This window comes from Corvus moneduloides, chromosome 3, assembly GCF_009650955.1.
Source record: "Corvus moneduloides isolate bCorMon1 chromosome 3, bCorMon1.pri, whole genome shotgun sequence".
Taxonomy (NCBI): domain Eukaryota; kingdom Metazoa; phylum Chordata; class Aves; order Passeriformes; family Corvidae; genus Corvus; species Corvus moneduloides.
This window is the reverse complement of record NC_045478.1, coordinates 97,988,618-98,132,796: the sequence shown is the minus strand read 5'-3', so window position 1 is coordinate 98,132,796 and position 144,179 is coordinate 97,988,618. Positions and strand designations below refer to the sequence as shown.

At 41.8% G+C, this 144,179-nt stretch overlaps 3 protein-coding genes across 6 annotated transcripts; all 3 read right to left on the bottom strand.

Moving 5' to 3' along the window:
- Positions 1-25,186: 25,186 nt before the first annotated feature.
- On the bottom strand, positions 25,187-40,962 carry UTP25 (UTP25 small subunit processor component). Of its 3 annotated transcripts, none has more exons than XM_032102890.1 (12): positions 40,498-40,962; positions 39,240-39,279; positions 37,769-38,018; positions 36,812-37,018; positions 34,631-34,719; positions 32,874-33,284; positions 31,583-31,802; positions 29,356-29,558; positions 27,941-28,123; positions 27,183-27,295; positions 26,536-26,781; positions 25,187-25,733 (listed from the first exon to the last, which is right to left on the bottom strand). In XM_032102890.1, exons 1-12 carry the CDS (start codon positions 40,596-40,598, stop codon positions 25,487-25,489), a joined length of 2,310 nt encoding a protein of 769 aa, XP_031958781.1. In that variant the 5' UTR covers positions 40,599-40,962; the 3' UTR covers positions 25,187-25,486. The 3 variants fall into 3 exon arrangements, 2 of the variants coding, with proteins under 2 accessions (XP_031958781.1, XP_031958780.1); XM_032102889.1 differs by lacking the exon at positions 40,498-40,962 and adding an exon at positions 39,785-40,486; XR_004238977.1 differs by lacking the exon at positions 40,498-40,962 and adding an exon at positions 39,785-40,487 and having other exon boundaries at positions 25,199-25,733; positions 26,536-26,774.
- Positions 40,963-46,108: 5,146 nt separating this feature from the next.
- MRPS10 (mitochondrial ribosomal protein S10) lies at positions 46,109-55,446 on the bottom strand. 2 transcript variants are annotated; one of them, XM_032102892.1, is made up of 7 exons: positions 53,401-53,464; positions 50,282-50,340; positions 50,102-50,174; positions 48,907-49,046; positions 48,317-48,425; positions 47,139-47,228; positions 46,109-46,874 (listed from the first exon to the last, which is right to left on the bottom strand). In XM_032102892.1, the coding sequence occupies exons 1-7, from the start codon at positions 53,434-53,436 to the stop codon at positions 46,788-46,790; spliced, it is 594 nt and encodes a 197-aa protein (XP_031958783.1). In that variant the 5' UTR covers positions 53,437-53,464; the 3' UTR covers positions 46,109-46,787. The 2 variants fall into 2 exon arrangements, with proteins under 2 accessions (XP_031958783.1, XP_031958784.1); XM_032102893.1 differs by lacking the exon at positions 53,401-53,464 and adding an exon at positions 55,336-55,446 and having other exon boundaries at positions 46,334-46,874.
- On the bottom strand, positions 54,127-143,183 carry TRERF1 (transcriptional regulating factor 1). The gene is given in 18 exon segments (XM_032102888.1): positions 54,127-57,306; positions 57,944-58,152; positions 58,610-58,798; positions 59,488-59,601; positions 60,432-60,520; positions 65,328-65,403; positions 66,602-66,705; positions 67,405-67,544; positions 68,286-68,346; positions 68,920-69,289; positions 72,712-72,960; positions 73,908-73,981; positions 73,984-74,057; positions 74,761-74,810; positions 75,413-77,052; positions 86,419-86,516; positions 126,629-126,684; positions 143,157-143,183. Coding segments are annotated over 15 exon segments (3,498 nt in total). The 5' UTR covers positions 76,790-77,052; positions 86,419-86,516; positions 126,629-126,684; positions 143,157-143,183; the 3' UTR covers positions 54,127-56,984.
- Positions 143,184-144,179: the final 996 nt, after the last annotated feature.

The window sequence follows — 144,179 nt, the reverse complement described above, 5'->3', positions numbered from 1 at the left end:
CCAGCTACATGTTACCTGCATCTGGAACCCCTCCACTGCTGATCCCAATCTACACAATTACTTTGCCTTGGCAGTTCTTGTTGGCTCCCAGAAATGTTTTCAGTCCAAGTGAAAGCTGTATTCTCCACCACCATTTTCTTTGCCAATTCTCCCAAAGTCATTGGTCCTTGTTGCTGGTCATCATCTGTGTGCTCCTTTCCCTCTCCTCTACACGCACTTTTGCCCTTGGTAGGTCATTCTTTGGCTCTGTGTTCCATTTGAACCTGCTCCCAATATTCTTCCAACTGCAACCTATGTGACTTTCCAAAAGAGAAAAGTACTTCACAGGAATTATATCATCATTGTTTAGGACATGATCTGGCCCTCCTTTAAGTTACTTAATGAGATTAATCACCTGTTGCATAATAGAACATTTTAGTCAAAGAGAAATCAAGTTCCTTTGGTTACATCTTCATTGTATCAATCCACACAATACTATTGTAAGGTAAGGAAATGAAGCTTCCTTTATTTTAAAGGTAAATAACAGTGATATAGAAGCTGTAACCACATTGCTCAGTAAAAACAGGACCAGGGACCATCCCATGTCTCTGGGGTCAGTTGACACAGTCTCCACACTGTGCATGGTCCTGAGTTCTTTTTTTGTCTCATGAACTGCTTCTGTGGTCCTGTGATATCATTACTGTATCCATGATTTTTTTTCCCTACTCAGAATGCCTCAAATATTGTAAGAGCTACATACAGTCCATCTGAGTGTGTATTCGTGGCATTTATTGATCTGTGGGTAGGTGCTGCATACCACTGGGCAGGTTATGAAGGTACAAGAGGTAGTTAAGGGTGAAAAGTCTGCTGGGAATGTGTTGGAGAACTATACAGGTTACAGGGACACGGTATGGGTTTCTCTGTACCACCCAGTGGCAATGTTGGTGTGACAAATGTCTTACAAGCATTTTATGAGGCTAAGAATCAGTATTCCCTGAAGCACGGCCCTGTGTTTATTGGGTGGGCTAGGTGTACTATGTTCACTTTGCCCAGACATGAATAGCCAGTGGAGTAGATTTTTCTTACACTAATTAAATGATGTAAAGTTACACATTGCAAGTTGTATTTCAGGGTAGAGGTAACACAGTGATACTGATACCAGGAAATTCAGAACCTGGAAGATGACACCATTGGAAAACAATTTGGCTTTGTTAATTCTCTCTGTGGAAAAGTTGCTTCCATAAGCCATCAGGGAATTTATTTTCAAACAGATGTCATATTCAGCAATGTTTTTCTGGTGGCTGAGTTCCCTTGGGTTAGTATTTTTTAATGAAAAATGTGCTGGTATTTCTGTTACATGTCTCTAGCCTAAAGTATGGTTTGAAGCAAGTACTTACTCATTTAGCTGTTAAAGTTGATAAGATTCACAATTCATGAACTATGAATTAATAAACAAACTGAATTAATGAACTTACACAAATTCATAGACTTACATTAAATGAACTACTTTGCAGGCTGTAAGAGGCGATGGCATATGGGGCCTGACGTTGCATGGAAACACTGCCACTAAACTCTAACTTAACGTTGCTATCCGACACTGACCAACAGAATTCCAGCACATTCAGTCTAGCAGACCAGTGCCATCACTTCATCCATCCAAATGCCTAGTCCTACTAGACCTTTGCCTTGGCACAGAGCACAGTTCTCTTAGGTGAGGCAAACCTGCTCAAGGCTAGACAGCCAGCATTCACATGGAAGGTTTTTGCTGCCATGATGCACAGCCAACAGAGCTTAGAGCTTACATTCTGACAACATGATGAGTTACAAACCACAAAATATTCTTGGTTGATAAAAAGAGCAGTATGTAGCTAGGGTACCTGATGGTTATTGAACTACAAAAGCAGTGAGGGATTTTTCTCTTCTCATCCTCACTCACTTATAAAACATGCCCATTAGGATTATTTCTTCCCATTGTCACCAGCTTTATAAAATTACCCTGCTTTGTTGTCTCAGCATACTAAAACTTCAGCTCATTGGAGGCAATGCTGTTGCACCAAATGAGAATTAGGAAATTAACTGTCTTTTGCAATAGTGACACAACAGAAGACAAATGACCACAACAAAATCACGACATAGCGTCCTGCGACTCAATTAACTTTTCCTTGGAATGAGAGGAACATGCTGTCCTGTTTCAAAAATAACAGTGTGCTTGGTTGTGAGCCAGAGTCAGTGATAAATACATTTCTGATTACAGTCAGCAACTTAATTTACAAGCATCTGATTAGAAGGAAAAAAAACACCAAAAAACAATCTTTCAGAAAATATAGTGATATAAACAAGACAAGTGTGATCTAGTGCACTGAGCACAAGGCTGGAGTCATAAGACTTGGTGTTCCCACTGCTGCCACTAATCTGCTGTCTGACCATGAGCAAGACATTGGATGTCTCTGTCTCAGTTTCTTTGAGCTGGTAATTAGCTCTCTGTGGGCATGCCTTAGAGATCAAGCCTTCAACTATGATCTATGGATAAAACATCCTGTTTATAAAGAAAAAGGTTCCAGAATTTTAAGGATAGGTTTCCACTTTCAACAGTTGAAAGTCCTTAACTGCATTATACCTTGTCTGCAGGTATTTATACTGGGGAATTTTAGCAGAATTATATGCCCACATGATATGATTAAGGCCACAGGAGTAAACCAGCTTTATGCAGAGTAAGATCCATGTTGTACATGTCTCATTCACAGGCTTTGCCACAAAGTATACTGGTCTCCTAAAGGTCTGCATTTGCTCTGAGCCAGCATATTACAGCTGTATCAGATGAGCCAGATCAGAAAAATGGATATCATTTATCTTCCAAGTTAATGATCAGACATTTATATTTAAAGATAATATACTGTTCTGTGCCCCAAATGAGCAGCAGCATGTGATTGAACAGAGAGTGTGCAATTACGTGCTGATGTTCAGGAGGCAGAGAATAGTCCTGAGTGACTCCAGTGATAAATGTCTCATTGTACTGAAAACTACACTGAGCTGTAACATTAAAGTTAACTGCTAACCCTCTAAAACTCTCTGCTTCTGGAAAGCAAATAAACATTTGCCATTGCTGCCTGTGAATGACCATACAGTCTTTTTACTAATGACTCTAAGGGGTGAGCCTTTCAGCACACATTATTTTGGTTGCCCAACTTTAACTATATCAGCTAGTTTTCAACTGACTATACCGTAGTCAAATTTAAAACATTTGCCCAAAATTTTCCATCTTTAGCCTCAGCTTTAAAAGTAACATTTTGTAAAGTTTGGACAAAACTTTTGCTGTTTGTGAGAGCATGCTTAGGGTAAAAGATCATTTCAATTAAGTTAACTTATTAATGCTTACATTTCCGGTATCTATTGGCTGTATTACTTTCTTGGTTCAGTGTTAGGAGTTGTAACATGTCAAAGTTTAAATCCAACCCACTTTTGTGGTTCCCTGGAAGTCACAGCAAAACTTTTTTTTAGGTGTTTACTTATACAGCTGATAAAGGAAAATTAAAAATAAAGCTTATGGTTTGTTTTACAATTGTTTGCTGGAACAGTTTTTCATGAGTTATCTTTCCAAATTTTCTCGATTCTAAAACGAATTTTTAAATGTTATTGGAAAAGATTTTTTTTTAATGTTTTGGGTACTAAAGAGACAAGGAGAGAGAGAAAAAAAGCCACGCTTCACTTTCATATGTGCATAAATTAAGATCATAAAGCAAAAAAAATTCAAAGGATCTGACTTTCAAGCTTTCAGATACATTATCCCATCTGGCTTACATTTTGCCCAGAGAAAGAGATTCTGCTCCCTGGGGACAGGGAGAGAACAACACTTAGGAAGCATGTTCAGCAGAGTCTAACCAGGCTTTGACCTGTGAAGCTGTGCTTCTACACTGATCCATGGTGACAGTACAAAAGACTGCGTGGGAAGCAAGAGGAGGCGTATGGTTTATGAATCCATGCCAGTGCCATTCCATTGGCAAAATCCCCTCCTGGGGAAGGGAAGCTGTTGCAGAAGCTCCTTCATGCTGAAGGCTGCAGCTGTGTGCATGGAGTACTTATGCTAATTTTGCCCAACCTGGGAAAAGATCGGGGGTGGCTTCATCACCGACACAGCATAACTCTGCTGAACACTCTCATTTGTGCTCGGGGCAGTGATCAGAATTAAGCTCTGAAAACTGAATCTATTAATATGAGTGGGGAAATAATCAGTTTCTTTTCTACCACAAAATTTGGAGATATCTGAGTTTTTCCACTGTGTTTTAAGGTCCTGTTGCCATAGTAGGCATAGAAGTTCTGAACAATGAGCTGCTGTTCAAGGAAGGGACTGAGGAGTTACAGAACAGCAGTTCAAAAAAGGACACAAAGGCAATTACAGAAGCTGCAGAGAAATGAAATGATTTTTCTTTTATCACAATACTTGCCATTTCTGTTTTGACACTGGTGGCACAAGAATTAATGCCAAGAAAAGAAATTTAATCTACACTCAAAGAAATTATTTTTAAAAGACAGATCAAACCATACTCTCAATACATGGTGACAGTGTTCTCAAAAACAAGGACTGCTTCATGTAAAAATAGTCATGGATTAGACCTACCTTCCTCCTGAATTTTATCTTAAGATCAGTATTCTTTAGAGCTACTACAACTTACATTATTTTCATCTAAAAAGGAAAAAGATATTCTGGTTTTTATTTACCTGATACTCAGTTCTTTTGGAGGTAATTAATGCACACAACAGGATAATGCATCTTTAGATACTGCTTTCTTTTTAATCTTCTGTTACATAGCTTTCTAGAGCTAATTTCTGTGCCTGGCAAGCTGAGAGAAATTGCTGTTATGGGACCCTTTTACAGCTTGGGAAGACAAAGTTAACAAACTTATAATTTCCAAGTACTTACACAGGGAGCCCATTTGCCAAAGAATTACATAATGCTCCGTTTGACTGCAGTGACTCTTAACAAAATGTATTTTATAGACAGTAGTGCACTTCTAGGGCCCAGGCCAAAAGATCTTTTTCATCCATTGCTCATTAAAATGTTGAATCTTTGATAGAAACAGGATGGGATCTTTGCTATAAAACAATGTAAAAATGTACATAGGCTTGATTCTGGACATATTCCATTTTGCATCACTGAAGGTAAATCCGTTTTGCAAATGCAGGAGGATGAAAATGCCTTTATATTTCTGCCCACACCCACCTTAACTTACTGCTGCTAATAGAGAGGCTATTGCAAACATTGGGATTTGTCATATAAGAACAAAAACCTCCTGGATCTCTGGGGTGGGAACTACAGTAACAATTATCAGCTTCCAATCTGTGTTCTCGTGAATTGATGCGGTGACACATATTTGCATTTCCCTGATAGCAAATGATAGGGCATGCTAATAGCTATTTTAATAGCTTAACAATTATTTAAATTAAGGTTAACCCTAATTACATTTTCTATTAAATCCAGGCAGTGATTTCCCCACCTCCAGTGGAAAGAACTACATGGTGAGGCTTACATGCACAGAAGGGTCTCTCAAGCTTTCTCATGCCAGTTCCTGGTGGGGAAGGAAGCTCTGGCTCTTGAGTTCTTGTCTCTTTCCCTTGAAAGAAAGGAAGATGAAGAATCAGAAAGCATCAGGATAAGAACTGTCCTGAAGCAATGATATTTAGCTTTGCTGACCCTCTTTGGCCTGAGAACCCTCCGGATATATCCGCCTGATACATCCGATTAAAACAACCCAGGGCCCAAAGTCTGCTGTAGAAACGGGATGCCAGGCAATTAGCAAGGCTGCTGGAGAGGGCACACCACTATCGCTTTTCTCTGGGAAAAGGCAGAGGGCAACACCACATCCACATGTGCAGAAGACACCTCAAGGAACATTATCTCCTAAGTGGTATCAGGAAGCCGGCAAACCCAGAGAATCTCTCTTGCAGGTCTGGGGGATTTGCTCTTCAGACTCCCTTGCTCATTTTTGTTCAGCAAAGAAGAAACAAAAGCATATAAGTAACCCCAGATTCTCCCTTCAGCCCCCCAAAAGATTAAGTGGTTCCCTCACATTTTCTGGAATGTCAGCCTTTGTTCTTCTTTACCCTCTAACTAGTTTATTGCTATTGAATGGCTATGGAAACACACACACAGTCTACCTCTATTATATAAGTGTAGGTTTTATTTCAGAAACCTTGAGACAGTGAAATCAGAAGCACAGCAATTGTTCATTCTCACTGTTGACTGATTCAATTTAGCTTTAAATATGTAATTAATTTTACTACTATGGGGAATTAATTATGTTTTTGTTATAATAATCAGTATTAACCTAATTAGTGACCATGAAAATTCCCAAGCAAAGCACTTAATTATATTAGAATAGGATGGTAAATATTTTCCTAATGGAAATCTTCCAGTAAAACACTAATGTACTCAAAGGCTACAAGCCCAAGAAACATGAAGCATTTGTAAAATACCATCCATAATGAGATTCTGATTGCTAACTCTGCTACACAAGGCAGTAGTGCTTGTAATATTATGTTAGGAACATACCCATACAGCACAAGTAAGCTATGCAACACTTCAATTGATGCTTTTAAGTTTCAGTTCACCAGATATAGCAGAAATAATTTTCAATAATCTCTTTCTCTAGCTCCTAGACAGAAGTGGTGCCCTGTCCCTATCCCCATGGCCACTGAAAACTGTTTTGAGTATGGGAAAAAAATCCTTCCCTCAACTTCTTGTCCTTCATGTGAAAGATTTTTTCTGCTTATAACCCCTGGGTATCCACTTCCAGCCCTGCTCCTGCTCATTTCTCTGTTTTCCGCTCTTCACTTTTTGTGTAGGATTTTATGCACAGCATTTTTGTAACTCAGAAAGGAGCCCCTGTGCTATAGAAAGCACAGACAAGAGACTTTCCCAACTTAGGTGGGAAAGAATGCCACTGCCAAATCACGAGACAACTGATCTTGCAAACAAAAGGACAATCTCTGAAAAAACAGCATTATTTTCTGTCTTCCAGGAGACATATGGCCCTCCAAACCTAAGCTGAAGTCTATTGTAAAGGACTTGCATTACAGTGCCCACAGAAAACATCTGAAGTCCATTTTTTTTTTATTAAGACAAAAGTTATGCTCTGCTATGTTACCCCACGCAGTCCTTCTTGTAATTAAGGGATGGCAAGTAACCAAAAGAATCATTTCAGTTCCCCTGGTATCATATAGCTATTCATAGCTCAATCTGACCCGCCTTTCATTTACTTTGTTACAAAAAGCTTTCCTTTACATACCTAACTTGTTGCAAGCACTGTCCCAGATTTAAGCCACTTTGTAACACTGGGAACATATTTGTCAATGTGATCCCCACAGGCCACCTAACATTGTGATTTAAGTATTTATTTAAGATAAAAGCTTTGTATTGAATTAGAAATCGATCTTCCACTTGACCTGATAGTATTGTTTTATGTATTCATGTACAGGTCTCTTTAGAAACCTCTTCCATTAGTGTGCTGGCCAGAGTGAGTGACTGAATCGTTCCCATACATGCAGAAATAATACTTGGAAATATGATTCCCAGCTTTTGTGGGACTCAGGGTGACTGGGGCAGGCACCAATTCTCTTGTCACCTCCCAGCTCTTGGTTAAACAATTTATCTCAGTTACCAACTGTATACAAACAGTGCCAGGAATTTATCAGGTCAGTATTATATCCTATCAATTACGCATTGCTTACAAGCACAATACAGTTCATGAAGTCTAAAACACAAACCAGAAAAATAGCGAATGTGTTCCTCCAGAGCTTCATCCTACCACTTATGTACAAGTTAAAAGATTTTCAACTGAATTCCTCTCTTTCCTGGTAATTTTTGCCCTTTTGATCTTATCCTATATTTTCAACCTGAATTCTGTGCTAAAAACACAGGAACAATTAATCCACTAAAGAATCAGTGGAGGCAAGATCCTGAGGAGATGCTGGCTCCAGTACACTGATGGATTACCCTATAGAAGAATTTCTGAGAGAGATTTTTAGTTTCCTATTTCTTTACATCTACATTATCTGTGTCACATATGCACTTGTGCCTGAGCTCCCATTGCCTGCGTAGCCAACACAGCTGCTTCTCCCGTGTTATTGAAGGTGTGTACACACACACACACATACATATGTATATATATGTGTGTGTGTGTGTTCCTTACCAGATGGCTCCTTTCCAGCATAGGCCATGGGCTGTTTGCTGTTGTGTCTTTTGCTCTGCTGGCATCAGTACTTTGTGACAGCATATCATGGATGCTAACATTAATGATAGAACTGTCCCAGGCTTACCAGATCTCTAGTAAGCGCTTTACAGAGAGAAAGAAGAAAACAAGTCTTAAAATAATATTTCAGTATTGATTTGGGGGGATATCTTAAAAATCTGCATTAGTTTTCAATATCCCAATTTACCCTTTTTCTGGGGCCTTGTATTGCACTAATCTCTACATACATGGAGTTTGTTTCGGTCATTTTTAGGTACTAATGGTTGAAATGCATGCTCTGGAAATCAATTTACCCTGACACAGAAAGTCTGCCTTGGTTTGTTTCAAACATGCAGAACACAAAAAGCTGCAGGCAATTCATTCATGCAATAAATATGTTTGCCATCCTGGTGGCTTTTTAAAAATCTGCAGGTTAGGTCCTTAATCATTTTTAAAACTGATTATGATGATGAGAAATACAGCAAAACCAACTTTTTTGATTGATGGAGTTTTATTAAGGGAAAGCTTTTATTGTTATATGTTTCATTTTGAAGCTACTGACATGAAATGTTATAAGTACAATGTATGACTGAATTAAAATTTCATTTTAGATAGTGCCAATCCTCAAAACCTCAGCCTGTCTTCTTCAATCACACTCTACAAGTTCAGCCATCCATTTGGCACCAGCACAGCATTTGTATCCAGTCTCATGCACAGGTCTAAAAGAAAATCCTCTAAACTCACATAAGAAAAAGGTTTTATGTTTGTGGCACAACTTATACAATTGATTGAGACTGCACTGAAGATATTTGCAATAAACTCATAATTACATCTTGAAAAACTAACTATATAATATCAATTTTGGTATTATTTATCATTATGAAATACTTCTCACTTCATTTTCCACAGCCACAAAAATCCTTAACATCTAGTCTTTAATTATTTTAATTCAACTTATATGTCCAAAAATGGATGAACACCACAGGAATAATTAAAGCACGACAGAAAATGGGAGGGCTAAAGGCACTACTGAGAAAAACAAATGCAAAGCACCACTATGATGTGGGACCTGAGCAGCCACCTTTGTCAAACAAGTTTTCCAGAAGGAAACAGGGTTCATACAATGAATGTGGTATGGCCTCAAAAGAGCCTATCCTTTTCTGGACATCGGTGTATCTACTCTGGTGTACTGAAATAGACCTCTGCTTGCTACTGAACACAAGTTGAGCATGAATATGCAAAGAGAGCCTTCTGTTACCCTGCTAGAAGAGAGGCAATGAATGGAGACACGTACAGGACACAGCCAGGATATTTTTGGGCCCCACCAGATCGCTACTTGTTTTCTTTTTCAAGGCCATTTGTAATGAGAGTAACTTAAAACATTTCTAAATTATTCAGAGACACCAGGCCTTCATGCAGTGACAAACAACCAGGGAGCATTAAGTTTACTTTTAGAGGCTTTCCATAGCTCTCCAGTGGGGTGTCTAGCAGGGCTGGATCACCAGAACCTGCTTCTCATCTCCTGCAGTCTGTGGGCCAATTCAGAGAGAAAGCTGGATACTTTACTGCATGGTAAATAGTAAAATAGTAAATAGTTTCAAAATTGGTTTGGTACAGCACAAATTAAAGCACAATGAAGTTTTCTATTTCTAACTATAGAAAAAGTAGTACTTGTCAATGCCAAAGAAAGGCAACAAGTTGAAGATGGTTTTGAATGTTTTTGTGGTTTCCTCCAGATAGAAAGAGCAGCTTTTAAAATCCATTCCAATGTTATTTGGAACAAACCCAAATAAATATAATGGTATATATAAATTCACCTTTGAGTCAGCATCTCGTGTTTCAGCACTTCTAGTCACAGCATCTTTCAGAACAGTACATCATCCATATGCTTCATGCACATCATTTACCTTCTCAGTAAATCAGAAGATGGATGCTAAAATCCACAATGCAACCTTAAAAATTCCTGTTGTTTTAGCAGGTTTTACTGATACTGATGGTTGAGCATATCTTGTAATGGGAGATGGAAACTTCTCCCTTATAATTCAACCAAACAAGCAACCGGAAATAAGAAAGAGGTTGTCACACAAGGAACTTTTGCAGCAGTTAACAGTAACATTCCAGACTAATGTTGAAAAAATATATGCAGATAAAATAAAGGAGAAAAAACTCCTTTTCACTATAATTTCTATGAAGTATGGGAGAGGTATAAAAGTGTCACATGGGTCCCAGTCTCACAGGAACCTCAAAAAGATGCCTTTGTTTCAAGGAAAAAGGGTGGGGTTGGGTTGGTTTTTTTGTTTGGTTGGGGATTTTTGCCACTGAGAAATAATCTCAGAACCAAGCTTCCAATAAAACAGATTTACTTAGCTAAAGGAAAACAGCCAGGAATCATTATGAATGTACACATTAACTGGTGTCTTTGTGAGCTTTTTTATCGACCTCATCCTTTGAACTTTTCTTTAGATAAATTCTTCAGATTAAAGGAGCATAACTGACACAGTTTGCTAAATGTCATATGGTGCATGATCATGCTTCTTTACTTCTGTACACTCAAATAGCAAACTTTTATGATTTTTAGGCCTGTTGCTGCCATTTTACCTGTGTGGACTATGACCGACACATGTCAATAATGGTTAATAACAGTGTTATTGCTTCTCTTTGGGACCCTCCAAACCAAGTGATGACATTCAGTCCTGAACCACCCTCACATCCCAGTAGTATGGTGACCCCTCTATCTTATTATATGAGCATGGTTAATACGTAGAGCAAAATTAAGGGAGCACAGAGAATTTTACATCTCGAGCTTGATAAGAATGTTTTGCTAGGTAATTGTGCCTGCTTGGTTGGGGTTTTGTTACAAAACGGAGGTGAGCATCACCAGCTGACTTTGAGTGTGTTAATCATGCCACCACTCCCACTGACTTTCAACTAGATTTGCATATCCACTGCCCTCCAGACCTTCAGAATCACAGCTTTAATACCATAAACATATTTTTCCAACAGTACTCTTATTCAAAGATCATCTGCTTCGTACTCACAGCCTGTCCTTTCCACTACCTGCATCTGAGCACCCATTTCTGTTCATGTTTTATGGATAGCAAATTTTCAAACATTCCAGAGGTCAAGAAGGAAAGAGAATTTGCTGTATTTCTAAACAATCCCTCTGATGACAGTTGTAAATATTAATAACTAGGTGAAGAGCTATACCTGTTCTTTTTGAGGATTCTGAATGTAATTTGATTTCTTCCTTCCATTAGGCTAGGGAGAAAATTAACCCCATAATTCATCTGGCGAATAAGAACTTTAGGAACACTGTGAGTTTGCTGCTTGTGACTGAGCTAAAGGGATGCCAGCTTTGGAATATTTGTTCTTGTCCAGTCCGGTCTTCTTTATTTGACTTTGAGCTTCTACATTAAGCAAATATGTTTTTCAAGGTGCATTTTATAAATTAAAAGAGTAAATGAATGTGAGTTATGTGATCTAAGTCAATTTATCTTGCATCTTGAAATGTAGCTGTGGGTCTCAGTACTTGAGTAAGGCAGTGTCTTTGTCATGTCATTCCTTCAAGTTCAAGCGCAAGGAGGGCATAAATTAGCAATGATTCCAACCTCCTGGCCTGGTTGTATTAAAAAGCTACTTTAAAAACAATAATAGCAGTAATTACTCAAAGACCCTAAAATTATGCATTTATTAAGTTGTGTAGCATTTTGTAAGATGAACAGGAGTATACTGGAATAATTTCTTGCAGCAGTAGAATTTAATCATTTGGAAGAACAAAGCAACTGCTTAGCACAGGAGGCAAGCACTAACCTAACAGTTCAGGACAGGAATCAAAGAATGTAATTTCCAAATAAATGTTCACCCAGAAATCTGGGAGGCAGAAAGTGTCTTCAGGAGTAGCACCTGGTCTTTACGCCAGAGTTCTGAGCAGCAAATGGTTCTGCAGACTTTAGGAGGAGGCGAATGAGTCTTGAGCTGAGCTGTGAGTTGCAGAGTGGAAGGTGCCATCAATCCCTTTAAGCGCAGCAGTTTCCTCCTTCCCAATGCATATTTGTAAGCACATGATTTCTCTTTTTTTGTACTTTTGGTTGGCACTCTACTTGCACACAATACAAATATTTTGTGTTTGGTCACAGAAATAACAGTAGCTAACTGCAGCATTTATATTAAAATGTCTTCCAGAGAACTTAATATAAATTTACTGGATTGTTTTATGGTCACTTTTGAACATTTGTTCTCTAAAGAAGCAAAGGAACACCAAGAAATTTAATCTCCAAGTGTAACCTCTGGGGACCTATTGACATTAGCATTTCTTGTATAGTTTGGGTTTGCAGCACTTTGACACAGAAGTATTAAGCTCATTTCTTCAGATGGATGCTGGAGTGAGAGTGTACATCCTCTCCAGCTGCTCCAGGAGCACTATTGCTCTTCCTTCACAGTGTCAGCCTGCCCGAGCAGAGGTTGTGAACTGGTCAATTTTACCATGATGGTTCTCAGACATGAAATGTTGATCCTTATCTTAATATTGATTTCATGCCAAAACAAGAAAAGGAGATTTACCAGTTTCGTGGGACTCTTCCTAGACACTAGAACACTGGGGACCTCCAGAAGACTGCTCTAGAGACAGCAGTAACACCTAGGAAGTAGCAGATAACTTCTTTCACTTCTTGTGTTTTTCTTCCTGGTGGAGGTACCCCACCATCCAAAGCCTCAGACCCCCAAACCTGTGAGGTACTACAGCAACTTCTCCCCTACACCCTGGCTAGTGGTTACACGGCAGCCAAAGACACTGCTCTCTTTTTAGTCAGCACTAACATTTTATAGGACAGTGATTTCTTCGCGGGACAACTTCTTGCATTTTTATTCACAGAAAGTCTCCAAAATCCCAGAATAGATAGCAGGAGTTAGAGAGGAGGATGAGTAATACAGTGGGTTGTGTTTAGTAAGTGAATAATGACATCCTTGCTGGGAGAAGCATGTTTCCTATGTTTGTTCCTCAGCTGAGGGCAAACTGCCTGTAATTATTGTTATTGTACCATTGGAGAGCAGGGGGACAGGAAGCAGTGGAGGTGATAAGATTAACTAATTGGACTTCTGGTGGACATGCAAACAAACTCTGAAGGCAAAGAGCTGTCCAGACAGACATGGTGATAGAAAACCAGGCTTCAGCCCTCCCAGCAGTGTGGCTTTCGAGATCACACGTGCTGGCCTGAACACTGATCTGTGCCACATATTAAGCCACAATGATGCTTGACTGGATCCCACACTGGGTATGATATGTTGCTGGGCAACTGAAATTCATTTAGAAAAATTTAATTTCCTTTATATTACTTTTACTCTGCAACATACAGGGCTAGGGAACAAATCTGAACACTGTGCTACCAGGAAATTATTTTATTTCTGTTAAACTTTGCTTTGGAGTGAGCATAAAAACAACCAGAAGAAAGAAAGGAAGGAGGGAGGGAGGTGCAATATAGACCAACATTTTGACCTAGCTTTAAGTTACAGTGAAGCAATAGAATGTCACAGTATGCTAATTATTTAATCAACCCACATATTCTCTGCTGTTCATGTATTATTCTGACTACCAATCGAACACCATCTGCCCTCACAGAAAAATGTTCCTGCAACATAAAGAATATTTAGCTGGCAAGAAACTATCACCATGTTCACACTAGAAAGTCTTGAACCTGAGAAATCCTGAGGAACTTCGGGTATTCATAAAATCTCTTGCTCTCTCTTGGCCTTCTTCTGGAGAAATGGATGATTTCCATTCAAATTTCAAATAATAAAATAGTTTCATTAATGGAGAGGAAGCTAAATGTTGGAATCCAGCACTCCTTTTAATGAAAAATTTCTGTCACTTGGAGAAGCGTGGGAAGTAACAGCAAGGAGAGGGAGAGGAAAAGAGGAGAGGAGGCAGCTTTGGCTCCTCTCATCCTCTCTGCTCCAGCAGCATTTCCCTCAGGAGTCTCCTGGCTGGCCACCAGGCTGGCCCTGGCTGGACTCAGGCTGGACCCCAGTGCTCTCCTCCCCAGACCCTGTCAGGAGCCCTTTGGGGACTTCTTCTTAAGCCTGGGAAAAGGACGTTCTTGCTTTATTAATTCTCACCCTTTACCTGGACAGCAAATCCTGTCAGGGCATGCATTTTATAGGGTAAAGAGATAATTCCTGTCTCAAAAAGGGGAACAATGGGCTTTGTCCATGAGATCCTGGTAAAATACTATAGGGAAAGGATTTTGGAAAGGTTGTTTAGTAAATGTGGATTCTAAGGGGACGTTTACCTTGAACAGATAAAATTAAATGTGAAACATTGCAAAGTGCATTGAATAACATAAAATCTCTGCTGAAGGAGGATGGTATTACTTACATTTTAATTTTTAACTACTAAAATAGATGCACAATCACGACATTTCATCCTGAATTGTTCCAGTTGGAAGTGCAGCACAGTTGGTCTCTTCATTCTTTTCCAATTAAGCGCTGCCTATTAAGAAATCCCAAACAAACAGGTACCAGGATTGCATGTGCTATGACGAATACCAAGCACAGAGGCAGCCAAAATGTCTTTGGGTGCTGTTTAGATGCAGTTTTTGGAAACTGTCCCACCATCTTTAGTTAATAGATGAATTAGGAAGCTGATGCTGAGTCAGTCCCTCATGCCCTTCTGTCTCACAGCCTGGCATGGGGCACCTCAGTCCACACCTCACCTGCCAGAGCAGCCGACAGCTTTAGACCAATGCTCCCTGTACCAGTGAGGAGCCACTGATAAGGCATGGATGGATCCACCTCCCAGAATAACAATAATGGGCCCCGACATCTCTGCTGTCCTTATCCTGAATTCCTTGGAGCGGGCCCAAGGATTTCCAGTGGGACTGGAATTTGGCCCAGTGTGCCACACTCCCATAAAACACAACTGTCTATTGGTTAAACAATGCCAAGCATGTCTCAGCCAGATGCCTGTTTACTGACTACTGAGAGAGAAAAGAAGCTCTCAGATGCTATTGCTTGGCTTTGCAGGATGTAGGACATTAATTATGAACAAATGAAATGATCACAAAACAGAGATGAGCCACATAACTTGGTTTGGCTGCAATTCCTGCTATATGAAAAAAAATGACTGCGCAGGGCTTAGTGAACATTCAGTCTGCATTAAAAAATAAATTATTTTGTTATCTATTTGCTTAAGATAGTTCTTCACTTTCTTCTGCTATAAGGGATAATGGACCATAAAATTGGCTAAATTATTGTCCATTTAGCACAAACTCTTTCTGCAGTAAAGGAAGAATCCTGGTTCATTTTTCTGAGAAAACACTGTTCTGCTAAAAATGTCTTTTCTTTCCTAGAAACAGAGAAGTCCAGCAACATGAGATGGCATCCACTGGGAATGCACTGCTTGAGGGAATTGGGGCAGGGTGGTGGGTCAGTGACTACCTTAAAGCATGGCCTTCCCTGGCACTTCCCCCACCCGACTCAGCCCAGAGCCCAAGCCTTGCAGGTGCCCTTTAACCATCCACAGAGCACACCCAGCTCTGCCAGGCTGTGCTGCACCAGGGTCCCTCCCTCCCCACAGGGGAGAGCAGCAGGATGGGGAACTGGGCCGGGCTGGGGCAGAGGAGCAGAGGCTGCTGGTGCCCTCAGAGCCCTGACCACTCTCCCATTTCAAGGCACAAACACCCCCTCTTGTCATTTGTCCCACCCCCTGGCACTGATGTGTAGATTTTCTTCCTGCAGCAGTGGCAGCAGCACTTTTCCTTCTATTTATGCCAAGAAGGCAGCAAAGTTCACACAAGCACCACCTCCTTGAGCAATCAGTTCCTGTGCCTTCATACCATCTCCATTGAAACATTTCTCCTAGTTTTGGGCCTTAATTTTCCCTGGTTTTTTTACCCTATTCACCATAAAGAGCAGATGTTCCTGCTCTCCGACAAGATTTTGTGGATTGAGCACCAAAGCGTTTCAGTCTCTTCTTTTGTTTTTCAATCTTCCTTGGACCAATTGGTCCATACCTGCTCTGAATGCAGTGTCCCAGATTCGATGGATACTCCAGTATCTGATGTTTTTGAATATACTCCTAAGAGGTAAAGGAATCTAAAATATATTTATTTTTATCAGTATCATTATACTGCAGACTCCTGTTTAACCCGTGACAATACCGCCTTGTGTTTTTGCAGATCTTTTTGTCAAGCAGCAAATGTAATTTTATTACCTTGTGTTGTGCATTTGTTTATTCCAGCCCAAGACCATGATCTTAATCTTGTCCTAGTTGAATTTCTTTGGTTTTGTTTTTCTTTCACAGGCCATTTTTCCTATTTGCTGATAACATCTTGCATTCAAACCCTGCCCTTTACAGATCCTGAAGCTTCTTATCATTTGCAGATGTAATAAGCACAGACTTTTGCCCAGCAGTGGCTATTAACAAAGCCATTAAAAGACCTGCTCCGGAGCAGACAATGATGGAAAGCTTGTGATGTAATGTCTGCTGCCTTCCAGAGATGCTTCTCATCCAGCAGGGCATCAGCTCAGGCCCATCCCCAGGCCTTTCAGTGTTTTCCTAGCTTTCTTAACCAGAATGTTGTGCCACACTGTCAGAGCCTTGAAAATCAAGATAAAGAGCATCTGTGGCTTCTTCTCTGGCCACTCTTTTCTAGAACAAAATGAGCTTGGTGTGATGTAGTTTCTTTTTGTTGTTGTTGTTATTTTTAGATCAGTCAGTTCTCTGGTAAGTGCTTTCAGACTGCTTCGGGAATTTGTCCTAAAGGTTTTAAGCTGGTGTAAAGGCTTTAGAATTCCCTAACTTTGCTCTACTCCCTACAGACGTTCTTCTTAAAAACAGACACTGTGTCCTAGCTTTTCCCCAGTCTCCTGGCACCTTGCAGATGTCCACAACAGGTTTCCAGAAACCCTGCATCACGTCTCTGTGTATTATTCAGAGATGCAGTCCACCAGGCCTACTTAATCTTAAAATATTCTGCTTAAGTCTCTGCTTACACTTTCCCTGCCCTAAGCTCATCTTGTCCCTTTGCCACCAGCATTAGCTCCATAGCACAAACACAGAGTAAGCATCAAACACCCAGTTCCTGAGGGTCATCTGTACATAGCACTTCTTTTCCATGAGAAACAGGTCAAATTTTTCCTGGTCTTCCTGCAACTAGTGAGATAATGATTTTTTTCTTGTATCAGGTAGCCGTTAATAATTTCAGGGGATGAAATACGACCTCCAGAAGACCCTTTGAAAACCTTAATGAGAGCTGGTTTCAAGGGACGCTGTTTCTAGAACACCTCAGCTCAAAAAAGCAGCATATGGAGATGGACAGAACAAGGAAGAGCAAAACAATCCTGTAAAACTCAGATGCTGCCGAGCACCTCCCTCTCATCAAATGCATGCCACAAGTCAGAGAAGAAGGTACTCCCTGTAGCCACTCCCCTGCTGCCAAGACACTGACCAGAGGCCAGAAAAGTCTCACAGGGCTACACAGTCTGAGCCACGAGAAAATATGAAAGAAAGAGTTTGTTTTAAAGATAGTAGAAGGGGAAGAAAAAAGCAAACCCACGCCCCCCTTTCTTGAACTTTCCTTAATGACAGCGAGATGTTTCTTTCCCAGCAAAAGCTAACTGCTACTCCTGCCACGCCTGATGTCAGCTGGAGGAACAGATGGCTCAATGGTTCATTTCAAACTGTTCATTCAGCCAAACAGCACAAATTGCATTAATTGCCTCACAGTACGAGCAGGGAATGGAGCGCTCCACGTGTCCTCGCTGTGAATCACTGCGACTCCTCATCACCATTCCCGCTTGACAGGTCAGTCAGGAACTTATCTGCATACTGGGAAAGGTGGGAAGAGAGGGAGCACAGCACAAGAAAATGCCTGAGTTACTCTGCGGGTAACAGAAGATGCCCAAAGGCTGATACAGCCTTCGACTTGGCTTTGGAATGGGTTCCTCAGCACAGTGCCACTTGCAGAAATGTCAGTTCTCAATATGAGAATGTTACACAGTAACACATCTACTGCCCAGCCCCAGGGAGCAGGAGGATCGAGACTCAATTCCTCACCACCTTCTTCCTATCCATGCTGAGAGCAGCAGCAACCTTCCAAGCACTGGAGGCACTTCTGTGGTGCCCCCCTTGCTTTGTCCCTTCCTGCATCAAAGGTGGCTTACACGCCCTTGGAGGTCTTGGTAGGCTACCTCAGCCAAACAGAGTATCCCAGAACCTCCAGCCAGAGCACCTGGGGAGGGGAAACCACGACAGGAAACTCTCTATACCTGCCTTCAAGGAGCCCCTGCGTCCAAGAACTGAAAAAACGCACATAGCCAAAGAGTTTGAAACAAATATGTCTTTTGTTTGTAAGATAGGAGCCTTGTATCTGTTTAATTTACTACTACACACGTGCACAAGCATCTGAAAAGTTCGTACAGAGGGTGAGTTGAGGCGAAAAGCTCTCCTTTAGGTTCGATGGCTCTAAATCTTGCCCAATAAATTATTTATTAGATGCTCTATAACCTGCTGAAAAGTCCTGGCCCCTTGCTCACCACTTGCAAGTTGAACATGTTAATATTTTGCCTGCTGAAGACACTACCTTTTTTTTTTTTTTTTGGACCGAGGGAAAAAATTTGAAAAACTGCCACATGAGACCAGAAGTTTAAGGATAGAGGTTCCCAGAATATGATCACAGAATATGATGCTTCTCTGTTACCCACTGAATATATTTTCTTTTTTTCCACAACTTTAATCAAATACCATACCAGGAAAAGACTAACCTTACTCTCCAAGAGGTTGTTGAGGTTCCTGCTACAAAACATCCAAGTGAATCCTGCTGCTCTTTTCTTTTCTCTGCTTTAGAAGGAAAACCACTGTTGTTTCACCACCACAGGCAAAATGTCTGTACCATACCTATGTGCATTGCTAAACTCTGCTTGAACCCCTCCTCCAAGAAAAAAAAAAACCATGGAAAGACAAGGGGGAAATTAAAAATAAAAACAACACATCTGCAAACCCAGACCTACAGTGAGGTATTGTGGTGTAACCCTCCCTAAATAGGCAGCTTGTGATGTTTATTGTAAATGGGTGACACCTGAAGGGCAACTCTTGCTTCACCCCCTGCCCGGTGGAGGCTCTGCACCTTCCCTCACTGCTTGTTCTGTGCTGGCCTCAGACCTCACAGGTTTCTAGAGAAGAGAGGCTCTTCACTGTTTTCTTCCCTTAAGCAGAAGTCAGCAGAAGGAAAAGGATACCTAATTGCATCTGACTAATGGAAAAAAAAAGATGTACTTTATACCATTAATTTCCTTCCCTCTTGCAAAGTTTGGGGGGAATAACCCCTGTATCTGAGTTTGTTTCACACTCTGTCTGTTGTGTACCTCTAAAAGAAGTGCAGCAAAATTCCTAGAGTCAAATCTTCTCCCAGGAGGAAGCTTTGCCCCTAGTGCTGCTTGCTGCTTCAGTCACGCTGTCTTGGTGGTGCTGAGAGCTCCTTGTGCACTGCCAGAAATGCCCTGTCCCTTGTGCCCCAGGACACCCCACACTGTGAGACTCCTTCCAGTAACAGAGACTTGCCCTGCTGTGTTTTCCCACACAAAAGTACCTCATGTGGTGCATTTAGGTGCTCAGAACTGGAGCATGATCATTTGGTCTTCCTTCTTTAGAAACAGGACCTCACTGTGATTCTGACTTCTGCCTCTTCTCATCCCTGTGGACAAGGTGGCCTTCTTTGTGCCCATGGGCTCCCTGTCTGCCATGGGCTAATTCCACCAAACCTTCGCAGGCCTGCAGTTCAGGTGAGCTGTTTCACAAAGCTTGTAAGCACTTCAAGAGCTTCTGCACCTCCATCTCTAAATGATCTCTCCTTCTTTGGACACAAGCAAGCAGCTTCTGAAGTTACTGGAGAACTTCCAGCTTGTAGCAGGAATTAAGTGAGACACTAATTTCTTCCTTTGGGGCTTTTTCCTGGGTTAGCTGCATTTTACCAGGATTTAACTGCATTCCACCCAACTCCACTGGCAATACCTGTGTGGGAGAAGGGGAGGGAGAAATGAAGCACAAAGCAGCCTGAAGGATCTGGAATGGCAGAAGAGGTGATGCAAATTACCACTGGCTATTCCCCTCCTCTGTGAGAGGGCAACAGGCAGCAGAGCAGAAGTAAGCCAAGCTACAGACCTGCAACCTCAAATGTAATTTTTTTAGTTAATTTAAACAGGTCCATTAATTTAACAGGGAAAGGATGAGGCCATGCTTAGGAGCAGGTAATTTTAACGTTTAAGTCATAGTGCTGTGTTCAGTGATGTCTAAGAAACATGAGCTGCCAGAAAATCTGGCTTATTCTCCAGTTACTGAGCACTGGATGCACCAGAGGAACCCACAAGGCTTCTTTTCAGAAAGACACCTCCTGACTGATCATCCATTTCTTGATGCTCCAGTGGGCTTTTTTGGACAGGTCTTCCCTGTTGAGTTAGCTCCAAACAGCTGCAAGGCCAGGTATGCTCCCCTCCTTTCAAATTCTTCCCCAGGCTAAAGGAGCATTAATTCTGTGATTAAGCTAATGAGTGGGGCCAGACCAACACACAGAATAATGTTGGAGAGGGAAATGAGATAGTTCATGCTACAGAGGTAGTCAGCAGAGAACATGGCACGGAGTAACTTACAGGTTTTTGTTGCAATGAGCTGCTCTGATCCTTCCAGCCTCACCAAACAATTTAGAAGTCCCCCTTACCAAGGAACTTCTCAAAAACCTTGTATAAGTACAAATAAATGGCATGAACTGGTTCCCATTTATCCATGTCTAAGCTCACGTTTTGGTACAAAACAGATCCAGTTTTTCCTACTTTGATTTAAAAAAAATACGTTTTTAAAGCTAAATATTAATTGTTTACTAACAATGAGGGCTTTTGACACCTGACACCCAGGGCAAGTAAATAAAATGGAAATTTCTGCTTCTTAATGAGTAATAACAAGGTACTCATAATGCTTTTTAGTTATGGTCCTGGCTACCAAGTCCCCCTTTTGTAAGAGCATAAAGGAGGGGCTAATAAGAGACCTTACAGCACCCTGATAAACCTGCTTTAGCAATTCTGGCAACATCTCTTTAGATTTATGCCACTATCAGTGCTAAGAGTTTGACCCTAGAAATGTAATGTCATGTACAGCATGTAAGACATCAGTGTGATTTTCCTGTTTTGTCTGAAAGAACAAGGCCAAATTCCTGTTTTTAGCTGCAGCTACATAATTATATTGTCAACTGCTCCATGTTTACCATCCTGGTTTTGTCCTGTGTGTTGTTTTTCTGTACTTTACCTTGATCTCTCCCATCTCCTTTACTGAAACTCCTGTGCCTCTCTCACATAATCAAATATTTATTCCTTAAGTACCACCCAATGTTATGGCCATTCCAGCATCTCCATTTCAGCTAACCAATTCCCATTACCAGCTCACACCTGTTAGCTGTTTATCCATCCCAGAGCTGGTGGTCTCAGCCCAGCTCCCAGTCCGCCTGATAAAACAAGCAACCCTCAAGCACCACTGAAACTAATGGTCAATTAAAATACAACCAGCCCCGGGCTAGTTAATTACCCTTTACTGTCAAGCTCAGTACAGAAGATGAGATTTAAAGCCAGAGGGACTGACCTGTGTCTTGGATCTAATGTGAGCAAAAGCACCCAGATCTGGCTCCAGTAATACACGTGTATCTTAAACCTCGTGTGGTGTTTTCCAGTCAGGCTTCTGGCTTGCTGCCTCCCTCCTGGGCTGCAGCCTGGCCCAGCTCAGCCAGCACACCAGCTGCACCTTCACCTTCCCTAGGGGATTAAGGGTCACCTGGATCTGCAGAGGGGAAGACGGAGGCTCACCCCAGTGACCTCCCCCAGGGCACCTGTTCCCTTCCCCGTGCAGAACCTGTGGAAGCTCTGTGACCAGACCTCTGTGGTGAAGGGAGGAGCCCTCTCTGCTGTCTCTAGGCAGGACAGTGTTAAGCAGCTGGGTGACAGCAGGGACTGACTGCATCCTGCACTTGCTCACACCCCTCTCCCTCTCTGCACAGGCTGCTCGTACATCCCCTCATGATGGTGTGGATGGGCTTTCTCAACTGCTCCCTCACGAAGTGTTTCATCGGACATGCTTGGTTACCAAGCCCAAAAAAACCCCCAAACCCTGGAGAGTAACTCCTGGGGCTGAGGCCATGAAGCATGACTAATGCAGAGCTGAGAAACCCTGGCAGCCTGTGACAGCACAGCTGTAAAGTAATTGTTAATTCTGCTGTTGTTAACAGGAATGCTCCAGTTCCTCTCTGATGTGATTCGTCCCGTGTTTCCGAATAACTACTGCAAAACCAACAACCTGCCTCTTCACAGGAGGCAGCTCTCCAGCATGGAGACAGACTGTCCCGAAGTCACCTTTCCCTCCCTCCTCCACATTAATACAGGCAGTAGCAGAAGGCTGGCTCCTATCCTGCAGACACATTTTCAGAGAAAAAAAAATTGCCTTTTGGTCATCTTTGAAAGGAGCAACAAAATGTAAAAGACCTCTTACCCTGATTAGGTTTTGCTAGTGAAAAAATGATCCATTAGAACATGAACTCATTAGCTGCAAGAACAGTCTTCCTACAGAGACAGGTATGTCTTTCTCTTGGTCATCCATTGGTAGGATTTCCTTAGGAATTTCCTGAGGCAGGAGATGCTAAGAAGAAATTCTTGTTTAACATCTTAACAGCAGTTGTTTTTACCCTTGGGTTTGAATCTCCCAAAGCTAGGTGCTAATGCTTCGGCACCACTGCGTGTTAGGGCAGGGAACAGGCAGTCGGCTCTATGCTATGGTACAGCACATTTCCCAAGAATACAGGATTAGCTGTCAGTGCTCTGACATCCTCCTGAAACAATGACCAAAAAATGGATTCTTAAGAACACCATCACCTCCACGAAGACATGGTACTGAGGTCAAAATGAACAGGATTTTGTTTTACATTTGCTTTCTAAAGATGAGTAATTACTCATCATTAGTGCATTTTGGCGGAAAAAATGGCAAAATGCTCACTCTGCAGAGACTGCATGCTGTCAAGTAAAAAGAGGCAAAATATTGTATTTGCTAATGCCTTTCTTATTCCATTTGTGTCAGAATTTGAACTAGTGTTGAATAATTAAAAAAACCCCAACCCTTTAAAATTTCATTTCTAAAACTTAGTGTTCCCACAGAAATTCATCTCTGAAAGCCACATTATCACCAGGAAGATGAGCTCTGAAGTAACTCATTTGGAGCCAGCAGTTGTCCCAGCAAACAAAGCATTTGTGTCCATGAACACACATCCAGAATGGGCCAAACTCTGATCTTGGTGCTCACCACCTCCCAGTAACTGTCTCTGGAACCACTCTTGGACAAAGCCCTGCACCAGGGAATTATTTAAGATGATAAAAAAGGGACACTCACACCAGTACAGAGAAGGGCTCCCCATATCAGCAAACCTGTTTGAGTCACTACTGCAGCCCCCTAGGCAGAATCCCTGCCTAGGATCAGTGCTGGCTGATGAGGCTCCCTACTAAGGCAAGCAAGAATTTGTCAGAGCACAAAAACCTCATACATGAGCTCTCCAAGGCTCTGTGCACCTACTGAAGGCAGTGAAGAGGCATTTTCTGCTTTGGCAATCAGCAAGAGTTATAATTAGAAATCAACATCAGAAATGTGACACTGGTATATATACATTTCAAATTTCAAAGCATGCTTGTCTTAGGAACAAACCCAGGTAGTTGATAAAAAAATCATGACTGCCTCAGTCTACAGTTTGGCCTTCCTCCCATGAAGGCACTTTGCTTTTAACTTCAGTGTGGGCAGAAAAATCCTTGCAGAGTTAAGACTGTGGTACAAAACTCTTGCTGCTTCTTTAAACAGGAGCTGCACTGCCTCATGTTATCTCCCTAAGCAGCTATCCCACTTTAGCTTCCTCAGAGGTCAGCTATTATCTCTGCTAAGTACATCCGGTGTAGAAAGGAAATTCCTTAATCCTATTTTGTGGACTTGTTTTCCTAGGCACAGCCATAATTCTCCCACATCCAGCCTGGGCCATGCAATAAAAATCCTTGATTGCCACTGCTGCTCTGTGCTGTACAGGAGACAGGTGTCCACCAGGAAAAGTTTGCTCGGGCTCTTAATTCTTGTGTGCTACAGCAGAGGTATGTAAAATTAATAGACAGCATTACTTAAAATGCAAAGCAAGAAACTGCATGGGTTTTCACGTCTACTAAATGATAACTACTCAAGTTCACAGCCTTTGAGGAATATAGGAATCAGAAATATGACAAAAATTGGCAGAAATTATGTGCCTCAAGGAGGGTATTTCACTTTGGTCTTATTACTTAAGCCTCCTAGACAAGCTTATTACAGGATGGGTGTTTCCTTCTTGCATTTGGGCTGATGCAGGGCCCACCTGTCCCTCTGGAGAACAATCTTCCTGCAGTTCTAGCACGTGCTTACAAAAACTAATCCCTCTACTTTTAGCTCCCTTTAAAGTAGACTTAGCTTCCTGGAAGAAGAAAAAGGCAGTACCAAGATGCTTCCCTGTTCTCCATATGCAACCATCAGGAGGAAAAACCAGACAAACCAACCACTTCACCTCCACCTGTGGTGTGAGATACCAGACCATGGGCATTTGCAACTGCAAATCCCCTGGTTTTGTACTTATCCCTGGTAAAACTGAACAGCCAGAGGGTCTGTTGGAAACAGGAGGCAGAGATATTTAGGTCACTCCAGGAAAAACACAAAACCATAGCTCCTACCCAAGCACATTTAAGGATTCTCACAAGTGTCAGCTGGAAGCAACTCTCATTCAGCAGCACACTTGTGTTAGAAGCCCTGCCTGCAGCTCCCTTGTGTAGGCTTACAGAATAGTGACTCATTAAATACTTGGGCATTTTTCTTATCCTAGACAAGAGGAAAAACTTCCCTTCGAGAAAAGAAGGTGAGTTTGCTACACCTAAAAATGAAATGAAACAGTCCAATCAAAAGCTATTTATCACTGCATGAATCTTTACTGACCCATGAGTTTTTTAACATACAAGAAAAATAGTTCTGGATTGATTTTGTTTCTACACAGAAAACACCCCCTAAGCCCTGCTTTTTTGAATGACACTCTTCATTTCTTGTTGGGCAGAGTACTGAAATACAAAATTTAATACTATATGAACAATTTCAACAGAATATTTAACAAAAGGAAGTAAAAAGCTTAACACTTTTTTAAAAAGCAATATAAAAATCTGCATTAGGAGCAAAATGCAGGTCCATCCAATCACCCAGTCTGTAGGATCACTTAATCATTTTCTCCTGTAACAAAGAGGTGCACGTTCTTCTTGGACTGTAGCATTTGAGCTGTGCGGTCTATGCCAACCACTGCAGCCAATTTCTGAGCATCGTACTTGGAGTAGAGCACAGTGCAAGTCCAGGTAGCATCCACCCCACTGTCTGTGGCCTTCAGCATGTTACAAATCTCACTGTAGAAGTGGGAGTATGTTGGTAACTCATAGAAAATTAGGTTCCTAATGCCTTTTATTGTATACCTGTAGTAGAAAAAAACAAACAGACAAATTTGTTGCAAATTTTACAAAATATGCATGTTAAAACATCAATCCTCTATCAGGTCTTCCAATTTCCATGAACCTCAGTGCACATCAGCTGTAGCTCAACTTTACAAACCCTGTGTCATGGACTGAAGACTAAACAGAGAAGTGGAATTTAGGGGGAAAATCTAACACTGCCAGGCACAATGGCTTCCTCTGAAGTACCAACCACCACCAATTTATGAAGCAGTCAGCCTCTTCAGCTTGGACTGTAATACAGTGAAGACTGACCAGATCAGGCCTCATGAAATTTTTCGTATTTGCCAAAACATCTGCTAGTAGAAAAAAATCCTGTTCCATTAGGAACTTGTAAACAGCTCCAGTCAGGATGTACCAAATTTTCCAAGTGGCCTCAGCTTGCTGTATTGCATTATTGAACCAATTACATACTCCTTCCAAAATTTTATGCAATTACTGTGGCACAGATGAACACAAATAAAAGGCCCAATGAATCCCATTTGCAGGCTGTATCACCCTGTCCTGACATCACTGGGACTTGGCAGCACTTACCTCCCTGAATAAAGCTTTGCTCCTAACAAAATAATAAAGTCTCTGCAAAGGGACTGCTGACAACAGGCAAAAACTTGACAGTAAACTTAACAGCTCTTATTTCAGTCAAAGAAGTCCTCAGAGGGATCCAACAGATTCGAAAAGCAGCAGAGCCCATCTATGACTAAGGTCAGACTCTACCTTCAGAACAGCACACACGCAACTCAGAGGGAAAACTCGATCCACAATTCACCTTTTGTAGAAGTGGAAACGCTCGGTGAACAATAAAAACTGCTTCTCTCCCTTGAGAAAGAAGCGCCTTGCTCTGCAGACAGCAGCCTTTTTAGTGTATTCACAGATGTGAGTGAAATTCAGGTCCTCTTTCTTGAAGTAGTTTCGAAGGCGCACGTAGTCGAAGTACGACGGGACGTAAATGAGCGTGTGGGACATGATGGCATCGCGGTACTCGGGCAGAACTTTGTCAATGAAAAACTGAAACCTCAGTTAAAAAAAATAAATACATTTTAACCAGAGTTAAACTTCAGCTTCCCAATACTGATATGAGCTCAAACAGGAATATCATCAAACAACAGACTACCAAAGATTTTCACTACATTTGTCTTTCTTTTAACTTCACAGGATTTCTACATGTGTAGGAGATAAAAGGCTTTACCAGCACTACACAATTCTGGTAGAGACTGGTATTTCTTCCTCAGATTATATTCTCCAGTGCCTTTGGCAAGGAGAAGGCCATTACTCCCCTCCACCTGTGCAGAGCCCAGCCTACACCTGAGGACTAATGAAGATGTACTGCTGTGGTGAACCCACAGTGTGCTCTGCAGTACACTCCACTAAACCCGAAATCGCAGTCACTGGGGCACAGCCTGAGACACACAGTACCTTGAGTCTATCACAGAAGTTACACTTTCAGCTTCTAATCTCCGAAAAACATGAGGAAGCTGGACCACAACATGGCTGATGGAGCCAGTGAGTGGCATGTTGCGGACAGCAACCTGTGAGAAGGAAGTGGGATGTTTAGGGCAGCAGCATTCCAAAGGCAGGCACACTGCAGCCAGCTTTCTGCAGCTCACATCTGACAGCACAAGGCTGTTTTTAAGAAAACCAGTGCACAAGGCTGTTTTTAAGAAAGCTCCAATACAAAACTACAGTCATGGTACACAAACCAGGTCTGTTAAATACACAATGACTGCTTATGCCCTGAATCCTATATATTTGAGATGGTCTCCTAAAGTTTTTAGTTTTCCTGTTTCTTTCAAAATACTACCAGTTCATGCATCTTACACAGTAGGAGATAAAAAAAAGGAAGCAGATGAACCCTCCATTTAACAACAAAAAATATAAAACAAGATAACTTGAGACTGTCAAATTAAAAAACCAAAATCCCATTTCTGACATGAGACAGCAGCTACTATGAAAGAAAAGTATCAAATAAGCATCACTGCATGAGGAGCAGTTCTTCATACCTCTGGCAAAGTATGCAGTGTCATGGAGATGCAGACTGAAACATTTGGGTGAGAGAAATGATAGGCACGCACAGTCTTTCAGCAACTGAGTTACAGAATTTTTCCTCATGTTGGGTTTCGTGTTCCTCTCTCCCTCCCTTCCCCACCAGCATTCCAGCTCCTCTGTGAACTCACCTGCCCAGCGTAATTGAAGCAGTGTTTGTTGAAGACAGAGTTAATCTGGGGGTCCTGGAGAGCGCTGAACAGCAGCGTCTGCCGGTAGTACTTGGACCAGTTGTTGAGATTCAGCATCCGCACCCGGGAGAAGTCCACCCCGTGGGAATCCAGAGGCAGCAGGTTAATGTGCTTCATCAGGTGCTGCACAGACAGATGGAGACACATCACTGCTGGCATCCCTGACTGCCTGCAAAAGCCTTAACTGCAGTGGGGAACAGGGCAGGGGCCAGCACGGCAGCACAGAATATAAACATCCAGCATCTCCCAAGACACCACTGTCTGGAATTTATTGACCACAGCAAGAGCAATTTACTTGATTTCCTGCCACAGAACTGAAAGCTACCATCTCTTTAGTCATCAGGAACAGTAACCTTTCCTTCCAGTCTTCTCCTGGGGCAAGCACAATGGATTTGTTTGTATTAAAAGTCAATGTGCCCAAGGTTTCTGAGCTAAAAGAAGCCCAAGCACAGCTCAGTTCTCATCACATTCAGAGAAAGTTTGAAGAAATTCACTGCATTTTGCCCTCAGGGAATGATGCCTAGGACTGGCATCCCTGCCACCACTTGGCAGGCAGTTGCACCTAAAGGGAAAAATGGGAAGCAGGCTCCAGGACTCATTCCTTGGATATTGTGTAGGCTCAAGTGCCCTTTCTGGGACTCCTGAGGAAAGATGATCTTCTGGACTCATCCAAAATGCCTAGTGACATCATGTAGTCAAAACATCTGGTCCAGGTACCTCTGAGGTGTTTTTACGTGGAAAATAAAACCCTACCATTTCAACCCTGAAAACTTCTACTAACCAAAAGCTGAAAAGCAGGGGTACTGCTGCAGACCTGCCACAACCCCAAGAGCTCTATTTTCATAAAATGTACAGGAAGCCCTTCATACTGTTTAACTCTGGACATGACTAATGCTTAGTACCTCTGCAGTCAGTGGAGACGAGAGGCAGCTCCTCTTGCTTTCTGTGAAAACCTGAATTAGGCTGTAGAGATTCCTCACATGGCTGCAATCTGACTGAGACACTGGGCAGTCAGACAGCTGGCATAACTTCTCCCAGATGTGATTAAAGGAACCATCATTACCTCATGCTGCAAGGTAATTAAAACTGTCCAAAAAACACCTCTGATGAAATATACTACTAAAGCACCAAACAAAGTTTTAGAGAGAACATGTCCTGAATACTACCAAAATCTGCAGAAAGAATATTCTTAGTATAAGGAAAATATCAGGGTGGAGGGAGGAAAAGAAACAAACATCCATGTCTAGAATCAAGTCAGTAAAAACCAGCAATGCTGCTCACTGCCAAAACTGAGTAACATCAGACCAGCAAGACCCAGCCCAGCACAAAAATGAACACATATATGGAAAACGCACCAGAATGTGCTCCCAGTTCTGCATCAGGTAAATGTCTGCTTGATCAATTATGAGGATTTCTATTGATGACAGAAAATCGAAATCTCTCTTCTTCTCCCCCTCAGCGCCAATGACGGTCCTGATGCCCAGGGGAGAGGCAATGATAATGTCTGAGGAGTAGAAGGGCGCATAGAGCCTCATGCTCTTCTGCAGAATCGCAACCCCTGTCCAACAACACCAAGAGCAGTGTCTCAGTTAACATCAATTATCAACCACATTCTTCCAGCAGGCTCTGGAACAGTGATTCCCCCCATTTCCTCTGCCCACACTGATGAATATAGCTGGACACAACTAATCCAGCTGAAACTCTCCCTTCCCCAAAAAGTGCTTACCCACCCTACCCCCCTTCGACAGGCATTTGGAAAATTTTCATGAAGTTTGGCAAAGCATTTCTGTATTATTAAGATTTTCCATAATCCGAACAAAAATTTTTAACTGAAACATATTGTTCGTGAGTTTCTGCTGAACAGGGGAATGAGGAGACTGAACAACTTAAGAAAAAAAATGCAGAAATTAACTACTCCTTTCTCCTTAAATTCTGAACTTTGGTCTCTGCCTTTGGGTATTACAGTAACTTATTTTAACCTGTCATGAAAGTTCTGGGGTGGATCTCTTGACTAGCAACTGCCTTTATTCATAGGGCTGAAAGATTTGCTACTAAACCACAAAGGACGAGGTTCTTCATGTTACAATGATCAAAGGCATGACCACTCTTGCACCTCCACTGCTTCTCACACCACGTGTTGCAGGGTACATTCTAAACCAGTTGATGCATCACCTCTCATGTTATAGACAGGAAAGGGAAGGAATCAAAGGAGTTTGTGTCATAACTACATGTTTTTCTAGTATTTCTAGAACCCACAGTTTTCTGGTCTTAAAAATCCAGCTAGTCCAGACCACATTCAAACCACCCCCTTCAATCTGCCCAACAAAGTCTCTCCAACGTCTCTCCCTGTCCATGTGAAGGCAGGTATCACGGGTACAGCAGAAGACCCTTCCAAGAATTTCAGAGACAGCAGTAGGGATGCCTCCTGCTGTCTATTTCAACCCATAAAAATGGAAAAAGAAAGAAAAAGAAGAAAGGTTCAATTGGTTGAATTTCCAAGAAGAAGATATCACTTGTCACAGCATATACACAGTTTAGAAACATCAAGTCTTTTTTCTGTTTAAAAATGTGAAAGAGTGGTGGTTTCAGTAAGACATAACAAATGTGCTTTAAATTAGATCTTTGTGCAGAAGTAACAGGGTGTGCAGCACAGTAAGAAAGAGAAATTATTCTGCTTCTATAATTTGCTTCTGCGAGTTAACAGCACTGAAAGTTTCTTCAATCATTTCTTAACACTTAGTAAGTGGAACAAGCAGAGTGTGGTATGGGAGAGGACTGAAAGGAAAATTATTATGCTACTGAAAGTAAGATGCTTTCAGCCTGAGAGATATTCACTGGGGAAGAAGGAAAGACTGAGTGCGACCTGCTCACATCTTCCACTGCATCATTACATTTCTTGGGGTGCCAATTTATCCTTCAAGGTGCAGTATTTCAAAAGCCTCTGATCTGCCAAGTTAAGTTAGAAAAACTGCCTTCTCACCTTGGCAGCTCCAGGAACCAAGCCACTAGCTAGTTCTCTGCATACTGAGTTACTAAACAGGATTAAGACTACAATATTATGAAACAGTCTCAAATTTTCTGCTTGTCCAACACTCCTACTTTGCTGGCTACCCATTTGCTTTCATGAAAACCATGGGAAGCACAGCAGAAAACTGCTTTGCTCAGTATTGAGCTTTAATTTTGTTCCAGCCATTACAAGAGACATTGTGAACCCGCTAATTAAACCCAAAAGATTTTTTTTTTTCATAACATGAAAAGACTTTGCTGCATAATCAAGGCTATCTTGAAAATGAGGTGTGGGCAGTCCTGCTAGAATAAAGCTGTCGTTGCATTTTAAATGATTCTGAACTTGTTGTGAAAATAATTACTTTTCTATTTTCTCTTCCTTTTTAAGTTCTGGCAAGGCAATAAAGATTTTCAGAAAAATCCAAGTTGTCAGTACAAAACCAGCAGGAATACCACACAGCCTAGAGTCTCACCAGAACTTCCAGCCCTGATAGCTCCTAGGCATTTGGGAAGAATTTGTTACTTAGCAGTCCTGATTTTTACAAGCTAAAAATCATCAGTTCAGTAGGTCCTTACCAATTCTGAAGTGGTCATCAATGTTGCCAGAAAAGATGGCTTCATAATCTTCAGGTCTTTTCAGGTTGGGGGGCTTCTCTTCTGGGTCAGAGCCAAACTCCCCTTTGAAGCGCTTTTTATTGCTTACATCTATTTTTTTCTTGTCATTCACTTCGAGAAGACTGATGAAAGCATGCACAATCCGCAGAGCACATTCCCTGAAGGGCACTATCATCAGTACCTGTGCAGATCAACCATTACAAGAGAATAACCCATAAAATGTGAACACTCGCTGTTAACTGTATGTTAATTAAACTTTTGGCTTGGATCTGCCCCCATGGAGCATCCCAGCCATCAAAACAAAGCCATTCTGACAAGCAGCAGCAAGGGAAGATGCACTGGGATGCAGTGGGCTCTTGAATTGGTAGTGGCCAGCAGCTCAGCCTGGTTTCCCAGCTCACTCAGGGTACCAGTACAGCAGAACTGAAAACTAAGCACGTGCTCCTGTCCTCCCTAACCCCCAGGCAAGCAAGAGTTCCTGTGACACAGGGACAAGGTCAAGAGCTGGCTCTTGGATGGGTGGCAATAGTCTCTGCACAGAACTCCAAAATATAAATGGCTAATGGGGGAGTCAACATAGAAACCAAAGATTTGCCAGGCATGCAGCAAACACTGAAAGCCAACTCTGGAACTGCTCAACAGGCAGCTGGCACGCTGGTGACAGGCTGCCATAGCTGAATCCACCTAGCTATCAACTAGAGGTTGCTGTGAATCCAGCTAGGATTGGTTTGGGGCCCACTCCCCCAACTACGACAGCTGGCCTTGACAATGGGGCTGGGATTCCCTGAGGTACTCCCAGATACAGAAAGTTCCTTTCATGCAGACAAGTCCTTACAACTGCCTAAGGACAAAAAAATTCCTGGCACGTCCCACACTGGGTGACAGCCTCCACTACCTGCACTGATACTGAAGATTGATGTGGAGGCACCTGTCTGCACTGGCAGATTTAGACAGGGATGCAGGAAAACCTGTCCAACTGTGGTGGTAGGGGGACAAACAAAGAGATAAGTCAAACTCATGGCTTGGCACAAAACCAGGCTGGCTAACAACCCTGAGCTCACTGCTTCTCACAGGGCATTTGCCCTGGCCACGGAAGACAACCTCCAGGCACGATAAAGGGATGTGGAAAAGCACATGCCCAGGAACACATCACCTGAGAGAGCAGCAACAGAAATACTTGTGGATAAACTACCAGGATGTTTGTATGGCCTGAGCAGCCAGGGTGGGGACGAGGGAATCAGAGCTCTCTTACCTTAGGCCTAGTGAGCCCCTGATCCCTGTAGTCATCGGTGTCAGTCCCTGGCTTTCGGTCCCTCCGTTTGGTGTTGTTGCTGAGCACCTGGGCATTGGCCTTGAGGACATGGTTCAGGGCATGCAGGCAGTAAGCATGCCGGATTTCTTCTCCGTTTGTTAAAGCATTTCTTTCTGGATAGAGCAAGTCCCGGTACGAATTCATGATACAGAAGAGCTCTCTTTGTAACGGGGTAAAAGGGGAATCGCTTGGTTTGTCCACTGAGGACAGAAATTGTTTATTCACTTTTGGCCAAGTCGATTCCAAAGGCTTGTGGAGATGAAGCTGTTTCACATCAACTTCTTTGTCTGCTTTCAAAGTTTTATGTTTCTCCAAAGTGGAAGAAAAGATTAGTTGACCCACCCTTGGCCACTGAAAAAAAACCAAGTCAACAGCGCTGAGGAGTCATATGTACCAAACCCTGCACACTTGAAAGCATATCACCACAGCTGGTGATATCAACTTTAGTCAAGTTCATGAAATTAAGGAAATTATCTTTTCATAATACAAGCGGAAACCTTTTTTTCAATATGCAATCCCTTTCACAGTCTACCAGGATAAATGAACTTCAGCTCTGTAGATCTGGATAAGTTTTGCAGGGATGTGTCTATAACTGTTCCCATGCCAGAGGAAATTGAGGAATTTTCTGCCTAACCCACTCAGCAAACCAGTGCCTCAAACCAGGGACAAGGTGAGAACCCTGGAGTCCAACTATGCTTACCAACTGGCCCCACTGAGGTACATACTTTGATTAAAGATGAAAATAAACCCATTAAGGGCTAATCCCAGAAGCTGTGATTCAGTTGCTAAATGCAGTCTTGTTGGATGTCTGTCTGATTTTGAACAGCTATCAGTGTAGTAGAGGAAAACTCTAAACTTTAAGCCTTCTGCCATGCAAGTTGTCCCAAGCTGTCCCTGTAAAGTAGCTACACCAATTTAAGTGAAGATATATCATGCATTGCTTCAGGTGGCACTGGTAATTTTGGCCATGTGCCAAAAAAGTAAATTAAATTAAAGAAATAAAAAAAATCACAGCTTTCTCTCTGACTAACTAACCATTGGATATCTTCCAATGAATGTCACCCAGCATATGGCTGACCAGAATGGGAGGCAACTCTCCAAAACAAAATCAGATGTGGAAAAGTTATGAAGAAAAGGTTTTCCTAAAAATGAGTATTTTGAGAACCAATACTCTCTGTCAAGGAAGGAGGCGCTTTTCTGGTACTGTAACCCACATATTACTGCCAGAATTAACAATGTAAGTAATGAATTCCCCTTCACTGGCTTGTAAATGGGTACAGGGACAGAGCCATCCTGAAGCAAGAACGTGAAAGTGCATCACAAGTACTTTTAAAAGTGTACATGGTCACCTCAGAAGTTCAGCTGCAGAGCACATCCCTGGCATCGTCCTATCACCACTCAGAAACAAGCCTTGCTTCCACCCCCAGTCAAGGTTTTGGGACTACAGCTCAAACTCTAAAGCTATGTTTTTCAGATGCGTCACCATATGCCTTCAAAACAGCAGACTTCACATTTCAACTCTTACTCAGCAGTAAGTGAAGAAGAAAACAGTTCAACAACAACACAGCGACAAAATCTCAATAATTCTAGTGCCAACAGCTACTACTAATAATTATAATCTACTTCACTTGTACAAAAAAGGATTATTTTAATCCAGGCATCTTTAGGAACGCTGGATGGCTACAAAACATTATTACCTGGCTTTGACTTGAAGTTTTAGGAAGCGAAGACATCTTCTCTATTTCTTTATCTTCAAGTTCTTTGTCCATGTGCTGTTTAAATGGATCTATTTATAGCAACAACAAAAAACCAGCCTGAGAACTATTGCAGCTAATAGTAGAATCAAGTTGCAGAATGGATTTGCAAATGAGATGAGCAGTTTCCATGCTGGCCAGCACCACAATTAAAACTAGTTATTTCAAAGCACTTGGAGATGAGAGAAAGGTTGTCAAATTCTCTCTGCGAAGAACAGAGAGAACAGATTTGACAGATTGCTTTTAAAATGAAAAGAAGCACTTATGGAAGTACTAGAATTTTCAAGCACTAATCAAATGTTAGACAGGAAAACAGTATGTAGTGGAAAACAGTGGCAATTTTTTGCCTTAAGCTCTGACATGTCCATTGCTTGCAGGTGAAAAAGGCTGTCAATAGTAAAGTCCCAAGAACTTGCTCCTAATTTACTAACAGCTCTGCCCAGGGCTTTGGCCAGTGATATGAACACAGTTTGCAGTAAAGCACAGAAATATTAAGCGAGTTTTGGCGAAGGGAGGCAAAAATTGCCTGAAGTGAGAAAAAGTCTGATTTTTCTAATCAGCATTTCTTTTTGGAAAGGAGAGGCAAAGAACTGTTAAATCATATTATACTCAAAGACAGTGGCACGCACAAAGTCACATGCAAAGCTTGTTTTGAAAGCCAAACCCTGTATCCTGCTTGCAGCACAGCAGCACTCACTGCATAAAGAAAACTAATTAGAGAACACTGGTGCTTGCCAACAAATATCCACCCCACACACAAGTTACCCAGGCAAAAGTCAAGACATTTACTGATCATGACACTGAAAAAAAATTGAGAAAATCTTCCCAGAAACACAAATGAACAGGATATCACTTAATTGGACTGCAGGCTCTCTCCTCAGTTGTTTTACTGATTCCAGCATTTTCCCAATAAAGTAGAGGGAGTAATGGGAGGCATTTTCAGGAATTTTAGTGACCCTGGGACCAGAAATTCATCCCCTTTCTGCTATCTTAGGTGACTCATTTTCTGCAATAGATTATAAAGACACTTCCAAGCTACAAGAACCCACCGAGAAGTAGTGCATCATTTATAGGTGGAACAAAGCTGTTAGGATACTTAGCATGCAGTTGGAGAGCTACTATTCTCATTAAAATGCAATGCCAACAGCCTAAGTCATATTCTCATGGTAACAAGAACGAGCTGTTTTTTCTATCACATGGCCCTTTGATGCTTCCACACATTTCATGTATCACCCAGGCTGCCTCCCAGATCTAATGTCAGCTGCTGCTCCAAGATGACAAGCCAGCATCACTAGGGATGCTACAAACATATTTCTCTCTCTCAAACGACGCCATCTGATATTAAAGCCACAGAGCATGAAATCTGAGCAGAAGCTGTGCAAGTGCCAGTGTGTGCCATGTCGCTGAAGGATCGCACACCCGTGCAACACAGTTATTTTGTTACATATGGTGGGACGACTCCAACAGTGGAGCTCAGATGCATCTATCAGTGCAGTGAGATTCTGGGATACACCCTTAAAAGACACTACATGTGCTCTGCTGATGCTTCATACTCTCCTGATCCTGGTGCAGTCAGACTCCTCTGCATAACCTTCAAAATTCTGAGGGCGCTGAGCATTTGTCTAAATTACTGTGGCTGCTCTAAGCTGCTCAGAATCTGACCTCTAACTCCACTGAGATGTGAAGAATGCCCTCACAGGTCAGCTTTGTGATTATCTCCTGTGCTGTTTGTGCCAAGAATAACTTCCACAGTCAAGTGCAGGCTTGCAGAGCCCTTTTTATTACAGTGGCTTTTAAAAAGACTATTAGAGCAGCAGAACAAGACAACACCCTCCACACACTTTTCTAGTTCTTGATAATATGTCAAACTTTACCAGTCATAGCAGAAACCCCACACGAATCCCAGTTCCCAGGGGCTACAGAGAACAAATGGTTCAGCTACACATCTGCATTAGTGTTAAGGGTCCCTTATATAACCAGCTGACATGTGGGCAGTACAATGAATAAGGTGGTGGAAGAACTTGGAAGCTATACAGCCTATCGCTAGGGTGTTGGATAATTTAAACATGTTTACAGATACTCCTCTAAAGGCAGATCCCTAAACACAAACACACACTGTTTTACCTTCTGGAAGAGCTTGTGAAGAACTGCTGTCTCTCTTATCTGCATTGCAATCTCCACTCTCCTCTTCCATGAAATTGGTTTCCAAGCTAAATTCAGATTCATGTTTCACATCAGTAAACTCCTCAATTACTCCATGACGTGGGTCACAAGAGGTATCTGTGCCATCAGCCTGCTCCTGGCTGAGTACCTGCTCTGCTGTGTCTGTGACTGTCAATGGTTAGAAAGAAACAGGTTATTTTCTCCTGGAAAAGTTACTGTCTGTAGATGTTGCTCCCTTTGAGCTACTGATTTTTTTCTCCCAGTACTGTATCAAAAAAGATAAAAGCAGGCTTTGTATTCTACCATAACGATGACTTTTGGCTAGGATGCCAAATGTTACATAACACAAAATGTGGTCCCCCAGAGAAAAATTAAAGAAGCAACATATTTGGGGAATATAACTTTTAGTTTGCAAAGACCCCAAATAACTGAAAATGATAAAAAGTTGACTCCTCTCTCCTAGCATTTCTTTGCAGACTTCATGAATGAGGATACCTTGCTGTAAAGGCGGCGGTTTCCTTCCAATTTCCATATTCTTTCCTGTGCTGTGAGGCAAACCTTTCCCTCCTCTCGGTGGCACAGCCAAGCCAGATGCTGCTTGAGAGAACAGCTTGTGTCTCCCATGAGTGGGTGAGAACCCCTGGTCTGCTGCTCCATGTGGATTTCCTCTGTGCTGCCGCACAAACAACATCTGAGGAAGCAGCAGCAGGCTGTCTGGCGCAAAATGAGCACAGCTACCCTTTCCCCTGCTAAATCCTTCAGCAACTGCTGCTCCCACCCACACAAAGCCAATGGAGCAACAGAGTCTCCAAGGCAGAAGAGCACCCAGCCAACAGCCAGTCTACAGCAGGATCCTGGCTAAAAACATTTGTTAGTCAAACAACATTTACCAAAGAAGCATGGGAAAAGAAAAACTACCTTCTTCCTCCTCTGGAACATCATCCTTATCTTCTTCACCTCCCTCTGCTTCTCCAGTCTCCTGGGACCCTTCGCTGTCCATTTCTGCCTCACTTTCCTCAGGTTCTTCTGATTCACTTTCATCATCCTCTTCCTCGCTTTCAGACTCAGGGGAGGTCTTCAGGGTAGCCAGGAGCTTATGATATCCAGAGACCTGTTCCACTTCAGTTTCTGAATCACTTTCTGCACTTGATTTATCAGAATCCTCAGACTGGAAAGGAAAACACGAGTGTAACAGCAACAACAGTAACAGCCTATTAAGCAGCAAGCAAATACCCTCACCTCTAACGGCTCTGTTTTCCCTCTCCCATGAAACCCTTACATAAATGCCATAGAAAACCTATAGAACCCACAGAAAAGTGGAATTTTTCAAAATCCACCATTTTATGCCAATAATTATGCTGGATATCCCCATTTAGATTTTGAGAGCATCTTGGGACACAGACTGAAGCACCTCATTCTGCACCAATTTGACTTGGAGCATCACAAAATCCAGTGCTTTCAGTCTCAGCTGAGTGAGGTCATTTGATCTCCACAGGCAAGGCTCTGACTGACCTGGCACTAGAATCTTCTAAGAAAACCACATACAGATTGAAAATTGTAGAAGGGCATCCATACAAGGGACAGAGCATGCTGGACATGCTTCTGGCTTTCAAGAAGGTAAGTGAAATAGCTGTCAGTGGACAGTGGTTCCCCAGGTAGTTGGTCAGGTTTGGTTTAGCTGTACAGCTCTACACTGTGAGCAAGCCAGACTTGAGCCAGTTCTGTCCTGGGCTTGCACAAACCAATATCCAGATTACAGCCAAAACTGTAGTGAAACTGTGAGTATCAACACAACACTATTTACTCCTTTCTTAGCTCCTTTTAGCCCAAAAAGGAAAAAAAAAAAAAAATCGGTAAATACTATGTTAATGCACAAAATTGCTAAAGGAAACAACTGAAACAGAGTAATTAATTTTTCCAAACTAAAACTTTGAAATCTTTTATTAATCTGATGATACAGGAGGTTATGAAATCCTGACTGAAAGAAAAGTAAAGCACTAGCAATTTGAAGGAGTATTCACATATTTCTTTGTTCAACAGAGAAGAAAATGTCTCCTAATTCGTGCAACACTAAGTTTATCAACATTATTAAAACAACTTAAAGCACGATCTAATTTTCACTGTGACTAAATAATACACAAAAAAAGTTAAGAACTGCAGTTATTTCCTGCTGCTTCTGCCCTCTGATGGTATTACAGTTTTGAGTTAGACATTACAGAGAACAATTCAGAGCCACACAAAAATCACATTCATCTTTTTCTCCTAAATACTGTTTTTCCAAGTGGAACAACTTAATCAACCTGAATAAGTTGGAAACATGAAATGCTAAGTTTTTCACTTCACTGAACTACACAAAGATGAAAGTAAGGAAGAAATAAAAATACATTACCAGTTCACATATTTGAGTTGCTTCTGGTCTTCCAGAAACCCTGAAAAGAAAGCACTAAAATATCTTACTCTGTCAATGATGAAAGAAATGTCACAGGATGAAAGAAATGAGGGGAAGAGTGAATTGATTAGTTATGCAAGTTTAAAGAAGTTAAAAGAAAGCTTAAAAGCAAACCATCACACATGTCTCCCCAAGAAAAAAGACCCTTAAGGGTCATCCTCTCAGGTGATGTGACCCTCTGTACATGAAGCCTAAGTGCTCAGGCATTACAACTTATCAATAAAAATTTTAAAGGAAAATCTTTATGCTTTAATCTCTGTGATTAAATGCTTTAATCAGAAAATGAGGTCTCAAAAGGAACTAAAAGAATCCAGCTAGAAGGGTAGTTTGTAACAAAGTTAACCAGAGACAGAGACTACTAGCGCTAAATATTGGTCTGTGAAGTGGGAAAAAGACACAAACTAAAGGTAAAACAGCATTAACTAACCAGTGTTGGGACTGCAATTCTTCAAAGAAGCCACTGTACAAGCTGGGCTTAAACTAACCTCAACTCCTTCAAAAAGATGCAGAGTCTTGTGTGGGACTGAGCATCACTGTACACACAGGACATTCTCTCCAGCAGGCCTTCCATCCCAACCCACGTCGGAAGGGTCGCAGGGGACACCCAAACAACAAACTTTAACACTGTGTGCCTGCTCCCAAAGGCTTTACAGCAGCAGCACAGATGGCACAGCATTTGGACTATGCAGCTCTTTCCTTAGAAGTTTGCACGGGGGTACAGAAGGAAGGTGGTCATTTTGACAGAAGGGCATCCCGCCGAGGAGGGAATGGCTCTTGTCACACAGATCTTCGCTGCTCTATTTTCATACCCTCTCCGACATCAGAAAAGGGCACGGAGCAAACAGTGGGAAAGCTGGATCCCTGACAAGCCAAGGGACCGGCCTGGCATCAAAATGGGAGCCCACCTCGCACTCCGCCGCTTCCCCACTCCTCGTGCCAGCCTCGGGGCTTCCCACAAGAGTTTACATTTGGTGAAAGTCAGTCCGAGCCGCGATTTCCTGCCTCCCGTTCCGCTTCCGCGATTCCCGGCTCACGAGCGGCAGTGCGCCACGCAGCTGCAACTCCCCTCCTTCCGTCGGGAGCCCAGGGGAGGCACGACAGGGAGCGGCCGTCGCCCGGGCTCCTCAGCCCTGCAGCCCCGGGACCGAACCGCGGGGCAGGGGCGGCCCCGCGCGGGCTCGCCCAGCCCGGCACTCACTTGTCATAGAACGGGTGCTCCTCGCCGAACTCCCGCAGGTGCTTCTTCTGCTTCTTGCTCAGGCTGCGCAGCAGCTCCCGCCCGGCTCGCCGCTTGCCCATGCCGGCCCGGCCCGCTCCACGTGGGTGCCCGGCGCGCTGCGCTGTCGCACGGCGGGGGCGGGCACCGCCCGGTGATGCCGGGGCGGGCGTCGTGCCCTGGGAAGGCGGGGTCTCGGGCGGCTGGAAGGAGAGGCGGAGGGGGGGGTGAGCTCACGGGCCGGCCTCGCCCCGCCGCTGGCGGCCAGTGTGTCGTGCCGGGAGCGCGTTTATGCCTGCGAACCGCACTGGGGAACACAAGTACCGGCAAGGAACGCTTCGTCCCAGACTGTGTCCAAAACCAACCTTGTCCCGAAGCTGCGCCCCGCGCCCCCGAGCTTGGTGCGGGCGGTGACGCGTTTCCGCTGCCGGAGCGGCGGTGAGGCTGACGGGCAGCGTGTTCGCAGCGGGGCGGGCACCGCAAACCCGGGCCCCGGCACTGCCTCGGGCTGACAGAGCGGAGGTTGTAATGAGGGTGGTACGAGAGATGTTGAAGACCTGCTGTGTTTCTCTTTGCACCGGATTCGCTGCAGCCTCAAGCTTTTGTGTATAACATTTTTCCCGGGTACATGTGGGGAGATATGATTAGACAAGCTCTGTTGTTTGCCCAAGAAAAAGTCACTGAGAGGAAGCACTGACCTTTACTCCTATGAAGAAAATTTTTAATTCTCAAATCATTACGCACGAATGCAACGTTACTTCCGATCCCTGGCTACAGAAGCAGTGATAATCTAAATGCAGCCTGACCTACCTAAGAGACTGACCCTCTCCAGACCCTGGGGAACACTGCACATGGCCTGTTCAGGTACACACTACTTGAGCTACAGGTTCTTTCCCAACTGACCCATGATCTGCAGTGCTTTGCTAAAAGCTACACATTTTCTGGGAAAACCTCTATAATAAGGCTAGAGGAAGAGACCCAACACAAGTCCTTAATGTTCAGATTGCTTTATTCCAAAAGGTAAAATCGAAAGCTTCAAATGAAACCAGACTAAATTCTGGCTCTTGTAACATGTCACACTGCTGTATCTTACTGAGCGCTGCTTAAGAGTGCTTTTCTGCATATGGAGACAAACAGTTTTTCAGAAATGACCTTACATTGTGTCAAATAAAGTAAATTCAAACTCAGTTCTTTGCTTTAAAGTTCTTTATATTCCTTATATCCCTGTGTTTCTGTATGACCTAGCTGAAACTCCTCTGATCTTTAGTAATGAAGAGCTATAAATGATTTTGTAATGTGCAAAGCACATATAATAGGTTTCAGTTTATCTCTGGGAGTACAAGAACTAAGTGACAGCAATGTCATTCCAAACAGGGTGGAGGCATGCATGGAATATTTTAGGGAAAAACAGTTTAGCATTTGGATTGTAGCTTGACTCTCTTGACCCGAGAGCACCCACGGATTTGACTGAAGCAAGCAAGCACATTAACTGCACTTCAGTTACACAGAAGCCTCCAGGAGTTACTCCTGTGTGTTGTTAATCCCACAGTCTGTCTCTTCAGTAAACCCCTCTGGAGTGCAGGAATTTGTCTTAATCCAAACCATTCTACTGACCTGCTTTACCCAGTACCCCGCAGCACACAGAAAGCAGCAGCAGTTGGCTGTGCCCAGCAGCAGAAATTCCCTTGGCAGGTTCTGTCAAAGCCAACGTGTTATGTAACAACTGACTAAAATAAATTATTTCCAACTACCAGGGTTTTTTGGTGAAGTTGGCAGCCATACTCTGTAAGAGGAAAAATATTGCCAATCAATCCCACCTCTGTCAGGAGTGTGAAAAAGCCAGTATATTTTTATGTTGCAAAATTGTTTCTTGTTGACTTATAATTTGGCATTTTAAGACAGCAGGAAGAGCAGGAGTCTGTTCAGAGCTGAATCAGGAGAGCTCAGGAACTCTTTGCAGATTGTATTCTTGTGTGTTTAAAAAGGGAAAATTATAGGGCCTTGGTGATAGTAAGGCTATAGTTTGGACTCCAGTGTTTGTACACTCTTTCCAAAATTCTGGTTAGGATGATACTTCACACTACTTTGTGGAGTTTCAGTCTGCTTTTTAATATTGCCTTACGAATTAAAAATGCATTAATCTCATTAGTTTGTGATGTTCTGAATGCCAACACTTGCTTCTGTGGCCACTTATTCACACTTCTTTTCATTGGTATGGGAAAGCTTATCTAGGAGCTTACATTTGGCTCTGTAGCTTGATGTCTACTGTCACTCCCTTTTCCTCTCTCCATCCTGACTTCAATTTAACCCTTGAAACCAAGGATATTCCTGGAACTGTTTCCCTCTTTCTGCTCAACTCCTTCCTCCCTCCTCCCCATTCCTTGTGTGAGAAGGATCCTACTTGGGCAGCATTTGGTGTTTAGGGTTAAACTACTTAAAACGTTGTGGTGCCATTCATGTGTGTCTTAGAAGGTGTGTTTCCCAGGAGATGAACACCTCAGCTTCTCTGTGGTAAGGCACGGGCAGTAAAGCAGCACTGATGCTCATAGACCAGTGAATGTGTAACCACCCAGTTTTATGATAAGCCCTTTCTTAAATTAGATCTCTCCACTTGAAAGTTTTAAATCAAATTTCTAAATGAACTTGTAAAATTACCTTTGATCTCCTAGTTGCTAACATGGTTAATATATCACCAGCAATGTTCTTTTTACAGACTTCTGATGTACCGGCATCTCTGATTCCCGCAATAATATTAGAAAGAAAAGGAAGGAGAAAAGCTTGCATTATTTGAAATCTGTTCTGCTGACCCCATTCTGTCAGCAACTGCAACTAAACCCCGTCAGCAGAAGGCTGCTGCTGCTACCTGTGTATCTTGAGCACTTTTTATCTGCATGACATTCCAGAAACAGATGGTTTATAAAAGACACTTCCTTTATTTTGGAGAACTCTGCTAATCTGAACAGAACAGATTCCTCCTTGCTGGCTTATTGCCTTCACTCTTTTGTCTCACAGCAACTCACTTTCATGCTTTTCTTCATCCCTGCATGACAGATTTTTATAACTTCTTTATCCCCCTTTCTCTAGCATTAATCATCAACAAAACGTTATCCAGGCAAATATTTATTACTTATGTATTCAAGCCACTTGTTTGTTTATTATTAAGCAAAAGTAATTTAGTTCAGAACAGAATTGCTGGGGGCTTTTGTATTCTACATCTGTTCTCAGCCATATTTAGCCTAATACTCTTATTTTGCTGATGGAAACTAAGTTTAGAAAGTGCTTCGCCACTGTTTTGTTGGGGTTGTTTTTGCCAGTATGAACTGTATTTTGAGTGGTGTCATTGAAAATCAAGCTGCAATTCTTTTGACAAATGGCTGATATATTTAACGATGCTGTAATTCCTTGCACTGCAGTTACTATAAAACATTGCCAATGTAAAAAACTCCACAATGAATTAATCTTCTTTAGAGAACTACCAACTTTACACACTGGAGAAATACAGAATACCGAGAATAAGGTAGCATCTAAAATGTAATAGATCTTAAAATTTTAGTCTGTTGGGGAAGAGGGGGCCCCAGCATTTTAGAAAGATCCAGGGTATGCTAACCACATAAGCTGCCGGAATCCATGTGTTGTCCATAGCAACATTAGCTTAAAAAACCCCATGATCATTTCTGCAAAAGCGTATCTAATGCAGTAGAGAGTTTAACTGCAAGCCTGTATGCCAGAAGTGCAAAACTGAATGTCAAGGAAAGGGATGGGGACTTAGCCCTCAGCTTTCTGTACGCACCCAGAAAAAACTCTTTTCAGCGTTTCCAACTAGTTCTGCAGTACATCCACACCCAGTTTGTTGAAAGCAGAGAGAATGTAAGGCAAGGTTTTCCAAGCCTTGATACCCTGCATTGGGACAGGTTAAATAAATGGCTGGATTTGAATGAGATGCTAGAGAAAAGCATAAAGAAATCTGTGTTATGACTTTCTCTACATTTGAGTGGGTGCCAACATTAGGAAGAATCGGTCCTTTTAAAATTGATCTTATTTAAAACATTAGAATTTCTTTTTTTCCTAAGTAGCTACCAAACTAACCTATATTTTAATTTTTTAACTCCCTCCTGAGTAGTGCCAGAATGATTGTTTTGGTCAGAAAGTTCCATCACTGCACTTGATTTCTGATGGCAAACTAAGCCTTCTGCTCTTTCATTTCTTAGCAGTGTTGCTACTGCAGGCTAAAGCGGCTCCAGTCAGTTCCAGGTATCTGAAGTTGCTGTACATGTTTGGAGTCTGTTACTCAGTTATGTCACTGTGTCTTCCATAATGTAGATACCATAACTTTATCTGAGCACAAGGTGAAACTTGGGTACCCTAATGGCTTGGGAATAAAGCCCTGTAAGTATTTGCAGTAGCTAAACTAAAAAAACCCTTATTTTAAACTGGAAACATATTCTAATACCAAGGCAAAGAAGATTTAATATTTATATGGTAGGGGGAATGAAAGATGAGTGATAACAATGTGCTGATGTATGAAAGACCTTGCATCAGCAGATGCAATACACTGATTGTGTGCTTTTTGATAATATCTACTGGCATTTTATTGAAGTAGAAAGAATTAAATTTCCACTTTTTTTACTGGTGTTTCTTGTAATTCAATGCATAGCATTTCAAAAGAAAGGTACATTTTGTTAAGAGAACTAGAAACTTGGAACAATGAGACAGGTATGCAAACCCCAAATCCCAGACTGCTCTCCTTTTACCGTACAAAAGTGCTGCAGAAGAGAATCGTTACCTGTACTCTGTGCACCAACCTGAACAAGTAAATTGTTTGCATTGAAAGGTTTTGTTTTCTTTTCTCATATTCCTTCTGTAAATGAAACACCTCTCTGATTCCTGTATCTTAAAGGAACTGCGATTACAGGGGGAGGGAAAGCAAAGGAAATTACATTGAAGGTTTTTTGTTGCCCTAGTTCATGTACAGTAGAACTCCATCCAGAAAGACAAAGCATTAGCTTAACCAAACATCCAAAAATCTCCTCTGAATGACTGACTCATGTTAGACTTGTTTGTTACATGAGGCTAAGGCATTATCAGCCAGCAGGGAGAGCAGCAGTGTTAAGAATCTGTGTCCTGATTACAAGGTGAGACTGCAGGCTACTGGATACTGAAGTCAAGCTTTGCTACTGCATACTGCAAAGTCTTTTCTTCATCCTTCCTTCATAAAAAAAGGCAGTGACACTGAACTGATATTGAACTGATCCTAGGGATTTAGTTCAGTTTCATGTCTGAAAATCCTCTCCCTCTCTCCTTAGGAGGTAAGTGAATTTACACATTCAGCGAAAGTGCCAGTGGTTTGACTCTTTCATATTCAAACTGGAGTTCTAGCAAGGCAGGAATGTGCTGCACATTCCTGGGAAGCACACAGCTTTGCTGTGATGCACAGAACATCCCATGTGGCATATGTTGCCTTTGTTTAAGGGAATTAAATTGTTGTTCCTACAAATTTGCTGTATGGATGCAAAAGCAGGCACTTCAGACAGGGATCATTTAAACTTTGGAAGTCTGACTCCTAAGAATACAACAGAGCATGCTCAAACACTGATGTTTATAAATGGTATGAAGCATGGGGTTTTTATTAACTTCCTCTAAAATGCAACTACAAATTTTCTGACTGAAAATGAGAGGAGATGGTCAATAGTAAGACTACTTGAGACAAGACCTAAAGCAATGGTTGTAGTGTTGCTGTTGGCACTTTGTAAGAAATGTGGCAGGAAGCAAAACTGGAGAAATGTGGTATAAGTAGGAGAAAATAAGTAAAGAAGGGAAATAGTTTATCCAACAAACTAGTTTATCCAAAATTGATAAATGGGTAACAACCTGGCATCCACAATATTAAATACTACACAAACATGAAGTGGATTTGCAAGTATTTCAGTGTCCAGAAGCCATCTAGTATTATCAAAAGGAGATGGTGAATTTATATATATATATATATATATACACACACACACTTTTATATATACAAGTAAAAATAAACTTTACCTTTCTACAAACTTATTATAAATGACCATAGTCACTGATCACAGAACACAGTCAAACTTCTTCACTTCATAGCAGTCAGTCTACATGTACTGGTGTTACGAGCAAGAAAAACTTAATGAAACAAGAGTTTATATAATTTCTTTACAAGAGAACCTTTATTTAACGATGGACTGTCTCAGTAAATTAGGTTGATAGGAGCAATGAATTTCAGTACTAATGGAGCCAAGTACCTGGTGTGCTCATGACTTTACTTCAGTTTCTTCTACTTGAGGCAGTGTATCCCAAACAGGTTTCTGAATGTGTTCAGGTATTCTCTCTATCTTAGTCTAAAAGGAAAGAAAAACAACTATTTACTGGACCTGCTAGCTAGCATCTAACTACTTTGCTTTATTTATTCTGGTTTGAGACATGTATCAGATTTAAAATGCCACCTAGTGGCACTTCCAAGCAATACAGCCTCTTTATAGTAGTTTGGAAAATTTTCCTATGAAACTACACCCATTTTCTCGGCTGACTTTCTAAAGACTTCAGTAGTGACTGGTACTTGCATCAGGACTTGTAACCGTAAATAATGTGGGGTGGAAACTGACCTTTTTCACTTCCATGGCAACCCCTTCAGGTAAGTTTCGTTGTACATACTCCAAGTAAACTGCAGCAGTACTGCTTGTTAGGTATTTTAACTAAAACAGAAAGAATTTTTTTTTAATGAACTACTATTAATAATACTTCAAACAGAATTTTAAAACAAGTTTACCCTAGCTTCTTTAGCCCTTGCTATGGGACCAACCATCTTACGGGAAGGCAGCTTCCATAATACTGAACAGAAGCAGTTCACCTGTACTCAGCTCTCATGCAAGTATGAAGTAGTTACTTCACAGAACTCCACATGCTGCCTGGGATCACATACATTGATTATGATGGAAGTGGTGGATCAGATGAAATTAACAACCGGTTATGCAAGAATCACCAGCTTTTGTATACTCTCAAAGTTCAAGCCTGTTAAAAATCCTGCAACTCCAGAGTGCCACTGAAATACTGCTTTTTTAGTTTCTCCTGGTCCCACTCAGTTACCAATCTTTTAGTTTTTCCTGGAAGGCAAAAATAGTGCTTATGGTCTGTGGGCAGCTACTTGTATGGCACTCACGTCAGGGGACTTAAAGTCCCCTTTTGCCAAGCACTGCGCAAATACACAGAAAGACACCCAGGAGCCACGAAATGCTGGCAGTAAACGTTTCTTCTAAGAAAGTCAACCACAGCTGCCTTCTAAACCATACAGATGTCTGTGTCATCGGCCACAGAGCTGGTGGTTTGTCTGTGCTTCCTTTCTTCTATTTCCTACATGCAGTTTTAGCTTGCCACATGATGCTGCATAGGACAAAAGTCTGTCTGCTCAAAAACATCAAACCAAACAACAAAGAATAGAACCCTTCTTGGCTGGCAATGCCGATGATTTAGCTGGATGTTCTTCCCTTCCTGAGAAAACTCTCATCCCAATGATTTTTGGAAACCCCGAGCGTAACACACTAAAGGTAACCCTCAATTCTACCTTATTTTCTTTAGTCATTCTTTCAGCTGTTAAGATGATGGTCAAAATTAACTTTTTGGTCCAAAAATTATGTAGGCTGAATGTAACTTGTGTTGCATTTCATGTAACTAGGTCAGCTGTTTTCCAATACTCCCCTGCATTCACCTCCCCAAATCATTTTCACTCATGCTAGTAAGATCTTTGAACTGTACACCTAGAACAATTTTTTTCCTTCTTTCTTACCTCTAAACACATGTAATGTGTTCTCATTTCATACTGAACTCTGTGCTTCTTGTAAATGTGTACGGATTTGAGAAGTGTAAGTCGTTCTATCGTCTTTGGGGGTTTATCTCTGAGCAAAGAAGAAAAAGAAACTTTCATGTTATATAAAGGATGATAACACAAGTTTATCTGAAAGATTATGCTGAAATCTCTGTTCTTACTTGACGTTTAGAAGACTACAAGGAAATATGAAACACTGGTACAGTTTGTTATTAACTGACATGGGCATGGTTAACACTCAGGTATTAACCAGCATTAGGTGAGGGAAGCTACAACGCTGACAGCTGTACTGAAAGTACATAAAATACAAAGTCAGTATCCTTCATGTAGCCCTTCCACTATGGCAGTGCTGAGCGCAGAACTGCTGCTGCTTTCTCATCACCGTCCTGCCATCAAAGAAGTGTTAGATCTACAATCTGAGAAAAAAATGTCAGATTATAGCCATTTCTTAAAAAAAAATTAAAATAAGACTTCTAAGCAGAGGATCTGAATTACAGTAGATGACAGAAGAAGCATCTGACTCTGTATCACTCTACAGATCAGTTACTTACACTTTTTCAACAGAGATGCCAAGTTCTTTAGCTGCAAGCACTGCGAAATATTCATAGCTGTCCAACACAGCTTTATCGTGGCCTTTAACTAAAATGGACACTCTCTTGTACAGTGTTTCTGGCTCATCTGAAATAGATACCTGCATTTTTGAAGAACAGACAAGAGTTACCACATCATGTTCTCCTTAATTAATGCATGCACTGCATATTTCCTTAACCTGCATACCCCATTTGTAAAAGAGCAAAAACACCCCACAACCTGTTGAGCTGCTTATTTTAGTTTATCTAACAGAGTCTGACTATAATACCTTGACTGACAGGTAGGTCTCACTATACCAGGGAAGGCAAAGTGTGAGGAGATACCTAACTTCTGAACATTTGTGTAAAATTTCTTCATCCAAAAAAGGAATGCTAGATAAATATAAGGAGGACAACACTAGCAATGAGAAGAACAGAACTCATTGTTAAAGCAAGTTTGGAGCAGCAATATTTGTATTGTAAATAACAGTGTGTGAATACCCAAAACACTAAGAGTTTGCTTGGGTATGGAAATTACATAGAACATTATGGACAACAACCAGAATTCTCACTTTACTAAGTCAGATCTAAGACTACTTTAAACACAGTAGGCTTCCCCAGGTGTGTTATCCTTCATGTTTGTACAAGTGCAAGTTTATGACTTTCAGTTAGAGCTTCAACTTCTGATGGTCTGGGCTTGCTGATCAACTGGAAGAGCCTTAATGAGTGCAGAAGTGCTGATTTTCCCAGAGGTTCACTCCTAGGCAGCTCAGCACACCAAATCCAGCAGGTACCAGACACAGCAGGAAGGCTGGATCAGCACTGTAGATCTAATACTGCCTGTCAGATGTCTCTGAAGCCCTTGTCAAAGGGCTGCTAAGGTGCCCCAGGTGTTGAACTGAATATGGCCAAAAAGTTGGTATTTCATAGAGTTACAGCTGCATTGAAAAGGGGCAAAGTTACTGAGAGGCAACTGTGAGCTACAGAAATCTTGTTGGAAAAAAAAGAACCCAGAAGATCTCAAGTACCAATAATCTAAATAATTTCTTTCTCTATGACAAATTTGACATCACTAAGACAGAACTTTAAAAAGCTGCAAGAAAGGAATTCAAGTTTTTCTGGATGCCCTGTTTATTACTAAGACAATATAGAAAACACTGTGTTACAGAACACTCACCAAAGGATTAATCTTAGGCTCCTGTGTATCACCATGGCATCCAGCCAGCCATGCTCCCATCAAGTTGGAGCTCCTAGAAATACATCATGGGGAAAGCATAAGATAAATTGTTAAAGTTGGATTTTATTTTTTCAGGGACTATGGAGGAGCAGTGGAAGGAGGAGGGGCTGTTATACTTACGGAAGAAAATACTGCTTTTGCATAATTCTGCTTGCATAACTGACAGGAAAAGCTGATCCCTGTATAAAACAGATAATTTATGTTGTGGGTTTTTTTCCCCCAAACCAGAAAGCAGCCAGTTAATACAGGTTGATTAAAGATTACTTTTTTGCACACCAAGCACAGCACATTCCTAGGCACTGACATGACACACTAGGAAGTTTGCTCCATTGGAAAACACAGGAAAACAGGAGCATGGAAATGTATTTCAGTATACAATAGCACCTAAAAAAAGAAGCATTTAAGGGCACAGTAACAGTATGCACTTACTACTGAGGAACCTGAATAGCAATCACTAAGCATATTTTTAACAGAAAAATGCATTTTTATGGCATTGAATACCATTTCTGTATACAACAATATTTTCTCTTTAGTTTTACTTTCACAGTACAATATAAGTTTTGTCAAGTAACAAGCCTAAGTAGGACTTGTAAAAGCAATTGAAATCAGTAGCCTATAAATGCAAAAATTCAACTTGTGAATTTATCTGGAAATTTACTGTTTTTTCAGAAAAAAAGTTCCCTGTGATTTCAAACACTTGTTCTTTTGAAGAGAACATTTAAATAGGCATACTTCTTACAAGTAAATGAATCATGTTTAAAAGATAACATGATTTTCTGTGTTAGAAAAGGAATATAGTTGTTAATCATGCAACAGTGCTATCTTTCATACTAGAGTAATTGTTCCCTTCAGAACATTATGTGGCTTCCTTCCACTAATTCTTAATTTGGCACAGTTATAGACTACTTGAGGGGTGAAGAAAAGGAACTCTTGCTTGCTTAACAGAACCTCAGGGCTGTAGCAGAATGCTGAAGCCAAATTATCTTGCCCCTTGATGCTCTTTTTTGACATATGCTGGAGTCATAGCTTCAAGAGAGAGACAGATATCCCACCCAAGAGTTATATAGGTGACTGTCTAATCAAAACACCAGAAAACAGCCAGAGTTTACACTTTTCCAGGTAATCTTACTGTAGCTGCTCATGGATATGCATAACTCTATGATGCTACTAGGTCCCTAACCTTTTCCAGTATGCATCATACATTCATCATACATCAGCAGTGAACAAAGCTGTTTTTTGAAGTAATTCTGCTTCAGTCGCTATTTATCCTACAAATGCTGCTTCCAATAAAGAAGATGACTGCAGGAAGAGGCAGGAGAGTTTTCTGTTTACCAAGCTGACTGTGGTACAAATGCCTCCCCTTAAGCAATCCTTTTAAATCCAGACCTTCACAGGGGCACTACTGTTACATTCCTTAAGTGCATGACAGAATAAGCAATTTTAGGAGCACTGAATATTCACCACTGTAGTCAATAATCATTCAGAAAGTTTCAAAGTTTATGTTGGGAACTACACTTGAGCCTTATTGCCTAAAACTAATGAAATACAGCTGATAATTTTCTAGTGACTCTAATAAAATAGAGGGACTATTTACAAGAGCATGTAATGAAAGGCAAGGGGATATGGCTTCAAACTGAAAGAGGGTAGGGGTAGATTAGATACTAGAAAATTCTTGACTGTGAAGGCAGTGAGGCACTGGCATAGGCTGCGCAGAGAAGCTGTGGATGCCCCATCCCTGAAGTACTCAAGGCCAGGTTGGACAGGGCTCCGAGCAAACAGATACAGCAGAAGGTGTCCCTGCACATGGCAGGAGGTTGGAACTAGGTGGTCATTAAGGTCCCTTCCAACCTGGGCCATTCTATGATTCTGTGACAAAATTGACATTTGCACCTCAATTCTCTTTCTCTGAAGTCAGAATGCTGCCTTCCTTCCATCCGTTGCCACTATGAAGTACAGTAACAATCACCTGACACCACTTCAGGAAGCAGAGAGACCCATGAGCATAAAAGACTGTATTCAGTGCAGACCTTAAACTGTTTGTGCAAGTACATGGCACAGAATCTGACACCAGATAACAAATGTGAGGCTATTAACTGTAATCATAACTAAAATTTTTATCTGTTTTGGGTTTTTTTATGTGTGTGTGTAAGCAGTCTGTGCCATGTATTCTTTACTTTTAACTGCTTGACCTGGTAATAAGGATTTATTATTTACATACAAAGACATATGCACTCATAGTGTATTGTGCTATGTGGTTTTAGATACAAAAATTTCAGTCTTCGTGCAACAAAAATGAATAAAACAAAACCTGATGAAGCAGTAAGAGTCCCATCCCACCTACTAAGGTCTGCAGCCTTTCCAATATCCTATGACTGTGCATGTTATTCCCACCACATGCCATCTCCCTTTGTTACTAATTAAGCAGATATGCATCAAGTCAAAAGTTTTTGTAACATCAAATTAAAGGCACTATTTAAATTTTGCATTAACTTTTTACAAAATGATACACTGAATACCTTAGGTGGTAGAGGTGGCATTCAGTGAGCAGGAAAGTTTATTTTAATAGCTTCATTCCCTGATTTAATGATGTGCTCTTGCTAATGGCCATCACAGAAGGTGGAAAAGACACTCAAAGACTGCAGCGTAACAGAATTCAACTTCCTGGGTGAACCAAGACTCTGTACAAAAGATAACTACCCATCTCCGAGGGCAAAATAGCCTTAATTTTGTTTGGCTGAGAGCCTCTGAAGTGTCAGGGGGAGACAGATGCCTGAAAAGCAAGTCCAGAAAACTGCATACACAGAAGAGAGTTTAGGGCTTTAGAAAATCCAATTTTCTCAATTTGAGAGGAAGCAATCACTGTTTTTAAGTCCAAACTAGCAAACATTGCCAGTGCGAAATGCTTTACTATTATTTTACGTTGTAACTTCCAAGCTTTGAAACTTTTAAGATTAGAAACTCGCCTAGCACGACCTCCAAATCCACCTATTCTTCACTATCCCTTCCATGCGGACTAACTGCGGGAAATCCACAGAACTGCAGGGAAGAGTTCCGTGGACCCGCCACGCGATGATGGCGTGCAGAGACACAGTCCCACGCTGTACAGCCCCAACCCTCCCGAAGCCCGAAGGATAACATCTGCCATGCTCCCTTTTCCCACTCCCCTCAGGAAGACGCCGAGGAAAAGGACGAGGAGGAGGACGGGGCTCCCGCTTCCCCTCTCCCGCCACACACCGCACCTGACAGAGCCGCCGCCACAGCCACCCCGCCGCCATCTTGGCCCCGCCCCAGCCCGCCCTCCATCGCCCGGAAGGAGAAGAGCGGCCGCCTCCCTCGCCTCCTTTCCCCGCTGCGGGGCTCAGGCCACGGGGGTCGGGGGTGCGGAGGCGACCTAGGAGCTCGTACGGCGCCGAACGAGCCATACGAGGTCCCAGCTGGGCTCCCCACCCCGCTTCCCGCCTCCCCCGAGCGCTGCCTCAGGGCAGCACCGACGGAGCAGCGGCTCCCCCTCAGCCGCTTCCCGCCAAGGGCGGCCCCCGGTCCCCTCACAGGCGCTCCCGTCCTGTTCTCTAGGAATCCTTTAAAAAATAAAAAAAAGCAAAACCAATTACACGAACCCTAGTTTTCAACCTTCTCCTCGCTCTCAAAAATATTTTAACAAGGGATACAAGCCCATTAGAGCAAAACCCATCCGACTGTATTTTACCGAAATATAAAAAAGACTGGAAATGGCACATAAACAAACCCCTTTCTTTTTATACATACGCATAGTGGTTAATAATACAACACACCTTCTGAGAGGTACCAAATCTTTATAGGGGGTGGGGAAATAAACAAGTACTAATTTATGCCACTAAACCATCCTTAAATACACACAGTCAGGTAGGCAGTAACCTGAAATTAAGCTGTGTGCAAGTCAAATGCTAACAACGGGAATCTGAAACCAGCAGAGATCACAAGCTCTATCAAATGTATATATATATATTTTTTATTTTGTTACTTCCTCTGCCACCTAAAATTACAGTCTGCTTTTTACACTAAAACACCTAAAATATTTACACAACCATCTTCTAATAAAATAACAGTTAAATATTGAAAATAAGATTTTTCTCATAAAATATGTTTTCTGTATGTACAGGTTTTATCAAAGAGGACTAAATTCAATATTGAATAGTTTTCCATCATCAACCATCAACAAGAAAAAAGTTTTCTGAAACAAAACTAAGTTCAACTCATGTACAAATAGGCAGAACAGCACATTTAACATCAGCTAATGCAACACTTAATAATGATGACGTCAATGTTTGAGGCCTAAATCATGTACTGCTTAGGAAATGTGCATTTCTTTTTTTTCCTTGATGAATAGCTTCTTTGGTTATTGTTGTTCTATTATATTCTTGGCTGTACAATAAAACAGCACCCGATTAATGTTACTTAACCAGGCATATGTATGTGTGTGTGTGTATATATATATATATTTATAGATACTAAGTTTAGCACAGGTCCTGTCCAATTGTTACTAAAACGTGCCACTGTAGATTCTTTAATACAGAGCTGCTCTTCAGAATCAAGCTAAGTTTCTACTGTATTCCACTCAGTTCTTCAAGCAGAACTCTGATTTCAATCATCATTTTGCTTAAACAGTTTTTTCCCACCAGGAACCTGAAAACATGTCCATTTTCCACGGCAGAGCCATTCTCACAAAGATCTTTAAAAGTTCAAAATTATACAAGATTGGGAGAGAAAGAGTAGACTCTGCTGGGCTGTTTCTACCAGAGGCTCCTGAAAGCCAACACATTTTACTGCTCACAAAAGCCTCCACTTTGCAAACCATGATGACTTGCACTATCTATGAGATTTTTGTCAGTGAGTCTTGCTCGTGGTACACAGCTGAGCACCCAGTCTGCTGAACCTGGGTTGCATATGGCCCCTGTAAAAGTAAAATGTCACAGCATGGACAGGAACGAACGGCTGGGGAATGTGCTGAGTGGCAGGTTGGGAAAGAAAAGGCTGCTGCTGCCTGATCTCCTGAAGCTCAAGGGTGCAATGACTGAGAACATCACTTCTTATGTGACAGGAGTGAAATTCCACCCACTGGTCAAAACCAACTGCAAAAACCTCTGGAAAACCCCCCAAAACACTAAAACAACCATGTACACGGGAACTTCACTGACCGGAAACTGAGAAGTTATTTCCATTCTCCTGAAGGGTTGGTTCTTTAGTATCGGAACATTCGACCTTAAGTAGAAGCTTGAGGTCATTTGGCTTCACATATTTGGCTTTGACAGAGAAGGCACCTCTCTCTGTCAGTAAGTCCCACTGGTTGTGAACTTGTGTGGTCCGGTACACCTATAAAAGTGCCATGATTTACCCTCATTTTGCATAGTTAAACAAGGATGAAAGACAGTAGAAGATAAGACCCACCATCCCTCAGATTCTGCTGAAGAAATTAGGAATATGGCAAAAAGAACCCAATAAAATAAAACCCAACCCATAAAAAAACCTCCAAACAAACCTGAAGCCTGGAAGATCTCAAATAAGTCTTATAAAATATTTTATAAAGTTAACAATACTCTTCTACTGTGCAAAATTCACAAGAAGATCACTGCTGATGCCTGTGAAAGCTCAGCAATCAGCATTCGTATTCTGTAATTAAAAGTCTACTCTACCTAACTCCATTTCTTCCTTAATTGTTTTATTCTGCAAAGTACAATTCTTTCAATATCCTATTTAATCAGAGAACCAAATCTAAATTTATATATACTGTGTCAGGTGTCCAGCACGTAGATCTGAACCTAAGGGAGGAGAAATGGTCATTAAACAGCAGTATCAACTCACCTTTGCAGTATGTGTATAATAAATAAACAACAGCTGAATTTGATGGCATGAAGAGGACCGAAAATGGCACAAGAATAACACATTATACCTAGGTGCTGAAAGTGTATCAGGCTCTTTTCCAATGGCAAGAATACTTCCCTGTGTTTGCCTGGTGAGAGAGCAAGCATTGCTCAAGCACACACTCCCCTAAAACCACTGAGATGGCTATTCCACAGTGTGATCTATTGTCACAGGACAATATTTCCAGTGCAATCTCATTACCAAGGCAGTGTTCCTGATTCAATATTCGCATCAGAGGATGTGAACCACAGTACAATCATTTTCCTTCTTCAATCCTTGAATTTAGGTCATTTTAAAATCAGCAGATCAAAACCTTGCTAAAATGGAAGGTCTAAAACATCCTGTGTAACCAGGACAGAACTGAAAATGAACTGCAATATTACTAACTCTTTCATAGTTAAACCAGATTTTTTTTTCCTCCATCTCCCTTAAAATGGCAGCACAAAGACAAATAATGTAATCATATCTTTAAGCGAGATGACATTTACTCTCTAGAAGATGCTGGAAATTATCCAATATAGGCAAAAAAAAAAGTTTCATCAGAAGTGTGTGAAATTTATTCTTGTAATTGGGGCAAAATGAAACTTGGAAGAGTTAAAGACTAAAGATTCTACCAGGACCATCTGGTAGGAACTGATAGCAGAACCATGAACTTCTGTAATTAGTGGCCTTGGAAGTTATCTGCAAAAAGAGCTCAGATAAAAACACCTTATAAGAATATTTGTACCAATTATTTATTTCTTCCCCCAAAACACAAATTAATAAAAAAAAAGGGAAAAAAGCAGATTTTTTTTTTCTAGACCTGGATAAAAGAATTATAATTTTCAACAGGTAGTTTACAATCAGTGGGAATAAACAAGCAGTCCAGGTTTCCTGATTGATCCATTCAGGGTGTGCTCAGTAGCTGTCTATCAAACAACTTTATTTACAACTCAGCATCATCCTGCAGCAGATCTGGATCTTCATCATCCAGTAAGAGGTCAGCATCCATAACTTCATTCTCTTCCATGACATCACCCAGATCCGGAACAACATCATCATCAATGTCACCAACATTTTCCACATGTTTAACCAGACTCATGTGATCCAGGGGGATCAAACTATGCCCAGCTGGCCCAGTAGTTCTTGCAATAGTGGCTGCCATTTCTGCTGCCACAGCAGCTTTCTGAGCCTTCTGCCTTTGCTGTTCTTCTTGTTGTCTGTGAGTCTTCATATGAGCATTGCGGCTTTTGATTTTAAAAAAGACCCTAAATTTTAAAGGAAAAAAAAGTCAGATAAAAATGCACTGCTTTTGATGAAATGAGCCAAAAAAGACTCAACAACTTATCAGTACATTTGCTTCCTTGTCCTGAAATAGAAGTCAGTGAAGTCTGAAAATCCATGGTGCGAATTTCAGGGACATATTACCAGATTTATACATCCTGATGGTATCAAAATGGCCTACTCTGACTCTGCCAGAGGTAGTTTGTAGCTCCCACACCAGCTTCAGTATCTATGCACATCCTAATTCTCCCTGCATCAGTTTCACAACCATCTTGCACAACAAGGAGAAAGTGGAGGAATCCATGTTAGGATGGACAAACTCAAGCACAGAAACACAGAAAAAGTTGCCCACTGTCACATCCAAGTCTGTGATGAAGCAGGAAGCTGGAATGTCAGATGTAGAAATTCTAGCAGGTAAGTGGAAAATAGGAGTAAATACTGCAGGGGCATCCAAAATGTCATGCAAACCTATCTCTGACAGTTTTGGTAAGAGAACATATCATCTAGGGGGAAAACTTCTTCCAAGACCATCAGAGCAAAGTACAAAGTTTGTTCACAGCGCTACTGATCTGGAATCTAAATAGGCAAAGGCGATGCAGTACTGCAGACAGTCACACTTACTTGCCACACTCCTTGCAAGGAAAAATTGTTGTTGGGTCAGTCTCGCCACTTGTTGTGCTGTGGGCAGGTGAGCTCTTGATGGAGCAGTATCCGCTCTGCGTACCAGATTTCTGCTTAGTGCCGGGAATGGTGCAGCGTGTTTTCGTCACCTGGTTCGTACCTCCGTGAATGCGAGCGTGGCCATTCAGCGCTTGTCGGGAACTGAACACCTGGCAGGGGGCAGGGTGCAGGGGAGGCGGGAAAAAAATCAACACACACACAAAAAACATAAACCCCAAGAAATCACAAGAAGGCACTGGAACAGGAACTGCAGAAAGTAGGATGCTGAATGCGTATCACAACAGAACAAGTGTACACATCTAATACGCACCACCTACTCGGTCAAATGGTGCTTGCTTTCAGCAATATCCCACTGTAGTTGAAGATAGTCACAATAAAACAAAGCAGTGAGGTATCCTATTATTGAAGCTGTGTAACCTAATTGGAACTTTTGCCATATAGTGTTTCTGACTGATACATCATCTCAGAAGTCAGTTTTCAGTACAGATCAAACTGCTTATATTTTGTGGGGTGAGAATTAAAAGCAGTCAAAATCACAATTCACTAGTTTACACACAACACCACCACCACCACCCTCTCCCCCTTAAATATACCAAGCACACGTACAGCACCACAGTTTGGCATTTCACAGATGAAGGAGGACGAAGAAAGTGAAAGACCCTGAACAGCAGGCAGATCGATAGGTCCAACAAGAGAGATAGCTGGTGGGTCAGGTGACTTCTGCATTTCCCTTTCTTCCTTTCTGTCTTCTTCGATCTCCTCATCTTCCTCTAACACTTCCTCTTCTCCACTTGTCTAAAATAGACGGTGCATTTAAGAAATACTACAAATAGGGTCAAAGACAGCACTAGATAGTAGGTCATATACAGTGCTGGAACAGCATGCTGTTTAGTCAAGTGTGCATCCCAGTATCAGTATTTCTTCCTATCCTTAATGAACTTCTAGTCTTGCTGGAGCTACCGCCCCTTAATGGATAAGTTATAGCACATAAAAAGCTCTTCTGCATTGCTCAAGACAGCCTCCATCAGTGTTAGGGAGCTGTGCCTCCAAAGATCTACAGATGCCACGCACAGTGCTGTCCTCCTGCCATTAGAAAGGCCATGTATGCTGTACTTGTAGTCAAGTTACTTTAACAAAACCCCAAAACAACCAACCGAAAAAACCCCAACCCACAAGCCAACACATCTCAAGTGGTATTTGTACTAGAATGTTAGAGCAGCCCTTAAGAGCACACATGGGCAGAGGCACAATTTACAGAGGTTTACCTGGACCACAGTTAGGTAATGCACTTTCACCTCATTGCAGTCCATCCACACAAATCGTGGTGTAGCTGAGGTCACACAGTGTTTGTACAGAACATAATTTAGAGTCACGGAATAATTTCTGTTGGAAGATACCTGTGTCACCTAATTCAACCTCCTCCTCAAAACAGGACAAACAAAAATTATCAAGTGTTAAACTTTCTCATCTTCTTTTAGACTTACCAAGCACTCATCTCTTTTCTTCTCTAAGCGCGTTCTGTGTTTCCGTCCCAAACGCAAGATTTTCTTCCAGGTATAGTAGTATTCCACACACTGTGCAACTGTCTTAGATTTAACCTGTAGTTAAGGAATTGCAAAAGTAGTCCAGCCTTAATTTTTTGCTTTCATTCAACACAATTTTAATATATTCCAAGAGGCAGGCTTTATTACTCAAACATTCAAATGGAGGGGGAAAAAAAAAGGTAGTTTGACTACAACAGGAATACTCTTGTAGAACACTTCTTTTAAAACTTTTTTTCAGTCAAATTTGTGTTGACTTTTTCAGCTTCAGTAGATTTCTCTGGAATTCTCTTGACTCCAGACAGAAAATGACTCAGAATATACTTTTGTAGCTCAAGTGTACAGCACCGAGAAAACTAGGCATTAAGGCTTGATTCACATAAACCCACACATTTTTCAACATTTGGGGTAACAAATAAGGTATTGTGCCCTGAGATTTATAACCTAGTCTTTTCTGCTTTGTAGCAGAACATGAAAAGTAAGCCCAAACATGTTTTCTCTTTATTAACAGATTTTAACCCTTTCTGGTGCCAAGCTCAATGCTAGTGACTCAGGTACCTTGTAACAAACTGCCAGAGACCACCAAGATGATAGTGGAAAACCATACCTGTCCCACACGTAGAATGCCATGATTTGGATTCCAGGTGTGAAAACTTTCACATGTAATAACAAGAGGAACACCTTTTATTTATTTATAACTGTTTTTTACTGGTACCTAATGCACAGGTACACCAAATGAATATACCACTCCTATCAAGTGTTCTTGTAACCACTGCTGCCTCTACGCCTGCAATTAGCTGGTCTGGCACTGGAGAGAAAATGAAGAGGAACAGAACAGAGCAATGGGAAAAAAACCCCAGCAATTGACAGAGCAGAAATAACCTTACCATTCTCTGTACAAATATGAAATCTTTGCTGTAGGTGGACAATGCCTCTTTGAACAGCCTCCTTTCTTGATGTGTCCATTTGTCAGAGCCTTAAAAAGAAAGTGAAATCATTACAAATGATAAAAAGTCACCACCTTTATGTTGATGCCGCATCCGAAACAAGAACTGGGAAGTCTCAAGCACATGCGAGTGATTGCTGCTACTCAAATACAAGTACAGCTGTACTGACTCAGACCTAAAGTCCATCTAACCAGTATTTGGTCTCCAGCAGCGGTGACAGGCAGTTGCCTAGGAAACAGTAAGATCAGGGCAAGCAAATACAATGCCTCCCCCTAATTTCTCCTAACCTCTGACCACACTGGGCACAGGGGATTTCCTGAGTCTGTTGCAATTTGCTTATTTAGTAACTACCCTTGTAAGTGCTGAGCCACTCTTCCTTTCAACCAATTAAACTTCTTGTACCCAAAACATCCTTTGCCAAGGAGTTTCACAGATCAGTGGACCCTCTGCATGAAGAGCCACCTCCCTTTCTTTGTTTCTTGGCTCCCAGTAGCTTCACTGGATGACCCTTCATTCTTCAAATGGAGGAGAAAGTGAATCCAACCTTGACCATCACCTCCATGCTATTCAGAATTGTGCACCCTCTTTCTATTACTCCCAAACCTTTGATCATTACTGCTGTCCCCCTCTGAACCTCTTCCAGTACTAAAACATTCCTACAGAGACAACAGGACCAGAAAGGCACATAGCAGTCCACATATAATCCAGACTTTCACAGTGGCATCACCATGTTTTCTACCCTTTTAACACTTGACTATTTTTTTTAGCTGTTGTAAAATACAGCTGATACTTTCTTAGAACTAGCATTACAATCCCAAACTCTCATTCTAATTGAGAAGTACCACCACAGAGCTCATCATTTCCTATGTAAGGCTTGTATTGTTTATTCCCATGTATGCCACTTTACATATGACGACACAGAAGTTCATATATCCTTTGTTCTCCAGACAGTAACTTCTGTAACATCCTTTTGCAGCTCTTCACTGGCATGGTCTGGGATAACAGATTTAAATCCTCTGTGACAGACGTTTCAAGTGGGTAGAGACTGTAGCAATGTGCAATATGCACAAAGTGTTTTGTATCATTTAATGAAAGCTGTATATAAAACTTCTAAATAGTGTTATTCTGTATTTGGTCCCCTGGCCTAACTGCCCATGAAAATGTGAAATCAACATTTAAATTGAAATGAATTTATGCTTTCTCAATACTAATCAAAAAGAAGGAACACAGGATTGCTCTACTGCATCACAGCAGTATTCTGTTTGTTAAGAGTGGGCAGCATGACATACATTAAAGGAAGGATATGCAAGAAGTCATAAAGTGGCTGCCTTTGAAATGACTTGCACTATGAGAAGATTCTACTTCAGTCTGAGAATTTCTGAAACATCTAAAACTTTTATGAAAATAAGTCCCTAATATTCCTGTCAATGTTACTACTCTCCATAGAAATGCTTGCCTTTGCACTGATTTCAATTAACTTGGTATTGGCGCCACACATGGCATTGAACTCTACAGTTCTACAGTTTTTCCTTTTGTCTAAAAAAAGTATCAGTGTTATTAACTGCAAATGTTTTGCTTTTCAGCATCAGCTCCCAGGCTTACAAGCTCTGAGCAGGTTATCTCATCACTCCTTTATATGCTGAAAACTACAAAATTAACTTTTCCGCAACCTGTTTTCTGTAGGTTCTTCCAGTACTGGATATAAGCATGCATTAGTTATTTCCACAGAGATTTACACTTAAAGCTCTCTTAAGCATCAGAGAAAGGCACTGGCTTCAAGCCACGAGTTTTACTTATTCTGTTATCACCCAGAGATCTTTTTGCTGACACACTGCCTTTCCATCTTTCCCACCCTGAACCAGCATCATTCCCTTCTTACACCACTTGTCAGTCATTTGCAGGGGTAAATGCACTCATTCAGTCCAGGGGGCTACTCTATTATGCCAAAACATAACTTTAAAAAGCATGACAACACCAGGAGAGATTTTTTTCTACTTATTCTGCTCTCCTGCCTCTATCTACCCCACCCTCCTAAAAAACCAACACAATAAAAATAATAACATAGAATCACTTCCATGAACTAATTTTGTTGTACACCTATGGAGAATTTGGGCCTTACAGACTTTCCCCAATAGCTGTGGTATTAGCAGAGACCCTTATAAGATTATGCGGGTTAATTGGAAGTAACCTAATTAATAGAATAAATCCTGTGTAGGAAAAGAAACAGAAGAAAAGCTGTTTTTAACTCTGGTTGCTGGGAAACCACTTTTGCTCTTGCTAGCTTGAGGGAGATATAGAGAACGTGCATAGAGGGAGATCTGCAATGCAGCAAAAAAGAATTTGGGGCTTTAGAATACAGATCAAATTTTAAAGATGATCTTTATGTTTACATAATTATTCTAGATTTTGTTTTACCTGCCATACTGTTTTTGCACTGATTAACTGACGTTAAATATCTTCTACTCATTTGTGTGCTTTGGGCCCACAAAAAAACTTGTGGGTTTCAAGGGGGCTACATGTACACCCAGGGAGCCCCATGGAGAGGAGCTGAAATCCACTATGTACAACATATGCTGGGTCTGATCCACACCCTGTCACAGCACGTACAAGAAGCTTCCAGAGTGCCTGAAGTGCTCTATGTCAGAGACCATCTCTCCTGCAGTTCTGACCGGAGAAACTCCACTGTTGAAAGGACAACAATTCAAGTGTTTGCAACAGTGCCCCTCTTGTATTACATACATGTTCCCTCTCTCTTCCCTAAAACACCATCCTGACAGGTGGCAGTGTCTTAGGACAGAGATTAGGGTGTTCTTCCAAGGAACGGTGGGTAGGCATCCCCAGCTCTCTTGGCACACAACAGAAAATCCTCAAGTTTTACAACTGGCTTCCCTCACAAGCCAACAGGTTTCAGAGGTGAGCTATTTGCTTGCACACTCATTCAAAGGCAATGCTAAGGATGAGTTTGGGTATCTGTTGTTTGTGGTACTCTAACAAGTTAATTCTCATGAGTCAGTGGCGTGCTCTGTTTTCAGTGTACTCCACCTTCAAATGTGGCAGGCCTGAGAACTATGATTTCTGAGTGTGGAGCAGAAAACACAAAGTTAGCCCAAACCAATGCCACTTGAAGTCATATTAAAGCTATTCATGCACTAGATTGTGAAAAATTCTCATATTCCTCGAGCGGCTGATTATCAGTCAGAAAAAACCTGTTATTCAAGAGCTGCTGCACAGTGCTAGAGCAATGCTGTCAATATAAGTTGCAATCACGTTGCATGCAAGAGCATTAGAAAGTAATGCTTTGTCTAGTTATTGTATGTGACTTAAATCCAGACTGGTGAAATTTTATTTCATGCTGTGATAAAAACCTTCTTTCCTGCTCTAGAAATAGGGATTCACAGGTGTCCACAGGTCTCAGAGCTAGTTACCAAGGATTAGCATCATCTCATGTGAAAGATTAAACAAAACAGTCTCTCTTGGCTCCTCCCTGAATCCCAGTGAATTCCTTCTGAAGCTACTGGGAAGTTGCCTTAATAAAGACTGTTCCTCCTCTGCCACACAGGCAGAAATTTCTTATCTGCTCTGCTAATTAGATTGTTCACTGATGATGAAGCTGTGGGATATCTCCTCATCTTCCTGCTCTCATGCTCTTGAACTGTCTCACAAGTATGATTTGGTGTCATCTCTTCAGACAAGATGCCCTGATCAAAGTTCCTGGCTGATGTCCTCCTCCTCCATCCATTCCCATGTCCACCCTTTGGACTGCAACAGAGCTGCTATCACAGGCACTTCCCTCAGAGAAAATCGAAAACCTAACATTCACATTTATTCACTGTCATTATCAGGTACCATCAAACACGTTTCTGTTCTTCTTCTCAGGCCGAGGGGTTGAGGAGTTGCTTTACAAAGATTTCTTGTTACTTGGAAGTCTTTCCAGTGAGCTGCTACAGCCAGGAAGTAGCCTGCTTCTATACTTACATTGCACAGTGACCGTAACTGGAAATGAGTACATGACTTTGGACACTGTGATTGACTGACCACCAGAAGACTCTTGGCTCCTTTCCTATTGAGCCTGAACTGGAGATGAAGTCTTAAATGTCTTATGTAAAACCCTATTCTGTGTCTCAGCAGTTGTTAGCCACTACAAAGCATTAAGCAATAGCATGGAGAGCTGCAGAGGAGAGACATTTGCCATCTATGCTCAGGTGACACAACTGAAGTCCAATGGCTTAACACCACATTTGTATTTCACTTCTGCTTCATCACCACAATGCAGTTCTTGCTGTGTTTATGAAACAAGTCACCAACCCAGACTTTTTCAACTAGAGCCACACACAGAGGCTCTGTAAGCAGCACGAGGATCCTAGCAAGAGTTACAGCACTGTCTCTTTGGAAGGATGCTCATGATTATCATATGCATTTATTGTGCACCATCACCTTGGAGGAAGCAGGCATGATGGCAGATGTTTATGTACCAGGAAATTAAGACATTACCAATAGTAAATTATAAATTACAAATAGCAGCAGTTTTAAAAGGAGATTAAATTGTTAAATTTCAGTTTAAAAAAGAAAAAGAATCACCGAGGCAGTTTTAAATCTGTAGAATCCTACACAGCAACATGGATGCAAAGCTTCTGTATGTTGTCAGTCATGTAAAAAACTGCTAAACTTGCAGTAAACGGCTCTGGGAGCACCCTTGGCACCGTCCACATCACTTCTCTATTAAATACTGCCATCCCTGCAGCAGACAGCAGAGAGTGCAATGTGATCCCATGCTCCAGCTTGGGATGCCAGGCTTGGACTCTGTGTAACAGATAGAGAGATCACAAGGAAACCTACCGGCGTAGTGGTAATTTGCCAAAGGATGACACTTCAATCTCACTGGCTTTCTCAACAGCAGCTTTTCAAGAGCAACCTAAATGAAAAAGCAGGGGAAAACAGAATTAGGAAAAGCAATCAGCTGTGTAATAAAACTGCGTTTAAAGACTATTTGGTACAAGCATATTAATTTTCTCTCTTTTCTCTTTTCTGTCATACAAAATCACATCAAATTACTCCGAGGCCCAGTAACACTGTACCTCACAGTACATAATACCTAATACACAGTACCTAATGTGCATCTGGTCCTGCCTTAATTAGCAAAAATGTGGCTATTACTTAGCAACTTCCAGCTCTTTCCCTCCCTTCTGCTTGCCACAAACAAATACAGTTATAGTGTTTGACTTGATAGTACTAATATTTAATGGTTGGTTTGACAGTGTTAATATTTATAGCATAAAATATGTTAGAATATCTGTTTAGGTCAACATCTGTCAAGAATGACAGCAAGTATAGCTAATCGTCCTTCAGATCAGGAAAACAGAGGATTTATGGATTGCTAAAATTTTTCCCCTGAAAATGCAGACTCTCTGTAAAGCAAATTCCACATCCTGACATTCTCAGACCTCTCAGATACAGCTAACAGAGCCTAAGGAAACTGGGACACAAGCTAAAACCCACTGTATTAGCCTATCCAGTGAGACTCATTCCAGCCCCATGTCTTGTTGCATTTGGTTTTATATTGGCTTTCCAGGAACTGGTGCAAGGGGGCCTTGCCTTTCCCTAACACTGGGCAAAATGGATGTTTTGCCTTAGTTAATAACATTCCCTTCACTAAACTAATGCAAATATTTGAAATGCATTATTTATACATGAACTGTGTGCAATTACCTCACAGTTCTGAACAAATAAGTAGATGTGATTGCTGCTCCAAAAAAAGGTTTTTTATAAGGGCTAGAGGAGGACTAAGCTCTCTGTGACCAAATATAAAGCCTGTGAAATATCAGGGCTGGAGCAAGCACTGGGAGACATTCAAAGCCCCAAGGCTATAAACTAAGTAATCTTATCTATATGAAATATACAGTAAGCCTTCAGAGAGGCACTGCTTTGAAATTTAAATTTATTAGAGAATAAAGGGAAAAGTCATTCCCCAAAAATGTTACAGGATGTTTAAAGCATCATTGCAAATCAATCAGAAATCTTTTTTATATAACCATATCTAAATCCATTTAATAAAGCATGCTAATTTATCTGCAGAAGAGGATCACATCTCCCCTTTCAGCTTTTTATCTTACCATAATATCTCCTTTTGCTTCAAAGAGAGAGTGCAAAGCGTATTCTGAGTTAGTTCCTCCACCAGGTAACACACTGGAACAGCTCATATTTAAAAGGTCTTCCACTGTCAGAAACAAGTCAACATTTTACTGCTAATACAGTAGCCTGTCAGTCAAAAATCCGGAGCCAAGGATTCTGTAATGCCCCTCAAAGACCACATAGTTCAGGGCAGCAGATTCTTTCACACTTTTTCTCCTCATCTCCTTGTTTTAGGATCACTGAGGAGAGGATGTAATGAAGCACATCCTTGGGATGGGACAGGCTACTACAGAGCCAGAGATCTGCCTGTGAGGCAGTGACTTGCACACACCAGTAATGTTGCTGTGTCAAGAAGGCTCCAGCCAGGGTGGAGAAACAGAATGAACCATGTTAGAAGCAGGACAAAACTCTGCTCAGGACTGGTAGAGCCCACCAAGCCTGCCACAATTCCTCTCAACTATGGTCACAGGACAGGCCCAGGATCCATTGGCTGCCTCTCAGCTGTGACCTCTGCCCTTACCAGGCAGTTAAGTACCCAACTTCCCAGCAATGACCTTTCCCCCCTGGCTGCCAGAAAACAATTCATCCAGACTTCCCTTTAAATGCCACTATATAATGCTGTTGCTCTGAACCTATACCGTGTACTTCTAGTCTCCTGCTCTGCACTCTCAGTAATTAATATTCTCTTGAATGGTTTGTTCAGTACACACACGAGAAATCAATGCGTATTTCTTCAACAGGCACAGGCTGACGCAGGAACTTCTAAAATGGCAAGTCATTATACCTCTTTGTTGGAAGACTTTGTTCTCCAGTTCTGGCCACGGTTTCCAAACCAAAGTAGCCTTGTGCACATCTTTCTCCATTAACAATCTGTCCTGCAGCTCAGGAATGTCAGCCTGGAACCTGGACCCAATATTGATTCGCCTATAAAGAAGAATAAATAAATAAGTATTCAACTACACAATGTGTAGAAAAAACAAAAGTCAGATTAGTGTTCACTTTATTTCCAACTAAACTTTTATTGCACTGAAGTGGCAGGAAATTGTGTCAGATTGCTTTACGCAATGCTTTACTCCCAGTGGGATAAGTATTTTGAATACTAGAGAGAACTGATCTCTTGGGGAAAAACAAAAATTTCAATATGCAATTTAAGCCATACTGAGACATCATACCGTAGGGACAACCCAAGCTAGTTTATATGCATGACTAGCGAAGAGGCTAGACATCAGAAACAGCAAATTTCTTTTCCACTGAGAATGGTACTCTTCAGCAGAGAGCAAAAAGAGCCATTACTGCTGAGGGACAACCCTGTTTGCACTTTGCCCTGGGGAACCTACCAGGTAACAGCACCACACCAAAGCCCCACTGTTAATATTTATATATAATAGTAAGAGTAGGGGATTAGCACGTTTTCCTCACAGCACTCTTCCCAGCCATCACTAACTGTTGTTTCACTTTGAGTGGCTTCCACCAAGCCTCTCCCTAGCATTTTTGAGCCATGACACCTAAATCTTCCACAATCACTTTGCTCCAAATGTCCTTAGCCACCATCTACAGAAACATTAAATGGAGTTGAACACTTCCTGCCTGGTTCAAAACACTTCAGGCCACAGGCTCTAGGTTGGAGCTAATCTACAAAAGCAGTGACAAAATTGTTTTTCTTACGGTTCAACAGTCTGTTCTCCAGGTCCAGGCGTCACTGGAATGACACTTCCATCAATACTATCTGAAACAGAGATTGGAATTTGAGTATTGCTGTTCTGCTGCTGGTGACCCTCCCAGGCTGCATTGCCACCTCCCTACTAAGACCAGCATTACTCCAGTCTATGATGCAAAAACGACCCTTTATTGATATTAGAAACAGTCTAAATTTTTATAGATAATAGAAATGTCTGAACTTGCAGAAGTTTCTACTGCCCTGATTCGGAGTGATTAGACACCTTTTCTTGTGAAGTACTAAACAACAAATACTTAAACCAAGCCCCATGTCTCAAACTAGGTCTTTTTCCTCCACTTCAGCAGGCCCAGATGTAATGAGAGGCATGGTGGTCCCTTCTTGAGGCAGACCACATGGAATGATTACAGCCTTACTGGCAGATTAGGCTCCTCTATTCACTTTATGCCTTAACCTCACCTCACAAAATCCAAGGCAAAACTGCCACTAAAGATGGACTTTTCTTGTGAAGTAGCTGAACTGGCCATGCATGTGAGCACACACAAAACCCGTCAGTGTGGTGACATGAGAAGAGAGGACAGTGGTCTCTCCTTTGTACTGCTGCTCTGTAAATGCAATACTTACTAGACCGACACAGGAGCACCCGTGGAGTGGGAGTCAATGGAGTAAGTGGCAGCTGAGCATGTGATGTGCTGTGAGAAGAAGTGATAACACTGCTGAAGAGACCAGACCCTTGCCGGACGGGACTGAGCATCGGTGGTGGAGTGTAGGGGGGCAGCTCATGTGTCCGGTCCAGCAGGTGATCGCCCAGAACACGGGGAGAGCGAAGCTGACTCTGGTACAGAGTGGCACCAGAGTGGGACATGCTGAGGTTGAAGGAAGGAGGAGGTATGAAGAGAGGTTCTGGTCTGTGCCGATACTTCTTCTTGTCCTGCAACGGTTTGAAGTTTTCTTCCAATTTTACAGCACTTGGATGAGGCTTTTTGCTAGTTTCCTAAATGAAAACACATAGAATCTTAGCATTTAGGCACGCTTAAATGTGGTTTGCACACAATCCTCTACAGGTTTTGGCAATGGCCACAGAAAAGCTGTTACCACCAGGCAGTTATTCAGGTACCACTATAATAACCCTAGCCAGTACAGTATCTGGCACTACACAGGAACCTCGGGGGAGTGAGAAAAATCAGGACAAATTACCCTTCACCTCCATCAGCAAGCCCTCTGGGTCAAGGTGGGGCTGAGCCACAGACACAGACATGGAGAGGCTGCCGTCAGCTTTTGAAAGTGCAAGGAACAGCTCTCCCAGACCATGAGTCTCCCACACCCTTCTTCACTGCTACCCAGACACTTTGGGCACTTCTGTTTGCACTGAACACACACACAGGCTGGTGGCAGATACTTCATTACCCAGTCACAGTTTGTTAGAAACTTTATATGAGAGGCTTTCTAATGCATTTATTTAGTGAGATCAGGAAGGACACATGAGCTCAGTGAAATTACTGCAGTACTCAGCAGCAGGAAAGGAAGAAAAATGTAATAAATTCAAATTCTTTGCCTCTTATCGCTACATTCCCATCAGCTTGATTACAGTCCAGCTGCAACAAATCTTGAACTTAACTCTCTCCTCTTCCCTTGGAGAAAAAAGGGTAGTAAATGACCATTTGGGAAATTCACACACTGTTAACATGCCCAGACTTCTAGAATTTGAATGTTAAAAATAATTTAATAACAAATCCCTAGAGTATACTGGAGTGGAAGGCACAGAAGGCAAACCTGGAATTTGAATTTCTGGGGGGGGTGGGGATGAGGTAGGACGAAACAGGTCCTTAGGCTGTGCTTTAAAAACACACAAGCTGGTAGATGAACACAGTATTATTAAATGTACTGCTTTTACATACTTAGGCTGTAGGCCATCTTTAGAATAAATTTGGGAAGCAGAAGAAAATTTTGACACCATTACTCCAGAATGTCTGCATCATCTGGTAAATTCTACTACTACATAAAGCAAATTACTACAATGTATGTTTAGACAACATACATCTTTACACCATGGGTGGTTCTTGAGAATCACATTCACCCAATAAAAATCATGTTAAACGAGCATTAGTGCTGTCACCCTTAATCCCTTATGTTAATAAGTTCCAGCTTGAAGAAATGGTTTTGATTACAGAGGTCCTGTCCTTGTTGTTAGATCATGGCTGCATCCTCTCCAACAGCTGTTGACATTCTTCTCTATAAAAAAAATTTTAGTTCTGGAAGCGTTTTGCTTCTGCAGGGAAGAAAATGCATCTTTGCAGAGGATTTTTTTGATAATGGACATTCAGAACAGTGAAAGTTACCTGTAATGACAGATATAGTCCATCAAGTTGGTGAACATTTAGTGTTCGCAAAAGAGAAAGGGGAAAAAAAATGCCTAAACTCAAGGAAAAAACCTTAACAACCCAAAACCTAAAAAAGAGATCCAGAAGGCCAGATCCAAGTCTTTGATTAAGGGCTCATTTTGTTCTGTTCTCCAAGTGTGAAAGAGCTGGTACTCCTTTCTCTCTAGTGTAAAGCAAACCAATGCAACATCTTAGAAATCCCAAACACCTCCATCTCTTACACTGCTTCACCTAGGGCATACCTATGCCAACACTACTTTCAAAAAAGGTCACGTTGAACAGTAAAGGACATAATGGTGTCCCTGTGCTCTCAGTGCAGAACCACCCCAATACTTTTCTGAAGCTTGAGTAACTGATTCCCATTATCTGAGACAGAATGCATCCTTGTGGGCCCTGCTGCTGCACCTTGATAGATCCACTCTGGACAGATCCTGATGGACCTCACTTGACTGCTAGCTTCAGCTCACCATCGTGTAGCCTTGCTGAATGTTTATTTCCTTTTTGCTGTTTCATTTTACTGATTCCATGAGTTTTGTAGGAGCTTTTCTGAACAGCTCAAAGCACAGTATAAATAAATACAACACAGCTTCATTTCTTTGGTATTAAAAAAAAACTCTCTCCAATGGCACAATCTCTTTACAGAAGAAGAGGAAGCTGTGGATCTTTTGATCTTTTTATGTTTCCAATGCTACTGCTTATATAAAAGATAGGGTTCAGAGGGAACTGCGTGAATTTGGTTTGCTTGGGCCATAACAAAGACCATAAGCATAATTTTGAAGGAATGAATGTGCATTTAGCCAAACACTGGCAGATTTAATCACAGTCACTTTACATACGTTGCAGAAATACACAAGCCCAAGCCACCTACTCTGGTGTCTCTAGAGAAGATCTCCCACTCAGAGCTCAAGGATTCAGAAAAGACTGTCCCTATTCTTTAGAGGAACTAGAATTAGAAATGAAAAATTCTACTGCTGAGTTACTAAGTATTGTGAAATTATGGCTTTCAGAGTAAAGTGGAAGTTTATGTGTAAAACCTCTGTCTTAAAGGAAGAGAGGAAAGATTTTATATATAGTTATATACATTATATATATTTAAAATTAGTGTGTATGTCTGAATGAAGAGTCAGGAGTGAATATTGTAAGGAGTCATCCATGATGGTATAATGCCGTCCCCTCATTTGGCCATCAGCCTCACATGGAGAAGGAAAATCAAAAATATCACAAGGATATTTCTCTGCATTGTACAGATAATACCATACAGTACTTATACTCCCCAATAATCCCTTATCATGGCGTAGTCTGCCAAAATGGATTTGAAGGAATGAGCAGAATCCATTTCTACACCGGAACACGAAATAAATACTGTTTGCTCCAGGACTCCTTCAGGAAAATAGTAATGAGCATTCTCACATCTCATTCAAGCACTCATCAATACCTCGTGCTGCCTGGCCATTTCATTTTGCATTTTATACGTGAAATGAAAGCACTGAGCAGAGCTACTTTTCCTGTATCAGAAATCCCAGTGATTAACCCTCAGAGCTGATGCATGCAGAGAGAAAGGGAAAAATGACTTCACTGCAAAACTCCGAGTTTCATATTGGCTTAGAGCACACACTCTAAGCACTGCACTCTCTTCAGCTGAAATGAGAAGCACATATATCTGACTTCAGAAAACAGGAAGAAATAAAACTGCCGATTTTAAGCAATAACGTAACAATGAAGCAGCCTGAAAGGGAAAAAACAAAACCAGTAAAAAGATAGTAAATCCCTTTGTAGTGTGATAAAAGAATATCACCTTCCAATTTCAAATTATTTGTTTTCAACTGAGATCTTGATTCCTCAGCAAAGGAAAATTAATATTTTCAAATGATTGAGGAAGTAATGCTCTGATGCGCCAGGACTTTTTCTATTTATTAGGAATCATAAAGATTCCAGAAAATATTCTAAAATACAGATGTTTTAGAAAGCAGCAGCACTACAAGCAAAGGGATTTAACAAGCACGGGACAGTTAGTGGCAAGAAACACAGCACTCACAGAGGATGAGCAGGGGTTGGCCACTTTTGGACTGCACGGTGGAGAGTAAGTCATCTTCACGAGAACGGGCATCTCGTCATCTGACACAGAGTTGGCAGGCTTGTCTGTGACTGTGGCAGTGCTGGCAGAGGGCTGCGTGCTGGGCTCAGGTGACAGAAGCTTTACAGGGACAGACACTGGCATGACGATGGGCGCGAGGCCATCCACCTCTTTAGGCAGCGGCTGCTGTGGTGGTTTCTCTCCTTCATCCTGCACAGACAATTAAAGGCTTTCAGCCCGAGTGAGGGAGCGCTGCTTCTGGATTGATGCACTACACAATGTGTGCACCGTGGCTGAAAAGAAGTGGCCGGGGTTACAAAACACACAACAGTGTTCCTTTCTTGGGACTCTTTATTTGCCTCAAATGAAGTCAGCAGGTTACTTGTGACTCCTACATAGGATTCAGTCTTGGTGACAAATAATCACCTGAAGTATCTTTACAAGGTAACTTGCAGGAGGGGAGACAAACACGTCTCTTTTTATCACTACAAACACAGAATTCTCCATCACCCAACTGAAAACAAAAACACAAACTGTGGAACTCTGGTAGTTCTTTGCCTTCCCTATGGTATTCCCTGTTGGGACAGAATTTCCTAAAATTTCAGGCATAGTGAAAGACTGACTGACAGGGCAAGTTATTTTTATGCCAAAACAACTCAAACACATTTTTGGTTTGGTATTTGTTGATACCTATACAACTAAAACAACTTTGGAAGAAAGCTGTCAAAGATTCAACAATTCTGCTCCTCCAGTTTAAAGCCTGGGAAAGCTTCCAATAAATATTCCTTAGTCATCCAATAGTTCAAATGAAAATAAGGAAGACTTGGTGTTCCTGGTATTTCTAATATAATAAACAAACATGAGGAGGAAAAAAATTAAGACACCTCCTGACATGACTTGGTTAGGGTGTTCTGTAACGTGCAGAGAAACAGAGAAGGACAACACTGATCTGTCTTCCACCACTGCCTCTGTCTTTAAAACAAGACTTTTGGCCTACAAACTAACAGAATTATGTGCATTTCTACTTCCACGGGGGTATGACATAACAAAACAGTGCTGAGAGGAACAAGTTTTGACAGCAAAGCAAAGCACGGCAAAGCAAGCAAACATCAACACAAAACGACTGTGCCAATACTGAAGTCAAATGGACTTGCTACCTGTTTGAAGTTAGGAGATGCTCTTACTCCTCCGTGTGACCTCATGTGACCATTTAGAGCAGGCAAACTCTTAATTCCTTCAAGCATATTGAACACATTAGCTTGTTCTTCGCATCAGCTCTCTCAGGAAGTGTTTCTCTGTTCTGGCCACTATTTTTATTTTCATTTTTTAAGCATGGAACAGAAGAAAAAACATTAGTCTGGCATGTTCCCTTTGTTGCAGAGGGAGCTTTTTTAATCAAGAAAGTCAATAACATTTTACAGCTAGATGGTTATGAAGTCACAAGTAAGCATGTGGTGACTGCTGTGGAATACATGGCCAATAACCTAGATCAGCTGCTCCCAAGATGGGGAGAAGGGAAGTTTTGAGCAGGACATGCTCATCAATACAGAAGAGCCTGAGAACCCACGGGTTCGACAGACCTGCATTTCCCCACTCATGACAGCAATTAACCAGTACTTGGACACAATGCCCCTAACAACCACTCTGATGGACACCTTTGGCCCTTCAGAAGTGAGATCTTAGAACAAAATGGAATATCTCTGCTGCCAAAGATACAAATCCAAACCACGGAGCATCCCTTTTCTTATAATGCAACACTGGAGCTTCCCTGATTTGGTTTTTCTTTGGTTCCCTTTTTTTTTTTTTAAGAAAGTATTTCTTTGATTCTATTACTTTGGGGGGATGCTGGAAATCATACAAATTTAAAATCACAGAGCATACAACTAAAGATGTTTCTAGAATAACAACAATTATTACCCACCCAGACTGCATTCTTTTCCCTCTAAATACAGATCTCCTTTGCGTTTCTCATATTTAATTAAAAAGACAGAAAGAGTATTTTAAAAATACCTTTGTTCTGGGGACAGTGGCTGCAGTCTGCCATCTGACAGTTGCACCTGCTATCAAAAGAGGAGAATGGAAAAGAGGGGAAAAAGTTGAGAAAAGAATTTTTCAGGAAATATTGTGTAAATGAAGGTCCTCACAGCATTAAGACTGCATTTTGCATACAATTTTACTACTATTAAAAGCCTCTGAGTGGAGAGCCAGACAACAAATCTGCCCCTGTGCGCACAGCTAATTCAAGTTTTCTTCACTCACCTGCTGTTTGAAGCCTTTGCTTTGACCCAGAAGCACTACTTTTGGAAACAAAGTTGACTAACTGCTCCTGAACAATTGAGCCCACAGTGTTGAAGAATTAGCAGGAAGGCTTTGTTGTAACTGGGTCCCTCTTTCCCAGAAACCGAGGCAGAACTTCCCAAAGCCTCTCACAAGGAAAGCAGCAGCCTCACAGCAGCAGTTCTGTGCTGCTGCCAACCTGGCCCAAAGCCAAGCCAGAGCTGTAGACAGAAGTCTGTTAATGAAGTTCCCCAAAACATCCCAGAGATGCCCACTGCTCACATCCTAACCTTCTGACTAACTAAGCTGAAACCGCTTAGTTTCCACACTTTGCTACTCTTCTGCAAACAAATCTCCCTGGGCATGGATCTAAAATACCACCTACCTGGGGCCATGTGGTGCTGGGAGAGTCTTGCTGAGAGCTTTTGTTGTTCAGATGAACTCCCAAGGGTGGCAAAAGAGTTCGATGAGGGACAGCATTCCCTATGGAATTAATCTCCTGCCGTGTGGGATCCTCGGCGGTCTCTGGTGGAGTCAGGCCAAGGTGGGAGTTCAGGGATGGCACTCTGCTCTCACTCAGGTATTGCTTCTGCTGATCTTGCTGCTGCTGCAGTAAACTCTGGGGGTACAAGTGCCTGTACTGTTCGTGGGGATCTTGGAAGCAATACTGAGGCACTGCTCCCAACTGGATAAGCTGCACAGGATGACTGGGATCCTGAGAGTACTGGTGTGGTTCATGCATAGTCTTTGGATCGGGTTCCCTGTGATACGGAGGAAGCGGCAATTGCATCTGCTGCTGCTGCTGCTGTAACTGCTGCATGACAGGTTGTGTTTGGTAATACTGAGCGAGCTGCACTGGACACTGCCGCTGCTGCCGAGCTGGCTGCTGCTGCTGCTGCTGGATCTCCTGGATCGAGAGCCGCTGGTGTCCCTGCTGGGGCTGAGCGTAGTACTGAGGCTGCTGCAAGTGCTGCATCTGTTGCGGTAGGAGCTGCTGGGACTGCATTTGCGGAACGTGCGCCTGTCCCTGCTGGAGCGCAGAATGCATCTGCATCTGTGATAAGTGCTGCTGGTAGTCGTAGTACAACTGTTGGTGCTGCATGACTTGCATTTGTTGTTTTTGCTGTGTGCTTGCAAAATTCTGGTGTGTTTGCTGTGGCACTGGTTGGTATCTTTGTACGGTGGAAGTTACAGGCTGTTGCTCAACCACCGGCTTCTGGGACAGCAGCTGCCTGAGCGCACTGTCACCGGAATTATCCACCATCGAAGACTCGGTGTGCAGAACCTGAGCCATGTTGTTGACTTGAATTCTCAGATTTTGGTTAGCAAATACTTGTGTAAAGGAGTCCAATTTGTGCAGGACCCCACTGGTAATTTTTTGCGATCGGTTTTCACTGGGTTGGGGGTAAGAATATTGGTATCCGTCATGGGACTCCCCCTGCCCGAGGGGGCTCCACATTGCGCTTTGATTATTCAAACTGTTCCTCGCTGGGACATGGTTTCCTGAGCCAGAATGTGTCCAACTGGTTTGTCTAGATGTATCCATTGACCCAAGACTTTTTGAACCTACAGGCAAAGCTATACTGTCCCTTGAATCTTGGGGAAATGGAGGGGAGAGGGGGGATGCCTGGGGAGCATCCATAACAGACGTCCCATAGCTATGATTTAGAGATGGAAGGGAGTTCATTTGGTGTTGTTCGTAGTACAAGTTCTCACTGTTGTTGGCAGTATGATTAGTTTTATACAATTGCTGGTCCCCCATTTTTGGTCACTTCTGTTCCAAGCTTACAGGCACACAAACCATTGAAATCTCTATGAACCCTGAGATAGCTGAGGGGAGGGGAGGGGAGGGGAGAAGAAGCTAGAATTACTTATAATTCAGCATGTCCATGTGCATCACAAGGACTAAAATTTCCTCCAGTCTGTCAGTAATTCCAATCTCAGACTCGATGTTGTTTCACATCTTCAAGAAATGGACCACAGCACAAATCCTACACAGATCAGTAAGTTCAGTGTGCCAAGCACCTGCAGAGTAAGAGAAAGACAAGGTAAGTGCTGGCTCTTTCCACAAACTGTTATTGTTATTGCCTCAAAGGAAACCGTAAGATCTTCTAGTTTGAAATACATAATCAGATGCAAAATTGTAGCAGCTGGGCTATTTCAGAGCAGTTAGATTACTTCATCTCATCCTATTATCTTGCCTCTCCTCTAGTGCTCCGATAAAATCATTCTGCCAAACCAATAAAAGCTTATTCTTCAAAGCTGTCTTTTTCCCCTAAAGTATATAAACATTCAAGCAGTTTCAATTGGCCATATACTGTGCTCTCATGACGAGTTTTAGTCAGACATTTGACTATGAAGACTCACAAAATCACAGAATGGTTGGGGTTGAAAGGGACCTCTGTAGATTACCTGTTCAATCCCCTTCTAAAGCAGGTTCACTTGTGGATATCTCCAGAGAAGGAGACTCCACAGCCTCTCTGTGCAGCCTGTTCCAGTGCTCTGACACCCTCAAAGTAAGGATGGATGGATCATATTTAGATGGAACTTCCTGTGTTTCAGTTTGTGCCTGTTGCCCCTTGCCACCACTGAAAAAAGCCTGGTTCCATCCTCTTGACACATGCCCTTAAGATATTTGTATGCATTGATAAAATCCCATTTTCTCCAGGCTAAACAGCTTCTCCATATAAGAGATGCTCCAGTCCCCTTATCACTTCCACAACCCTCCACTGAACTCTTTCCCGTAGTTCCTTGCCTTTATTGAACTAGAGAGCCCAGAATTGGACACAGCACTTCATATGAGGCCCCACTAGGGCAAAAGAGAGGGGCAGGATCACCTCTCTTGACCTGCTGGCAATGCTCTTCCTAATGCCCCCCCAGATACCTTTGGCATCCTTGGCCATAAGGGCACTGCTGGCTCATGGACAGCGTGTTGTCCACCAGGACTCCCAGGTCCTTCTCCACAGAGCTGCTTTCCAGCAGCTGAGCCCCCAGCCTGTGCTGGTCCATGGGGTTATTCTTCCACAGGTGCAGGACCCTTGCACCTGCCCTCATGGAATGTCATTAAGATCCTCTCCACCCAACTCTCCAGCCTGTCCAGGTCTTGCTGAACAGCTACACAGGCTCCTGGCAAATCAGACACTCCTCCCAGTTCTGTATCATCAACAAACTTGCTGAGAGTACATTCTGTCCCTTCATCCAGGTCACTGATAAGTAAGTTGAGCAAGGCTGGACCCCAGTACTCGCCCCTAGGGAACACCACTAGCAATGGGCCTGCAATCGGACTCTGCACCACTGACCACAACTCTGGGACCATCCCTTCAGCCAGTTCTCAATCCAGCTCACTCATCTAACCCACACTACCTGAGCTTACCTACGAGGATGTTATGGGAGACGATGTCAAAAGCCTTGCTGAAGTCAAGGTAGGCAACATCCACTGCTCTCCCCTCATCTACCCACACAGCCACACATTCCATCATAGAAGGCTATCAGATTGGTCAAACTATTATTTCTCCTTGGTGAATCCCTGTTGACTACTCCTGACAACCTTCTTTTCCTCCACATCCTTAGAGCTGACATCCAGGATGAGCTGTTTCATCACCTTTCCAGGGATGGAGGTGAGGCTGACTGACCTGGAGTATGTCTGCTAAGACCAAACCAGTCAACTGAAATCTTTTCTGCCCAGTCACCTTACGTCAGGGATGCTGAACTCCAACTTCTGTTCCTCCTTCTCACCCTTCCTTCTTTGTGCTGCATGATTTTAACAGGCAAATTTTTACTGAATGCAGCCTTTTGTAATTTTTATTACATAAACTTTAATTCAAATAACATTTTACAGATGTCTGTACTGTTTTTGAAGAACAAAAAATACATAAGCACATGATAAGACTGTTTTACTATTCCACAAGATGAAGCAATCCCTTTGTCTACAGTCACACATATGCACAGAGGTACAATATGCTTATGCACTCATAAATTCATTTTAAAATAAAAGCAGATCCTGAACTTGAACAAGAACACAGAAATATTAAAGCAAAGCCTTAACTCTGTCTCCTTCACATCTGATTTTCTAAATGCAAAGCTCTCCACCAAAGACTCCTGCACACTAACATCCTTACCTTTTCAACCTTAGAAGAATCCTCGATCCACGTGGATAAACGTAAAGTCACTGATGGAGAAAATTTTAACCATTGCCGGATGCATATTAAAGAGAGTTTGTGCTAGCAACAGCAAATAAGGGTAATACATAGCTGCAGGCAGAAAAAAACCTTTTCCATTCTAGCATAATGTATAACAGAAACCCACAGCTCCCAATGAAGAGGGTTTGCAGTGTGTATAGTTTTTGTGTAAACCATCTGCAACCATTAGTATGTAACATCTTCACGTGACAAATAATAGCTGAGAATAATTGCAAGTTTATTTCCCCTTTCCAGAAATATACATTGCTTCACAGTTTCTCTGAACACACTCCCTTCCAGATTTTTTATAGATGAACAATTAAAGAAGATAGGAGTCAACAATGAATAGTCAGGCTGCCAACACGATTTTTCATCCATGACCCAACTTCAAAGACTTCCTATTAAAAATTATGAAGGGAAACTAAACAAACCCTCCACAAAACATTAAAAGGGCATAAAAATAAACACTGTTTGGTGTTTCACACTGAAAGGCCATCAACGTTTAGAGGAAGAGAGGGAACGTGCATCTACTTTCATGCCTGCCAAGTTAAGGAAGCTCAGTCAAGATGCTCAGAATACATCCTCCCATAGAAACAGGGCACTTCTGGATCTACACGTATACCTTTTGTATAGGAGCTTTGCCCCATTTCACCTACTAACAGAGCTGTAATTTACACCAAGTTCCTTGAGTTTGGCCCTTCTTTTTAAAGTCTGATATGACAAGTATTAGTCAAAGGACAAGAAACAATACAAACCAGTGAGGGAGAACAAACGTCTCCAGGAGACAATTAAAAGACCACAAGAATTCCAGGAGTAAGGACAGTAAGAGACTTAAGGTTGCAAACAACCTGATTTCATTACAAAAATGAATAAAGTGGCCAACCAGGCCCCTGACCCCTTCTCTTCCCACAATGCACAATGGTGGCTGATACTGTGAGCTGTACCACCAGCCACAGCTAGTGTTGTAGTCACCACAAAAAGTGCTGTCCCTTGGGCACGTGCCAAATTCCGCTTACTGCACCTTTTCACTTGGGGGTTACCTGTCACAGGTCTCAGGACACCGGATAGCAGTCAAAAGGTTTTACAGCTGTGGCACTAGCACAAACACCTTCCTTCCCCTCTCTCAGAATAAAAAAAAAATTAAAAAATGGTTCATTGAAATTTCCTCTTCAGGAGTTCTAGCATCCTCAACTCAGCTCTGGTTTGGGAGTTGGGACATGCTGCTGTCTGTCAGGTAGATTACAGAGTTATCATCAGAGTCATACAGAAACATTTGTAAAAATCTGAAAAAAATTATAATGGGATTTTACATTAAAATACCAATCAAGTCACAAAAGGACTGGAAAGTTTAGTCACTATCAGAATCACATTTGAAAAAAATTGCATTGTTTTCAAACAATGATCTCCCCTCCCCCAAAATAAAAATAAAAGAAAGATGAAACCATTCCTTTCAAAGGCATCACTGATCTGGATGGAAAAAATGCAAATGTTTAAAAAGCATTGTTATTCTACCTTCAGGTAACAGAAAAAAACCCAGATATGCACATTGATAAAAGCATAATCAGTAATCAACCAGTCCCTTAGATACCCAATGTTTTTTTAGTACTTGAACTAAAGGCTTAAATTCAAAGGCTTGATGCTGTACACATAGCATTTGCTATCACCTTTAACAAAATGCTAACAGTAAACATTTCTTGTCAGATTAAAACCAGAGTATATCACGACATCATTAAGGTTCAGGGGCACCAAAGTTAGTCTCTGGCCAACTGAGAAGCCATTAGCAGCACACTCAATGATTTCCATTTAAGAGACAGGAAGATAAGGGTGCTTTCCCCTCTTTGTGTTTAGCATTGATGCCTAAACACCCATCACTGCCATTTATCGCAACAACTCTGACTACTAAATGGTTAAACTGAACAACTAAACTGGTAGAAGTTTTAAAGCAACAATGGTTCTGCAGTTCTGTGTTCCTTCTCTTCCTAACAGTCATTTATGCTACTTAACCTATTACATTTCTGACATTACAGATACATCCCAATTATGCAATCATTACAAAAAACATGAAAATAAATGCCAACAGACAGAAACATTTCTGTAGGCTGCCTAGAAAGAGAAATACCCTACTTAAGTTTATGGATGAAATCTGGACTCAAGCTAATGGTAGTTCAATTGATTTCGACAGAGACAAGGGTTTGCTCCAACTCTTTTCTCATCATTTCGACAAGGTCTCCTGCAACTTGCACAGCCTCATTCTCCAGACTGAAAGCCAGAGGCCCACCAAGCTGGCTGAAATGCCTTTACACACTCCAGCTGTCTCCCTCTTCAAACACAAGAAACTGAAAGGCAACACAAATAGTCTCTCCTGGAAGCATGCCATAACTTAATTCTGGTAAACACGAAATGGAAGAAAATATCAGCCTTCAATAAAGGTGATTCAGTTTTTTTCCTTTGTAAACTATATCACTGGAGAGCCAGAAGCAGCTGTGGGGTTCCCAACATGGGATAGACATGGAGCCACTGGAGTGAATCCAGAGGAGGCAACCAAGACGGTTAGAGGGATGGAGCACCTCTCCTATGAGGAAAGGCTGAGAGAATGGGGATTGTTCAGCCTGGAGAAGAGAAGGCTTTGGGGTGCCCTAACTGTGGCCTTCCAGTACCTGAAGGGATCCTACAAGAATGATAGGGAGGGACTTTTTACAAGAGCATGCAGCGACAGGACAAGGGGGAATGGCTTCAAACTGAAAGAGTGTAGGTTTAGATTAGATACTAGGAAGAAATTATTTATTGTGAGGGTAATGAGGCACTGGAACAGATTGTCCAGAGAAACTGTGTGTGTCCATCCCTGGAAGTGTTTAAGGCCAGGCTGGATTGCACTCTGAGCATCCTGGTCTAGTGGAAGGTGTCCCTGCTGACAGCAGGGGGTTGAAACTAGATGGCCTTTAAGATCCCTTCCAACCCAGGCTATTCTATGAACTTAGAGAAGACAACAGGCAGTGAAACACCAAGAAGATGATAGTTATATAAAATAAATACTTCTGGCTCCATCACACACCACAGAACCCGAAACCCACAGAATTTTTCAACTCGAGTAAAATAGCAGATCAAATGACAGTCACACAATTGAACTGCCTGAACTCACATGAATTTCAGAACAAGACATCCACTACAAATAAGTCAATGCATAAAAGTTGGGCTGGGTGTGGGCTTCGAAACCAGGGCTGAATGTCAGCCAGAGCCAGTTTCAGAACTTAGTTAATGGAGAGGGATGACAAAAGACTGTACGAGAGCAAATGCTGAAGGAAGCAGACTCACTAAAAGGCTGTAAAGTTATTACAGCACTAATCTAACCCATCTCAGTAGGCTGCATGGCTGTGTATCAAAAGGGAATTAGATCCTACAGTTTGTCCAACTTATTTCAAGTTTTTTCAGCTGTCCCTTTTAGCTAAAAATCTACATGCTCTTAAAGACTACTTACTAGCTAGCCTGAAAAAAAGAAGACTGGATAAGGTGGCAAAAAACCCCCCACCCCTTCATGTTCAACCAGCTTTTGCAGGACAGAGTATCTGCAGCTACTTGCAAGCAACAGCACCATCAGATACTCATTTGCTGGGCACCATCCCTCCTTGTGTCCATCCCTCCCTCCGGGATGGTAAAACCTCTGCTAAAGTGAAGTTGACCACCACCCTTAGCAGCCTAAACTGTGTTTTAACACTTAAGGCCTGCACAGAAATGCGTCACTGCTGTGTGTTCTCATGTTTTAATCGTGCCTTACCACCCCTCAGTCACACAGGCTGACACAGGGCTCTCTTGTGTGGCTGTCTTTCTGCCACTGGAATATGAGCTTCATTCTTAACTTCGGCTAATATGAAATCCAAAATCAAGTTCTCCCTTCCCTTCTTTCATTTCAATTTTTCCCCCTACTTAGCTTCCTTAGAAACAAACCAGGGTTTCTCTTATTCATTTTTTAGCCTTTTTTTTATGAGAATGTTTTTATTGACCTGTTTTTTTATTCAGAACTGTCAGATCTCCAGCCAAGCTTTTCCTAAACCAAGACAGCCATCATTCACATCATCTTGGCTCTCTGATTTCCTTTAGGAGAGACACAGGAACAAACAGCAGTTCCTTCCCTGACAGCCTGCATTCTGCTAACACCAGTGCTACCAGCAGCCCTGCCACATTGGCTGACCATAACCCAGCCTTTAGGCTGGGCACAGACAGGCACAGTTTTCAGCTGGCCACTACACCACTGCGACCCCAGCCAGAAGGGCAGCTTTGAAAAGCAAGGGAGTGCTACCCAAGAACAGACCCACCTGCACTGCTCACACCCAGCTCTCAGGTGCGAAGCTGGCACTGTCCCTACATCTTCAGACCAGAGTAATGCTGGAAGGCTGAGCAGCACAGAATTAGGAGAGTAAGAGTGGCATATTTCAGAGACTCCCTGTGCTCTTGTGGCCTGTTTAGGTACCAGGTTTGCCCTCATAACTTTTCATGCAGACAAGAGTTCAAGCCCCTTGGTCCTTTTTGCTTGGCAAAGAAAATAAGCCTGGGAAAAAATCAGCACAGTACTCAAAGAGAATGAATAATTTCCAATGCTAGGCAAGGTGGTTGGGTGAGCCAGCAGAGAGGAAAAGGGAAAAAGAGGTGAGACGATAACTCGAAGACCTACTCTGTTTTTTTAAAAAAAAGTATCTGTAGAAATCCTGAAGATATCTGATATAGCAATGAAGAGAGGCAGAGACTGAAAATAAGGGTCAGAAGATATCAGACTCATGGCTGTTTTGGTTAGAGTAAACACTGAAGTAGCAATATGGATTTCAAGGACCAAAAATTTTCCACAGCTATCTCACGGACAAATGCTTATAGGGATGAAAACCTTTTCATCCCAATCCTGGATACAGTTGCTCCTATGGTTTCTACTGCACTTCAGTTTTGGCTGTTTTGAATGGCAGAGATCTCAAACCCACTCCTGTATCTGCATTCAAATCCAGAGGCTGACATTTTTAAGCAAAGCCAACAACAAAAAACCCACTTCAGTATACAAGAAAGTATGCAAATAGATGAATTACAAAAGGGAAGAGGACTGAAAGGAAGCAAAATATTTAGTAGACTAATTTTTATAGCAAGCATAGTAAGAAAGCTTTATACTCTTAAAATGGAAAAGGAAAAACAGATTAGCTGCTTTTTAATATTAATGCTGGTAATTCTTCAACAGTTGCACAAATCCTTCAAAAATTATCATTCCCTTTACAGCTAAGCTTCTGCAGTGCAGTTGGAGAGGCTGCTGAGTCTCATGTGGCTGCTCATTTAAGCTGTTCCCATTTCCACTCTTAGGAGAGACTAGAATGTCCTAATTCGGTTTAATAAAAAACACATTGGACTTGGGGGAGGGGAGAACAACGATGGCATTGGGAGAGGAACCGAGCAATCTCTCTACTTCAGTGAAGTTTAAAAAAAGGCAGCCAAAAAAAAACCCCCAAAAAACCAAACACCAACCCCAACGAACCTAACAGGAAAAACAAGAGTTTATCATCTCAGGAATGTCTCTAGAAAAGGGGGAGAAGAAAGGAGGAAGACAAACAATCGGCAACATTTTCCTCTCCTTTTGATCTATGTAAAAATGCATTCTGAGGCACTGGTAATTTAATGAAAACTTTTTTTTCCCAAACTAACAGAATTCTGGTTATTCAAGAAGAGAAGGCTGATTTCTAAATAAAACCATTAACTGAATTTAGTTTAAGGCAGATACAATTTCATGAGTCCCAAAGAAACAAAGAAGGTTGCTTCAACAAATCTGATTATCTTTGCTGTCGGTGAATTGGTGTTACAGTCTCAAGGTACTCTGAAGGGTTCGGAGAACTGCAACTGAAGCAGGTATCACATTACTTCATAAAAATGGCAAACACAAAATGATGTGATCTCCTCACAATACTGATTAGGAATAAAAATAAAATACAAGCCTTGACTAAGGCCAAAAGGGCACTTGAACTGCATGTTCCATGACTAAGTGACTAAAAAGCATACCAAAGACAGCACTAACTAAAGGGACTGATCACCTGTGATAAACACAGTACTTTTATTTTCTTTAGTATTTGCTGATACTTTGCTGCATATTTGATCAAGTGAAACTTGATTTGAAATCTCTTCAGCCAACCTGGGTTTACTGACTGCTTAGGTGAAATTGTAGTCCCTTCTGCCAAGTCCTACATCAAGGGCAATACTCTCAAACGCTTCCTGGAAAATAAACACGTCCTATCATCAAAATTGTCTTCAGCTTCATATTTTAGTTTACTTCTATTACTGAACTGAGCGACTTGTTATTCCCCAGCAAGATCCTGGTTCTGCAGACATGAAAAGAACTCAGGACAGAGAGGTTAAACCTCATTCAGTTACTGTATGTGGCTACATTACAACCTTTGGTCACTGCTGTTGATTTGGGGGAGAAGGGGAAATTTTCAAACATTAATCCAGCAGCTATCGCTGTGACCACAGCCATGATAAGCCTACAAGTTTAGTTTAAGGTGAGCACTGCTGTAATGCACTTGAGCAGTTTCTTCCTGACCTCTGCAGTGTTTACACTCTGAAGAGTGCAATGTGATTGCCTTTTTCTGTAACTGGAAATGCTCCGAAACAGCCAAAGAACATATGCTAGGATTTGCAAAAACAGGTAAGGAGGAAACATCCTGAGACAGATAAACAATCAAAACAACCAAGCACAAGTAGTAGCATGTGGTAAATAGCATTTGGCTAAGCTTTCAGTGGGGAGGGAACACCTATTTTGAGCCTGGTGTCTCCCCCAAAGGAGAGTTTTGAGAAATGCAGCTGCAGGACCCTCTGAAAAGTCCATCCCTCTAAAACACACCATGTTGGTACCTAGCAATGGAGCCAAGTCAAATCCAATGGCTTAAAAACCATGACCACCATGGTTGCTGCTTCTTTTTTTCTTAAGCTGATGTCCTTCTGCTTGTATGAGACAACATAGCCAAAGTAGTCCTTCAAGATATGTGTGTACATCTCCTGTGTCAGACATATTGTGGAACACAAAATAATATTTTACTAGATACACAGCCGACACACAGCTAACCAGATTTGAGAAGTCCATCAATAAACTCACAGGGACTCAGAAGCCCAAATTTTGAAAAACAGTCAAAAAGCACTGAACCTTATTAAACAAGACAGCCTTTGAAAAACTGGACATATGATGCTCTGACATTACCTGATTTTTGAGGATTTGTGAGATTCTTGTATCTTTTTGTGCTGTCTTTGCCATAACATTTCATGCTGCTTTCATTCTGTGATCTCAAAGTGACGTATCTAAACAAAGCAAAAGAATGGAAATTAGTTTTTCCCCACATGTGACTATCTTCCAGCTGGCACAAGCAGATTTGTGACAATGAGCTCCCTATTGCAACACAACAAAATACTGACTTCAATACAATGTCTCCAGGTTACTCTATCCTTTAAGTCACTATGGCAGAAGGCAACTATCAGCACTCTAACTCCTTTAAAGAACACCCAAGAACCCCTTTCCCTTACTGATTGTGAGAGACTGCATTGTTGTCAAATCTCTGGGATTGATAACATCCACAGACCTTCAAAATACAGACTGAAATACAAGTAAGTGAATCTTTCCTTCTTACTCAGCTTGGCACCTACTGCAAAATGAGGAATGGGTTATGTTGATGCAGTAAATAAAACATCTTGCCTCTACTGCAGAGACCATGGAGATTTCACAGCACCTCATGCTGCTTTGACAGAACCCAGAGGCAGGGTAAACGCTCTCCCTGAGAGGAGATTTGCTGGCCCAGAGCTTGCAACCTACATGACAAGTATCACACAAACAAGAGCAGGTACAGCAACCAGGAAGGGAGGGATTAATGAAAGTCAAAGATGTGGGAGATAAATCAGGCTGTCACCCAGTGCAGAAGAGGTATCTAGACAAGGCATCTTAAATTATCTAAATGAAAACAACACATTTGTTTTTGTCAATGCTGCTGCCTAGATGGGAAGGCCCTCAGCACCTGACGGTGTTAAGAAGGCTGGTTGAAATCATTGTGAGGCCACTCTACGTGATCTTTGAGAAGTCAAGAGGATTGGGGGACATCCCAAAAGGCTGGAAGGCAGCTAATGCCACCCCATCTACAAGAAGAGCTTAAAGAGGGATCTGAGAAATTATAGGCCCATCAGCCATACTTCAGTCCCTGGGGAAAGTTATAAAACAAATCCTGCAGGGGGTTATCACAAATCAAATGAAGCATGTGACTGGGAAAAGCCAGCATGGATTCACCAAGGGCAAAGTGACACAAGTGGGGGTCCCCCAACACTGAGCTGTTTAATACCTTCGTAAGTGATCCGAAAGACAGAATCAAGTGTACCCTGATAAAGTTTGCCGACGATACCAAACTAAGCGGGGCAGCGGACACTTCAGAAGGATGAGCCACCCTGCAGGAAGACCTGGATAAGCTGGAAGAGTGGGCTGACAAGAACCTTACGGCGTACAGCAAAAACATGCAAGGTCTTCCATACTGGACCAGATGGTCCTTGAGGTGCCTTCCCATCTGGTATTTTATGATTCTGTGAAATAGGCCTGGAAACTTGGGGTGCAATTCACAGCTCACTGGTATCAGTGGAAAACTCTTCATCTGCATTGAGCCCTGCTGGGTTTTGGAAAGTCATTCCAGGCTTAAGAGGAAAATGTAGAAATGATCACAGATAACCTCAGTGATCTCAACCAACATTTACTTCCTCTCACCATCACGCTACATTCACTCATTAAAATTATTCTTTTAAAATCTCTGATAATGGGTCCCAAGCACTGTGACAGGAAAAAGCCACCCCCCAAGTCCAGCAGATCCTTGCACAGAACAAGTGTCCTCCCTTAGTTATCCAGTAGGGTGAGGGAGAGAAACGCAAGCAACTCCCTTGTCCTGCCCGACACCAGCCTCTTCTTCCCCGTTCATCTTCCCCCAAGCCCACAGAAAACAGCACAGCACAATCCAGACATCAACCCATCAAAGTGTGCACCATGAGAGACAGCAGAGCCCCTCAAAAAGTCTGACCTGCTTACAATGTCTCTCTTTAACAGAACACCTCGGCTGATGGTCAATGTTGGTAGCATCGCATGGATTTTCTTGGATCTGCATGAGTTTTTGATTACAACATTATCATGTTGAGCCCCAGTAACTAAAACCTGTGTGCACCCGTGTCTTGCACCAAACGTGAGCCTATATGCTACATGCCCCCAAACACAAACCATTCATCACCTGCTCGCATCCTGTCTGCTCACAACTTTTCTAAGCAAATCCATGAACCTGCCTCTTTGTTGAAATAAGGTTTTAATAAACTCCCATGTACTTAATGCTTTATCTGACTTGGTTTTCACACTGCTATTTAAACACCTCTAGATTTGTAACAGGCATGTTGAACCTTAGAGTTGACTAAAAATTGAGTACCATTTGTTTGTAAGAAAAAATACTTAGACACACAGAGAAAACCTGAGATGAACATCAGTGGAGCCAAGAGGGAAAATGTTGGCATTTCTTGCCTCAGTTTAACACAGCTATTTAGAACCTGCCAATATGTTTAAATTTAATTAAAAAAAATAACTGCTATATCATGAGCCATGACCAAAGTCACAATATATAGTTTTGCTTTCTTTTTCATTTATCCATCTGCTCTGAACAAATGATGCTACTATTAAGCGTAAAAATGCCGAAATATTCTACAGACAAACCATTCCTGGTAGTTTCCTACAGAGGCCAGGCTGATGGACACTAGGAACAACAACAACTGAAATACCCAGGAAAGCCCTTTCCTGTTTTTCATATTTGTTCTGGCTGCTTTTCCCACTATACCACTTTCATCATTAGAGCTACAATACCACCCCTATGCAGGGTTACAGAACTTACCAGACATGTGCAAAGGTCTCATACATAATAACACAGTTAAAAAGTAAAATTTTAGACATTTTAGAGCCAGAGGTAGAGAACTGATGGCTGATAAGTACCGAAAAAAGTCCCAACATAATTAATGCAGGACCAAGCACTGCAGATGTACATCAAATTCACAAAGGAGATTTTAATTCTTTCCATCAAATTTAATCACCATCTCATTTTTTTGAGGTTTAGATTAGAAAGCAATCTAGCTTTATATTCCTTATTCCTTTGCCATATTCTTCAGCTTTGCCTCCATCCCAGCCCCTAGATTTTGCATACAAACAAAGTGCAGTAAGGAAAAGCTGAGAAGTGAAGCCCACAGCAACATTTACAAATTAAGAGCTAAGTCAGAGATCAGCTATCCCATATACACAATATAAATTTTCAGTCTTCTCTCTTCATTAGGATTGATGATGCTGCTGGAAAATAAGGAGCACATAATACCTTTTATGGGAATGGAAAGCACAGATGAATTAGCAGAAAGAGAATGCAGCTGAATCAATTTCTCATCTCAAGATAGTAATGGAGGCAATTTCTTAAACTTTACTGTGCTTGTAACATATTGATCAGCAAAGCTTCACACTGCAAGTTAAAGTAGGTATTTTCCCAGGAATAAAATGGAGGATGGCAGTAGAACTCTAGGCATCACACCAAAGACATTTGGTGGTTTTTTCCCAGTCATGTTACATTTCAGAAAATCAAAGTTTCCACGTGCTTGCATGTTATTGCAACACACGAGAGGAAGATTTCTAGATGAAAGCTGAATTAGTCCTGCATGAGCCTTCACAAAGCAAATTTAGTGACAGGACAGGGGGAATGGTTTCTAACTGAAAGCGACTAGGTTTAGATTAGATACTGGGAGGAAATTCTTTTCTTTGAGGGTGGTGAGGCACTGGAACAGGCTGCCCAGAGAATCTGTGGCTGCCCCATTCATGGAAGTGTTCATGGCTAGGTTGGATGGAGCTCTGAGCAACCTGGCTTAGTGGAAGGTGTCCCTGCCCACGGCAGGCGTGTTGGAACTGGATGGTCTTTAAGGCCCCTTCCAACAGAAACCATTCTGTGATTCTATGGTTCTATGGGTTATTTTGATGACATTGACTTTGTATCATTTGATATTAAGAACTTAACCCAGGTGTTACAATTGGGAACTCAGACTTCCTGTAGATCAACAGAGCATCCAAAATATGATTCTGAGAATATACCAAAGGAAAAAAATACATATATAAAAAAAAATCATGATTATCAAAGAGCATCTTCTTATCTAAACTGCTTGGTTATGATTAAACAGCACTTAATTCGTTTTGGAACAGGAAAGGGAAAAGTTAGCCATCGTAAGATAGGAAATGGAAGAACAACAACAGAGTATGTGTCTTAAACAAGCAATACCAACAAAGACTGTAATATCAACTGGCTAAATCAGCAACAAAATAGTTACCAGTACCAGAATTATCATCATCAATCATATACCATTACTTTGGTTCACTTAACACAACTATATCTGAGCAGAATCTCTCCTCACATGCTGGGAAGTCCTCTCTTGATCTTCAGCCTCATGAATTTGTTCCCTTTCCCTGGTCCGTGTTCAGCTTCTTGCTTGCACCTTTCTAAAAAAACTCTAGGAATTCAAATTCTCCTCTAAGGACAGGATTCTCCAAGCATGCATAATTGTTTTTATGTGCTCATTTCTACATCGTTGAAATGCTTCGGGAATATTGCATGACATTTCTTTTCAGAGAAAATGGCGTAGACAAAGGGAGCATCTTACAGATGAGACACTATTCCACAGATAAGATTACGAATTCCAAAATTTATTAGTTTTTCATGTGTAGGGTCCACGGCTTCAGATAACACATACAGTACAATGTGAGATTATGTTTAAAGTGTCTTTGACTTGAGCTACTGGTCAGCTTCATGCCCATCACACACAGCAAATGGGTGCTCACATGAGAGGTGACCACCAGTTACACCACAGGCATAACCCAGGAGGTTCCTGCCCTGGCAGCTGCATCAAGTGACTGCTCTCTGACACTGGCCAGAATGCCACCCAGCTCCCTCAAGCAGGGCTCAGCTTGGCCCATCCAGGAGAAAATTACCCTATACCTCCTACCCCATGACCATCTCTTGTCCTCTCCTTATTGAATTCAGAGAGCAAGCTGGCTGGCAGTACAAGAGCCCCAGAGCTGCAGCAGAACCCTTCATCTTCCTCTTCACAGCTCTCTTGTGCTCATTTCCTGCTCATCTCCTTGGAAAGCCAGCAGACACTCACTCCCCATCTCTTTGTGACATTCATCATTTTTGCAGGTCTCCTTCCAGACCAAGGACTCCTGGTAGCTTTTTATCATGTCATACTTTGGATTTTTCTTCTTTTGTACAACACTTTGCGGACTGGGGGAGGTGAAATGGGAGACAGGGAGGACCAGAGCCGCATATGGTATTGCAGACAGGGGAGCACCACACATTTACACAGCAGCATGTTCATGCTTTCTGTTTTGTCTTCTGTTCCTTCACTAACACATACTGACACCTGTTTTGTCTATCATTTCGCTGCCATTTTTACAGGACAACCACTAAGTCTCTTCCAGAGCAGTTAACGCCTGGTGCAGCACTCATCAGGCATGCTCTGCATTGTGACTGCCCTCCTCCTCCTACATGCATTGCTTTCGTTTATCTACAAGCAATTTCCTCCAGCATTTTATCATCCAATCATTCAGCACAGGGAGTTCTGCAACACATTTCAGCCAGCCCTTCTTTTCGTTATTCTTAATACCCCAAGCCCACACTCTTGCAAAATTTCAGTTTCTTACTTAAAACTATGAGGTGACTAAAACTGTTCAAACAAAATCATTGCCAAAAATGACATCCATAAACAACTCTGTTTCCTTGAAAAAACCTCAAACTATTCTTTCCCTTTGCAAAATTACTGCAAACCAGACACTCTCCTAAAAGAAATTCCCCAATCACTTGAAAAAAAATTCTGTGTGGACACTCGCCACAATTAGAGCTTTAGCCCTAATTGTTCCAATTTGGCAGAGTTGGGACCACGTCACAGCAAGATCTTCTGCCAACAGCCTGATAACCTGATGTTTGGACCTCTCATGCCACAGTAACACGCCAACCCTGCCCTAAGAAGATGGAGCAGGAGCTCCACAGCTCAGGAAACAGCACTATGAGACCGAAAAAACCCCCAACCTCAAGCCAAAAAGCAGACAAACCTAAAAGTCTAACAGCTACTTCTTGGCTCCAGATCTTCCCTGCAGAAGGTAGGTGGGGGAAAAAAAACCCCCAACCCATCCCACCCCTCCGCAGACTGACTCCTATGCAGTGCCAAGAATATTTTGAAAGACACAAAATGTAAAATAACTTTTCAACTGAATATTAATTCCTGAATTGAAGGGAAACATCTTAAGGGCGAGTGGGTGTAAGGAATGATTCCTCCTCGGCACTGCCGCGCTATTTATTAAAGGCTGTGAATACCCAGAAGAATTCAGCTTTGGCCTTTGCACTGTACACTAACAAGCTTAGTTTACTGACATGCACAAAGCATATCAAGCTCTGCTTCAAATGATCCCTTTGAAAGAGACAATTACCAGACAACTGGGGATTGGATGACCATCAGCGCTAACTAAATTATTAAGTCCTGTTTGTATTTTTATCCATATTTTTCTCACCATTCTTGCTAAGCAGGGGAATGGGCTGGCTTGGGAGGCTGAGGGAACAAAAGTGTGCCTTTCCCACATCCCCATTCCCCTCCAGTTACAGATCTGTTTGGAACAAAACTTGAGACACGAAATCAATGCAGCCAGTGGTGGAATTCATCTTATTGTGACAGAAATATTCCATTTTCCCTAGCTTATATTTTAAATTGCTTTCTGATATACCAGGTTATTATTTTTCTTAGCCTCTTTTGTTCCTTACGTAATTAAATGCCACGCCATTCAGCTTTTACAATTACTTTTACCATTTTCAGAAGAACATTTCTCAACTTTCTATGAAGAATTTATTCCCCACAAGTATTAGCTCCACTGACTATTTTCTTCATCATTACATTAAAAGCTCTTAGCCATCCCTGTAGTAATCTTCTCTCTTATACAGACTTTCCTGCAGGGTGGGTATTATTTGCCAATCCTCAGTTTCCTTTCTGAGTATTCCACATAACCAGGAGTAGCACAGAAGAAAGGGCAGTGTTTTTTAAAACCTTGGAGCCTTCCGCTTGCAAGCAAGGAAGAAGGACTAGGCACAATTTATGGACAGTTTCTTGTAACAAATTCAGATTTTTCATTTAATACTAGCAAAAATAACAACAATGCTCCCAAAAGATCTCCTAGCTAAGCTATGAACGTTTCACCCATTCACCACCCAGGTACAGACACGCAGCCTCTGAAGCTTCGAGTACTGGCTTCTGCAATTCCTCTTCAAAGACCACCTCAGTTTTGGAGCAGGCATGTTCCCAGCCCTGTAGCTTCGTGTTCCAGGTACTGCCCAGACTCAACGCAAGTCCAGCTGCACAACACTCTCTCCAGTTTGCCAACTTGTAAAGCACACAGAAAACCTTTATTGATACGGCCATGACAAAGTAAACACATACCATTCTGCAAGAAGCAAGTTCATCCTGCTTAACGCTTATTTGAGAGAAATATAAACAAATCCCCACAGATTAGAGTAATGTCTCCCTTCCTGGGAAGGCTAAAGATAATTATTTGGCTAGAGGGGGTTTATTTGTTTCAGTTGGTTTTGGGGTTCTGTTTGTCTGTTTTTATTTTGTGAACAACTTGGGGGGGGGGTGTGGGGTGAGAAGAACACAAGAGCAAGTAAGAAAAAGGTCTTTTAAATATTTTAACAGCTAAAGCTTTATTTCTGACCAAACTGCCATCTTGTTTCTTAGTAGAACAGGAGGAAGGAGTGTCCAGTGAATGCCTATCAAGCACCAGGGAAGAAACCTTCTCTATAGCAGGCACAGTACACCACTACAGCTTCCTCCCTTGTAAATTACAAGTAGGAAACACTTTGAAGATGACGATAAACTTGCTTGTCATCTATGACTCTGTCTTACCAGCTGACGAAGAAATCCTTCAGAATTAGTGAAATGTTACCAAGCATCACTCCTCCAACTGAAAGCAATACATGCCTGACCTTTTCATACCATTTTCAACTCTACCACAGATAGAGCCCGAATTACTGTCCCAGACAATTCAAGAGCCAACAGGCTCTGCCCACATTTGCCCATGATCCCACTGGCACCCTGGCACAGTGTTTTGCATGAAGATGAAGGAACTGGGGGCTCTACAAGAGGAGCCAGAGGATAGTGTTTCAAGTCCAAATTTTGTCTGAGGTCACAATGACCTGAATCTAGCATGAATTATGCATAATCGTCCTCCAAGCAAGCAGATCTGCGCCAGCTGAACCTCGTAAGTTTTTGTTGCTAGGAGGTAGCAGTGGACGTATTCTCAAGTCCTGTTTACTTAAGCTGTTGAGGTTTCCCCTCTGGAATAACCTTCCACAGTCTGCCCACTGGTTTATCTCTCCTTGAGACATCAGACTACAGCTAAATTCTGTGATTTCCCATCTGCTGTCATTTAGAGAAGCCTCTATGAATTATCTCTCCAAATAGTCTGCAAGAGACCTCCGACACCTTCGGAGCAAGCTCGTACCTTTAAACAAACCAGACAACACGCTTAGCACAAATCCTGTTCAGAGAAGTCTCGCGTTCAGACACGCTGTTGTTCAGATGGCCACGTACCAGGTTCTGCATCTCAAACCCCACAAGCCAGCACAGCAGACAGAACCTGAGCACCATTTCAAACAGCTTGCCTTAACTTTTCAGTCTGCTCTCCGTCCCTAAAAGACTTATCTCAATGAACATACAATATTTTTACATCAACATTTGTTATCAATTGTTTTACAGGGATACTAAGTTTCAGAGTGTGCTATCTGGAAATCTTGGCTGCTCTGGATCATACTTTTAAAGACTTACTCTATAATTCTCCTATCAGTTTGTAGGAGATGCATTTCTGTCTTCTGATTTAGGAACACATAAACAGATTTTTCATGGTTATCTTAGCTAAGATTGGACTTGGACTATTTATTTATTGCATTGTTTACATGTACTGTGAGCCATCCGATGAGGAAATGGAGAAATAAAACCAACCTCCTCTTTTAGACCACATCATTTCTGACACCATTTCTACTCAGAGATCAGCTCAAGTTTTGTTTGTTTTATGGAGAAAGAAAGTAAGCAAACACAGACTTCAGATTTTCATCATTTACTGAACTGATGGCATACCAGGCTCATTTATCATCAGGCCTTAGACTCAAGCTGAAATGCTAATTACAGACACAAAGAAAAGGTAATGCTTTTCCAATAATTAGTAGGCAAGCAATTCTCAGAACAGTGTTATCAGATTTATCACAGGATTCTGGAAAGAAGATGGTGATGCTGACACACTCGTGGTTTCCCTTCTGTTCACTTTTCATTTACAGCAGATTGAAACCTCTGGATTATCTACTCGAGACATCTGACTAGTAATTTGTAACTCTGAGCAGCATGGATGTTCCCCACTGAAGCACCCTTGGGAACTGCCCAAGCAACAGTGGCTACAACCAGAGGATTGCCAAGTAATGCCATGGACCTCTGGTATTTTTAGTTCTGACTGTGGACTTCATGGACTGAAAAAATGCAACCAAAAATGCCATTTCTAACAACCCTCATCACTGCAAACACAAGATAACGTAACTAGGAGCTGTAGAATGGGAGTGGGGAGGGATTGCGAGTTGATTTTATAAAAGCTAAAAGAGGGGGTAAAAACAACTTCAGCAGAAACAGAAGGTGAGAGACATTGAAGTGTGCTAATCAAGTCAGAAGCAAAAGCAGCTCGGGCAACACCAGCCAGACCTCAGCAGGCAGTGCTTCAGCTTCTCTCACCCAGAGTAAGCAGCTTTGGTATCTCCCCAAAGCTTCAACACAGCCAGACTCAAGGGAAGGTATAGCAGGGCCACAGGTCTCCCGAGAAGCCCTGCCATGGTGACACCCATTCCCACGCTGAAAGCACGGTGGCACACTGTGACAGGGAAGGCTGGTGCTACCACAGTATGGCCTGCAGGTCCAAGAGATGCCAGGCCGTGTCCTTGCTTGCCTGCGCTTAGCTCCAATGGCACACCAGCACTCGTGCTAAGGAAACACCATTATTCCTCTTGGCCAGACCTCATGGCCTTGAACTTAGGTGCAGGCTGCAAGACTTGCATAGCACCAGGGCATTCCAAACAGCCTTCCCCCAAGATTACACCCAAAGGAGGAAAGCACCAACCTGCAGGAGTGTTAGGTAAAGCAGCCTCATCTGATAAAGATTTCAAGCAGAGACCTCCCAGGTAGGGTTACAAAATTATTAAAGGATTTTCTCCTATGTATGAACAACCTTACATTTATTCCGTTGTCTTGCAATGGAGAATTCTTATTATTGTGCTTCAGTCAAAAGACAGTAAGAAAGAATAGCATATAATGAAGGCACTGCACATATAATTTAAAGTTGCCTCTGAATACCTAATGCACAAAGATTTGTTTTCCTTCAGATGCCAAGAATCAGGCTAGAACAACAGTAATAAGATTTTGGCTTGTACAAAACAATGTTTTATTTTTTTAATAGGCAATGGTCCTACCTAAAAAAAATTATTATTATTTTTTTAAAATCCAATTGTACTTATGGAAAACTTGAAGACAAGCCTTCTGGAAAAGCAGTAACTGCACAAGACAAAAGATAATCAAGAGTACTGTTTCTGTCATGTTCTTAGCATTTCTGGACTGCAAATTCAGGCTACAAGAAAAGTCTATATCAGGTGCTGTACCAGATAACAACAGCATGAAAATCTAAATCTTTGAAAAGCGAAGAGTTTCAGCAAGCCTAATTTTTAAAATTTTTTAAAATTATTTTTTAAATATTGAGAACCCCAGTATAGATTTGATTTTCATTTTAGTTTTTTACAGAGCACTGCCTTGGAGGAAGACCATTTCACAGAAAAACCTTAAGGCATTCTTTACTTCATCTTCCCCTTTGTCAATGTCTCTGGTAATGCAGGACTCAGATCAGTCTATGCAGTCTCATCTCTACCGGTATATTTTCCAGCAATGCCTAGCTATGTCAAATGCTGCATCTCTCTCCATCTCCTACATTAATTTTAGCCAGTGGCCTGATTTCCACTGGGATAGAGTTAATTTTCTTTCTGGTAGCTGGTACAGTGCTATGTTTTGGATTTAGGATGAGAGGGAATATCATCCCTCATGTTTTAGTTGTTGCTAAGCAGTGCTCACTCTTAGTCAAGGACTTTTCAGTTTTACATGCTTTGCCAGTGCAGAGGTGAGCAAGAAGCTGGCAGGGAGCACAGCCAGGACAGCGGACCTGAACTGGCCAAAGGGATATTCCATAGCATAGAACATCATGCCCAGTATATACACTGGGGGGGAAGGATCACTGCTCAGGGACTGGCTGGGCACCAGCAAGGAGGTGGGGAGCAACTGTGCTGTGCAACACTTGTCCTTCTCTCTGTTTTTGTTATCTCCCTTTTCCTTACAGTTATTTTTATTTTATTTTACTTTCTTCCAATTATTAAACTGTTCTTATCTCAAGCCATGGGTTTTACCCTTTCTGATTCTCCTCCCCATCCCATTGGGGTGTGGCTGCGTGGTACTTAGCTGCTGGCTGACATGACACCAAGTCTAGATTCAAGAGTGGACTGAAATTCCTCTACACACTGAAAGTTCCAGTTCCAATCTCATTAACTCCAGAGTTCTCTCTTGCAGCACCCTCCCTGAGTTCTGCAAGGCTGAAATGGTCTTAATAGACCAACAGTAGTGCCCTGTTCCTTCAAGACCTCCTGCCCTTTTCTGGAAGAGAGATGGCATAAAGTCATCTTCCTTCACAGAGAGACCTTGAATTATCAAGCTTTTCTCATGCTTTCTGAAGCCCTGCATTGGCCATCATTCCCCAGTGATCCTTCTGACGTACAAAAAATGTTTTCTTCTCAAAAACTATTGCAGTGGTTTTGCACAATACAAACACCTGTTGAAAACGGAGGAGTGTTGGTCTGGTGTGCCTTACTTCCAGCCAGCTCCAGCCTCCTCTTTTTGCCCCTGGTGTACCAGCAGAAGCCACAACCCAGGAGTCCTCTTCTTCCCCACAAAGACATCAAGAGATGATGATGAATGGAGAAAATCTTTCTGTGTTTGTGCAAGAGGAAAAACACCTCTCTGGTACACTGTGCACAGGCAGTGCTGAGGCAGCTGGTCATGCCTCTCTACACTGATCAGCAAACCACAGTACAACTACACAGCATAGTCCTGGAGATCCATTTGATAAATAATCATGTCCTTATTTCCAATAGATACACCTGTTTCTGTCAGGAAAACCTGAAGATGAGATTCTGATGATTTATTCACTAGTGTGAGCTATGAAGTCCTGAACTGAAAAATATTTCTTACAGCAAAACATTTACATGACTAGTAATTTTCTCTGGACAACACAGGACTACTTAAGACATGAAATCCTGAGATGGAGAGACCATAGACCTCTCTGAGGTTTCTGGTGAGTCTCGTGAGAAAGAGACAGTTTGGGAATCCTCACAGCTGTCCATTGTTTTCAAAGGACAAATACCAAGTGCAGTCTGTACAACTTCTCCAGTGGTAACAGACACGCAGTTTCACTCTACACTCTGTGGTTGATGACTATTTTTACATCTTTATGGGGTGACACAGTTCATTCAACCCGAGACGAAACGGTAGCATAACTCTGTGGACGTGACTTTCCTGGTCTGCTGTCCCAGGTATAGACCTTTCACACATGCACGAGAATGGTGTAATTTATATGGCCACAATAATAGAACACTGAGTCACCGAGAAGTTTCTGGTTCGTATTACCTGAACAGTTTCATATATTTTAAATCACCATCACCTACTTCTTCCAGATCTCACTTCTATTTCTCAGCTTCAATAGGCTCTTAACAACAAGATGGTGCTCAATAAAAATAGAACCTTTGGCAAGACTTCGGCAACTAGGCTCATTTCCATTTCAATTTTAGCCATATCCTCAAATGGATAAATTGCCTCCGTTGTTATCGGAAGGAAGTTGCCCTGGACTTGAGAATGTCGCAATTTCCAGTGAGTTCCTGTATTTTGGAAGGTCCTAAACTGACAGACCTTAGCTAAGATGGGAAATCCTAACATAATTCAGGATTTTGACTCTATCCCAATGCCTAAAGGACCGCCGCAGACAAGCAGTTCTAGGCTCACAGGGCTGTTAGCATCTGCTTTCTTTCTAGTAAGCAGGATAAGCAAAGACCCTCACAGCTCCCACTCCTAAATCTGGTAAAGCAGCAAGAAAAGAGTTCTTGCCTTCCCCACCAGGTGCTTTTAAAAAAAAAGAGAATCAACATCCATGTAAATCAAGTGACTTGGCAGATGATTCATGGCTGTCATATCTGAACAAAAAATTACCCCTCCAATATGTGGAATAAAAAAAAAAAAAATTACACTGCAGATGATTAGAGCAAAACACAGGAGTATTATGGATTCTGAACCTTAAGAATGGATGACAGACTTGCTGCATCTCCTTAACATTGGGAGAAAAAAAATATCTCTTTGGTGGCATAGCACCAGCCTTTGCAAAAAGGGTAAAAATAACATGCAGCACAAGAGACAGGAATCCAACACATTAGGTAATCTGTGATGAGAACTCTACGAATAAAGCAGATAATACCAAACCAGTTAACTAAAAAATCCCCAACAAAACAGGCGTTTACAGATCAAAAGAATACCTGCCTATGTGTTTCAAATTAACAACCAACTGGAATGACATGTATTTACCATTTTAAAACAAGCAAAGAACCAGATACACAAGATGATCTGGATTTGCCCACCCTCTTAGACACATTGGGTTTTAACATTTACAGAGTGCTGAAGCGAACACCCCACCGCTTTTATCTGGATTTGATGTTGCATTTGGCACAAAACTTTCACGTTCAGAAAGAGACTTGGCTTGACAGCAGATGGAGTATTCCATTAAAACATGAGTGGCAACATGTGCCCACCCTCCCAGTCAAAAGCGGAAAACCACTTCTCCGTAATATCTGCCCGTAAATCACAAGATGCTCACACCAAGCTTACCCACAAAATATTTTTTCCTTACTCTTGTCCAAAACTGTTCTTCTTGATAAGTAAATTCTGTAAATAAAAAGAATTGAAAAAAAATAAAGAAAAAAAAATTTTAAAAACAAAACAACAAATAAACCCCCGCCTCAAGTACTCTTACTGGCACTGCTCATTTATCCAGAAAAGTGCATGGAAACACTAACAGCAAGATGTGACTATTTCAAGTTAAGGGTAACTAGAAAGAAGAGAAGCTTGGTTCACTTTATAGAAAAAGATATGTGGTAATATTAAAAAAAAAAAAAAAAAAAGAGAAAAACCAGAGGGTACATTAATTATAATGGTTCTGTGGTTCTCCTGGATTTCAATTAGAAACCACTTTATTTACAGCTCTTGGCTCAGCAGCAGGCAACCCAAGGAGAACATTTTTTATGGTGCAGTTTCTAATGCAAATAAAAGTAAAGGCAACCCTAGAGTGGTTTGCTAACTTATATAATGAGATAGGAAACAAATGGTACAAGTGAATAATGATCATGTCAAATGCATTCAGAAAGACCACAGCACTCAAATAATAAATTCTCTGACAAGTACATTTACCTCAAGGAACTATCTAACATAGTTCTTTTTTTTCCCATAGATATATAAACACTTTCTCTTAAGATCTCATTTTAATAATATTTAAATCTACATTCCATCAAAATATAAAGTTGAACCCATTCTCTCCACCCTCAAAAGAAGAAGTGACCACTGGAGATAGAAATTTGTCTTTTCTGCTCAGAAAGATTACATTTACTGACTTCAACCAGAGCGAAGAACGGTTCTACAAGGCAAAGCTGGGGTCTGCCCAGGCAGCCCCTTTTGCACTATTTGCAGCAACAGCAGCATATACAGGAAGTGAAAGGAAGTGTAGAGAAACCATGTGGTTTCTCCCACAAAATCCATATGTGGGAGAAAGTAGAACACACAAGCAGGCAACATGCTATTGAAATCTCCAAAAAAGTGGCTGAATCATCTCCCTGAAACTGGAGCAGGTTCACCAAGGACTGACCTCACCTGTTCAAATGACCAACTCAACTTTGTCACCACAATCCATTCGGTGACAGGGCCGAGGCGCAGCCCCTCACAGATGGCACTGCTCCCTTCTTAGATGCCAACAGCTCAGGCTGGAGTGATATCATCCCCACCCTTCTACCCATCAGTTCCCAGTTTACAGCCAGAAACAACCAACTCCAGTAATGAACAGCAGACCTGCTTGCACAGTCAAAGGGCTCACACACATGCTCAGACCACATTACTTCTCCCACAGTTTCCCTACAAAGAAGACCTTGTCCAGCAGCCTGGTCCAACTGGTTATGCTTTTGTTCAAAATGTAACATCATAGGGGAAAACTCCTACAGCCATTTTTCATTTAATTTTTGAAATGGAAACAAAATAAATTTTGCCTGGTTTTACAGCACTTTTCCAAATTGTGCCAGATACAGAATTTTCCATCTTTTCAAATTCACAAGGTTGTGTCAAACGCATGCTCTCTCAAATGCTATTCCCCTCCCTGGCTTGTGGTTCACTTAGGAAAGAACCACCTACATTTTGGGCTACCATTTGACAGATTTTGAAGCAGTTCCTAATACCATAGAAAATGTCTATCAGCAGCATCTGTCAGCAGCACAGGAGGGATCTATCTGTATACAGATGCTCATATGGTAGCAAGCACTTCACTGAAAGGAGTAAGAGATGTGTGTTACTTTCTGAAACCCATTTGACTACAGGTAGTTTCAATTCGTATTTTGGTCTTAACAGAGAGAAGATTCTAGAGACAATCTTGTATTGCTGTCATTTACAAAGGCCTGCATTTAGAAGAGCAAGAAATGCAGACCTTTATTTCTTTAAGATGTAGCATTCCTTCAAGTCTTTAAAAAACACTTTGCACTGGGCAAACTACTAGAACAGGTCTTCTGAACAAATGCCTTCATTATCACTGTCCAAAGATGCCTGACCTGGTAACTGTGGGTACAAATGTGCAACTGATATCACCAACAACTTGGTTGGCTCATGTCTCCAGGTTTCCTCTACAGCCAGTATAAAAAAGCATGAGAAAACAAAAAAAAAAAGAAAATACAAGAAAACGTTTCCATAAGAGAATGTGACCAGAGCACTGAAATTCAGTTTCTGCTGAGCTGCCCTAAAGAAAACACCCTTTGTCTCTACTGATTGCAAGGACAAGTCAGGTGTCAAAGGAAATTAGCTGGTCCAATCAGAAGCTTAAACTTAGGACAACTTAGAACATTCCATTATTGATACTTCTGTCATTTGAAATAAACTGCAACTGCAGTAAGTTCAGTTAAGCCTTTTTTGCAGCTAAGCATTATCAGCCTATTAGGGACAAGATATCATCTCGTTTGTAGAGGGGCTACAACACGTTGTTAATGAAGACAAGGTTACAGGAAAGCAGGCTCTGAAGAGGCAGATGCAAGTGGTACAAAACACAGAGGAGGGAAAACTCTCTGCCAGGCAAACATCAAAGATCCAATACTTTCCTGTTGTTATGCGAGAGAACCACAAGAGAACAACCTCTGGAATTGTATTTAACACTAAAACACACCAAACCCACCCACCCACCCAAACACATAGAGCTGCCCACCCACAGCAAACCACCTCAAGAAGCACCTCTATCAGAAGGGCCGCGGAACATACCAAAGTGCCACGAGTGCTACCAGGCCACCGTGGCAGCAAACGCCGTGGCACGCAGTAAATGCCCCAGGTGCACCACAGACAAGCCACTGACCAGCCGGCCCTTCCCACTGGACAGCATCGTGAGGAAAAAATTTTACAAGGATCTCAGCAGCCCTCAAAGCTCCTGTCGTGTCTGAAAAAAAATCCTAACACACAGTACCACTCCCACAAAAAAGGGATTGAGCTCGTTCTTATATAAGTATGTATATTATCTAACACTCGAAAACAACAGTTCCATCACATCTATGCAGAACCAGATGCAGTGAAGAGCTGAGAGTGGAAAAAAAATGAAGTAATTTCTGCTCTATTGTACCCATCCATTTTGTTTGTTTGTCTCAGGGGAAGTCAAGGGCCCTCAACACAGTGCAGAACAAGGACCACTATCTGTTTTCTTTTTCTTCCTTTGTTGTCGCACAGGGTGACTGATGCAAGTAGGTGCAAGTATAACTCACACAGTATTTGCATCTATTAGCTGTTATCTCCTAGGACATTATCTTTTGGATCTGGGAAAAAGTGATTACGAAATACCTTAAAGGTGAGATAAACAAATGCACACCATGATCTTGAGGCAAACAATTGTTTCTGCTTCTGCGGTCATCTGAACAAGTTTTGCTCTTCCTTAGATTAAACAAACACACGCCACCAAGATGCATGCGTTGCTTCTGAGGTAGATGTGAAAGAGAAGGCCTAGGTGACAAAAATAACTTTCAAATAGATGTTAGTATATTCACATTGCAAAGAACATAAAAGGAGGCAGGAAGCAGGGGAGGGAAGTGTCTCTCTTATATCATATTTAAGTGACAGTACAAGTAGCAGTGACTTTTTTTTCCCTGAACTGCTCACAGATACGGGACCATTGCATAATCTTCAATAATCTTGTAAATTCTATTCACATTTTTTCTGAACATTACGGGAATTCACAGAATTAAAAGCAAAAATCATGGTTTTTTTCCCCCCAACTTATCACTCAAAAGAAACAGATGCAAAATAGAGCAAGTTTTCCTGTAAAAACAGCTTCGTCCTACTTTATGGACTAGTTATTCCCAACTCTAACCACCTCCCCTCACACAGAATATTATGTAGTGCTAAGAAGCTCCTCCAGTCACCAGCCATGTTTTACACAGTAGGTATAAACAAGCTGGTTTACTGCAAACAGAAATCCATACACATGCAGAGGAGTGTCACAGCTGCCTCATGGAAGCAGGTATGCCTGTGTACCCCAAGTTTAAACTCATCTGGGTGAGTAGCACTAGGAAAGGACACCTAAAGGAAGGAGAAGAGGCACAACTTGGTGTAGAACTGGAAGAAAGAGGGTGAAGGAAATGAATGCATACATTTTTGAAATTTTGCCCTGGTAAAATCTTGGAGGAAGAAAAATTTCAAATGACATTTCTGCAGATACAGGGATAAAAATCTCTAGAGATTCAATGTGAAAAGTTATTTAAAACATGCACAAATTTAATTTGATAGTCAGCCTTTCAGTCAACCTATTTTCTGCACTCCAGTGAAGGCAACAGGGGAAAAATATTTAAATCTTATAAAGTAATATGGAGAAAGGCATTTTTCATTTCAGAATGTATTATATTTAAAACCATATAGAAAATATTCTTCAAGGTTACCAACCCTCAGTGGCATCTTAGATGGCCTGCATGACAAGCATGTATCCAATAAGCAAGTAATTCAGTGTCAACAATATAAAGACAAAAGCAAGTCAGATTCAATTTTACTTGAAGATGTGGCTTTCTAAAATACCACAGAGAAAAAAAAAAGCATTCCTGCAGTGAAGAGACAGTTGAGGCTTTGCATGGCATACTTCAAGAGCAGCAACATACAGCTTTTGTTGCATCAAAAACCTTGAACTTCTTCCAAACCATCCTTGTTCTCTGACTTTTTTTTCTACCTGATGTCTTTTCTAGTTTTTCATTACATTTCTGATGATTCTTCACAGTTTCGCAACATCATCCTGGAGGACTTTTTAAAAATAAAGCCAGAATTTGAATCAACATACTCCTTAGCCCATGTCCAGGCCCCTTTGCTACATTTTCTATCAGTGCTGCCTTTTCTCAAACAGTTCCTGCAGCAGATGCAACCTGCCCTCTCCACCCAGGTGCATTACCCAGTTTGTATTCCTGTAAGTATCCAGCTCAAGAGAAACAATGATTTCCACTTGAATTTAACTTCCTCTGCAGTGCCTGATGTGTTTTCACAATCAGTTTTCCCTACCTGGCCAACAGCAATCTACTATAATCTATTGTGCAAGTTTCTGAACCTAGCTTTAAGAAACCTGAGAGGCCATTAAATGCACCAATTACATTGATGTGTTTTCCTGATTCAAATTATAGACAGGAACAAAATGCCTAGAAATGCTTTAGTTCGCTATTCTGCAGAGTTTGGAAGAAACTTCCTTGCAATTTTGTAGAAAAGCACACTGCAATTTTTCTGTGCAAGTAATTCATAATTTAGAAATTACATGCACTGGAAAAATATTTTTGAGTATGTCTGAGTATGCATTTGAAGACATAAAATAAGTACATGGTAAAAGCATGATACTTCCATGACTTCTGATAGTTTCCAGTCAGATCAGCTTACTGTGCCCCCTTCCACAGTCTTACCCCGTTGCACCACAGGCCTTCACAGCAGAGCTCACGGCGCTGTCTGGGTGTACACGTGTGTGTGTGTGTGTGTGCATCCCTGCACATCTGCGGAGCATCATTTTCAAAGTGTCTCTGAGGAGGCGTATTTACTTTTTCCTCAGGGAAAGCCATGGACTGGAAAGAATAAGCTCTTGCAGTATTAAGTTATTTAATACTTCAATAGTGTAACAGATTAAAAAAACCAAACATAAACTGAAACTTCTACAAAGACCTTTGCTTGCAGTGGGGTTTTAAGGCAGAACCAAAATTCGTTTACGTCAATGAAACCTTGTAAGCGAAATCTACGTAACTGGGTCAGAAACTGTGTCCTGGGGAGAAGAGTTCTTATTCCTTAACTCCTGAGTTTCAGAGAAACTTTAGGAAAGCTTCTTTGTAATGTTTCCTTCAACAGATGTCAAATCATCCTCAGATACTGCCATCTTACCCTAACCCAAACAGAACAGGCAAAAGGGAACCAAACCCCTCCTTGCAACCACAGATGCTGGGAGATCAGTGATGTGAGTTAAAAAGGCTCCCCACCACCTGCCTTTGTAGTATTAACTTGAAAAAGATAAACTAGCATTACTGGGTGAACTTAGTTCTAGTCAAAAGCCTGCTAAACCCCACATGATAGGCAGGACAGAAACACATTTGCAAGCCAGGGCAAAAAACCATCTGCGTTAAACACCACAAGGGTCGAGGTCTCCACCGTGACAGCAGAATAACAGCACTCAGAGGGCTGGTGTCAAGATGGAAGAAGTGTGACATTTCTTGAGGGTTCCAATATTTTTATAAGACATTTAAAACACAGAGAGATGTCCTGCCTTCGAGTGACATGTATGGAAAGGGAAACTTTTTTCAGAACAAGGCAGGGGCAAAAAAGCTAAGGGTACAAAAATCAAACAGCACTCTCCTGGCGCCAACACCCAAAAAACCCCAACCACAGCTTTCCTTCAGGTAGACAAATAATAAAGCAGGACAATTTCAAACTATTTCAAGAGACAGTAAGACAGAAAGAGTTCTCTGCATTCAAAATGAGCCTACACAAAGATTTAGCATATAACAAAAAAAAAAAAGGCAAACAAAGGCTGGATCAAGAGTGTCCTGAAGGTGGAAGAGCTTTAGACTTGGTGCACACAACTCTAATAGTTCTGACAAGATACCATTTTCCAAGCCTAGTTTCTCCAACAGATAAACACTGCCATACTTTTCTCTTTGCTGTTAATGAGTACTTTTGGCTCGTCAGCCTAAGTATGGATTCAAAGAGGCTGGGAATGGCACTTGAAATGATATTTGAAAAACTCCTTTTATGCTACTAAGAAAATTGAGGTTTATTAGGGAGAGCATGCATGTAGATTTGAAAGCAGCAGAGAGACACAGAAAATGCATGAGAACAAAACAATCAGCTTTCAATATGGAAAAAAAAGGGTCAATGGAGGGATGCCTTCAGCTCTATACCAGGATATCAGTGTTACCATATACTCTTGAATGAACTGAAAAACAGGAAGGCAACACCTTCTCTCCCCTCCCCACCAAAAATCTGAACAGCTAAAATCCCACAGATGACAAAATTTACAGTTGTTCAAAACCAGAGAAGACTGGAAAGAATTCCAGATGAACCATGCAAGGCCAGACCAAGGGGCAAATTAAATCCACTGCAGATCAATAAAAAGCAAAGTGCATTTAAATGAAAAATGTGAAGCACTCAAAACTGATTGTTAGGTTTAACGGTTCTGGAGTAACTCAATATTTGAATCAAGTCTTCAGCAAATAAGTGAAACACACTGCTAGATATACAAGGATACAACTTAGAAATATTATTTTTTTTCCATTTTCAAGATGAAAGCATTCACATGATTATCTAAAGGATAAGACCTACAACACTGTTGTGCCACAGCATAAATCAGAAGCGTGTTCTCCATCAGAGTGCTGTGTTCAGCTCCTATCATCTGATCTCTTCTTGAGATAGCAGATGTAGTAAAAGCCTCAGAAAATGGGGACAAGAATAATTTGGAACAAAGACAGATTTCTGTGCAGAAGAAAATGGCGAAGCTTGAAGCAACCACACTAATGGGAGATGGATAAACTATTGAGGATGGAAAAAAAATGGAATTGTGGTGAAGACACCAGTGCTCCTACACACTCTTGTTCTGCAGAAGCAAAGGCATTTTTTAAATAGCAACACACTTAGGGCTGCTAAAAGGAAATGTGTGTTTGTTTAGTTGGTTTGGTTCTGTGGCAGTGCTCTGTTGATCTAGTTTTATTTTGTTTATATTCAAAACTCAATTTGCACAATATTTTGCCACAAGCTACGATGAAGATCTCTGAAAGATTCAGAGAAAGACTAGAATTTAATGGAAACTAGTAATCTGCTTTAGGTAGGGAAAAGATCAGAAACGCCAATCTGTCCTCTACACTTTTAAGAAGTAAGATTTTCATAGTACAGGACCAAACTGACAGAAAAGACTCAGAATTTCCCCTCTGGGCCTCGAACATAACCACCCACTTTAGAACAAAGGACATGTTAAGAGTGTTGGATATGGCCCTGGCAAACAGCAGGCAAAGGACACGCACACCAGTTGTAGAACTGGTCTCTTAAGACACCTAATCCTCTGCAGAGTGGTATGTCCACACAGTAAGGCAGAGGAATCTGCGAGCAGGAGAACACGTACAGATTTGCCACAAGGCTCTCATCCCAGGAATGCTACATACAGGGTCGTGTGCTCTGTTCAGAAGTGGCCCTTAGAAGGTTTGGAACAAGAAACCACACTGATTTCTCACCACTGAGGACTGACACTCTGAAGAAGCGGCTGGGTTGCATCAGGGCAGTGCCATCACAGTGGTCTGGCACAAACTCCGTCCTTCGGACACCATCCTGTCGCAGTGCTCACGGAAGTGCTCGTACACGAGGTATTTACAACAGGAACAAGGTATGCTTGTCCTTAGTACTACAGTGTACACTCCTCACCAACTTATTCCTGAGTGTACGAGCCCTGTGTTATGCATGACAGCATGAGATTTTTTTTTTGTATCTAGAAACCACCCCAGAACTAGGTTAGCCTGGCAGGCTTGCAGCACTTCATTTACATATGAGTCAATCCTTCTGCAATACAAACATTAGTGATGCATTCCCCACTGTCCTTCTATTTATACTCACTATTTCACCTGCAGGCATCCCGAGTTAATTAAACAAATCAATCCCATTGAGATAATTGTGTCTCAAGCAAATTAACACAATTAGCCTTATAAAAAGAAAATCCAAGCACTACCCACTATATTTCTTCATATAAATCATGTGCTTGTTCCTCCAACTCTAGGTTTGTGGCTATCTAGGAATCTGCATTAAAATGAAAAGTATGACACACCAAACTGGCTGATGTGTGACTGTTACAGCCAACAGCTGCTCTGTTTGGATCATTCACATCTATGAAATCTGAGGTGCCCATCAGAAACAAATGTTCTTAAAGAAGAAATAAGCAAGGAAGGATCCCACGGCAGTGGACACGTCACAACTTTGAGATAGCCTCTGCTCCAAAACAGTACATTACCTTGACATTTACAACCAGGGCGAGGTACACAGTGAGCTCATTAACTGGATATACCAGGGGTTTGAGGCACTCCTAATTCTTTCTTCTCTGGTCAGGTTTACAGAAACCCCTCTGGAATAAAGTTGAAGTTCTACAAATGACATCTCAGTACTCATACTTTTTCAAAGACCTGTGCCTCCAGCCCTGAAGTGTAAAACTGCCATGGCAGTTGAATGGACACCATCATTTTTGGCCACCTGCTGTGTTTTCAGGGTGCTTTTTTCCCTGAGGCAGCCTCAGAGTAATCCAGCACACCTCAGCCTCCCCAGTCACAGCCCATCCTCTATCCAAGATCTCGACCACCTTGCAGCAAGTGAGGCCAAGGCAGGGGCTGGCAGCCTTTACCACCACTCCTGGTGACAGAAGAGGCCACAACTTTTGGCTTGAAAGCTGGAGATTTCTCCAAGACAACACAGGAACACTGAGCAGAGCTACTCTGTCAGAGCCCGCAAGGAAAAGAGATGAGAAGTGATGAGCACTCTACAACTCAAAATGGAAAACTTAAGAGGCCGCTGCAAAACCATGACCTTGTGAGCTGAGGCGCCTAACCAAGGCCACTCTTTCAAGAGATGGTAAAACATCTACGCAGTACATTCGCCATGCTCTGGACCAAGGCCTTGCAGCTGCCTGGGATGGTTTTGCTGCCTCTTTCGTGTGAGCCTGCAAGCAGCAAGGGTTGCTTGAATGCAGCAGACTCCATTTCTCAGCTCGTGAGCAGCTGCTGAGCGGAGGCAGGTGAGGGTGTGTGTGAGCATGCAGGAGAGGCAGAAAGCAGGATGCTAACGGAGCTCCCCAGTAATAACTGTGCTCTCCTGTCTCCCTGCAGATGACTCAGGGAGGGCCGAGCCGCTCCTCCCCGGTGCCTCCCGCTGGCTGCTAAGCAACTGCAGCAGCACACAGGGCCAGGCAGGCACCCAACGTCAACTTCTCGTTTTGAGGGAATTCAAAAGGCTTACAACAGTACATTTACCTGCAAAACTGGTCACTGGTACTGAGTTCCTGAGAGTAATTATGGGGCAGAGAGAAGAAAGGGAAGAGAAGTGATGGGGGGATAAGGAGAGGACAGCAGGGGACCAGGCTCGCACTGAGGGAGGGTATGGAGAAGATAATTTAATGGAAGTCTCCCCATCCTTTTCAGAAATTGGGAATACAGTATTTCTTTTTTTTTTTTTTCAGCATACCAAAACGAAAGCATTTTTCCCTCTTGGCACATTTCTCATCCATGCGGCACTGTAACCAACATATCACACTGGCTCAGCAGATGTGGTAATGGTGCTGTTCTGTTTGCAGTCACTCCAAACATGCTTCCATATCATGCTGACCACGCACAGCCATCCTCCCACCTGGCCCAGGGATCTGTGGCATATCTGCCCTGCAGAGCTCCCAGCCTTGACGCCAGGCAGCTGCCCCTTCACTGAGACAGCCCAATCCAGCTGTGCACCACACAGAAAACCAGATTACTGAAATGATAAACTGGCCTTTCTCTTGTGGAAAATTATTTTTCCAGCTGGGATTTTTTCACTGTCTTGGTTCACCAGACAGCTGGACAAGTCAGCACAGGCAATGCCAACCCCTTCAGCCACCCGCTGGTGGTGAATCTCAAGTCCCCCAGTGTGGCAGCACAGAAAAGCAAGGGAAAATGTTATCCCCAAAGTCATGTACTGGGCCAAACAGGCATTGACCCCACATTTCCTGTTTCACCATTCTGAACTGTACACTGCACTTAGCATTTTCATTACCCCCACAAACTACTGGCATAACCAAAATTAGTTCTTATTAACTAAAAAAATAATAATTAAAAAAAAAAAAGTACTGTCTTAAAAAATACATTCTCTTCAGGAAAGTTAGAATAAGCAAACTTAATTTATGAGGCACATAAGTCTTTCACTAACTTCATTTTACAGAACACAAAAATCAGACTGTTTACATATAAAGGTACCTACTAAATATAAAGTGAACTTAACACCGTATCAACTCAACAAACAGTACAAACTTCTACATATGTATCTATCCATATATCATTTAAGAGTCAGAATAGATAACATACACCAGGAATACAAAGATACTTTATTACAGGACAGCCTAGAAAAAGGGATAGATACCTTATCATAAAGTGTACTTAGAAAACTAGTTCCATGAGACAGGATCCACAGACACAGATGTCCTGTCATAAAGATTTCATTATTTACAAATATACTACAGAACACTCCATTTGCAATGAAGTACCATAAATAATTCTCACATAATACGCGTCAGAAGTGAAGGCAGTGACATTTTCTCCGCCATCCTCACGAAGCTTCCCATACTCAGCAAAACAGAGCTCTGCTGTAACATCACAAATGCAACGAGAACATTGGATTGTCATTAAAACACAACTTCATTCCCCACAGAAGGCTCCCCCCCACCAACACAGTCCAGATAGAGACTTCTACACAAGCATTGCTACTGTGAGAAGTGCGAGTCCTTTGCTTTTAAATTGCATGTATGAATTTTATTTTCACCCCTGTGAATAATATGGAATTGCCATCTTAGGTCCACTGTCCAGGTGCTGCAGTGCTGCACAGCTCTACCTCGTGTCCCCTACTCCAACCCAAAGCAGCAAACCCAGAGGCAAGCAGGCAACCTAACTAGTGTTGATCTCCCTCTCCCTGTGGAACACAAGGCAACACATCGCAAAAAGTGTGCCAGAAGTTTGACACAGTGATGGAAACACATCTCTCTTTGAAATTAGATTAACACAGATTTTATTTTATGTGGGTGAACAAAGAGTCACCAGGAAAAGAAAAATAATCAGTTGTTACTGATATGGAGTGAATCTGGAAAACCAGCCTAATGATGGAAGCTCCCTAGTGCATTAGCTTTTCTTTTTCCATGACCTGTGCAAATTCACCTATTTCCCATAAGATCAAACAAAAATTGAATAAAACCCTTGATCATAAGTTCATTTTCCTCTCTATTCTACTAGTCACATTCTTTTCTCCAGCAGGATACTGCACCAATGCAAAACTTGACTTATCAGACTCCTTTAATCTTCCTCAAAGAAACAAACCAAAAAACCCCACACCCTCAACTATTAAATAAAAAACCCCAAAGGCCTTCAGGACTCCCTGTAATCTAGCTACAGAAGCCCCTCTCCACACGGATGGGTAGGCAGGACTTAAATTCTGCTTTCTCCCTTCTGAGTCACGTATCAAAACCCAGCAGATTTGCCAAAGAGAGAAAAGAAACAACAAACCAGAAAACCTTACCAACCTCCTAGAGATGATACTCAGGAGACTGGGCTGACAGAATATTTCACAGCATCAGGTGGTCTCTACCCACCTCCCACAGATGTGGAAAACAGAACATCCCATTGCAATCACCAGTGTGACCTTGCACCCAAGGTGTGCCACAGACCCACCACAAGCTGATACATTGCTTGCTATAAACATATGCACAGCAATACTCCCCCCTGCTAAAAACATGTAGGTCTAACTCCCAGGCAAGTGATCAGGAATCCATCACATCCAAAGGGAGCTGTTTTAGCGAATAATTTATTCTGTTTAATAATTTGTGTGTTACAAGTAGCCCAGATTCATCTGGTTTCAACGTTTAGCTATTCAATCTCATTACACCTCCTCCTACTAAACTGAAGAGTTTTGTACTTTTTTCCCTCTATAGATATTTGCAAAATACAACTCATCCACTTCACTTGAAGCAAGCGTGCAAAGCTTTTTATTTAGGAAAAAAATAGTCTAACAGTAAAACAGGTTTTCCAACTGTAATCAATCTCTCAGCTTTCTGCAGGCACATAAGAATTGGGACTCTGTATTCCAGTAATGATCCTGTGCCATCATACACTGATAAACATCATATGCTACTAGAAGACACGTTTGGCTTTCGCGTCCAAAAACCATATCCATTCTTTTAGCAGTGCTGCAAGGCCTCTGTGTTTTGTTAGCTTTTTCCCATCACCCCAGCTCCCTTCCAATGTAAACTCTCTCCTGAATGTAGCAAGCCCTACCCTCTATATAATGTACAGAGTTGGACTGACCTGTGCTAACATTCAGACTACTCAAATAAGCCCACATCAAAAGGAAATTAACTCCCAGTGTGACAGAGGACGTATTCGCCATATCCCTGTTTTTCGGTGGAATTTTCAAATTTAGAAAGAAATAGCTTTGTTCAGTATAATTACCAGGGCCCGTGAAATAAAATTACCTCAGTTCTACCAACTAAAGGCTGTTATTTCTCCCTTCCCTTTCCACATTGCCTCATCACCCATCCATACTCACTACATTAATTCTCTATTTGCTGCATATATGTGGACATAAATACATGTGATGGAAGTCCCAGCATAGTCTGTTCCTCTCTGCAGAGAAGTACTGAACAGCACTGGGTGCATATCTGATGTCCTCTCAAGCAACAGTACACAACAGTTCAGCATACTGTTGTGTGCTGCTCCATTTTGAGCACTGGATACAGCATTTTTAGATGTGACCTCCACTTTCCCCCTACAGAAAAGCTTCATGAGTTAAAACATACCCTGGTTAAGTCAGTGCAGGATTGCAGTTTGTTGTTTTGTTGTTGTTGTTTTGGTGTTTGGTTGGTTTTTTTCTTTATGTAGTATCTAATAAAGCATCAGCAACATTAACATTAGGGTTATTAGTTTACTTAATATTATGATGTTCCATTAGACAAGGGATAATACAATTGTAGGCTGGAAATTAACTATGGAAACATGTTGATATGGTTATATGAAGCCATGAAACTTTTTCAAATGCAGAAGCACTGCATCTACAATACAGTTTAAACAAGTTAACTTATTTCAACTGCATATGCATAATAAACTTCTGCTCTATGCTGTCATATCAGATACTCATTCTTCCAAAGCAAAAATATTTGTTTTGTTTTTTTAAAATACAATAAGGCGTTTAATGACTATAAAAAAAATCCCTGTGGTTGAACTTGAGTCAGAACATAGTGCTGCTTCTGCTTTCAGCCCAAAAAAAGAGAATTTCTATCATCATTATTAAATAGCAGTAATATTTATAGACAAAAGTAGCAATTCAGTTGTACTACTTTCACTTTTCTAGAGTAAGTGCACTTCATCTTTTAGACAAATGGCACCAGCATTGCAGTGGTGTGCTGGAAAAGCAGCACAAAGGGGAGCAGGAGCAGAAGAATCTGAACCCATTGTCACAGCAGAGCCAGAGGTGGTGAAGTCAGCTGATGTTACAGCTTGTATGAGAGGATTCCCTTTATAAGCAAGGGTCTAGATGCCAGACCCAAGTGCTCAGTGCTGTTTTTCCCATATGGATCTATTCACAGAACAGGAATATAATGTAGACCTAAAGGTGTTCTCCTAGGCTAAACTTCAATAGAGCTTTAACTTCTTAACAAAGGTCAAAGAAATTTCAACACAACTCCTCAGGTTAGTGTTGCTTAAGTAAAACCTGTGCAGTCATTTGTTGAACACTAGCCCAACAGCAGAATTAATTACCAGAATTAATCACTAGCCACAAAGCCTTCCCTAGGATATTGGAACATATCTACCACGACTCATTTAAAAATGAAATGTTTCATTGGCCACACTAGTCCATCAGGAGAACACACCCTGACCATCATGTAGCTATTCCTAAATAATCAAGCTGAGGACTCACTTCTCTGAATAAGTGGGTTTGGGGTTTTTTTTAGTGCTTTGGCCTCCATCACAAAGTTAAAGCTACTTCCTCATTTCTGAGCATGCTAGTATCCAAGCAAGGGAGAGGCAGAACTTTCACTTCTCACCTGCTCACAGAAAGGTCACACCTCACTGTTAACAACTCAACTGAAATACAGCACGAAGCTCCAGCCATCTGAGACAATGGGAATCTTTCCTGTTCTCTGTGAGCTGGTTTCAAGCAAACCAAACCATTTTTGTAAGCCCACATCAAGCCTGTGGCAGAGGAGAACTGGAGCATGGACAAGACAGAGACGCTCCAAAGCTGGGAACAGGGCAGCAATGATCCCCCACTATGAAGAGTCCCTGCATCTTGGTGACATCAAGCAGCATGGATAAAGGCATCACTATACTTCTGGAAAAAATTCTTTGCTGTGAGGGTGGTGAGGCACTGGAAGGAGGTTGCCCATAGAGGCTATGGATGCCCTATCCTTGGAAGTGTCCAAGGCCAGGGTGAAAGGAGCTCTGAGCAACCTGGTCTAGTGGAAGCTATCCCTGCCCATGGCAGGGGGGTTCAAACTAGATGATCCCTAAGCTCCCATCCAACCCAAAACATTCTTTGATTCTGTGAAAACATAACTGTACTGTGCACATGCAGGTTAAAATGTTGCCAGTTGTAATTCTGCAGGCAAGGTGGCACATCGGCCTTTTTTTCAGCTTTTGAAGTATTTATCCAAACACCAAAGCAGGCTGAAAGACTACTTCTTGCAACTTCATATTTCTATTATAGGCTCCAGCCAGTCACTTGTCTTTTGTGGCTGCATGTATTTCCTATTTCAGAAAAGGACTATAGCAGTTCCTGGTTTGCCACATCTTCAAATAGAGAGTTCGCACAGCAGCTTCCTCTGCCCTCCATTACTCTGCATTGACGAACTCTTCCCCCTCAACCTCCTCAGAAACATGCTCAGCCACCTACAAAGCCAATTGACAGACACAAGGTAACAAAACGAAGGTTTTCCAAACCACATCCTTGATGACAGCCCATAGGACTTTCTGCTCCAAACCTAGGTTTCAATCCTCCCTTCTCCATCTGCACTTTCTATCTGTTTCAAAATAATGAGCAAACATTTCTCCAGCTTCACAAATCTGGCACATTTCACTTTCCTTGTCATTTAAGAGGTACTATTAATACCAAATAGTTTGTGTGTAAGAACACTGTGCACTTTTGTAAAGCTTTATTCAAAGCATCCTGTGATCTTCCACTGAAAGCATTAATTACTTTCACAGCACTTCTGAGATTTGTATTATAAATTGTCTCACACAGGTGGAAACTCTGAAGCTACAGTGACTTGCTGTTGGGCTGACCACCAGAAGTCCTCATGTCCTGCCTCCCTAAATTCTGTATTTCAGCATTTCTGGCCAACCCTTTCTCCAGCGCTTCCTGCCCTGCATCCAACTTTGGATGTCATCATCTTTTTGTTTCTCTATTACCACATCTATGCAGGTCTCTGGCAGAACTTCCCAGACATTTTCTTCCCCCCAAAAGATTTCCTGAAATTAAGTAATTAAATGATTAAGGAACGAGTTCATCACCTGCTAAGAAAACTACTTATACAAACCACATTCTCACCTACAGCAATCTGTATGGTTGTGTTTCTATGTCCCAGCCACATTGGCTGAACATGAAAAGCTCATGTTAACCCCTTCCAAATGAAAAGAATACTCTCAGGACCTGATCTTTAAAAATAATTTCTCTAGATCAGCAAGAGACTGCTAGTAAATATCACATAAGTCTCAATTTGTTTTAGATAGGAGAAAAGTAACATAGAAGGCCTATCTCTCACTTTCTACTATTCTTTAGCTACTATTCTACAATTAAATAAAAAAGTATTTCTTTAATAAGAAGTAAATATACACAACAAGCAATCAGAAAAGGATTAACACTTTAATATTACATCAACAGCTAAAAACATAAGCAAATAATTTTAAATTTAATCAGTAGTGAAAACAAAAGCCATGCATAAAAAAAAGGCAGCCTATGCAAATATGAACTTGTCTTGCATGACAGACAGCACAGGATCTCTAAACTGTATGTGACTCACTAGTGCCTAAAGAGTATTGCTTGCTTTGATTCTTGCACCAGGATCCATCAACATCTGGCCGTACAGTCATCTTTCTTGTTTTAATAAAAGCACTTTAATAACATAAGAGAATACCTTGTATTAACCACTGTCACCTGTGATTTTGCTGAGCAGTGGCCATTGCTACTTTCACTCAAACCTCATGTAATACCAAGTCTCACCAGAAACCAATGTCAGAATTTCAGATCATCCTACAGATGATACTTAACTACTGATCCTGCTGAAGTCTACATTAAACAATAGTTTTCACCTCCTTTTGTGTGTCAAATAATCAGAGCTACAAATAGTTTCAAGACTCACTCTTCATCAGGGTATTCAGAGCATGCCATCTTATTCCTTTCATTCCCTCACACCATGTCTGAAAACTGGAGAAGCAAGAACACAGCCTCATCTGGCTCCGACCCTCAAACCAGAAGTGAGGAACAACAGCTGCTCCCTGAGTCAGTGACACATGGAGCACACATTTAACAATAGCTAGAGAGATAATGCAGACATCTCTGGAGAGTTCTTCAACCACCTCTCTTGGTAGAAATGCCAAATTTTCTAGGCAGCATGGGCCATCCAAAAGATCATCAAAGGAAAAAGTTACACGGCAAGCTACACAGGCATATCCCAAGCACGTTTTTCAATCAGTGAAAGCTTGTTGCACATCCTCCTAGCATGGCGTCAAAAAGCTCTACTTCCACTGGGCTCTGTTAGTGGGATTGATGGTGTAACTAATTCAACTTCAGAGAATACTTGTAATGAAGACTTAATCATCCACCTCTCTTAAGGCTACAAAAGGGGATGATATTTTAAGCTGCAAGTCAGGAGAAGAAAGCAGAGAGAGAAAAAGGACAGGAGATAATTTGTTCTTCCAAGTTGTCTACTCAAGAAACCCAGAGGCAGTTTAAGTGGGATACAGTCAGGTCTACTCGTTTCCCTGTCTTTTAACAGCATAGACTAGGACAAGGGCCAGAGAGTGCACATTTTCCTTTGTAAAAGAAATACCATGCCATCATTAGAATAACACCTAGCAATGAACAGGATTAAAGTGACAACACTAGTATGTATTAGAGGTAAAATTCATCTGAACCTGTAACAGACCAGACAGAACATTTCCTGACCAGCAGAAGATGCCTTTGGTGGGAGGGTATCATCGCTCAAATCCCCCAGCCTTCTCACACTGCCCCCTAAGGAGGTTACTCGAGTACGACATCTCAGTGAAAGTAAAAGTCTTGACCTTTTTAATCTCCATGAGCTGTGTTCAAACACTACACTCACAGGCAACTGTTGGAATAAATCATGAAAGCAGTATACTGTGAGGGCTCACCATCTGAAAGCAGAAGGGCAATAAAGCACAAAAGCCTACCTTCCTCCTGATAAAATGGAGGAGGAAAAACAGACCCAACCCTGCTGGCACACTTTGCAGTCAAATTCCTTTTGACAATTTATGAACTTTTTTTTCTTCCTCCTGTTTAAAAAAATTACTTCAGCAGTATAAAAGTTGGCAACATAGCTATCTCAGAAGAAAGTTGCTCTATTCCTTATTGGTAAGCAGTGCACACACACACACACAAAACCCCACACCCACAGGAAATTGAGAACTATTCATTTAGTTTTAGCCAAGTCTTTGTGAGACTGTACCTTTTGACTATTAGTTGATGGTAAACGTGCAACTGTCTGGTACTTAATCTCATATAAAAACTAGACCAAAAAACCCTATCAATATTAAATTTAACCTTCAAAAAAGAACACAAGTGGTATGAATGCAATCGTCTGGAAAAATGCTACTTAGCAAAAACAAAACAACTACTCCCCCACATACATGCAATATTTAAAAGAAAGAATTCAAAGCTGTAATTATGTTCACACAAACCTAAACTGCAGGGTACAAGAAGTTCAGTGATACAAAATCCTGTGTTATTTGTAATGACACCATGTACTACTTCTTATTTTTTTCTTGGCATTTTGGGGGCCTAATGGGATGCTGTCCATAGCCATTACCAGGGATCAGAAAGAAAAAATGAAATCAGTTCTTCTCATCTGTACAGAACATGAAACCTGGAGCAATGATAAAAAAAATTATTAAGGCTACTTTCTGGTAAAGTGTATTTTTAGCTAGGTATAGTTTGTCAGAGCACCAGCTGGTTTTAATACAGCCATAACACAAAATTACAAACTTCTAGGAATTAAAAAAAAAAAAAAAAAAAAGAATAAAGAACTCTGAGAGATACCCTTGGGGAACTGCATTTGGGAAGGCAGCAATCCTGTAAAAAATGACTAAGGGTCACAGCAGGCACCATCTAGACACTAAATTTCCTGCACAAATCTGCAGCTAAGCGAGGAAACATAACCTCTGGATGGGTAAGAGCAAGGCAGGGAGGAAAAGTGTTATCTAAGAAACAGTAACAACAAGGGCAACATGCTTTTCTGGTCCATTCACTTTGGAAAAGAAAATACCAAAAGAACAGTGAAAGATTGAGAGAATACATCTTATATCAAGTGTTTAAACAGTCTGAATATTTGGCTTATCCAAGAGGATAATGGTTATCAGTGACTTACCAACAAAATGGCTAAATGTCTCTACCAAAATTTACTCAGAAGATAAAGAATACATTAGCCAAAACTAGGTCCCCAAAAGATGCTTCTGGTCAGATGAAAAGGTTTTGAAGAATTCAGAATTAATCTTCTCTGCCTCACTGTACATAATTACATTTGATTGATATAATGCGTAGTGTGCTCAGAAATTCACTGACAGCAAGCTGGCTAAATGCAGTTTCTCCAAGAACCACTTTCTATCTTGTCAAGCTGACTAAAATCTTGTGCAATTCCTTTGGCATTTCCATCTTTCCCACTTTGCAGCAGTGCCATCCATTCAGAAATACAGACCTCTGCATTCAGGTAACTCCAACAAGCATGGCTCTTGGAGCACAACTCTTCAGAAGCACCTGCTGCTCCCCACGCACCATCAGAATATTAAAATCAAAGTTCATTTGTCTTCAAAGTCCTCCATGGCCTCCATTCAGGGTATTCAAGGCTTTTGCCAGAGCTCCAGGACAGACAGCCATCTACTGTTCTGTTGCTCTACCTAATGTTAATTGGTGCTGGAGATTCAAATTTTTCTGTGCATAAACGAGGCACATGAAGTGATTTCCAAGCATGGAAATGGCAGATTTGAGAAACAAAGTTTATGAAATCCATATATGTCTCCACTTTTTAACTTAATGACAGCAACTTGTATTTAACAAAAGCACCATGCATTATACTATATCCAGGTACTGTACTACATACCTCCATGGATACAGAGAAAAAAATATGGGACAGGCCTCCTACTGTCATTTATAGTCAGGAAAGGACATCTCTGTAAGGTAACACCAGAAGTTACGGACTTGCTATAGAAATCACTGAGTGAGAGTTCATGATCGGCTCTAGCAGGGCAGGATGAACAGACACCAGAGGCTCATTTTGGGGACTGAAGCCTTTGAATGTACTTCAAATACTATGTTTTCTAAAACTGAAGCCCATTTTTTGGGGTTTATGAAGTCCACAAGTCACAGGAGCCCTGGCTACTGTCTGAGCATCACGAGGGCCACCAGAGAGTGAACAAGAGTCCCACCCAGTGTGCTTGGCTGCCTGGGCAGCAGACAGGCACCCAGCAGGAGCACTGAGAGCTGCCTGCCCCTTACAGCCCCAGCATCCCACTGGGTGGAATATGGATTCCTCTCAGCTCCTTCAATCCTTCCTCTCTTCCACTTGGAGCAGGAAGTTACCACCTCCAGCTGGAGGCCACTCATGAACCCAAAGAGAACATTTTTTGTGGGAGATTAACAGTAAACTAGCTTTGGGTGTTCTCTGAGCTCTCTCTGGGTACCTTAACTAATATTCTCCTTTAATTTAAATATCTAGGGGGGGGGTTTAAATTAAATTTAATCTCATGTATGAATTTTGAAATTTTTCACTCAGCCCCCCTCCCCCCAAAATATTATTTTTGGACTTGTTTATTTTCTATATTTTTTAAAAACCATCAAGTTACTAGCACGTCTGAAGTTGGCAGCCAAGTCTGAGCTTGGAAACTGCACAACCTTCACACGGAACAGGTTTCAGAGAAAAAATCAGAATATTTCTGTGTCTCACTACACCAGTAACAAACCCTTAACCTCACTGCTAGGAGCCTCAACTAAAATTTTCCTTTTAACTCTTATCTGGCACTCTGTCTTTAATTTAGGAAAGGTCTGATATGAAGAATGGACAGTCAAGAGGGAGATGCAGAGAGAAAGGAAAAGAGGAAGAGAAGGGCCAAGTGGTAGCAGTGGTTGGCACTTTGGTATTGAGAGTCAATTGGATCCATTTCATCAACTGACAGGAAAAAAAGGAAAAAACAAAACGAAACAAAATAGTCCCTACAATATGTAATGTTCTTCAAGCCAGGCTTAAAAAAAGCACAGAAGGTTGTCCATACCAAGGGTAACAATACATGGCAGGACCTTGACATCTGAAGAAGAATAATTAATCATTTCACTGGTAAGTATCATCCTCTTTTTACTGAACGGGGAGCTGACTCAAAGACAACCAAGGGAGTTGCCCAAAACCACAACACCAGTCATTAGCAGAGCTGCAGTTGGAAGTTTCTGGCTGCCAGCGCTATTTTCAATCACCTAAAATTGGCAGCCAGTCCACAGCCACAGAGCTGGTACCCTGTGTGCCCCCAAGGGGAGGGTCACCTGCTCCCCACTCCCCATCTGCCAGCTCCAGTCACACCACCATCATCAGAGAAGGATGAAAGGAGGGTGTGTCCAGCCAGGGTGGTGGGCTCAGGGATGAGCACCAGCAGCAATGCTCCCGTCACCCCATAGTCCTGCTGCAGTGGGTGCCCACCCTGAAGGGGCAGCTGTAACCCCAGGAGCTGCCCTGACACCCCCTTGTGCCTGTGCTCCCCCTGAAGCCCAGAGAACTTAGGTCGGAAAAATAACCCCAGGGAGAAGTCTAAGCCAGTGGTTGTGGCCAGGTTCAGTACCCTGCCCTGGCTCACTGGGGGGAGTGGAAGACAAGCAGCAAGCACCTCAGCTACACCTCATCTTCATGCTTTACGCACCGCAAGGGGAGCTGCAGATCACTTCTCAAGCAGAAGCTGAAATGGCTCTTTCCATCTCATCCCTATAGCTTTAATGGGCATTTTATAGTACTGATTTCAGTTTCTCTTAATTGCTTAGTCAAGAGTGCAAAGTTACTTACATCTTACAGAGCCAGCCAAGCTCACAACAAGGATATTCCAAAGCCAAAGGTAGTCCTTTTTGTAAGGGTAGGTGGAAAAGTATTAAATTGGTGAATTTTTCATCTTAATTTTTACAGAAGCCACACGATTCTTGTAACAAGCAGCTTCAGAAATCCAGTGTGACAGAGATGGGGAGGGGGAAGTGAGTATCCTACATTTACACTAAAAGCAGAACCACAGAAGTCTGGTTTTTTTGTAGCATAATTAGTCTTAATTTATATATAAAATTACATCTAGGTCTCTGTTATATTAGATGAATATACTTCCCTCGTTTCTATATTCTGCCTGATACCTGCCTGTACTGAGTTCTCCAGACATTCCTTCCAACTCACTTGATCCTTTGAAGCTGACAGCTATCTATGAATTCAGGCACTAAAGTAATTTATTCTTTTAGAAGTGTTAAGCATTTAAAACTTGCAACATCAGATTGTGCAAATATTCAAATTTTCTGGAAGAAAAAGAAAAGGAAAAAGCATTTACCTTGATGTCTACATTTATGTATATATTCTCCCCCTACACACTCTTATCTAGAGGCTTTTCCTCATGCATGATATTTCCCATTTCTCTCCCTGTGCTTTCCAGGTACTTTCCACATATTGTGACATAACAGCTAAACAACACAAGAAAAGAAACTCAAATTACCTGTTACCGTTTTATTCTAATTACCTTTCTTATTGTGAAAGTTTTCCTAAGATGGCTTCTGCAGAGACAAAAATATTCACAGGTAATGTCAAAGGAAATTATTAAACTCATACCACAATGTACCAGTTGGGACAGAAATAATTGCTGGACTTTGCATCTATTTGGTCTCATCACAACCAGGCGTTACTCCCAGTAAACAAGACAAACACACCCAAAATGAAAAAAAAACCCAAAACCCACACAAACACTTCAGCGAGTTACTGTGGTTCTGCATGTGTAAAATCGGGGGTTTCACTGCCAAGACTCGTTAGAAAAGAACGACCAGAAAATGTTTGCAAAACAGATTACTATTATGAAGGGCATTAACAGCTATTAATAATAGAATATACATCAACCTACTGCTTTTTAGATAGTCAATATTAATTGGCAGCCTAATTTGGAACTGTTAAGACAAGAGACCTTGCAGACACCATTTGTCAGGTCTAAGCTAATGGTGGGTGAAAATAACCCTGATAACAGTTACTTCCTTGTCATTTCCTTTCAAAAATGACACAATGCTGTTTCAGCGATTAAAGTAATTTTTATCTCATAAACGTACCTCTGAAAATAGATTAGGCCTTATAGAATGATTTTGTATTTATGACCTGAGCTGTCGGGCAGACCTCATGCGAAACTGGACTTGCTATTCACAAGTGCTCTGAGTTGCTCGGAAGGAAGCAAGATAAAGGCACAGGGAAATACGGGGGAAGGAAAAGAAAATATTGGGTGAGAGGTCTGGCACCTATCAACATTGTTGCAAGCTTGCCAAGTCTCATAATTTCATCACTAGGCTTCAGGAATATTAAAAGAGCTATTATTCATTTTTTTTATTCTACTCCATCACATAATCAGTAGAACAGATGCCAAAAGCCAGACATTATAAGGAAGTCACCATGGCTGGCATTAAAACCAGATTATTTCTGCACAGACTGGACCATCTATTGTTGTTTTAAATGGGATCTAAACCCCTTTAATTGCAATGGCAGCAAGAAACATGGGAGTGCTTCAGACTGATTCCTCCAGAAGAAGAAACAGAAGGGAATGGGTCAGGAAATATCCACGAAAACTGTAAGCAACCAAGGGAAAACATTGATAGGAGGCACAGTCAAGACCTGAGGGCATGTTTGGGGCAGAATCCAGATGACTGTCTGCAAGGATGAAAACCTAAATGGAAATGGGGAGAAGAAATGCAGAAAGGAAGCAAAAGGTTAAAAAGTTAAATAAACGAACTATCGCTGATGACCGCTTTAGTAGTTAGAGATAGCTGAAAGAATGAGTGACACCTGCAGCCTTGAGAAGGAACATGACCGGGACAGACACTTCTTGCAACACAGGAGGACCAGGAGTGGAACAGTAGCATTTCTCCAGCCCAGGCTGCTGGGAAAGGATAAACAAAGCCCTCTCAGAGAAAGGAGAGCAAGATACACCCATTCGTGGCTCAGAATTTAATTTTACACTGAGAAGGTATGACACAAAATGAGGATAGAATATTTCCTTCTAGAGGTGAAAGACAAGAGCCAGTGGGAAGTGCTACTTCTTCATCACGGAATCTCACTTTAAAACCAGTCCAGTTGCTGGGACCTAGCTGACAATTTGCACGTGCCTGGGGCTGGCAATAAAGCAGTGGTGAGAGGAGGTGTCACAGCCTCAAGCTGCAGAACTTGCTAGAAACAGAGCCTCCTCTGTGGTTGTTTAAGGAGGAAAGGGGAGAGTGAGCTTGCACTGGCAGAGACAGTACAACAGCAATCAGCTGCTGTGCCACAAGAGCTGCCCTTGCTATAGCACACAGATTTATCAATATTTACTCCACAGAAGAGAGCAGTACATAAAATTAAACACTGTAATATATGTACACTATAAAATACTTATATAATACATGAGATTAATGTCTTCAGGAAATACTAGCAGCTGAATGACTGTGACTAAACTGTTGTCTCACCAAATTGTCCTGTCCCAATTGCTGACGCACACCGAAGCCCCCAGCATTGCTTTGACACTGGACAGACTTCTCAGTGAACTGAATCTGAACAAAGCAGCCTGAACACGAGCACTTCTACCTGTCTCATTCTGGCTGTGCTTCTTTTCAACAAGAGCACACGCACGCTGGTGCCAATGCCACAGCGGGCACTGCTCAGTCTGCAGCCACAGTATTGCCACTGGCACAGTGTGATGGGGTGGTGCAGAGGGGTGCCAGTGCATGTTGGGCTGAAAGCTCTAAGAAGTCCTGAAAACAATTTTAATTACCCGTTCTTGGAGTACAGGAGGACTGGTTGGAACACGTGCAGGTGAAGCAGCTTGTTTACATAACAAACTGAGGTATGCATGCGAGGTGCTTTGTGTAACAGTGCTGCAGACTGCAAGCTCTCACCTGGAGAGCTGTGTGCTACCAACTATACACACCAGACCACCTTCGTGTAGAGAGAAAGCCTTTAGATAAAATATTCATAACACAATCCAACAGTGGCATGAAAGAGGGTGGTTTGAATGGACAAAATGTCTAACACTTGCAAAAAAAAAAAACCAGGCAGCCACCAAGTCTTTGATTCTTACATACTCCACACAGTGCCAAGAGCCATTCAAAGTTTTCAGTTCTCGCTTGAGCAGCCACCCTCCAAAGGCCAACTCTACTTGGAAATTAAAACTTAAATGAAAAAAAACCAAAAACCAAACTGACAAACCAAAAAACCTCAAGAGCATCTACACGACCTAAATGTCTGAATCCAAGGAAAAAGTCATGTAGTTCAGATCCTCATACAATGGCAGCACACATTTAGCTGTTTCCATGACACTTTCCAACCAAGAGCCAAAAAGAACAATAGGGATTTCTGAAGCCTGTAAATGGTACAGAACTCAAGAAGAAGTGGGAGACAAAAATGAAACACACAAGTGATAGAGCTAGATAGTTGCAGTGTGGATTGTACACTGAAAGACAGTGACAACCCCTAGGTAATAATATTACTTTTGTGATTGGCTGTTTGTTGTTTGAATATGGTTCTCCCAACACTTAAAGAGTTTTAGAGACATCTACTCCTCTCTAACAGTGGAAACCTCGTAAGCAGAAACTGAAAGGAAAAAAGTATCCATCTAAACACTGCCTTTTAAAAATACTATTAAAAATTAATTTTAAAAGATCAGCAAACTTGCAGCTTCCTTCAGCACATTAGTGACAGCAAATATTAATTTCAAATTCAAATCTAGAGCATTTCTATTAATATATGCTCTGTCCTAATAAAAAACAGTCCAAATTTAAAAGTACTGCAACAAGAAAAACAAGTTTTAAAGTGTAGAAGTTAAAACAGTTTGAAGATCTTTTGAACTTTTAAATATCAGGGGTGGGGATGTGGTGGGAGGCAATATACCAAAACTAAAGAAAAACTTCTCCACACCCTCTGTTACTTTAAAAAAAAAGCTGTAAAATAATAGCATGACTATCTTGCTAACCCCTATGCCTGAAAGGGTGTAAGTTTTGTCTTCTGGTCTTTGTGCATCAGTTCACCAGGAGAAAGGACTGGGTCAGAAGCTGTATAGAACAGAGATGGTCTCTGCTCAGAGGCTTAGAGGCAGATTTAACTTAAAAATAATTATTGCAATTATTTGCGGGGTTCTACCAGGGAAAAAAATATTATCCTCAACCCAAGAAACCAACTAGTGTGACAGTTTTGTGTAAGAACATGTTTATCTTACCCTCTCTCTTACCTTATCAGACACATCTCCTCGTCCTATTCAAAATACAGCAAGACATGAAATTCCATCTGCAACAAAAGGAAAAGTCCATTAATACCTCCTGATAACCTTACAACAAAAGTCTAATAGCCAGTTCAAGAAAAAAAAAACCTTAAACTTCTCTTGCCATTCCAGTATAATCTACACCCCAGGCAAGTCGCTCTCCCATTTGTGGCAATCTGGGAAGTGTGGATAATAAAGGTGTTAAAGATACTGTAACATGCCCTGTAAGAAACATGCTCTTCCTCCTCTGCCAGGGCTAACAGAGGTGGCCAAAGCATACAGGTTGTCCTGCAGAGTCATAAGTAAGTCTGCAGCATCCTCTCATTAAATTAAATGAGCATCAAATTACATAATGTGAACAGTTGTAAAATGAGACCAATGGTAATGGCTAGAAATAATCCCAGCGGTGTCATACATCGTAGAGACAATTTTCCATCAGACCATCAAACCTGGGTAAGCAGCGCTTTTTATCTCCAGGCCAAGAAACTGTCAGCATGCAGCCTCTCTTAAAAACAGTAAAGCATGCAAGAAACGGATGGAACAAAACTCTCATGCTCAAGTTTAAATGATGCCTACCCCGAAAAAGTATATTTAATTTCCTAACTCCTTTACAGACCAACCTTCCAAAGCAACCAAGGTGTTTTTATAATATAGGTAAACATAACACAGCCTGGCATTCTTGGGATCAGACGAAAGAATACCACACACCTAGCCAACAAATTTGCAACCTTAAAATTGTCAATAAAATTTACAGTCAGGATGGACTCAGGCTTGAACAAACACTTTGCCACAGCACTACTAAGAAAAGACGACATGACCTGCAATCCAGCCAGCCCATGAGTCACTAGGGCAGAAGAGAGACCTCCCATCTGGCAACCTGAAAAGTTCTAAGCGTCTGCCTAGAGTAAGAACTGTGAATGAAGGACCTAAAAAACCAGCCAAACCAATCCCTTCACACTCTTCTAGCGCTTTCAGCGTCCTGCCCACGAAGCCCAGAAGCCTCTGAGTCCAGTGCCAGGCTGGAAAAGGTCAGAAATGTGCAGTGGTGAAACGGCAGACAAGAGAATACTATTAAATAAACAACCAATGCTTAATTTTTCAATCCAGGCACCTGGGGGGAGATACAACAGGAATGAAAGGATTTGAAGCAAACAGTTTTCATGTTTGCCTACCTCTTCTGTAGTGATTCTGCTGAAGGTAAATCCCTGTGCCTAAAGTACAAAACCAGGTGCACCCTCACTTGGTTTCCTTTGAGCACCGAGCAGCCATGATGCCAAAAGACCCCAGCAGAAATGCACAGGTGCTCAGTGCCACAGAGAGGTGACATCCTTCACCACGCTGCACTGCCATTTCCCCACTGGCAAAATGGGGATGGCAGCATGTGGGTCCCCAGCTGGGGTCCAAATTGCCAGCTCTCGGGTGCTTCCTTTTTCCCCTAAGTGTACACTAGTACACACTAAGTGCTAAAAAATAAACTGTTCATCCTGTAAATACCATTTTCTCAGATTCTACTGATGATCGTTATTTTTTTTGGCATTACCAGAATAATGTGACAATGCAGATACACTGCTAAGGGGTTTGGGGTTTTTTTTCAATTTGTTTGGTTAGTTTTTTGGTTTTTTTCCTTAGGAAGAAAAGATCTGTCCATGTTACAGACAGATTTGAACAAAAGAGAGCCACTGACCAAGAGCCCACTTCAGTATCCCTACCCTCCTATTCCCCTGCCAACCCAGTAAAATTCCTCAGAGCACAACCTCTTCCTGGCTATTTTCAGAGTAACTGTAGCAATCATACAAGAACAATGGGGAAGTTTGTTTTACTCAAAGAGTAAATGTTTTGCAGCTTCCAATGTAAATATTTTAATTAATGGATTTTTTTAACTCTCTACTGCCTTACTTGTTTTCACATTCACACAGAGCTATCAAGCCAGAAGCAGCATTCAACTGCCGTAACACAAAGGAGAGAAATACAACATAAAAACCCAACATGCTGACTTCAGAAAAAGCACCTTCATAACTAAGTCAAAACTCAGTGGGCATTTGCTGGGGAAGATCTGTCATAAGAATTTAACAGAAGCAAGTTTGCTCTTGTCCTGTGTCCAGCCAAGTGCCCGTGTTAGTTCCCATCAAGACTGTGTGCCTATTTTCGTAGCCAGCTTGTGGAAAACCACAACCCAATGTATTTCTGAAACAGCATTATGCCCAATGACCAGGCTACAAGGAAAAAGTGACTTATCTCTTTGTGTCAAACATCAATATGGTAGCTCTTAAGCACCCATCACTGTGCATCCACTGCACAGAAATGCTCAAATCTCCTCTTAATAATCCATAAACCGAGTGTTGAAGCTTCTGAGGGCAGGATGGGACTCGGATTCACTCCCTCTAGGCCAGACTGTTTTGGTACTACAGAAAGTGGCTGGACTGAGACGCCAAGCCATCCTGCACATGCTCCTCTGATGGTTTCTGGATCCAGGAGCATCCCAGGTACAGGCAGCTCTTTCTCTTTGAACAGTGCCTCTCACAAAAGAAACCATCCTCCTCCTCTGCCCCCAGACACGGGGATAAAGTTTGGATGCAATATCAGCAGATGGCTGGCATTCAAGACTTTTTTAAATTTTCAAATGAAGTAGGACACAGATGGTGACGTTCCTGCTTTCCCAAAGCCTGGAACATGAACGTAGACCTGTCTGAGCTGGGAAGCTCAAACCCATAGTATGTTTCTGGAGAGCTGTAGAAATTACTGCACAGACCAGTTTAGCCTGAACCAGTCTGACACGTGGCAGTGTTTCCCTTTCCCTGCTTTTATCTGAATGGGAGGTTTTGTTCCTCTTGTACTGACCTCACCACACTCGATGCCTGTTAGCAACATCCTTCCAGAAGTTCAAACAAGCTCTGTAGAAATTCCCTGCCACTGTAAGCAATACACATGCTACCCCAGGCAAAATCCTCACCGTATCTTTCAAAAAATTACCACATCTGTATTCTTCCACCACCTCACGCAAGAAGCTGGTTGCCCGGTTGTAAGGCTTCCCAGATTCTGTGATTCTTGCAACCACCATCCACACTGGCAGCTCCATCACCTCCAGGCCACCATGGCGGTGGCACTTGGCTCATCACATCCCACCAGGCAGTGGCTAGCACCGGGAACAATGGGAAGAGGCCTACTGCCCTCTTTCCTGCAGGAACTAACTGAAGAAGGAGCAAGACCTCCCAACTGCATTTCATTGAGAACGAACCTTCCAAAGTCCTAAATTAGCAAATGCTGACTGTCAACCACTCCCCATTTAGGATGGGGAGCAGTAGGGGAAAGAATATCTGGCTCTTACTTGAGAGAGAGTCTTTAATTTGGCAGTAGCAGAAGATGCTGGGGACAATGAGGCCATTGTTGCTCCTGCACAGGCAGGCTGAGGCTGGTGTTGTGCAGAATGAAGCACGAGCAAGCAGATCCATCACCCCTCATGGTGTGCACCCACCATGGTACTTGACTCCTAGGTAGGTAAATGGGTACCAAAGGACAATGCCAGCTGAGAGCTCCCCTTGCAGCAGGGTCACTCAGAAAGATGTGTTTGCAAAACCCTTCCTTGCCCCTGACAAGGCCACAAAGTGAAAGTAAAACTCCTCATCTTACATGTGAGTGTTACCAAGCATTGCTATGTACTGATACTGCAGACGTTCATACAGTATCAACTTCAGCTTCCATACCAGAAATGACTTTCCTTAAAAAAAACCCAAAAAATAAACAAACCCCCCCCATCATTTCTTTCCCCATATTCCCCATCTGATTTTCTGGCTATATATGCAACATTAAAACAGAGAGTAAGGATCAAAGAAGTATCTCTGCTTGGAACAGACTTTTCAAAGTGTGTCAAAACACACTTTTCATGGAAGACCCAAGTGAGGAGGCACTTTCCACGAAGCCCTCAGTGTGCACGGACTGTGGAAAAGGAGATCTCTGAGCAAGCGAGCAACCTACGGCTTATGCCAGTCCTCCCACCTTCCTCTCTGGCCTCTTTTAGGGAGCCACTGCACTTGACTTCCTCATATGCCTATTTAATCAGCAATGTGAAACTTGCACAACCTTACCGGTGTCTCTGTGGTCTTCCCATCAGGGCAATGAGTAGAAATGCACCCCAAAGGAGCGGAACACTCATAAGTCTCCCATGCCCACGGGATGGAAAAGCGAGCGAGGAGAACAGATGAATGTTAATCTCTCCTCCTTGCCGCCAGCAGCAGTCTGTACTCTCCCACGCAGACGAGAGGGAGGCTGTACAATTTGTTGAGGCCAAACTGTCTGGAAAAATGCAAGGAGAGAAAACTGATGGCAGATTCTCTTCTCTATCTCTTCTCTTACTGTAGGGAAAGTGAAAGTCAGTCATAGAGTTGCTGATAGAACATGAGACCACAGGGTCTTTAAGGGACTGCTTTTATGCAAACCGCAGCGCTGGGCTGTGCAGGACTCTTATCAGTTCAACATATTCGCTGCCTAAAATATTCTGCTCGCACATTGCTTGCACTCCAACTTCTTATGGGAAATACTTTCATTGGCAGATTAAGCTTTTTGTCTGGTCATAGGAACACAAAAATGACCCGACACCACTCCATTACGGATGTTAATTCACAAATGTAGGACTTCTCTCTAGCCTGCATGACTCCAAACACCTACTTCCTACCCACAAGTAGGTAGCCAAAAAGCACATGAAATACCAAGCTTGGAGCAGTTGCCACCACAGACACTTCTTTAACTGATCTGTGCCTCAAAGGTGCCTGTCAGCACACAGTGCTGTACATGTGCCAAACGAGAGCATGGGGAAGAAGCTCCAAGCAGGAAACAGAAGCTTGTCTTAGATTAGCACAGCTCACTCAAGTGTAGTGCTATGCTCAGATTTGGTTTTGATTTGCAAACCTTGCTGTCATTGGCTAAGAGGATGTTTGAAGTTTTGTTAAAATAGGCAAAAAACAAAAGCCAGAAAGCTGAAACAAACACACAAATGAAGTTACCTTGGCAGCAGCAGGCACCTTTAAAACCTATGCGATATGAACATTTCTCAAACCCCATTTTACAGCTTGCTTTTCCATCTCCCGTTCCAGCTGAAGGCAGCCTCTTGGATGGGCACCTCCCATGTCTCCAGCACACCATATTCAAAAAGACACAGCAGAGAGAGCAAAAGGAGAGTCTCTCTGCTGCAGCACTTTTAGACATCATCAGTCACCTCTGATCTTTACTGAGAATCCCTCCCCATCAACCCCAAATCCATACTACAAGTTTTTTGCCTGTTGAGATGTCTTAGAAATAAGCCAAGCCCAAGACCAACTTGGCTCCAAGGAACTTTTAAATGGTACTCTGGTGAGCCGGTGGTATGTTTCCAGTTCTCACTGCTAATTCCAGAATTAAGAGTCCTGGAGTCACCATATTGCCTGAAGACAGTAGATCCTATCCTCAAACACATGTACCAGTACTGCAGACGTGATTTTGATTACATTAATATCTGTCCAGCAGAAACCACTCCAGAGGAACCACTTGCTTACTCTAGCTCACAACAATCACTGTAGCAGAGACGTACTGCAACCAGTACCTTGATCAAGGGCAAGGGGAAAGTTCTTTGGATAACCTAGAGAAGCAATCTGAACCTTTAAAGGCAAAACTTGAGTGAAGAACGAGAAGGGAAGAAAATCCACTAGTTAATGTTAGCATTTATTAATGTTTAGCCTGCAACTGTGGATAAACAGAGAAGAATCTCTCTGCCTGTGCACATATTTAAGACTGTTTACACATGAAGTCCAAAAGGATGTCCTCATTTTATAAATAATTTGATCTGATGACTACATCAGAAAAAAGTGCAGCTTAAGGCTACATACAGAGGCAAAACACTTGGCTACTAATGTCTAAACGGGGGGGGGGGAGCAAAGACTAAACATCAGAGTCACTAAAACTCAGCAAATGGTTTATAGTTGAAACTAAGTGCATAACATAGTGCACATTCAACACACACCAAACTGCGACTGTCCTTAAACTTTTGAAGCTGTGCTTACCAGTAAGTCATTTAAGTGCTCAATCTGAGAGTCTCCTAAACATAAACACTTCCTCTGCTACTTATACCTGACCACATAAGCCATCCAGCAGTGCCATACTCCTCCCGTGTGGTAGGCACAACACCTCAGAAAGCACACTTATGTAGCCACAGCGTCAGGTAACACAGACAGCATCGGGAGAAGTTGAGAGTTCTCTCTCACAGAAATGAGGAGAATGGGTCCCTGAAAGATCTACTGTCTGAACTCAAAACCTGTGGTTTTGTTTTCTTTTGTCACATGCTCCTATATGTGCACATAGATGGCTGTAGTTACACGTGTGTGCAGTTTGCTTAAGATCAATCACTCTGCATGTCAGTGCAGCGGGGGAAACACTGCACACAGGAAACTTTGTATTACCCTATGAAGAAATACCATTTCCAGGTAAAACTTGCTCTTCAGTTTAGTTGAATGCACAGACTTAGTTTCCAGGTTTTTTCCTCAACTGAGAACCTGAAAACAGCAATGTAAGAATACGGTCAGCAGTCTCAAAAGAGGATCGAAGTATTTGCTACCCCAGATTTTTCATAGACTTCCTAAACTGAGAAAATCATGGGATTTTTTTTTTTATGTTCTCTATTTACTGCTGCAAGCCATAATGCCAGGTCATACTCCACATAAATTGCCTCTTGCTTTAAGCTCAAAGCATGCCCTTGTGCAATCAAGAGGCCTGCATGCAGAAGAAAGGAATAAAGGATTTTAAAAAAGGCAGCACACATGTAATTTTGGCATAGCTAAATTTTCTATTTATATACTGTACATACAGCACCTGATATTCACTATCAGTAAGGAATATCTGTCAATAAAGTACCATTCCATGCTTTTAAGAAGAACTACATTTCTGACCGAGAAGAGCAATGAGGACTGCAAGCATTTAACTTGAAATCAGCGACCACACGTGGTAAGAAAGGCCTGCCAGGATGTGATCCTTAATTATGACTTCATCCCACACAGCTCCCTCGAAAAAGGATCAGCTAAGACATCTTGCCCAAAGCAGCCTCTACAGAGCACAGCCCAACAAAAGAGGAGACCAGGGTGCCAAAAATAACAATAAAAAAAGTTTTCCCCACAAGTAATGAGGTATCCCTTATAATTCAACACTATAAAACCAGATTTGTCAAGTCCTAAATTAGGTTGCAGCTATATTTCATTGCATCATAAATCTTCCTTACACCCTAGTAAAGATGCCTAATAATTTAATATGCCATAATTTTATTTTTTTTTAATCTGGAACTCATCAAAAATTGCCTGAAATAAGCATCTCCTTTACAATCCATTTTCCACATAGGTACAGATTCCAAAATGTAATTGGTTTGCATTTTTTGCATGGAAAATCGTTTGCAAAGTGCATTTACATGTAGACTACCAAAGGTTGTAATTATCTCTCTTGGGTTTCTTAGGTAGGTCAGTGAACATCCTACAAAGGCTTCTGTATTATCCCATGATATTCATTCAGCATCATTTTTTTCAAAAGCAGTACAACCTCCTTAAAGAATTACACCAACAAGTAAAACTTTCATAAGAAAAAAGTGGGTTTCCAGAGTCAGAAACTTTCAGAACTTTTTCTTTACTTTTTATTAAAAGTTTCACAGCCCTATTTTTGCTGAAACAGATTACTTCACAAAAATGCTGAATTCCAAGCACCTCACGTACTTCTATTTCAGTGGGTAACATGCTCCTCACACAATGACTTCAAATAAAAAGAAATAAAAGTGGAAGATATTTAAAGGGGAGGGCGTGAGATACTGCCAGTACTTCTTATAAAAATTTCTAATTCCCATTCCCTCCCAACTAATCAGATCTGTAATAAAAGAAACACTATTTCAAAGCAGTTGTCATGTCTGTAAATGCCACCACTGTGAAAAGTTAAGAATATGATCATATCAAGAACTATGAAAAATATACATTTTTCCTCATGAAATAGATATGATGAAAACAGCTCTAGAACTTTAAGACTGCTCAAAGTTTGAAAAAACAGTGATGTCATTATTTTCCTGCTGCTTCTGAGAAGTTTACATCCTTGCTTCCTGCTGCCTCGCTTCACTTTTCTTAACCCAAGAAACACAGGACAGGCCCCACAGCACTTCGGTGCTGGGATCACTGGAAGAAGTCAGGACAAGTCCATTTTACATCTCACCAAGCCTTTCTTAACGGCAACTCAACAAAAATTGCACTTCCAGAAGCTAAAATAAAAGGTGAACTGTCTTCTTCTTTGCCATGTCTTTACGAGTACACAGTCTTTTTTTTCCCTTCACTCTGTTCAGTCAAGGGTCAAAAGCAGTGTATGGAGAAGCTAATTCATGATCCTGATCCTGCAAAACCCCATGAAGAGAAGGCCCCAGAAAGCAACTAAATGCTGCAATTAAGACAAGTTTGACTACTTTGCTTATCGCATGATTGCACTCCCTGGCGTGGAGTCTTGATACAGGCCTTAAGTCAAGATAGTGAGTGTCACAACCATTTCACAGCTTGCTGTCAGATCATAGAGACAATTTTAAAGACAGAAGAAATCCAGGAAAAAAGTGGGTTTATTTCTTTTTAAATTTCAAATGTTTTACACTAGGCCAAGGCATTAATAAAAATGTTATTTTAGGTAACTGACTAACTCATTTTTTGCTAAAATTAAAATTTATCAGCCAATTCCTAAAGAGCCAGGCAATCCAAAAGCAGCTCCCTGCAAAAAAAGCTGAGTTCATACTATCCAAGGAACTTCCTAACCTTGATTTTTAGGCTAACATACAGCCAACCCTGTTTTTTCTCTCTTGCTTTCCACACTGAAACAGTGAGAACTTAACTTTCCCCTTTACTTCATTTACCAAATCGCTACATTTTCTGTGCTCCACACTTTCCTCAGGGGTGCTCAGGCTGGGGTGGACCCTGGAGAGTGAAGGCTGTCTGTCTGGTGGGCTTCTGAGAGGCTGGGGCAGGGGCATGTTGTATTTTGCTTTTTCAAGCACTGGGACTAAGACTGGTAATGGGAGATTGCTTAGTTAACCATTTCTCCCAGCATTCCCAGGAAACTGTCTGTCTGAAAAAGATATCTTTTAATTAAAAACAAAACAAAAAAGCCCCTAATTTACCAATTTATCTAAGATTAATGCCCAGCTAGTTTTGCCACAGCTTTTAAGAACTGGATTGGCTCTTCCAGCCAAGGAGGAAGTGAGGCCAGACTCTCAGAGCTGTTGGGCTGATACTGATCTGCAAAAACTCCATGAAGCCCAGCAAAATTATTCTGCATTTATTTATAGCTCCACCAATAAGTGCAAAATCTGGTAAAAACGGTTTTCAGATATTGAAACTGTACAAGCCATAAAAATTTCCTTCTAGACAATTTCTGACATTTGAATTGCTCAGATAAAGAAAGGAGCCATCTCAATACCTGTTTTTTCTAAATTTGCTTCCCTAGGCATCTCAGTTAATTCAGTGCCTCTATATTTATAACTAACTTCTATTATTCTACTCTGTGCTTTGTATTTTACAACATCTGTAGCTGTAAATATACATGAAATGCATATTAAAATTTGTTTGTTTTTTAAAAAGTGGCCATATAAGTAATACAAGTATCTGACCTTGCATTACCAACTCACCAATACTTCAAGCAAGCATTTTCAGTTAGCACTCTTCTTTAAAACACACACACATATCCCAAAGGAAAAACACGCAAGAAAACACAAAATCTTCTCCTTAAGAGTAGTATTTACTTACTAAGAGAAGTTATTTCCCTTAACTGGCACATTTTTATAGCTGGGAAAACTATGCATAAAGAATTTACTAGATTCACATGCTTGTACATCTACTAGTCAAAATATTTCCCAAGGAAGTTTAACTAACAGTTATGTCTAACATGTATAGTCAGTTCAATACTGCTGCCCACAAAATACTATAAACAAAAGTATTTGTATAAACAACAGAAGAAAGATAATCTGTTTATTACACAGGTCGATCAACTCATCAATTAGATTCAGCTTTTATGGCATTACAAGTGACAGTATAAATCTTTAACAATCACAGCCTTGATTAGTCTTTGTACCTGACAGAGTTTACATTTACTACTTCCAATGCACTTAAGTCTTGATTTTGAAATCAAGGTACATCAACTAAATTATTCAAAGCCTCAACACTGACTAATCCCCTTCCTGTCTTCCAGTGACCAGAAATACCCAAAACCCAAAGAATCTCCAACACCTCTTCCCAGAAGTATGCTTTCTAGGTTTTCATATACAACAAAAGCTGGAACTTGGCACAACTTTGATAACTGCATTTTCAAATTAAAAGCCAGGAAATTAGTCATGGTAGGGTAGCATCTCTGGGGGACAGCTCGGGTGGCCACCAGCAAGATGCGTGTGGAAGGCTATGTGAGAGGGCAAGATTGGTATCTACCACTTCCTCCCTTCTGCCATCAGCATTAGAAAAGCTGAGAGAGTCCTCCCTCCCGTACTGCGGGCTCAATCCCAAGCACAGGAGAGGGCCAGTGCAGGTATTCACACACCACCTTGAGAAAGGGTAAGCCCAACAGACCTGGTGGGGACAACTCCTTAAAGCCAAAGACATGTGGTTTTGCCAGTTTGGTTAAATAGTGACTTAATTGTCTCAGAGCACTGTTCTTATGAAAACCAGACCTCAAACTTGTAAAGGATCAGACTTGCAGGGGGACAGTCGTTTCCAGCCACCAGCAGCTACACGATAGCTATTTAACTCAGCAAGGTCATAACAACATCCTAAAACACACCACCTCCTCACTATGGCAAACCCAAAAAAATGGCTCCCCACCCCCCACGGGGACAGTAGGATATCACCAAGCCCCAAACTGCCCTAATAGGAAAAACTCGCTAGGCAGACTGGGGGCTTTCTTTAGGAGCTGGCTGATGCCCCAACCCCAGCACAAAGACTGTGACCCAGATGCCAGTGTACCACCAGACTCGCCCCACAAGCAGTTGGCTAAAAGCAGTGCTCTTCCCAAGGAAATTTTAGAAGCAGAAACAATCCAATCCAACAGATTTAACCTGTTACACGAAGTATGTGCCAGCTGCTCACAGCCAGCTCGGTGTGCACCTTGCAGGCCCGTTCTCCTCATGGGCAGCACCAACAACCACCAACACTCCAACGAGATTGTTTTACTACAATCTGCAAAAGGTCCATGTTGCAGGCAAGGAGACAAACATCCTGCTAGACTGAGAACATGTCCACCACTGGAAAGAAGAGAGAGAAATGGAAACCAGCGGCCTGAACTACAGGATGTTCAAAGCTTGATGACCGGCTGCTCTGCCAACAGGGACACAGTGAGGGAGTCACAGCCATAAGAGCTCTGTCAGCACAGCATGTTGAGAGGAGAAGACTCTCATTTCTCTTCAAGGACATCATACTACCTGAATGATTTCAGGCAGCCTCCACACCGCTGCAGCACCCTGACCTCACAAATGCCTTCCAAAGGCTGCAGTCTAATGCTTTGGGCATTCTCTCACTTGCCTCTTCTCACACCTCTCACTAGACTCCCCTCCTTACATCATGGTGTTCTGCACAGGTCTGGGCACAGTGGCACTGCCCAGCACCAAAAGATGAGGGAGCCAACACGCCTGAGCAAGCCCAGGAGGAGCAAGAGGAAGGGGGAGCCCCTCCACCATAAGAGCAGCCAACCTTAGCTGGCAGGAAACACAATTTGGCCAAACCTAATTAACCCACCTGCAATCCCAGTTTCAGTGGGCTGCTGACTTCAGACTTCACAGGAAATTCCATCTTCCTGAATGATGCTCTTCTACTTTATCCTCATTAACATCACTTGCTTATTTTTTTCAAAAGCAGAGAAGCTAACTGTCACTTCTTCTCAGAGCTGTGTAACAACTAGAGGCTTTCCTTTTCCACACTGAGAAGCACGTTACAGAAATTATTTTAGCTGTCTGTGCTTAGGAAAGTAAGCTTTAATGCTTTCCCTTTAGCGTCTCCACCACATAGAAACTACACAGGTTAGAGCCCTTCTTCTGAAACTTCAGATGTTAATTAACAGTGAAAGGGCAGTGTTAATAGCTTTGCTTTTTTTAAGCTTGCTGGGATCATTACTTTACTCCACATAGCAAGAAAAGAAGAAAATGTTCACAGTCAACAGCAAGAAGTAAGCTAGAACTAGACTGTAGGTCAGTAAGAAAAGGAAAAATTGATGAACAACGTAGGAACGATGAATTGGGTTATCGAGCTGTATGTATGGACATGACTGTGGGACAGGGTGCATATTTTTACCATACACAAATGTTTGGTGAATTGGAGTTTCTCATTTGCCTTCTGCCATGTTCACTTATGGAGCCTGCTCTCACGGCCCCTACCAAGAGCCATGCTCTCCAACAGCCTGCACTGTCTCCTGAAGGAAGAGAAGGCTACTTTTGGCCCAAGTAAGAGTTCACCTTTTTTTTCTGGATATTTTTGGAAGTAAATAAAGGGCCTTTCCAGTAGAAACAATTTTATCCCAGGATAGAAGATGGTACAACACAAAACTATACAGTGCCATTTGCATTTTAAACTCAACAGTTTCAAGATCAATCTTCTTCAGCCATTAAAAAAATTCAAAAACATGCTGAGTGGAGGCAAAGCTCACACTTCAGATACACTGCTTCTGATATTTGAGAGGTTCAACACAGATACTATCCCATAAACTCTCCAGTACCATATTTATGAGCAGACAGACACATTTATTTCTTTGGATAGAAAACATGGAGTAGATGACCATCGCATCACTGGCGAAAACTGCTATGTCATAAAATAGCACACAGCTGCCTGAATTTATAAGTTCCTGTAACCAAGTAGCATGTGCCAAGCCAGGCAATCCTGATGAATTACATTAGAAGCCTATAGACTTCTCAGAAATAATTAATTTGCTCAGAGCTGCATCTGAACAAAGACATACATACACTCACATTTCTGAAGGAAAATAAATTCTGACTTCCTACATTCACGTATTTTCCCCTGAGGATAAACCTGTAAGATTATTAACCATAATAAAGCTCTAAAATGGATGCTAAAATGGTGTTTGAGGGCAGCATCAGACACTCCAAAAACATATATAAACTAAATTCTAGTGCATTATATAAAGGCAAGTTTCAGCTAGAAAGCTTTACTGTGATTTGTGATACTTTAAAAGCACTCTTGTAACAATTTTAATAGTTTAAAATATTGGAGTTTAGTCCCAAAGAGATGTAGCTAGTGCTAAACTGCCATTTTAATGGAATTTTTGCACCCTCTCTCCATGCTCTACTTTATAAATAAACCTCTAGACTTTTTATTGATTTCTTTTAACATGATAGATTGAGCCTCTCTGGCAGAGAGGGCCAAAGAACAGCACATGAAAAATTACAGGTTCACAGTTTGTGAAAAGGACAACAATAACAGAACCCCCAAGAGAAAACAATTACAACACAATGCATATATTCCCATGTTCACTGCTCCCAGATCTGCCTTGGGCATGTGTGTATATGTATGTATCTCCCAAGACTTCCTCATTAAATTTACTGTGAGAAACAAGTAAAACAATGTCACATACAGTTGTATGATGTGCTGTACATCTCTTCCAGTTACAAAGCCTAAGCTTGAGTTCAGCATGTCTGACTGGAGTAGCTTGTGCTCTGAAGTGGTGCAGGACATGCCACCAAAATTATTTCAAAGGTTTTGTAGTAGTCCAAGGTTGACGTTCTGCAGATGCAGAAGTAAAAACATCAAGAAAGCTTTTAGTGGTATATATAGCAAGAATTAGGGTAAATTAATACAGTTAGTCAGTCTTAGAGGGTCCTGTGCCAGACAGCTCAACAGGATACTGTCCCACTGACCCAAATTCTGCAACCAGTTCTGCCCATGTGAGCACTGCCAAGTGCACTTGTGGTCAAGGTGTGAGATCACTCCTCCTCCTCCAATCCAGCTCAGAAACATACTACAGAAACACACCATGGCAGCATAAAAACTTACTACCCCTGTGCATGGATGCCCACCCACAGGAAGGAGAAACTGTTAGTTTTCTCACACAGAGACAGACCTACTTTAGTCGTGTGATCCAATTCTCAGCTGCCAACATTATGCAAGGGATAAGCAGAATAGCTCATACCACAGGTTTCTTTCTTACATAGGAAGAACATGAGGGACAACCAAACAAGAAGGGAACAGACGACTGGCAGCAAACTAAACAAGGTAAGTACAATCCGAAATATTTAGCAGTCTTTTGTCTTTATCCCGTTTGGTTTATCTCTCCTTACTACAATATACTTTTTAAAATCTGGATCTGCTCACTATATATGTGACTAGATTAAAAAGATTCCTTGAACACATGACTGTGCAATATGATTTAAATTCTTTGCAAGATCTCACAAACTCCTGTGTGCTTAATTTTAGAAACAAGGACAACAAAAAAAAATTCAAAAACCCAACAACGTCTGCCATTTCCATATGTGCTCTATATTTTACTAGTTCTTCACCAGAAATGAAGGAAAAAAAAAAACCAAACCAGCAACCCCCCCATAAAAGAATGTTAGGGGCAATATGTCTTTCCTGACACTTTGAAATACACGATACTTCTGACTTGTTGGTCACCTAGACATCTGTTACACTCAGCTCTAAGTTCCCCCCAACTGAAACACAGAAGGAGGGGTAATTCAGAGAGCTATCTGTGGAGACGTGAAGATGATGTGACAGCAATATCATGCATACTGGGGGATTCTGGTCATGCAATGCCCCAAAATGATTTTCAGTGGACACAGCTGCATCATTCCAAGTCCAGAGCGACTACAAGTCTCCCCAGATCCTCCTCTTGCTGGTTGCTTCTCAGATGATGGAAGGAGACGCAACATCAGCAATTACTATCACAGCAGTGATCCACAGGGACCCAATGCACACACATGCAAAGAAACAGCAACCAGTTATGCAACATGAACAGCTTGGGATGCTTGACAAACACAGGGGGAAAGGCGGGTTCAAAGAGTGGGAGTCTGCCAGACTAGATATTTCATGTCACATCTCCAACCAGCCCTGTACCACCTAAGTCACCAAGCAGGGATGCAGCACATGTCCATTTCTGTTGCTGGGGGCTGGCAGACACATCAGAAGGGACTTTGTGTTTTCCCTGATTAGCCAAACCACATATACAGACCCAAAACCACACCTCCTGACTAGTTCTTGAAGGTCACATCTCTACAGGTAGATGATGGAGCTGAAGGACCAGCACTGCTACCAACCATGCTGTTGCTCTGCGGGGAGCATGACCTTCAGAGGCCAGTGCTTTCAATCTGGCCTTTTTGCTGGCACTTAGCTCACACAATTCTTTAATCCTATTAAGCATCTGATTTTTAAATACCGCTCCGCCTTGGCTCGCAGGCACCTGCTACTGACAATTATCAGAGAACATATGTAAGAAAAAAAATAGCATATGGCTCTACAAATAACTGCAGCAATGGAGGGCTCCTCGCAAGATCTAAAAGACAAGTAACTGCACCAGCTCCGTGGCGTGCGTGAGCACTGACCGCTCACACACACGGGGTTACACCAACATGGGCCCTCCCAGGACATCCCTCAGCCCTTCCCCCTGCATCCCCTTGCTCTTGAGTACAGCAGCAGAAGAGCTGAGCCAGAAGAGACGTAAAAGACACAAAGCGTGTGAATGGATATCTGTAACTTTCACGTGCTATGAGCCCAATCCAAAGCTGCTAACTGCAAGTCTTCCTACTGGAGGTGCCTGGAGGCCTCCTTGCCTTTCTCCCAGGGCAGAGGGCAGCTGATGAGCCCCACGCCAAGAAGGGAAATCTCTCCACATCCATTGAAGTGTCAGGTGAGTTTGTTTTGCTGTGTTTTTTGGGGTTTATTTTAAGTTATTGGGATGAGTCCCATCCCCACAGCCTCAGCCCTCCCAAAATAGTAAAGATAAATTAAAATGTTCTGCATATAGGACATTATGGCTGGAAATTTAGCAGGAGAGTCAGAATAATGGTTGTCCTTTTGCTTTGTCTCAGTGCACATTGGTACCACCACCACCACGCTATCAAGTGTGCTGCACTCAAATGCATCAATTCAACATCACATTTCTCCTTTTTCTTAATGTATTTATTTTTCCTCTGGGATATGACTTACTTTAAAAATTGCTTTATGATTAAAAAACACAGCAATCAACTTTTCAAAATGTCAACTTTAATTTGATTTCTGTTTCCCTTCTCCTAGCTCCTCAGGCTCTCACAGGAAACCCCCATGCCTCCATTTCACACTTTGCCACAGCTGTAGCCCTACATCAACCTCAGAAGGGCAGCTCCAAAACCTGGATATTCCTGGTAGAGATGAGGAGCTCTCTATTCCCTGCCACAGAGCTCAGCTTTGCACATGGGACATTCAGCCACAACACAAGAGCTTTAGTTCGAAACCTACTCAGTCTCACAAGGGCAGGTTTTGACCTGCAGGGCTGAGGGGACATGACCTACCCAACAATGTGCCACAGCAAACTCCTGACCTGGTCACCAGAAGTGCCAAAAGGCACAGTGCCGTCCTTCGGTTGCTTCCGCTGCAGCAGGGATCCTGGGAACAACGCAGCATTAGGGGGTCACCCAGCCTGGCTGCACGCACAGCAAGCAAACGAGCTACATTCCCACCAGCTTCAAAAGGCTTTACACCAGATCTTCATTTCTCCTCATCGCACAAAATTCAGAGCATTTACGATGAAGTTATCGATGTGCCACAGTCAGCAAAGGAGGACTCGCAGCACAGAGCTAATGCTCAGTTAATAACCCAACAGGGAGGAGAAAAAACATCTGAATTTAGCATGGCTGATGTAAGCTGTGATGTCATTTCCACACATAGGCTAGTGAAAAAAAAAAATTTAAAAAATCTTTTTTTTCAGATCTAAGATACAGAGATATTTAAATTGCTTGGCTTCCATTTCAAATAAACAGTGTGAGATAACCCCAAAACTTAATAACGCTTTCAGCCTTCACTCCTGCTCTTCAGAGGACTTGAAGCCTTTGACAGGATCAGCTCGCTGGGAGAGCAGTGAGCCAAACCACTTGTACAGGCACGCACCCTCAGCACCGTCCCACCCAGCAGTGCCAGCGCAGTCTGGTTCTCACTCTTCAACACGATGTTTGGTTTGGTGTTTTTTTTTTATTTTGGAGGAAGTAATTTTAAACAAAGTATCAAAAAAGAAACAAACCAACTTGCTCTAACAGCTCTAAAGTACTTTTTGGTACCATTATGGCTGAAATTAACTATTCTCTAAGGACAGATTAAACAAGCCAAGCAAAACAGGTCAGAAGATCAGAGAGAAAGGGCATCTTAGAATTATGAAAGATGCTCAGCTAAATTATCAAAAGATAAAAAAACTTCAGCCAAACAGAGAAGAAACTGCTGAAAGAACAATCTGAAAGTACAAAAAAAAATATACTTACTAGATTTGGGTAACTTGGGAAATGCTGCAGAATAATTTTACCATTTTTTAAAAATGATAACTT

Excerpts from the sequence above, each read along its gene's own strand:
- UTP25 (XM_032102889.1), bottom strand. The coding sequence starts at position 39,975 with ATGCTGTGCCATCTGTGCTGCTGCTGTAAAGCCTTTGGGAGCAGGCAC. Across the intron at positions 33,285-34,630 it reads AAACTTCAAGTCAAAGCCAG|TGGCCAAGGGTGGGTCAACT; the intron begins GTAATAATGTTT and ends GTTTTTTTTCAG. Across the intron at positions 25,734-26,535 it reads CGTTTCCACTTCTACAAAAG|GTATACAATAAAAGGCATTA; the intron begins GTGAATTGTGGA and ends TTTCTACTACAG.
- MRPS10 (XM_032102893.1), bottom strand. The coding sequence starts at position 55,422 with ATGACCTCAAGCTTCTACTTAAGGTCGAATGTTCCGATACTAAAGAAC. Across the intron at positions 50,341-55,335 it reads AAATAACTTCTCAGTTTCCG|GGATCAGCTTTTCCTGTCAG; the intron begins GTCAGTGAAGTT and ends TGTTTTATACAG. Across the intron at positions 47,229-48,316 it reads CACATTACATGTGTTTAGAG|TTAAAATACCTAACAAGCAG; the intron begins GTAAGAAAGAAG and ends TTTCTGTTTTAG.